The following is a 112,596-nucleotide window of genomic DNA, read 5'->3' as shown; positions in this document are numbered from 1 at the left end:
AGGGCAAGCTGTTGTTAACCAAAATGCTGGCGCCTCGCTCTCATTATATATTCACCATATAATGCTGCCCGTCCGTCTTTGAAATACAAGGAATAAAACTGAGCACAGATTGATATATTTTCATAACACGAGTTGAATGGAGGTAACGGTGAATGAACTCTGTTCAATCTGTGTTCACTGTTATTCCTTGTATTTCAAAGACGGGAGTTATTACATGGTGATATATAATAAGAACGAGGCGCCAACATTTTGAGGAACGACAATAGCTTGTTCTTTCCATGCAGTCAATCAGAAAAATGAATATGCAAATATTTCGTCACTTTTGTTCAGCCAATCAAGAAAAAGAATGTGAACGAAAGGAACGAAAACTCTGTCGTCGTTTTCGTTTTCGTTCAGCCAATCAGAACAAAGGATTGCATACGAAAAGAACGAACATTGCAGCGTCTAGCCAATTATAGGGCGTGTATCGTTCCTTTCGTTTCGTCCATGCAGTTAGCAAGTTCGCACTTGGACTGCAGCAATGTTGGCGCCAGGAAAAACCAGAAACACGTAGGTTGTAAGCAGAAAACGCCCATGAGAAGGACGAGTTACTGGGTCACTTGAATTTAGGCCACGTTAGGCGATATTCTTGATTACGTAATTAATTTTTGCTCAATACATATTCTACAAACGATCACTGTACATACCTCTCAGTTTTTTCCTCACGAATTTTAGTTAAAGGCGGAGTCTCCCTTTACGACGGCGTTCATTGTGTAAGTGGACACCAAACAGGCAACACGCTTGCACTTGCTCGAGAAAATGCCAGGTTTTAGTTTTTTTCCGGCTGCAAAAACGGAGACAAACTGCCAATCGGTCAGCGCGAAGCTGCGGCCGATCGAACTCTGTGGTTATATTTAAATTCTAACGCGACTGGAAGACAATTGTTTACGAAAATCGAGCGTTGGTGGTGGGGAATCAATGACCGTTGGCGATTTGAACCGACCGTCACTTAAACGCTTGTATAAACTATGTTTGCATGATTAGCAAAGGGTGCAAAAGGTTGAGATCAGTTTGTGCATAGACTCTCGAGAGTCTATGGTTTGTGTAATTAATGTTATCGAAATCAAACATCGTACCGGCCAAGTGTTTGACTCGGAAGTGGGTGTGGCTCGCCTTCTTTTTGCTCACTTGCATAATTAATGAGTTTAGAGAAAACGGATCTTCAATGAGTACGGCTGCTCACAATTTGATGAGATTTGGTACAAATGTTGATCACACCATGATATATCAGCAGTGAAAAGTATTAAGCGGTGAGGAGAAAGATAATTGCTAATTTGCATATTTAATGAACTTTCCTAATTAGGGATATAAGCCGGGATTTACTCGATCGAAATTGGCAAAACATGCCATGTACATTGATAATACCAGGCTAAAACAAATTGAAAGTCATTTCTCATTTTCCTGAAAACTAATTTATAATTTGAATATCTAATAAGCTTTCACAGATTGGCAAATATAGCTTGAAGGACTTGACCAACGACAATTACACTTGCTATATAAAGTGGTTATACAATGACAGCAGTCAAAGAAATTTAGTATTTTTATTTCAGCTAATTACATATCTGTATACTTAATGACCTTTAGAATTAATCTCTGGTGAATATTGTTCATTATATTGATCATAACTCTTTCAATGAAGTAGCAAACATGTGGCAAAAGTGTAAATTTACACACAGCTGTAATATATAATGAAACACGTGAGCATTTTCAGTTCATATCTGGTTCAAGGCGCGAACTACCTTCAGAAACGTCTTTGCTGTTTTCATCTTACAGAATGCGGTCGAATGTCATTGAGTTTGATTGAAATTGAGTTTAAAGGTTATTGATTTTTGATTTGTTATGAAGTAGTTATCAGATGGTATGAAATGACCAAAACAAATTGCTGTTTATTTTGCTCCCAATTACCCTTGTCACTGCAATGAAAACATATTAAAGCGACAGTTTCTGTAACTATTGATGTTATTTTCTTCCATAATCATACATGCTATGCCTGTATTGACATTCTCCTATTGCTTAGACGGTACTAATATGAACCCGTATTTTAACTAGTGAAAATACGAATTATATTTTCACTGTAACCGAACTACTTACAGCTACGCGTACGCGTGACCTTCGGTGGGATGTTCACATACATGTGAAACTGCTGAGTGAATAGACTTGTGACACTTCGAAACGTCATTGTGAATGTGATAACGGTCAAAATTGTGTTGTTTGCAGTCAGTTCATGGGCATTGCGCTTAGGTACAAGTACAGCTGTAGCAAAAACATACAAACGAACACATTGAAAATGTTTATTGTTTATCTTTTGCCGACCCGACACCTGTCATTGTGCACGGCCAGTCCCATACGGTGGTGTTTTCATATCGTCTACTCTGCGCTGCCGAAGATTACGATCTCGGGTTGACAGAACCGCGATATGAAAGTTTCTTATTGCAAGTTTAAGTATCTGAGTGGTGAATTACATCGTTTACAGCCATACATGAGCCACAAAAATCCAACCGCTCTGAAAATACTCGCGACAGACAAGGTGCATATATTATATTTCCGATTTGTACCTGTCAGTGAGATTCACAGGTCATGATAGTTGTCCGGTGGCACCGATGCGGGTTTCGGAGACAATGTAAGATACTATAGGGAAAGTAAAACTTTCGTTTAGGTTGTTGTGAATAGGCAAGCCAGTAACGAAAATATACGAGCAGACGATGAAAATACATTTGAAATGTTGTATTCGTACAGCAACATAATCTCGAACGAGTTACAACGCCACAGCTTACAGTGTACTCACTTCACGTTTTCCCTTATCGGCTCACAAATTCCTTTCTAAGACGGTAAATTCGGCATATTGGACGACTTAGGACATGTTTAATTCTTCGAGATAAACTGACTGGTACGGCTATTATATCCACTGTGCATTCATATATGTCGCAGAACTGCTTGCTTAATGCTCTCAGCTGCTCGATCGAGTTTGAAATCAAACGTTGGCGCGGTGCGAGTATTTTGACCCGATTTTGTTCGGCGCCATGATAACTTTCGCAAAGGGATGAGTGTATGCTTCAAAACACGAAAACACACTCATTTTACACACTCCAGGCTATTTTTTACATCCCTCGCCATTTCAAGCTAAAATAAATCTTCTTCAAAGTGTGAAAACCTGTATCGACATCTTAATATTTAAATTGTTCACTTTAAAAGTGTGCCATAAACCCTCCTTTGAAGTGGAATGGCCCAACAGCGGAATAATATCAAGAAGTGATACGGTTGTCATCACTCCTTAGCAACCAACTTTTTATCAGTACAGCGATGAACGAGCAAGGTCGATTTCAATTGATATCGTCGCTAATTTCGGAACGTCGGTAGGAAAACAGTCATAACCAAAGCATGCATGTATGATAAAGGGGTTATTACACGAAGTTTGGGCGATACCGCGTCGTATTCTCGTGATGTGTCCGCATCTTGACTCGTTGTTTCGCAACTCGTCAAAATACGGACACATCACTCGAATTCGACGCGGTATCGCCCAAACTTCGTGTAATAACCCCTAATCATTTTTGTTGTTGGTGCTTACTACAATCTCTTTTGTCTCTCCCTAAAGTATGTCGAGATATACAGATTTCAGCCTGCCAACATTAACTGTATTTGTGCACAGTGCATTGTTATTGCTAAAGGTGAAGTTTAGTCAGGACTGAATTTCAAGTGTAAACAGTAACAGCACATTATATACGATGATACACTGAGTTCATTAAACATGAAAACAATGACAAAAGTCATCAACAGTCACAGCTATTGTCCCTTCTGGCAGTGTTAATGAAATATGCAAATACTATTGTAAAGAATGACTTATAAAATGCTGATAATCATAAGCAGAGATAACCTGTTATTGCTTTTCATACAATAATTATATGTAAACAGATTCCATTGTTCATCATTATGGTAATTCATCTAACATTAAGAAAATATTGAAAATGCCAAAAAAGCCCGAAAGTGCTATTTAGTAGATTATTGTTGCGAGGTACATGTTGTTTTGAAGAATTACTTTTACTTATTCAAGTCCCACATGCTCACTGACACCTCCTACGGGTCTACAGCTACATGTATGTTACACACAAAAAGAATGACGCAGTGTATTTGCAATGTTTATCGTATTACTTAATATAAATGCTAAGCTCACAATTAATTGGATCGACATCATTAACGAATCGCATTTGAGTAATCAATTTCTCTTTGCGAAATCATATTAGTATGCCAATGATGGCTGTACCTCACTCCATGTTCTGTGAGATCTTGCACATGACATCCCGCATCGCCGCCTCACCAGGGTTGGCTGTGTCCCGTTAAGCGCACTTTTACATGTTTTCTTGGCGCGGTAGAATTTACTTGAGCCAGCAGGCCACTGCCGACGACACGATGGCAGCGTACACTCCGACTTCTCTTGCGGTCGTCATCATGGCAATAGTTGTCGTTCAAGTACGCGGTGAGTATGCATTTTGAAGTCAAGCATTTTTGGGGGACTAAAAACATGGAACTGGTCAGGGAACAAACGCTAACATACGGAACATTTTAGCAAATTTTTAAACCACAGCTTACCCCATTACAGACATTATCTTTAGTAAACTTTTGAATTCGCTACACGATCAAAATTAATCACATAGTTTGATAAAAAAATGTCAAGACAATTTTAAGCAAATAACACCAACTCGTGTATTTTGGGTTTCGCTCATTTGGTTTTTGCAGAGTCATCAAAGTCAAAATTCGACTATAAGAAAAGATAGTGTAGCACGCTACACCAACCAGTAAGTCAAGCAAATATATCATTAAAACATTATCTTGCATTATTTTTCTTTTTTAATCAAACGTTTAATTTAAATGACTTGGCTGAAACCTTATGAGCTAAACCCAAAATACATAAGGGGGTGTTAAATATTATTCACATTGTGCTTATTCGATGAACACATTCTGTCGCAGCCTGATTTCCGGGTAGCCCAACGCAGTACTGTATTCATTATGTTTATTTACTTACACCGGTCGTCATATCAGTTGGAATGTACACAGGGTGTAATATTAGAGTCAAATAACAATATCGAAAATATACAGTTACAGCAGAAACAGAAGTAGGAAAATAGTAATAGCGAAATTTCAGTCTTCATTTGTCTCCTTTTAGAATTCAAATACATCATATTTCATGTATGTCGTTCACATATAAACCTTATTTTTATGACTAAAAGTTAAAGGCACAAAATCGCTCAATTATTTCTTCAAACTGAACCATTTTCTTAATTTGAATATATACATGAATAGTAACAATATTTCCTCGTTGTGTTGCATCATGAAGTTTCCTTGATTGGCGTCATTTTAGGTGCATGAACGAAATAGTCCTGCGCACAGACTTCTGTTCCGCGGTGAAAAGATACACATGTCTATAATTTCTGTTTCGCAATGTAATTCATGAGAATAATTTAGGATGCTGCAATGAACGTTTTACACTTCGATGCTCAAAAGTAGTGAGTGGGAAAATCGCCGCACCATTTGGTGAAACTTATCGAATGGTCAAAGAGTAAACAGGTACTATACATACGTTTTATTGTATATCGTTTCGCGGCGAATCGAATGGTTAACTCCTTGATACTTCCTTCGGCAAAATGATAACTCTCAAATTCGCGACTTGCTTTCAGTCGTTCTAATCAGGACAATACAACAATAAAGCGACCTATTCAGATGTTGCCTTGCCCATTACAATGCGTACTCTAATTGTTGTACAATAAATGTATACATGCGGGCACACACGGCAGGGGCTGCGATGTGCACACAGTAAATGAAAGCCGATTAGTTAAGTACGCTACCTCAGAAAACCTATGCACGCACCATTGGCTGTAACGTTAGATATTTTTCTGTTTTTCAAAATACCCTGTCTTGTGACTCTCCCTCAATCATATCGGACTACCGTATAATATTCAACTATAGACAGTAAAATGGGGACTATACTGTCTATCGTTCAACTTACCAACACATCCTGTTCGAGTTGACAATTCTCAACCTTAGTCCACAGTTCATTTAATTTGTCAGCAATAACATCATCGCAAGCGATGTGTTTGTAAGGCCAAGAAAAGGCATCTTATTTAATAAACAACTAAAAAATAAAAAGATTGCGAACATTGTACAGTTTTTTCTATTCAATGTGATTGTCACACTATATAGATCAAATTTCATCGATAACTTTACCTTAGTATGTTATGGGTGGTTCTGCCCAATATTTCAAAAAAGAAACTACAGTTTGTAAAACCAAGCTCCATGCTCTATTAATTTTGAGTTCTGAAATTATAATCAGAAGCATTTAAACACGTTTCATTTAGCTTATGGTTGGTATGTATAGATATTGCTCTAATACATCGATAGAAATCGTAATGTACCTGGACTTGTATACCGTTCTGTTATTTACACACAAAACCAATGATAAGTCCGTCGTCTAATAATAATCAAGACCCTATTTCGGCGTTTGACGTCTTATATACTACAGATAATTTTGAGTGTATGATGGAAAATGCATATCCCCCTTCAACCAAAAAGCTACCTAAAAGAACACATCCTAAACAAACCTCTACAAAATAACCAAACAACGTGGATGCTAGCTCTATGTATTGCTGGAAACATTTGTATCTAACTCTCGGCAAGTCTAGTCTTTTAATTATGTTTCAATAATTAATGTGCAATTCGGTTTTAATATTTACCATCATAGCAACGACCACAAGCGTCAAGTAATAATCTGAATTACTGACCTCGATTATAACATGAGAGATCAAATTATTAAATTGCCGAAACAAATTAAAAATAATATTGTTCATTCATTGTTTACGCTGTTTAGGCATTTTCTATATTATGGTTCGCAGCTTGGCGGTAGATAATTACTTAGATTATCATGTAATTGTACAGTGGGTACAGTGTTCAGACTGTTGGATGACGAGATTTCACACGCAAAAATTAAGTTAGAATGCACTTCAAGGACAGAAATTTGGACTCAAAATTTGTACAATTATTATCTGGTCTACCACTTTTGGGAGCTCATTATGGAGCTCTTGGAGTGAGTAAAATTTTCACCGTCTTTTGAGGCAAATCAAAGCTTTAATTTTTTCCCCAAAAGAGTTAAAACAGCATTGGCGGCTACCTTGAATTTCCAATATCGGTAAGTGTAAGATGATTTGTTTCTCTTGCACCGAAATTTGCGCGGTAGGCCTAATCCCTAATTTTCATTCTAGCCCTCTAAGAGAATAGTATAAGGTTTCGTCTAGAGATGTTTGAGCAGAAGTTTAAGTCTTTCAATACACTGAATCTCCAATAAAACACATATCTCCAGTATGCAATTGTTGTTTTAATTATTTCTTTTTCCATTGATATATTCAGCGGTGAGTTACCGATATGAAGTCGGCACCGTACAAAGGAACTGGGCAGACGCTTCCACTGCCTGCCAGGCACAGGGTGGGATGTTGGCCAAGATCCTGAACAAAAACACACAGCACACGCTGGAATATCTTATCACAGCTGCCGGCCTATCGGGTACAAATCAATATGCACTCTTTAGTTAGAAGGCTTGCAACTTGAATTACATTTTCTGCCAAGAAGCCTGGCAAAATTTACCAGCAAGTGAGCACTGAACGGACTACCTCGCTGGTGTCATACAGTACTGATGGAATGTCCAGGAATATTTTACAATAAACAGTAACAAACGCCTCTTCTCTCAAACGGAGGATAATTCTTCGCTCTTGAATTTAATCGAGATGAATGCAAAAAAGACGCTGTACATGCTACCGGTCCATCTTTCTCTTTCAGAAAAGGAAGTTTGGTTTGGACTCGCTGACGAAGAAACCCAGTTTTATCCTGATAACTGCCCACAATCATCTTATACAAACTGGAACTCCGGAGAGCCGAACTCAGCCCGTGAGAGATGTGTGAGCATACGGCCTAAAAGGTATTCTTTTAGTTTTGTTGCGTACTCACAATATTCTGTTTGCATGTACATAAAAGCATGCGTGCGTGCAAATAATAGTGCAGTAGTGTCACAGACCCGCACTGTAGGGTATCTGATGTTGTTAACTACTGTAATACTATTTTTGTCGTTCCATGATACACTTTTAGAGCCTTATAACTTTGCCACATTCGACTTCAGTGTTATTTTTCGACTGTCTTTGAGCATAGCAGAAGTGTCACATAGAGATACCTGCAAAATCAAAAATAATAACAACCCCCACCCCCACCTTCCGGGGGACTGAGCCATATTCAACTCTGTTCATAAGTCATTAGCTGATGTTGAAATCGAGCAAACTGACGATACTATATTCATAACGGAATATCAAAAATACTGCATGTCATCAGACCCCATAGCCTCACATAAATCCCTCCATTCTGTCGAAATTTGACTCATGAAAAAATATTTCTATGCAACTTGGAACTCCGGAGATGAAGACTCTTAAAATTGGCTTCTTGGCTACTAGGGTATAACAAAGAATATGTTGATAGTTGTCATTAAATACAGCAAATCTCGTTCACGCAAGATTTAATTCTGTCGACTGAAATTTAGACAAGACAAATGTCTTTCATTACTGCAAACCTGCCAGGCCCTCTATCATGTGGTTTTCACAGTCTCAATCAGAACATCATGATATCAACGTAAAACGTTCACCAACATTCCCACATTCTTAAATTTCAATTTCGTCAAAAATTTCGGCCAAATAATGGAACTCTGACGACATTACGACTCAGCTCTATTGGACTTATTTACTAACTCGAGTTCACTTCATGGGGACATTTGGCCTGCGCTATAAATATGTTATGAACTCGATTACTCGATTCTAGTCACGATAAAACTGCGTGAATGTTGGTATCGTCTTCAATTCAGTCAGTCAGACAGGTCAAGTTAAATTAAAGGTCTGTGTTAGCGCCATATTGTCTCATCAGAAATTTTACTTATGGAAAACAAAAGTCTATCACACTTCAATAGTCCTCTTACAGACTATTAAAAAAGGCGATCCCAGGTATCGCCAAAAGGACCTTTAAATAATTATGGCATGTCTTCAACTCTTTCATTTATCTATTACACCTACCTTTGGTACACTCTTACATTGGGTCGGACATGAGTAAAGAAACAGACAATTTTATGACAAAACATTTGACCTTTCAATCATGCATTGTCTCCTACGACCGAATAACAATCGAAATGCATTTACTTCAGAAGAATTAGTTCACAAGTTTCACCTGAAATAGCATGTACTCGGCAAATATTTTGTAGAAGGTATTTTGTACGTTTAATTTCTCGATTTCTCTCTATCTTCTCGTTTTGGAAAAAATTGTAAATTAATTTTGCCGTCCTGGGTAAGCGTCGATTTAAAGTGCCACACGGGCTTTTTAAGACGCGAGCTTACTGTAATACGCAATCTTTTCTCCATTCAGTTACCGTTTCACCTGGAACGACAAGCCTTGCTCATATGAAATATATTACGTATGTCAGTATGACGACATACCGATCGGTAAGTTGTAAATCTACAATTTACAAACCCATTTGACATTGACCGAATGAAGGAGAAGAGGGGTAAATGAAAAGAATTTTAAGTCAGGGATTCTGTAAATTGCCACCTTGTATTCAATCCTATTCCGTGGCTAACACATGGACTCACTCTAAAAATAAATATCCTTGCCAGGGAAAGAGCCTGGCATGCACATTCTGCATAATATCGCGAGTTGGTGTCTGTGAGAGTGTGGTATGTTGAAATGGTGAAAAAGTTGATGCCTTTAGTTGAAGATCCTTATTCATTTACCGTGTGATCTAGAGGACGTTTGTGAACCGAAAAACAGGGGTAACAGGCGACTTATGCCCTTAAACCTCTTCAGCCGTTGGTGTGACTGAATCCATTGTCATCTTTGCGAGTTTTGACCTGTTTACGGGGAATTTAAGTCAACAGGTTAAGGAAAACGCAAGTTGTCCCTCTGAATGAGGCAAGGGCTGGTGACATTGTTCGCCATCGATCAAGATGTGGCGATATCTCCACGATATACGCATGTTAGATATCCTCATGTCACAGTGCAATAATGTTGTCATTTAAAAAAAAGGCAGTTGCTTTTCTGTAAATTTTGTATATATGTGCGGAGAGCTACCGAGAGTAACACTTTTGCAAAATGTTTGTTTCGATTATGGCATATCGCAGTCGTGCACGAACCTGTCGACCCTGCTTCAAAATGGATATGGGAGGGGGTAGGGGAGATGAATATGTTAAGTCTGATCCCGCAATGACAGTCATTCCATATTTGCAATGAAATCCTTGAAATATAATAATTTGTAACGATAAAAAGACAACTAATGCACGCGTTTACAGTGTTGATCTACGCTTCAGCATGGTTCACAATTGGACGAATTGTGTGAGACGAAATCGGCTCGAAAAGTGAAACTTTCTATTTTTGGCTAAGTACCCTTATAGGGGTGCCTCGAACCCAATAAGACAGTTAAGCTTAAACTTGTATAGGATCACTTCGCATTTCTTTGTATAGTAATCAACCCCAGGATACAAATTATCCCAAGATGGAGGTAGTAAAGGAGATTTGCGTGATTTTCAAACGTGATTTTGAAAATGTCGTCCATTTAGAACCATGGACAATATACTATTATTTAAAATCTTGTAAAGTACTGTAATTTTACAATAATGCTAATTTCTATTTTAAGTAATTGAAATTTTCAAATATCATTTCAATATTTCAATGTATCAATGTATGCGTGACAAGACAAAATGGTTGAAATGACAAGTGGACAGTAAATCTTGATATCTTCTTTTTTGCCGCTGTTGATTTTGGGCGTGGTCAAATGACTATTTTTCGCCAACAATTTCTTTGAAGTAACCGATCAAAATTTTTAGAAGAAGATTTGGAGTGCAACTGATAAAAACTAATATTGTGTAGTTTTGTGTTGCGAGTGCTTTTAAAAGCGCTACCAAAACGATCGGTAAAATTAATTGTCTTGAATTTTAACCAGCTGTCAAAATATATTATACCTCCAACCGTGTGACGGGTTGCAAAAAGATGTGTATGATCACAATGTCCAAATTTAGACATACAGCTCAGGTCAAATTACACATTGTATTTTGCAATGACATATTAATATATTATTTTGCGCGATTTCGGAAATTGCATATTAGGTTAATCTGATTTTGAGTTTGGAGAATTCAAAGTCACCAATGAAGCTTGTAAGTTGCTAAGTCCTTCAACAACATTATTATTATTGAAGTACAACCTTCAAACGATTTTAACTTACTCGCCCCGTATTAAAGGTTTCAAATTTTATTTTTGTAAGTGAAAAGAAGCCACACATAGGAACATTTTCTGCCCGAATGTTTAAAAAATTATATTTCGGCACTAAAATACTGCAATGAGGTTTTAAGGTAGAACGCGCCTCGGGGACAGATAGTCGGACTATCAAATTTCTACACTTCTTTTTTGATTTACCACTTGCAGGGGCTCATTTGAAAGCTTTGGGAGAAAGAAAAACTTTCACCGTCTTAGTTTTTCGAAAATCAAAAATTGAATTTTCCCACATAGAGTTAACACGGGGATGGGGGCCATATTGAATTTCAAATATCGCAAATGTTGGGTACTTTGTTTCGCTAGTTCCAAACTTGCCTGGTGACCCCCGAATTTTATTGTTGATTTGTTACGAGAATGGGTGAAAGTTTCATTCGGGAAAGTTTGAGCAAATGTTTAAGTATTCCACTTTCGAGGCGCATACGGAAAGAACATAAAGATGGGGTCCACGAGAGAATACGCCAAATTCCCCTTTATTTCAATTTCAATTTCTTCTCAATTTCCCACACCTTTCGCGAGTTTCCATTAATCATTGTTTCCTTTTCTTTTCCAATCCAGTTCCACGACGACCTGTTGTGTTGTGGCCTCTGAATAAGGAGTACAGCTTGATAGATGCTACTGATAACGGAAATGACGTCATGCATCGGGGTTCTGTCAGTGCAGCACAGGCAGATGCCGTGGAATCGTACTTTCTCCCTGGTCAATCTGATTCCTATCTCAAATTTCCCATCAACGATAAAAGTATACTGAGTTTCTCTGCGACGATTATGCTGGAGGTGTACCCAACATCCAGCAGTGGGTCAATTCTCGATGGCGGTAATAATCATGGCTGTAGCATCTTTCAGGAAAGTTCGAACACAGTTACCGCCAGTGTCGTCAGCTATTCGGGGACCAGATATTCCATGTCAATGACCTCAGTTTCCAGCAATGACTGGAATTCACTGGCAATATCCTATGATTACGACAGCGGCGAGCTCAAACTATGGCACGACGGCGGATTAGTCGACTGTCTCAACATTGGGCAGACCGAACTGAACACCACTGATGCACTGTACATAGGTTACAGTGCCACCGCTGGAGGTGCTGCTTTCCAGGGCTATGTGACATGTCTCCAGGTGTATGATCAGGCATTGTCGCAAAGTGAAATACAAAGAGCTCACAGCCGTTGTCCCGTGCCGTCAGGTAAGAATAGGATTCTAATAGTTAAATATAATTATGCTAAGTTTATTTTGAAAAATATAACGAGGATGAAGACATTCTGATGCTTAACTGAAATAAACTCTCACTCACGATACTTACTGAAAACGTGAGAAAAATCTCATGAAAACCTCAGAAGACTCAGGACCTATCCTGCAAATACTATACATTTTAGTGGAGACGGAAGAATCGAATGTATAAGTCGATCTCGGCGCAGAATGTCATCAGAATACTGTGGAAGGAACTTATCGTACTTAGGGACTGGAAACAAATTACAGGGGGGGCGGTGTATTTTTGGGGTGGGTCACCATTTTTCACGCAAGCATTTTTGAAGGGTCATAAAATTTTGTGCAAGCCTATGGGGGAGGGTCACCTTTTTATGCATCAAAGCTGAAATTGCATGTGCACCTATTAAAGAATATGGAATACTGAAAAAAGAAAAAATGCCTCCTGGCACTTTCATTTTCTGTCATTTCCATTTTCGGCGCGCCCTTCGGGCGCAAGTTTAAGGGTATAATAAACAATGCATTGATGATCCAAGCAGCCACATTGATTTAAGTTGTCATAATTTCTACTTATCCAACTCCTCTATTGTACATATAAACTGTCCCCTATAATGACGCATTCAATAACAATTTGGGAGATCACTTATATTATATCATTCTCCCATTGACAATACATTTGGTATAGGTCGGTGTCAAATGTTCATGAAGCTGTATGTACATTTTTCATTTTTTGAGGTCATTGACAGAATGCAAACTATTAAGAATAGTGCAAAATGTCATTAATAACAACTGGAAGCTTTAGGTCGAACAACTTTTAAATAACAATTTAGGATCAGATAACCTATGAGTTATTTTTAGTTTCCTCATAGCCTACAATGTATAGTGAATCAACATTCGATGAATTTCCAAAATCAAATTTCTTGCAAAACCATGGACTTGAAACCACTCTAGTCTAATCATGAACATCAATACTAATAATTAGGTGTACATAAATGCACAGATTTACCTAGTTTTGTATTGGAAAAAAAATATTCATAGTTTCATCATAGGCTGCCATGCATAGTGAATCGACATTTCAGTGAAATTCCAAAATCAAATTTCTTGCACAACCATTGACTTGAAACCACTCTAGTCTAATCATGAACATTAATACTAATAATTAGGTGTACATAAATGCACAGATTTACCTAGTTTTGTATTGGAAAAAAATATTCATAGTTTCATCATAGGCTGCCATGCATAGTGAATCGACATTTCAGTGAAATTCCAAAATCAAATTTCTTGCACAACCATTGACTTGAAACCACTCTAGTCTAATCATGAACATTAATACTAATAATTAGGTGTACATAAATGCACAGATTTACCTAGTTTTTATTGGAAAAAAAAATATTCATAGTTTCATCATAGGCTGCCATGCATAGTAAATCGACATTTCAGTGAAATTCCAAAATCAAATTTCTTGCACAACCATTGACTTGAAATCACTCTAGTCTAATCATGAACATTAATAATCGCAATCATACCAATCCATAATCCAATAACACTAGGTCAGAATTTGTAAGACAATAGTTGTAAACATAGACACAAAACAGCACAGAACAAACAGTAAATAGACGGTACAGAAACAAAGTCAAATTCATGAAAGAAAGATATATGGACCTCTGGCCAAAAGACCAAGAAGTGATGTCAGGTGTTTCGAAAACAGTAAGCGCATCCTGCCCCACATGTGGCACCCGCCAAATATCAATCTGTAAGTCAGATAGGTAGTGGTCACTAACTAAGGCCCCATGTCACCGATGCCATCAGTGATCATTTGTCGAAGAGAGATATTGTATTTATCTACCAGCTGGCGATACCTGCCAAAAAAGCGTTTGAATGTAGAGACAAGTCTTGCTCTGGTGTAACCTTGATTTAACAGTTTGTAAGAGAGATGGCCATGTCTCTCTACAAAATCACCATATGAACTGCATGCCCTTGCATATCGAATAAGCTGGGAAATGTATACCCCATAAGCAGGTGAGAGTGGAATATTACTGATTAGGTGTGGAAAATTGATTATACTAAAGTTAAAATCATCTCTCTTGTCATATAGCCTAGTAGAAAGGTGACCATTTGAGTCAAATTCAAGTAAAATGTCCAAATATGAAGCAGAAGAGGCCGTTTCTGTAGTGTCTTTAATCTCCAATTCTGGAGGATAAATCGTAGCGAGATATTTACTGAATTCAGAGTTATTCAATGAAATAACATCGTCTATATATCTAAATGTAAGGTTGAAAGTACGAGCTACAGAGACCTTTTTCTGCTTGATAAGGTTCTGGATAAATTGTGCCTCGTATGAGAACAGAAATAAGTCGGCAAGTAAGGGAGCACAGTTAGTGCCCATAGGAATTCATATACACTGTTGGAAAATGTGTCCTCCAAATTCAACAAATATGTTGTCAATGAGAAAATCAAGCATACTGATAATGTCTTTCTCGGTATAAAACACTTTAGCGTTAGTAATATTTTTAACAAAATATGTAGAATTATACCCGCTAATACCACATATTTGTAACGACGTGAACCGTTTTTATAGAAAAATGCTTGGTTGATGATGTTTTTCAAGCGTTCTTTCAATTTATCATGTGGTATTGTGGTATACAATGTGGAAAATTCGAAAGTTTTAATAGATGTTATTTTTGAAACAGATCTTGATTTCAAATTTTCCAAGAGTTCTTTCGAATTTTGTAATATCCACATTTGATTTATACCAATCCGAGAAAAGACAACATCATAGTATGCTTGAAGTCCCCATTTAACAGTACAAAGAACAGAAGTCAGTATCTTCGATAACTCTGTTGTTGAACATTTTGAAGATCCTGCGATAACCTAGCTTTGTAAGGTGTTTTGTGGAGCTTTGGTATCCAGTATATGCTAGGCAACATATTATGGTCATCCTTTGTTGTAATATTATAATTATCGATGAATGACTTAAGATTTGCCAAAATTTCAGATTTGTTGAACATTGATTGTCTGTAAGTGGAGTTGGTGGAGGTCTTAGTTACACCAAGTTCGTCTATAAGACATTCAAAATAATACTTCTTACAGACAAATACAATGTTATTGGCACCTAATAATTAGGTGTACATAAATGCTCAGATTTACCTAGTTTTGTATTGGAAAAAAAATATTCATAGTTTCATCATAGACTGCCATGCATAGTGAATCGACATTTCAGTGAAATTCCAAAATCAAATTTCTTGCTTTTAACCACTCTAGTCTAATCATGAACATTAATACTAATAATTAGGTGTACATAGATGCAAAGATTTACCTAGTTTTGTATTGGAAAAAATATTCATAGTTTCATCATAGGCTGCCATGCATAGTGAATCGACATTATCGATGAAATCTAAAAATTACATTTTTTGTACATGCATGCACTTTTTACCTGCCACTTCAAGCAAAGTACATTTACATGAATTATCACACACATATGTACAAGCTCTTTGAGCGGTGCTTAAATCGGGCTATCTCATATGGTCACATGACCACTTGCAACCAATCAGCTGTGTTCTCAGCATCACCACATGGCTTGCCGCCTTTTCATTCACTGTGTTTTGTCATAGCTGAGGCTGCGGGTGTTTTTTTTGCCGTTTTCCCATCGCCACAGATGGCCAGATTCAACGCGAACCTTTGAGCCACCTCCACATATCACAGTTGTGGCAAACATGGATAAGCCTGGCGATAACAACACGGCTACACCGCAAATTTTACCTGATAAGATGAGCGCTATTGAAGGGCTCACACCTAATATGGAAGTCCAACTCTGGGGCGAGAGGAGCAATACATTGTCCGTCCATGGCTTGAACGGGTTTGTCACCATGCCTGCTGTTAAAAGTATGAAATTGGAAGACTTGGTAAGCATGGGAATCGGTCCTTTAGGCCGGCCAATTTAGACTATTGGAAACTGCCTTAAGTGCGCTTGCACTCAAGTCTGCCCAAACTAATAACGTTACTGCCAAAAATGGCCCAAAGATGGCAGCCTCCACTACTGCAGATAACGCAATCTCACCGCAGGAGTCTGCTCATACAACTGGCACTACTGACGACCCAGGTCAGAAAGTTGGCAATTCTTTGGGTTCTGCTTCTACTGTATCTTGTGATAAAAAGGACGTGATGTCTCCCACAAGCTTTAACTTGGATTCTCTCTTGAAAGCTCTCTCACCGGATGATGTCAAGCCGTCAAGCAATGGTACGACCAGCAGTGACACAAGCGGCGGTTCAACACAATGTTCTACACCCAATCGCATGGATCTAGACCCCTTGATCTACCTCAAACCGAAGACAAAAGGTCAGAAATACTTAGACATAGTCGACTTCGTCCCTGGATCATTCACGACGAGAGTGGAGGAGCAAGTGCTGTCTGTCGGCGATCATGGCAGCAAACTTGTACTTGAGTCCGGCCCTGCTAAACCGAAAGTGAACTCCATCACACCACAGCAATGGACAGCTGCTAATGCCCGCATTCTATATGAACTTATTCTTACTCAGTCTTATAGTTTAAGTCAAATCAAGCAGTACCTTGCCTATACAGTCAAAGTTGCTCAAATGGCTGATCGATATGAATGGTCTTCTATTTTGGTGTATGACAGGGAATATCGTATGTTGCAGGCTGCGTATAATTTCCCATCGGGGACTGAGTCCCAGCATTTATCCACAGTGTATTTGAGAGAAAAAATCCATAAAATTGCTAATAAATGGGGCTCTAATACAAATACAAGTGGTAAGGGTAAACCAAAAGTGCCTGCACCAGTTGCCGAGAGTTCGGGGAGGCCAATATGCATAGGGTACAACAAGGGTAATTGTACATATGCACATAAGTGCACATATGCTCATGTATGTTTGCAATGCCGTAAGCCGCACCCAAAGCTATCTCATCTATCTGAGAAACCTGGTTCTCTGAATGAAACAAATGAGACAAAAAAGAACTAAGCCTAGTTTGCTGCCTGACCCGCCACTCTTCCACCACTCTTTAAATTATGCTGCATAGCTCTCTGAGATTTCGCCTACTGACCCTGACAGGGAATTTGTTCTTGATGGTATCAAGAATGGCTTTCATATAACTGATTGTGGTAGGGAGGTTGCCCATGTAGAGGTAGGGAACTATCGTTCCACCACTAACCATGTTAATAATAAAACAGTTGAGAAACAAATTTTGACTGAAATTCGTGAAGGACGCTATATTGTAACGGCTGATAAACCTCACATTATTAGTGCTTTAGGGGCGGTCCCAAAACCCAACTCTCCTGAGGTCCGTTTAATACATGATTGTAGTAGGCCACCTGGCTCAGCCGTTAATGATTTTGCTGAAGCCCCTTCTTTTACATACCAGACTCTGCAGGACGCCATCAAATTGATAAAACCTGGTTCCTTTATGGCTAAGGTTGACTTGCAGTCTGAGTATAGGTCAGTTCTCATCCACCCATCTAAATTCATGTTTACTGGTCTAAAATGGACCTTTAGCAATTCTAAGGAGCCAACATACATGTATGACACCAGGTTTTCTTTTGGAGCCAAAAGAGCGCCTATGATTTTTCACCGTATCACTCAAGCAGTTAGGCGGATGATTGCAAAGAAGGGCATCCGCAGTGTGGTTGTTTACTTAGATGACTTTTTAATTGTTGCAGATTCATATCAGGAGTGTCAGCAGGCTTTAAACATTCTTATAAACCTCCTACGCAAGCTTGGGTTTGCCATTGAATGGCAAAAAGTGGAGGGCCCAACTCAGCGTTTAGTCTTTCTTGGAGTATTAATTGACACCACTAATCTTACCCTGTCTCTGCCGCAAGCCAAATTGCATTAATTATTTCACCTGCTCTTGAAGTTTCAGCATAAGAAACGTGCTTCTCGCTGCCAATTGCAATCCCTAGCTGGGAAACTCAACTGGGCCTGCCAAGTTATTTACGGGGGTAGAACTTTCCTCCGGAGAATAATAGACAGTATTGGCAAGTTAAACAAGCCAACGCACAAGATTCTATTATCCAGTGAAGTTTTTGCTGATGTAAAGTGGTGAATTAAATTCCTTCCACTGTTTAATGGTACAGTGAAGTTTTTAGATTCTGTGCCTATCACTGATGTCCATGCTGATTCATCAAACAAAGCTTCTGGTGCCTTCTTTAATAATGACTGGTTCTATTTCCCTTGGTCAGAGTGGCCGGGGTGCTCAAATTTGCATATTAACCAAAAAGAAGCGATGGTCCTCATTTTAGCAGCTCACAGATGGGCCCCATACTGGGCCAATCATAAGGTTGTCCTTCACACAGATAATTTGACAGCAATGCATACAATTAATAGAGGCACATCAAAGAATCATGTCATGATTAGCGCACTGCGCTCACTGTTTTGGCTGTCTGCTATTTTCAATTTCTCAGTGCAAGCTGTCTACCTGCCAGGTAAATTGAACAATACCGCTGATGCCATTTCTAGGTTACACGAACCTGGCCAACTACTTCGCCTGCATTCCCTTCTTGACCCAGGAGGGCTTTACCATCCCATTTTTACGTACAACTGTTTGTCAGCTCATATGTCTAAATTTGCTTTGCTGACCCTTATTCCACAGATCCAGAGATAGAACAGTTGGAAACGCAGCTTGACTTGGAAGTTGCCAGGTACCGATCCAGTGCCTTTACAATGAATACGAAACGTACTTAGAGCACTCATTGGAAATCATATTTAGAGTTTTGTATTTTGATTGATTGTCCTCCTGTCCCAGCAAACTCTGTAATGGTGTGTAGATATGCGGCTTACCTTGCTCGCCGCCTTAAGTTTTCTGCTGTTAAACAGTATTTAAATATTGTTCGCATTCTGCATTTAGAGTATGGGTTTGCCAACCCTTTGCAAGACAATTGGGTTTTGACTCTGCTTTTAAAGGGTATTGCTAAAGTGAAAGGCACCGCAGTTTGCAGGAAGCTACCCATTACCCCAAGTTTGTTGCTTGCCGTTTACCATCAGTTAGATCTTGGCAATGCATGTGATGCAGTGTTTTGGGCAGCATGCTTGGTAGGTTTTTTTGGCCTCCTCAGGCGTTCAAATTTCTTAGCCCCTTCCTTGAAAGACTTTGATAGCAAAAAACATCTCACACGTGCAGCTTTTCAAGTCCACCATTTGGGATTGTCTGTTACCTTGCATTGGACAAAGACAATTCAGACACGTGACCATGTGTTGGTAATTCCCTTACCTACCATTCCCAAGCACCCCCTTTGCCCTGTTTCTGCTGTATTACGTGCATTTAGCCTTTCACCAAATGCTCCTAGTGATGGGCCTGCCTTTGTTTTGCCCACCGGTGAGGGCACATTTGGTCCCTTGTTACTGGCCAAGTTTAGTGCAAAACTTCGCCTGCACTTGCAAATTTCAGTGGTTTCACCCAAGCTTTTTTCTGCTCAGAGTCTACGTAGAGGGGGAGCTTCCTGGACTTTGCAGTGTGGTATTCCCAGTGATGTCATTAAAATCATGGGTGATTGGAAAAGTGATGCTTATTTACAGTACTTGACTTTGCCATTGACGTTCAAGGTTAACTCTGTACTTTTGTTTGCCAAATTTGTACCTACTGTTTAGACCTACTCTCCTACTGTTTGGAGTTTGGGGCAGTAGATTGTTAGTTTAGTAGTAGTAGTAGATTGTTAATAAAGCCTCCTTTGCACCAAACTTGGATATGTCTGTGACTGTGTGATTTAAGATTTGATATTTTTAAGACAAAGCGTTATATCGGCCGCATTCTGCCTTCCTTATGGGAGGGGACTTCAAAAGTATAGCAAGTCAGAAGGAGGTCTTGAACACATTGCAGGTTTGTTGGGGATATCAAGTAACAGGGGAGGGTCACTTATTTTCATGCACGGACAAGGAGGAGGGTCACTTATTTTTGTGCATGAACTTTTAAAGGGTCACCATTTTTGATGCAGCGGTGTTTAGAAAAACACCGGCCCACCCCCCCTGTAATTTATGTCCAGTCCCTTAGCTGACACAAATCATTATTTAATATTGATTTGGTTTGAATCTTCAGATATAGTTTTTGATAAAAATTCTGTAACCATTGGAACATCAAGAAAACCCAGAAACATAATGATTTTGACCAAGTTTCTACACTGATACATATCAATGAAGTCACAGTAAAAAAACCTGGCTTACATTTTTCATTCGAGTCCAAAGAGAGACTGGACTGGACTGTGGCATTGAGACGTAGTCATCCGGAGACATGTGTCCCGTCACGCCTCAGCACTTGTGTTGTAAGGTAGTATGCGCCTGGAATGTGAAAGACTGAAACTTTTGCTCAAACTTTTCTCAAGGAATCTTTCAACCATTCTCTTTCAAAATCAAGAATAAACATCGGGGGTCACCGTGCATGTTTTGGTACTAGAGAAACAAATTACTCCAAATTCACGGATATTTGAAATTCAAAATGGCCACCATCCCTGTATAACTCTATGGAGAAAAATAACATTTTCTATTCTTGAAAAACTAAGCCGGTCAAAATGTTTTTTACACCAAGGGCTTTTAAATAAGCCCCTACAAGCGGTAGATTAGAAAAGAATCGTAAAAGTTTGAGTCTGCAAACATGTAGCTGTCCCGGAGGCGCGTTCTACCTTAATACTTTATTAATTATTTCATTTCTCATATTTAAATCGCACTCTCTAATTCGTAATGTTTACTTCAGAACCAGTGGACCACTGGGATCTGAGTGGAAGCTGTAACTTCACAACGCCCTCCGATGAATGTGTACAGATTGACTCATGTACTGATGACAAGATTCTTGCTAACCTGAACGGCAATGATGGCATACTCTATTCAGCAGCCAGCCTAACAGATTCTCCCATCGCACCGTATCCCAGCTGCGCCATCAATCTTCAGAAAAGCTTCATCAACTTTGGCAACTATTCCGGCACCTGTGTGTCCGATATAGGACTCTGTCCCCTCGGGATAACCGTTTCAATGTGGATGCGAATAAGCATCATCGAAAGTGGCTGTAACGGGTATATTCTTTCATCTGGTGGGGATACTGACCAGACGCGCGGTGTGACAATCTGGTTAGGCCGCAACAGTAGCGGATCGTGTCAACTGTTCTTCGATGTACGCAATGGCGTCCAAAAATGGAGGGCAGGGGTAAACCTTCCGTATGATGATCACTGGTTCTTCAGTGTGTTCACCTTCAAAGAGGAAAATGGTGTTAAGATATACGCCAATGGTGACCACATTGCCCATGATACACTCAAGCAAATATCGATAGTTCATGGTGACAACAGTTCTCTTCTGGTTCTCGGAGCTAAGAATGACGATTTGGCGGATGACAAACACTACATTTCGGGTTCTTTTAGCGACCTCAAGATCTACTTTTCGGAGCTGAGTGCTGAGAGGGTTTCCTCGAAATACGCCGCGTATACAAATCGTAAGTAAAAAGGACAATTTTTGAGTCTACTCTATGCGTAGGCATAGAGTATAGCAGGTTTTAATTATAGCCTTTATGTGCCATTTTCTCTGAAATCTGTGCCATTTAAACAGTTTTCATTTGTGTAGACAGTAATAAATTTGAGCGAACAGAGACACCTTCCGCTATGGTCTGCCTGCGAGTTCACTGTTTTTTATTTTATTGAACACTGTATATCGCAAATCTGATTAAAATCAGATGTAGAGTATGGCGACGTCTTCTTATGCGTATGCGGTATTCTCTCGCTGTCGCCTCTCAGAATACCGTGTACGCATAAGAAGACGTCGCCGTACTCTACATCTGATTTTAATCAGATTGTGTATATCCCTCAACCAGGGTTCATGGCATCAAAAGTTTTAGGCTAGGACAAAATTTAGGCGTCATTTCGACTCTTTGTCTCCTTCAGTTTCGTGTAGCACGTCACTTGTTTTCATTGACGTAAACGATAGTATGGTCCGAAATCCCAATCCCTTTCGCTATGGAGAATGGGACTCTTTCCGGGCACTTCTATTTTATCCATTGTTGTAGGATTGTCCTTTGTAGACATATTTTTCCAATGAAGGCAAGACATGCCAGAAAACCAAAAAACATTCAGTAATAAACTTGACAAGGCTACTGGTTATTATATCCTAGATGCAATAATATAACAATAGAGAGCGCAGCGGAAGCAATCAAATCGCTTGCAAGTCAAGCACAACAGCTGTCCGTGGAATTTTCCATCCCTCCCAATACGTTTCTTGTATTTTTTGGGGTCAAGCTCTTTTTGAAACATTCTACTGCCATGCCATCTGAGTCACATGTTCACTTTGCATGTGGTCTAAATCTGCTGTAATTTTGATTTACTCTACAAATTCGCGTACATGGCTACTGGAATATTTTCTTCGATAGACAGATACAAGTTGTTCATAGGTTGATAAGAGAAGGATCTTACTGAATCTTGCTTAGTGACGGGTACGGTACGTGAAATGCACTCAACATATAATAATATTTTGACACACAGGCAGCTGTTCTCCTGGTTGGCGTTCCGATGGTGGCTCTTGTTACCACTTCAGCTCCGATTTGAAAACTTGGCAAGATGCAAAAGACGCCTGCCAGTTGATAGGAGGTTATCTAGTTACCATCGAAACTGTCAGTGAGCAAAACTTTCTGGAAGAACAGACGATGTTAAGGGCTGAATCATGTTTATCGCCCTCAAACTGTAATTCGTGGATAGGACTACAGGTAATCGATGTGACGTCTCGTTGAAATTTCTTAAAGTAGAATGTGCCTCGGGGACAGATATTCAGACTTTCAAACTTTTACAACTCTTTTCTGATCTACTACTTGTGGAGGTTCATTTTAAAGCTCTTGGTGTAAGAAAACTTGTCATCGTGACCGTCTTCAGAAATCGAAGATTTTGCTTTTTTCTCCCATAGAATTAACACAGGGATGGCGGACATTTTTAATTTCGGTAAATTTTGGGTAATTTGCTTCTCTTGTACCAAAAGTAACACTAACACGATTGGAACTAATTTGGGAAAATTGGATGAGAGAAATTATTAGGAAAATGTAACGAAATCAAAATTTTTACAGCTGAAATTTTACAAAATGATAGATTTGAAATATTGTTCCCATCGAACAAAACAACGAAAACACAAGGATTATTGCATACCCCTTTCATCGGATGCATTTTCATGAACAGAAGTTCATTTTTGTGTAAATGTACTAAAGAAATGAGACAAAATGCTTGAAATTTCTGTACTTGACGACTTTTGAGTCGGGGCACTTTTGAAATGCCCCTGACTTTTTCGTGAATTTAAGGCTTCATAAACATTAAATTGAGTCAGGGAACATTTTAAATGACCCTGACTGACTTAACTGTAAATCAATCGAAAAGCTTCATTTTGGTCGACGAAAAGTGACAAACTGAGATTATTAATAGTGTTTCAGTAATGAAGACACAACAGACAAACTCTCATATTTTCATTCAAATATGGATATTGTTTACAGATTTTGAACAATATTGCATAAGTTACTATCATGCACTGATTCTTACTCATAACATTTCAAAAGCATCGTAAATTTTGAATAGCATTTTAAAGATGGTAAGCAAATTTGGTGTAACATTAGACAAATTTTTAAAATTCTTTAGAAATTTTGCCAATCCAGTTATCCCAATTTAGTTCCAATCGTGTTCACTGTGACCCCGACTATTATTCTTAATTTTGAAAAAGAGAATGGTTGGAAGATTCCTTGAGGAAAGTCTGAGCAAAATTTGAGTCCTTCATTTTCGAGGCGAATACAATCTTAATTACATGTCGTAGAGATGGGCTTCCATACATAGACATTGTCAAGGTTATCAGTACTGGTTGTATCAGTATTTGTGGACTGTTAAACGCTTTGTGGATTTCATTGCCATCTTGTAGACTAATTCTTGGAACTAACGGACGTGTTACACTGCCGAAAGTTATGGTTTGCATATGGAAGATTCAAAATTACCTGTAGGATCTCTTAACCAAGTAAAAAACGTATAGCGAATATTCACCTTTTTAGGCTGCGTTCAAAATCATGGTGGGGGGGGGGGGCTGGAGGAATCGCGATTGAAATCTTATTTTTTTTCCAGACTCCCCTCAATACCCTCAAAAAAGGTCAAGTCCCCCCTAAATTACCACATAGCCGCATATTTATTAGGAATGCACGCTGAGTAAAAATAAACAATGCGTCGTTTTGCATAAAGATGTTCAACACTACCTCTTATCAGCAGGTTGTAGAGCCATATACCTAGGGCAAGTTCTTAAATTGATTCATTTTTAAATGCATCAGTGGACTTTTTGGATTTCTCAGTGTAAGCCGACTTGAGTTTATCCAACTCTGGCCAGGTCAATGGCAGCAGCTGAAAAGCACACAAAATGACAATCTTGTGAGAGTATGAAAATTGTGTATTCCTAGCTACGTTTAACCAAATTGTGAAAAAATGAGCACAGTGACCTGCCGAATTTTTTTTTGAAATGTTCAAGACATATTCAACTTAGATTCCACTTATAAATGTTTTACAAAATTGACAATACTGGAAGGTTAAAATATTCCATGAAATTGATGTTTCAATCTCAGAAATGTTGGGTGTAATAATGGCAAATTTGATGAAAAATAAATGATTCCATTAAGTCACACATTTTCCATTTAAATTAGAGTCTTTAAGTGTTATTGGTACAATGAGATGCGAAAATTTTATTGACTGCATGAACTTGAAATGAATGGTTTTATATATTGATTTTTCTGACTGACTTTTCTGACAATCATGGTGACCCCATCTTTTTTCTCTAATATTTGATTGTTCTCATATGCCAGAATTCAAAAATCCGTGGTAACTGTTAGTCCCCTAGTCTTCTATGTGTTGCTCTCTGGCTGGATCTTGTGTACATGTATGTTTCACTGTCCATTGAGTGTCCTATGACCGAAACTCTTCTTAAACTACATCAGAGTCTGAGCTACATGTATCACTGTCACTGCCAGTATGTAGTAGCAGGGCAGTAGTTGTATTAACTTTTTATTTTGACAATATGATCGTTCAGTTTATATAATTGCGTTCTTGTTCTACTGTTGAGCTGTCCAGTATTCAGCTTGCCAACACAGCCTACGTGTACCGTGCATTTGCATCATTCAATTATCACCAATGTTTAGACAAACGGGCTTTGTTGACAAACTGAATATTGTTTTTTTTCAGCAGGCTGTAGAGAGACACCAAGAAACTGTGTTTGATACACTGCATAGAAATATTGAAAATTATCAACAGTTGCAGCTCCATTACAAGGCCAACTTGTTTTACGAAAATTTAATGGCATTCATACATTTTAAGATTTTTTCAAGACTAAAGACATAAAATGTGACAAAACGGTTCTAGATTTTGTTTAATTGTTACTAACATTAGAACCATCGGACGACATTAAAATGTTGGGAGTCAAAATATTTTATAGGCAGAGCAAAACTTTCAAGTCCCCCCTCGACTACCCCCAAAATTTTTGAATCCCCCCTGAATTCCTCTAGCTCTCCCTCACCATTGTTTTTTAACGCGGCCTAAGGTCACATAATATTATCGTCTGCATATGAGTTCTACAGCTAATGAATAATGTACAATTATTTTGAAAAGACAAATGTGAGAATTTCAGATTTTAATGTACAACACCTTTCAACAATTGTTACAGTCCTCTCAGTCCGTGTTATAAGTTATTAGTAACACAGGCTTCATTTTTCACTCTGATGTTCATAGTCTGCAAACAGCGGACACCGATGGATAAGTGGAAACGAAGCGGAATACACGGAGTGGGCACAAGGACAACCTTTGATCCCGCCGGAGTGCGTCTCGATCTCAGCTGCCGATGGGAAATGGTACACCGAGAATTGTGAAATTCTCGCGAGGTACAGTTGCGAGATGAACGGTGAGGAAGTCGACGTTTTTAACGAGATAACCTACCATGTAAACTTGATACAAGCTGTCAAGTGAGCGTAATAAATGCTTCGAATTCATCATGGTGTCAGTATTTACCAAAACAGACAATAATATAAGATCGAAGATCGAACATAAGCTTAAGATGGCACAAAGAAATACGGAAAATAAACGGAGAAGGACAAAAGTCAGTTTAAGCTCTACTTTCCTTTGAGGCACTATTTAACGTTTTAGCCAATCAGCATAACATGATAACTTAAGTGATATTATTCCAGGTTTTCTTCCCACGCCAACGCCGGTTCCCACCGAATCTGTACTGGTCGACGTCGCTGAGGATTTAGCTGATTTTATACGATCTGTTAGCAACTCCACGGCAAACTCGTCCAATTCTGAGTTAATGGTAAGCTTCGCTAACCCAGTGCTCTAACCTAAGCTTTTGAAATTTTTACATAGTCATGTGACGTCAAAGCTCTCAGACTTGTAACTATTGAAAGTAAAAGAAGGTCTCATCATCCTGCTCATAGCAGGATGATGAGCCACCAAATGGCGCTGTGATGCTGAATTGTGCATTTGGCCGACAATAAAATGATTCCCAGTCTAGGCAAAAGTCACGCTTTTAGTGAATGTGAATACACGGAAAATTTACCCTCCCATTGAATTTTAATGTCAACTGCCCTCTAGTACCTATGGCTTGCCAGATCCCCTCTCCCCACAACAAGCTCCCCACTGCCTTCTCCCCACCACTGAAATTCTCCATTGCCAACGAGATGCCCAATAGGCAACCCAGATCAACACAAAACCATGCCAGCAGTTAGCAGTATACCTTGGAACATTGTTCCCCTCTAAGTTAGGCGCTTAATCTCGCCTCAAGTTCTCTTATCAACCACGACTTCCCCCTCCCTCTACGTATATTCCGGTACCCACTGTCAACAATTTTCTCCCAGCCACTGAAAATAATGAAATGTCTTCCCCGCACAGTTCGTCTTAGGGAGCCGTCATTATTTACGGGGTTGGAAGAATATGATGGGGTCACTCAAAATATTGAAAACTTCAAGGTTGCAGGGTTGCTCAAATGTGGAGAAAAAGAAGGAGGATGTTACTGAATTTTTCGTGCAAAATAAATTGAAACACCTCTCAAATTTCACAATTGCACTCACAGTTTCTCAATATTTTCGATGCGAGAGGGGGACACCCTCCTCTCGTGCTCTCCCCGTTGGGATGTTCTAACAGTTTTACAAGTAAAAAGGCAAATTGGAAACACCTCCCAGATTGCACCAGGCCGCACTATAGCACACATCAATTTCTCAAATTTTTCACAGGATCTCGGAAAAATTGAACTGTGTAAATTCATCCTATATTATCATCAAAACATATTTTAAATTTATTGACTTCAAGTCACGTCGATAACCATTTTGACAACTAACCATGCCGGATTCAGGCTTTTCATTAGAAACTAGCAGCTGAAGAAATGACACAAGAAGGTCACAGATTTTCCATTCCTGCATATTCTTTGGTCTTCAATCTCTGAAAAACTGAGAGCTGTTTGTCACAAAATGTATTGCCATCGTTTGATTGTTGAATATTGTGACTCAAACACTGATCATGCAAAAAAGTAATACAAGTATCAGTGTTCCATGTCATTTTCAAACAATTTTACCTAGTGTAAAATAATTTGAAACGGCTCTCTGATTGCACCATTACGCACATCAATATTTCAAATTTTCAATACGAGAAGGGGGACCCTCCTCTCGTGCTCTCCCTCGTGGGTTGTTCTAACAGTTTTACTTAGTTAAAAATTCCATGCAAGATATGGAAAGCCCCACTTATGCTTTCCCCCTCCACTTTACGCCCGGTCAGATATCCTAGTGAAAACCCTGTCATAAAAATTAAACAATATAATATGGTAGGATACTTGTTATAGGGTGAGCTTTTATATCTGTATTTTGTTGTCCCTTTGAATTTCATTTTGTTTGTTTCACTGTTTAACTGTCATGATGATAATCTAGCAGGGTACATCAGGGTTTGAAAGGTCACCTTACTATTGCTGTATCTTTGTAAATTTTACAAATACATGTATTGGTATTTAACTTTTCTCAGTGGGGGGGGGGCTCAGTCAAAAGATCTGAGTTAGAGAGGGGGCTACTCACATTCATTATGGTCGGAAGGGAGGTACTCGAAATTTGGGAGTTTCCGATGAAATGCCTCCGACCCCCAGGCCGTAAATAATGACAGCTCCCTTAGTAATGACTTTGTTCCATTTACAGTTGATAGACGTCGCCCAAGGCCTGCAAAACATCACAGGCAGACTTGCTAAGCTTGACCTGGTTGTCAATGAAACTATAGCGATGGTCGGAGGTGAGTTTCGACGTCATGCTCCAGTCTGTGACCAGAGATGATCTCATCAAGGAAATTGCGATCTTACATTTATCTTTTTGTTTTCACCGTGGGGTCCTAGTGATATTTGCAAGAAATGTAGAAGACAGTTACTGGCAGAGGTGCAGAGCGGAGATTGTACCTGAGAATTCATGCTTATACACGTAGCCCCCGGATGTAGTAAAAGTCACCAAGGTTCAGAACGATTGGATAAGTTCTTCGCCTCCTCTGGCGAGTTGAAAGACAACAGAAGAAGCGTAATAGTCTCATATTCAGTATAAGACTGTCAAAATTTAACAGCGATTTCCTGAAAACCTAATTTGAAGTTACCTTGGGAAACGACGAAATTTATCGTTGCAATGACCAGTACATACGAATCACTGTGCGTCACTTTTTTCAATTACATGGCATGCATGAGTTCTCTGCGTTGCATATCAACTATATGATGGACACAAATGTAGCAATCAAACACCAAAATCAATTCTTAAAAATGTGTAATTACAAGGCCGATACATTAAAGCGATTTGAAATGGCTGGTTAAAGAGTTAAATCTATATTATTCTATATTTTTCATTTCAGAAATTACGTTTTTCGTCGACCAGATCATGTCTGTGGTGCTACACTGCGCCGTGAAGAATGAATCGATGTTGCCGAACGTGACAGCCTCGTCTGTGGAAGAAGAGAGGCAAGTCACTAATACCCTACTTAGTACAATGGACACTTTATCAGGCATGATGTCCAATGCTCTGGAACCCGGGGACGAGGCTGTCATTCAACACTTACCAACTCTCTCGGTTTACTTTGAAGCCACGTCTGCTGACAATTTCGAAAAGACCTCAGCTGTATTCGAGAGATCATTTGGGGTCAAACTGCCGGCCATAACAGACTTACTGCCCGAACAAAATCTAAACCATTCGATTTTCCTCACGGTAGGTTAGATTAAATTATTACTAAACGTTTATCGTTGATTTTACTAAATAACTATTTTGCTGTTTGCATTGTTTAAACAAATTCTCAAACAAGATAATGTGACTCCGTATCTTCATCGAATGCATTGCAAAACTATCATTACCAATTCACCAACCATACCTTTGTTATGATAGCATGCAAGGCTTCTAACAATTTTGGGACTGTAAGTGGACAATAAGAGCCGCGTGCATGTCATACTTGATAAATCCATGAAATTTGACGCATTTGAATTTGCAAAATACGACCTACAGCACTAATTTGGATTAATTTATCCTTCACACTGACGACATGTAACACAAGTGAACCTTTATGAACTGAACAACAGTTGGATAACTTAAAATCGACGAGTGCTTTCCAGAGAGCACCGGACGACGATACACAGTGACTCTGCTCTGAAGCAAACGGATAATAAGTGATAACAGTCACGTGGGTCAAATTGGTCATGACAATCAAATTGTCTCAAATTGTTAATACACCATCTCAGTCAGAATCACAGTTAAAAAGCATTTTCTCTTGTTTCGGTAGTCCTTTCGCACAAAAGGAAACTTGTTTTCGTGGGGAGAAAATTCACACACGGTAGGTTCAGATATAATGACGCTTTACTTTGAAGATTCTGATGGCGATAAGATTGATGGTAAGTAAATCTTCACTGTCTTCAAAGAGTTTGCCGATGCACGTTTTTGCCCGACAGTAGGCCTAACACAAGAATCAGGATATCTGAGGGTATGTCCAAACGGAAATGTGGTCTGAGGGGTTGTAATTGTTTAAAAATTCAGGTCTGCCGCTTTTGCAATAATAGTGTATTCAGATGAGTTGAAAATGTGAAAAGGCGATAAATTTTGGTGAAACGTGTATGCAAATTGATGAACCTAACAGTTATGGAAACGTAGAGCTTTCTGATGATATGAACTCACTAACATTTTAAAGCTCGCGTCTTTTCAGGAGAATAGGCAATGTTTCTTTTTCGCGTTTTAGTGTAACCATACATGTAATTATGTACCTCAAACCCACCCGATAAGTCTAGGCTTGTGGATACGAATGGCGGGAATTTCGTTCACTTGGCATTAACAATGAAATATGCTGAAATGTGACTTTACAAAAGATCAGTTTTTCAAATTACATCTTGAAGATAGCTTTGAAATATCGTACCCGCATAATTCAACAATTAATTTGATATCACACCATGGATTACGAAGGGTACTCTAAATTAATAATCATGATAACTTTATTAAATTGATCTTATTGGACACTTTTATCTTTCAAGTGGATGGCATAACAACTTACATATGCCTTTCGCTGAATAACCCTCCCATCGAATTCTTTGATGAAGCGACGTTACTGCCGACAATCTATGAAGAAACGGGACAATCTAGATATTCCTGGAGTCTAGAGGTAATGACAAGAAAAAAGTTTCGAGATTTAATTCTACCTAAGTTATTTTCAATCTAATCATGATTGACGTTAAAATGATGAGGCTGAAAATAATTTGTCTATTTGTATTTCTTTAAAAGTGGACAGTCATCGTTTGCTGGTTTAAAAAAAGCACGGAGGTGGCCCCAGTGCCGTTGCTAATAATGAATATCTCCCACGTGTATTTTAAATGTTTAAAGCCCCAGTGGATGCTAACTTTTGATGATAATTTCATCATTTTTATTTTGAATATGAACCATAATTCCTTGTTCCGTTCTCGAAAGAATGTTTATATATACAGTATCAATGTTACTGAAGTTACAGAATCAAAAAAATAATGAAGAGAACGGTAACATTCCTTATATTATCGATCGTATGTCTTTTAAACAATAGTCACTAATCTATTTTTGAAATTAACACTGTTCGCTCTCATTCCCTAGGGTTTTGACACTTTTATGGCATTTCAAATGAAGGTCAACGTCAGCGATATCAGCTTAAATAACTCTGTTCGTGTCTACATGTCTTACAACAACACCCCTACTTGGAACAGCTTTGACTTCCACGCTAACATCACCGTAATGGAGGGAGTGTTTAACATTTTCATCCCGGACACCGAAGTCGAAGAAGCCGGAAAGTACATGTTTTCTCTTTTCCTCCCAACAGGTATAACCGTCTTTTCACACTCCCGTAAATAAAAATGTTTTTATCACCCATGGCAGGAGCGAAATGTTGTCGTATGAAGAGATATCATACACTGAAGTACGGGAGATAATTGAAACTTGAACACATTGTCCTGATTTGTAAATCTATGAATATTTCACAACGTGAATGGTAACAGCCTTAGAGTGTCAAACTGTACAGGAGTACATTATTGAACCTAGACTTAGGAGGGATCGTGAAACTTTTACATCAAACGGAATACAAAGAGGTCTACAGTTTTCAGGTTATGTTTAGCATTGATCAATGCGTAAATGTCTTCATTTTAATCCTTAAACAATGTCATGGTACTTAAGGATAAGGATAAGGATATTTTATTTCCCAATAGAACAGAAAAGAAAAATACAGACACATTAAGGATAAGTAAATTGGGTAGGGACTAGAAAATAGTATCATACTAATTGAGTCCAATCCCCTACCATTCACAATCGCTGAATCTATCATTTTGCCATAGGGCGTCATGTTGAATATTGTGACCTATCCTCGATATTTGAAATAAATTCTATGTCAATGTAAGTACATAAATTATAAAACTTTGTCGTAGAAAATATACATGAGAAAGAAGAAACCTGTCAGATAAACAAGAGATGACGTTTCAGGTCTCTTTTAACCTTTGACTTCGATCTCAAAGATCTTATACTTTCTGGGATTTGGTTCCAGAGTGTAACAACAGAGTATTTCATTGAACACTGTCCTATATTAGTGGTACATTTAGGGATGAGAAGATTTCCCTTGTCTTTTGACCAAGTAGGATACAGGTGTTGAATGCTTGAAAAGTAACAAGGAATTTCTGAAGGAAAATTTCCACTTATATTATCATAAACAAAAAGTACATTTGATAAGTAATGGCTTAAAAACATCAAGAATTTCCAACTCATGAAACAATGGTTGTGTGTGCTCAAATCTGTTGGAGTTTGTAAGAGTACGTACTATTCGTTTTTGTGTAAGATGTATAGGCTTAAGGTAAGTTGCGTAAGTATTCCCCCATACTTCTAACGTATAAGAGATATGTGGTAAAATGAAACAATTATAAAGTAGTAACAATATTGGTTTAGGGACAATGTGCTTAATTTTTTATAATATACCTGCCTTGGAACTTATTGTTTTGTTAACTTTATTTGTATGTTATTTCCAGGTAAGTTTATTATGTAGGTCAACCTCAATATATTGAGTGCTTTGAACTTCATAAATCTGTTCACCTTTAATACTTATTATGCCGTGGCATTGTACTAGTCGATTTTTACCCCGGAATATTACAAACTCAGTCTTTTTTGCATTATTGTTAGTTTGTTATTACTACACCAGTCAACTACATGCTGTAACTTTTCATTAACATACTGTAAATTTATGACTTCACTTGAGTCAAAAGAATGAAATAAACTAGTATCATCAGCAAATAGGTGACTATCAAAGAAATCTGCACACTTTGCCAGGTCATTGACATAAATGAGAAAAAGAGTGAGTCCCAGTACGGACTCATATGGGACTCCACAGGTAATTGGTAGTTCTTGGGACTGAACCCCATTAACACATACAAGTTGTTTCCTATCGGGAAGGTAGTATTTAAAGAGGTCAAAGGCCACCCCAAGTATTCCATATGCATAACATTTGTCGATTAAGATACTATGATTAACGGTATCAAAAGCTTTTTTCAAGTCTAAAAATATCCCAATAACTGTTCTTCCTCTGTCAATTTCATCACTTAACTTTTGAACCAAATCCACAATGGCAAGTTTTGTGCTAAATTTTTCTCTAAACCAATATTGATGGTGATACAACAAAGAAAATCTATTTAAGTAAGAGGAGATCTGCTTATTTATTATTTTCTCAAATACTTTGCTGAGCTGTGGTAATACAGAAATTGGGCGGATTCTGTATTGACGCTTTCATGTGTTTCTTTCTGTCAGTGGATATGTTTAATTTAACCATGTCAGTAACCCAACATGGATGCAGATACTGGGATGAAGACAACGAAATCTGGAAAAGAGACGGATGCATGGTAAGTCAATAATGTTGTTGCATCATCCTCTTTACGCTTAAATTAACCGTGTCGTGTTATGAATGATAACAAAACATTTGTCAGGGGAAGAGGCGTTGGTCACCACGGAATTGAAGGGGCTTCAACAACAAAGAAAGGACAGAAAGGAGGGCCCATGTGGCGTCAATGCTATTTTTCTGTTGGCATGTAAGTATTTGCTACATGTCCACTATCTTTCGTAAGATCTAACGCCCCCTTGTGCTCTTGTAGTTTTAGATGCATTTTCCTTTTGTTCTATGAATAACGGTTCAAGCTCTGTTAGTTAAAAGTTGCTATGGTATGTCTGCAACCGGATTAATATGAGTGTTAATGAGTTTCACTGGCTTGAGACGATGGCAGCATTCATTGAGGAAGCATACAGCGATGCACCGACGCAGATCACAGCAAGTGAAATCAGTGCATTACAACTCGAGGTTTGAGAATATGATAACACTGATGACAGTCGCTTCAATTTTCCTTTTCAGGTTTCTTCGGAGTCAAACACGGACACCACCTTGTGTTTGTGCAATCACTTGACGTCATTTGGAGCAGCTTTTTACGTTGTTCCACCCAATCCAATCGACTTTGACACTGTGTTTGATAAGTTTGCTCACCTGGACAGCAACCCTTCCGTATTTTCCACAGTCATCGTGATATTTGCATTGTATTTGCTGATCGTTATCTGGGCTAGTCGCAAAGATAGACGAGAAAAAGTTGTGGTGAGTCATACAATAGTTGTTAACACACGTTTTTGTGAATGTTGTTTTTAGCACGATTGTAACCAATTTGGGATAATTGGATGGTGCAGTACTGCCGATTTAATTTACAAATGTAATCTATTCTGCTTTTTTTTTTACATTGCACACTTGTTTTTATGAGTAATTTGTAATATTGCAACATCCACACTGTAAAGTTAAGTGTTCAAGGATAGAACACCAAATAAACGCCTTTTTGTAACACTTTTTCAACGCGTCCATACGTTCAGGAATTTAACACTACGTGTTCAACCAATGTTCAATTTTTGAACCAACGTGTGCAGATTTTGAACAGTCCGTGTTCATAAGACATTATATTGAACACCATAGTGTTCCATATCTGAACACACGTTGCACAGGAAATGTACTTGTTGAACACCTTTAATTTTGGGCGTTCAGGGGGTGTTCAAGCCTGGCAATAACATAACGGACCACTGATATTCAGTAAAATTATTTTATTCTAAAAATACACGAAAATTAGTTGAGTAAAATACAATCATTTAGTGTAAAATGGAAAAATAAACGTGGCCACTTTGTAAAGTTTGTCAGAGGAAAACACCAACGGTGTAAACACATTCCTATCAAAACATAAACAAAAGAAAATCTTTACAAACACAATAAACAATATATGAACAAAGTAATGACAAAACAGGTTGAACTTCAATATTGTGGATTACGTTATATGTTCATACTTGAAAAAACGTACAAAAATATCTGTTTTGAAAAAGCTCAAAATTTGGCTAACTTATTGTGTTGAAAACACGTATTCGTATGAAATGTTTACTCCGCTTTTGTAAGATAGTTTAAGACATTTCCTCTTGTATAGACAATTGCAAACTTGAAAAAAGGTTAGTCAAGGCTTCTCTGATGCACATGGTACATAGTTGTCTACACTAAAGTAAATACAACATGTCAAGTTGTCACAAAGTGTCACAGTAAGACACAACATGCAGAAAGTGGATAAAGGGGTCCTTGGAGGTGTGAAACCCATTTCCTTGTCCAACAAATATCTTTAATAAACCCTGAAATAAATCAGTGACATTTCAAAACTCTACTTGTCAGAAATTAAAAACACATTAACTAATTTTGACTTCACTTCATATCGTTTGTTCTGTATGTCAATAAGCATTTGCTGTTGAACCTGGAAATTCAGTCCTTACTAAAATTCACTTGTAAAAGGAAACTGCAGTCTAAAACCAATGGCAGCAAAACCTAAATGTTAGCCATTTCTACACCAATATAGCATTACAACAAGCGACTTAGACGTCGAAAGAGCTCGCAGTGTTATGTAAAGGATCTCTGACAGCTCACTTTGGGATGGCCTCACCAAATATCGGAAAATAGCTGCAAAAATACACAATTGAAAATTTCACCATAATTTGGACATATCAAATTGAGATCATCCAAAAAAAACATGTGTAGCAAATACCAAAGCTATCAGACGGGTAATTTTTAAGATACAAATTTTTTGACCGAAAATGGTAAAAATTGACCTCAAAATAAAAACTTGCAGATTTCATCATAACTCGAATATATCACATTCTGATAATTCCCTATGTCTTAAAAATGTCTGAAATGTCTTTTATGTCTCAAAAATGCAAATTTGCATATTTCTGCATCATTTGAACAATCTCAAAATGCTATCCGCAGAGACTTATGTCAAAAATATCAAAGCTGTTCATTAAGTAGTTTTGAAGAAGATTTTTAAAGATTTTTTTACCAAAAACGAAAAAAATTGCCATGAAAAATAAAAATTTGAATAATTCATCACAACTAGCACAAATTTTACGAAGGTCATTCTAGGGACATGTTTACCAAATATTGAAGACGTCGAACCACCAGTAAGAGAGAAGAAGATTTTGCCAAAAATAGCAAAATTTGCCTCAAAAATACAAAGTTGCGTATTTCACCATAACTTGAACATATATGATTAGGGTAATCTCTGGGAACGTGTACTCCAAATATTAAAGGAATCGTACTGGCCGTTTTGAAGAAAAAGCTTTGGATGTAAATATTTGAAGACGATGCCTCACATTCACCTATTAGATAAGCTATGCGTCGCTAAAAGCAAAGCTAAAAAAGTAACAAATCGAGAACAAAAAATCTACAATACAAAATAATCTAAGATTTGGTAGCAGGCTATGATCAACTAAATGTTACTGGAGCATAAGCCTTCAAAGACGTGACGTCTCCTTCATCAGATGCAAGGATGCAATGAAGAGCACAGGCTACCCCAGACAGAATAAATAAGTTTATTATTAAGTTTTTCTCACTGTTTTCTCTATCAGTTCCTCTCCTTTTCTTCATCACAGTCCCTCTATGGATATAGGGACTGTGTCTTCATGCTCTGAATGATCGGAGTAAATAAAATAAACGGTTATATAATCTAACCTAGCCTCTTAACCCTTTATTCATTTTACATACATTACAAGGACGTTTATCTCTCATATACACATCTTGTAATGAATTAGTCAACACGACTAATTATGCTAATCCGTGGACTTATCAGGGATTTTACGGGTTGGTCAACATCGAGAAAGATAGGAATGGTTACATTTACATCTCTATCTTTGCAATGTTGACCAACTCTTGATAAGTCCACGGATTAGCATAATTAGTTGTGTTGACTAATTACAAGATGTGTATATGAGAGATAAACGTCCTTGTAATGGGTGTAGAATGACTAAAGGGTTTATAAGAGGCTAGGTTAGATTATATAACCGTTTATTTTATTTACTCCGATCATTCAGAGCATGAAGACACAGTCCCTATATCCATGGAGACTGTGATGAAGAAAAGGAGAGGAACTGATAGAGAAAACAGTGAGAAAAACTTAATAATAAACTTATTCATTCTGTCTGGGTAGCCTGTGTGAAGAGTTGAAGCAGAAAGCGACAGAAAATTCAGAGTGAAAATTTCAGAAAATTCAGAAATTCAGAGTGTACATTTTTCACCTTGAATTTTCTGTCGCTTTCTGCTTTAATTCTCCATTCCACCAATGCGTCTGATAAGGGAGACTACACGTATTTGAAAGCTCATTCTCCAGTAACATTTAGATGATCATAGCGTTCTACCAAAGCTTAGATAAATTCAGAACAAAAAACAGAAACTTATCAAAATTAAGTTACTGACCCTCGGAAATTTAAATCTACATTAGAGATGAACTGAGGTTTTCAAGCTTGTTTCAAGACAGCTACTTGAAGACTCATCTTCTTCAATTTCTCTCCCATCAGTTTCTGTTATAACTCTTCGATTACCTGGTAAATCCGACTTTTCACATCCTGAAAATAATGCAACAATAGGTAATATGGCGACATGAGACTTTAAATGAAAGACAAGGTGGCCTTATTAGGTTAAGGAAAAGGGGTGACTTTGGTATACAGTGCCTCTTTTCGATACTGCTACAAAGGCTTCTTCTTGTCATCAGCTGATGAAAAGAAAAAGAAAGGCCAACTCTCATATGCTGAACAATATAGTGTACACTCTGCGATGTTTAACTAATGTTTTATATGCGATTGTGATTACTAAAAGACATGCGTTAACTGTGATTACGCAGCGGTGTGTGGCATATCGATCGCGCTCGGGTCAAGGGTCATCGCCACAGTTATGCGGTGATGACCCTTGACCCAAGTGCGATCGATACGCCATGGCCCAAAACACCGCTGCGTATTCACAGCTAGTGTATGGTATACCAGCCACTAAAAGAAAAAAGGTTTCTTCACGTATTTTAGCTATTCCAAAGTACCACACAAAAAATTTCAAAGGATATTAATACAGATGCTTCAAAATTCAACACCTTTTACTATTTTGGAGAGAAAACTTACCCTTTCTGGTCTTATTTCCGTACGAACACGACTTCAGCGTGCGTTTACAAGAAAAATGTCGCAACTTCCGTTTTGATGCATGACGGGATAAGAAGAGGCACCAAACGTGAACACCAAGTGTTAAGGAGTAGAACGCCTCTTGCACGCCGATGTTAAAATTAAAACTTTCATGGTGGTTATCTGATTTTCTTTTCCAAATTTCCAAATTTCAACCCGTAATAAACGTGTAAAATTATTTTGTATACTTTCTTTTTTAGTAAAAACATGCTTTCAGTGATTTTAGACCAAAGATATTTTTCACTTAGTGGGAAATTCGTTACATCAAAATCCGTGTACTTTTGCCTAACAGCGATGGAGTAGTAAATTTAATATAGCCATAGCAAAGTAAAAAACACTAAAGATTGTTAATTGTTTTACAGTATTGCAAAATTTCTGTAATGCTGAGTTTTTGAACACTTGAAGGAGATGGTTGTTAACACTACGTGTTCAGGTTTATAACATCGTTGTTAATAATATGAACACTAGTGTTAACAATATGAACACTAGCTGTTCAAATTTGAACACCGACATCTACATTTTGAACGCGTAAAGACGCGTCTGGCGTCCGCTATTTTTACAGTGCAGCTATTCGGCACCTAACACTTCATACCATTCGTCATACGATGGCGTCATACTTCTTGCTTGTCAAGATTAATGAATTAATTTTGTTTTTCTACATTCTTCACTTACGGTTTGCTCGACAGTGTATCGTAGCATGTTATTTTCGAGGTCTATCTATATAGCTTCCAGGGTTGAATTACAATAGGGATGCTGTTGTCGGTGTCGGTGTCATGACAATAGGACAGATGATTTCATGCTCAGTACAAAGCGGTATAGGTGTACAGTTGATCGCTTACTTCATTATATCGTACTTGACTTTGACACTTTACAAAACTGAGATAGCAAATTCCAATTATATTAGCATGATTACCGAAATAGCATAATACACAATTTGAAATGAAACACTGCGTCACAATATCGGATCAATAGATAGACTTTTATCTTTCTGCATGTACCTGTTACACATTTAAGCCCTTATTTGCCAGTGGCATTTCACCACATCCAAACCTGTTAACTTTTTTGCACCCAGTTTATTGTTTTACCATTACCAAGCAATGGTCCGAATGATAGATATGCGTACGAAGTCAGCATTATGACGGGGCGGGAAAGAGGGTCGGGAACGACGTCCAATGTGTACATAAAGTTGTACGGTACCGCCAGCAGAACCAGGGCAACTCGAATACACAGTACTTGTAGCGACTGTCAGGTAGGTGAAGAAGTTATATTTTACTGTAAACATTAATATACTTTGAATCCCAGGTCAGTGATGCAATCAAAACAAAAGGTATTTCAGTAAGTTATGAAAACATTTTAACTAAATCCAGTGTATATTTCTGTAGCTCTTGTGTGAAGCTATGTTAACACCGTGCAAAAGCATCCTGAAAATGTCGTTACCTTGCTGTAACCAAAGCTACGTAAGCTCGAGGTACAACTGGATATTTTGAAAGCAATAGTCTTGAATAAGTGGCAGCAATGCCACAGAAGTAAGACTTCACGACATAAAAGGTTGAACTTATCGCCATACCTTTCCTTATAGCTAGGTAGAACTATTCTAATAAATGTGAAAAATTACAACATTAAATTAATTAATGTGCATTTTTTCTCCGATTCTGATCTATCTCCATCAATTCACTGTAAGGGCGCTACAAGTTATGCAAAATGAAATTCTCTCCTCGAACCTCCTTGAAAGTTGATTGTGCCAATAACACAATGGTTAGGCTGTGATGAGTTTCCTTTTATTGCCCCAATACATTTCAGTTGTTTCAACGGGGAAGCAAGCACACGTTCTTACTCACTTCACTGTCGTTTCTTGGAGACATCAAGTACCTCCATGTGCGACACGACAACTCTGGACAAGGCAAAAACGCTTCCTGGTTTCTGTCGGAGATCATTATCAAGGACTTGAAGACGCAGAAAAGGTATGGATGAATTGCACAGGGGGAAAATGCAAGCATTGAGTATTATCCCAGTTTTTTCCTTTTTAACATTGTGTGTTATAATTGTCACGTAGCGTGGTTGTGATATAGTCTATTGTCGGGTACGTATACTCAGGGAACGTCAGGCAGTAGAGACGGCAACAGATAGACGAATATACTCTAAGTAGTAGCACTTTATTTAGCTGAGTAACATAAGTTACACGGTAAGGCTTCTATGACCTATACTAGTCGTCAGGGTCACGGTTGAACGTTGTCTCGGGGCGTCGTTGGTAATGTCCCCAAACACGGTCCATCCACGGAGGGACCGTGTCCCAAAGTTCTCCTAAAACGGTGTCTGGTGTTCTCCCCCTAACGGCATAGTTTATATTGAGTTTCAGAAACTGCAAAGTCATGGGTCTATAATTAACTAAAACAATCGGGTCTCAGGATCTGCAAAGTCAAATCGCTCTTGGTTAAGTACAATGTCAAACAGGGGTAAAGGTCGTCGAGCCATTGATAATGACTTCAGGAGTTGAAACAATAAAAGGTCACGAAAACGAACACGGGAGATAACATGCAGGGTTACTTTAGGTCGTTACAGTCAAATTCAAAGGTTAAATTCTAAGCATTTGTATGGCTACGTCACATAATGATAATATTATGCTTGTATCGAAGAATCAAAGACAAGAATTCACTATATTAATTATTGTTAGTAACAGTTTGTTTGATTTCGTGTCGTCGTCGTCGTATTTCCTACTTCAAGTACCATTTCTGGACTTCTTTTGTCAACGTTACTTTTCGGATGGCTGACTTCCAGTACAACCTTAAAACTATATATATAGACTTTTGCGACGGAGAACGAAACATTTTACAGAAAGTCAGAACGAGGCAAAAGGAAGTGACGTACATGATTAATTTTTCCTCCTCTATAGATACGATTTCCCGTGTTTCCGTTGGCTTTCAAGAGACCACGGTGACGGTAAAACTCAACGTGTGCTGACTCTATGGGATGGTCAGGGGCCAAAGCCAGGCGAGACCTTCATCAGGAAGGCCAAGGGCGACTTAACCGATGAACACCTATGGGTGTCAGTCATCGCAAAGCCTTATGGGACACATTTTACCCGAGTACAGCGTGTATCTTGTTGTCTGATGTTGTTACTGACATCGATGGTTGTAAGCTGTATTTGGTACAGGTCTGACTATGACGACACCAAAATAAAGACCATACGACTCGGTATAAACTCTCATCCAAAGTTATAGAATTTTAGGTGCTTTAAATCTTGCACCGGTTTTCATTTCATTGGTGCTAGCTTTACTCAAACAATGTTTACTTTGTCAGAATCTTTCCGCCACAAATTGGAAACAATGAATTCATGACTCGTAATGATGACAGGTTTCCAGCAATAATCTCGTGAATTTTCCGCCTTTGTAGAACCCCATTACATGTATATTCTTCAGAGGATGCATAGTTTAGATCTGTCTGACTTCCTTTCTGTCTGGCCATATATATATGTACACATATTCGCTCCATTTACTTCTAAATTCAGTAGTATCTGGATGTTTTCCCACAGGTCCATTAACTTTCACCTGGCATCAGATATTTGTCGGCATTATGAGTGGCTTACTCGTTGCACCTATCAGCTTCTTCGTTGTGGAACTTTTTAGAAGATCAATAAAGTGGCGGAATTCGGGTCGGAGAAGTAACGTCACTATGTGTCAGAAACTGCGACACCTTTTTAAGAAATCGCCCGATAAAGAACATCAAAGTTACCAAGACGAAGGCATCTACATCAGTTCAACCGTGTCGTCGGAGTACAGCGTGCTTGAAACTGCGACTGACAAGTATTACCGCTCGTCACAACGTGAGAGACACGTCATCGAAGTCGGCAGGGTTCGGGAAGACCGATTCGTAAATACAAAAGCGAAACGCCAAACCATGGTTGCCAAGGAGAAGAAGGAGAAAACGAGTGTGTACGACAAGGAATTGACCTTACCCTATCCTTTTATTTACGTTGCTTGGTTCCTCGTGTTTTCTGTGTCGATAGTGTCAGCGTTTTTCACCATCTTGTACAGTATACAATGGGGAAACGACAAGTCCATTGCATTCTTGAAGTCGCTGTCAGTGTCCTTGGTAGAGGATATACTAATTTTACAGCCGGTTAAGGTATTTACTTTTGTAGTTTCTCTTGATCTCAGCGCAATAGATGTAGTCCTATAGAGACAAACATATTATTGATAAAAGAAGTACGATTCTAAATCACAATATTTGTTACATAGTAATTGGTTTCATATTTGTGTAATTATTATAACTCTAATTGCAGATTTCGGCAAACGCTTACATATTCTGGTAAATCATTATTCCTTCCTTTAAAAAATATAATACAGGTGTCTAATAAGAAACTAAAACTAACGATTCACAGAATCATGTCGCTCTCTCCCCATCAGGTGCACTTAACTTCGGCTTATGATATTCCGACTTATCACCATAGAATTCAATGCAGTTAACGTTCATTCGTTCACAATATGTCAGAGGAATATAACTCAGTTGTGTTCTGAATTTGAATCTGAATCTGAATCTAATTATTTACTACTGTGCGTCTAAATCGAAAACTACTTTTGGCGCTTTCCCCCCAGGTTATTGGATTTGCAGTAATTTTAGTACTTGTCTCCTCGACAAGACGAAGAAAATCGAGAGACCGTGAAGAAATTGACGATATTAAAGCTATGCCGCCAGCTGGCGTGTACTCCAGCGACGACGAAACAACAAGAAATCTTGAAAACGATCGAGAAGAAATTGAGAAGACAGCAGTAATTGGAGGCCCTGTGAGAGAAATCGTTCTCTATTTTGTGTTTGTGTCCTGCCTGCTCATCATTGCCTACAATGACAGAGACATTAATTCTTATAACATGAGGACGTCTCTTGAAAACTTATATTTCAACAATGATATTTTCAAAAGGGTAAGTATTTGGCATTCGTATGATATTCTCTCAAAAAAGAAAGGTTTTTCAGTATTCTGTTTCTGTATATCAACTACCGTGTCTGACCCTAATTAGTTTGTCATGCTGAAATTTCGAGTATTATTTTTTGTCAACAGAGCTTGTATGTGTGTAGTGATCATTGTTTAATGTTTACAAATGAATTCTAGTCCGGACTTGAATACAATGATTTTCAACAATAACAATGTAGATTATACTCACATAGGTTTTGTTGATATGCTAAATACTTGGCATTAAATTACAGTTTAAGGATTCAATGCAGAAAGTGTAGGGAAACCACGAAACATAAGTCCTGAAAATATAGCCTAAAGATACAGATTATGAAGCTTTAAGAAAACGTTTCGATCGGCACTGATGAAAGAAAACTTCTTTTCATTTCAATCCATATTTATTAATGGGCTACGTCTCATTTTAATGGTTAAGATTACCAGAGGGACGACCGTATTTTGGGAATGGATTTTTGACATTCTCTTGCCATCAATATACCCTGCGTATCTCTACAACGGAATGCCGCTACCAAACGGGCTGTCTGCTCTAACGGCTGATTTGACTTCGTTTAGGGTTTCGCCACCTCGCCTTCTTCAGTACAGAGTGCGTCCGGGTACGTTTCATTATTTGTAAATTCTATAGTTGTTCGTTTCCCCCCGTTTTTTATAGACGCTAGTTTCATGTAACAATCCATCACAATGACAAGGCATGTATGTTTGTTAGTTTCATTGATGTGCTTCATTTATTTCATATTGTTTTTGTCAAAGTGTTATACCAATCGCACACTGTAAATCATAAATGCAATCCACAATCTTCAGGGACGTAATGATCTTCAATTCTATGAATTAAAACAAACTGTATCTAGGACGCTGACAACGTTCCGTCGATCGCGAGATGATGTACAGTGAAGTGATCCTTGTTCACCCCACTTGAATTTGTTAAATGTCATTTTATTGCCGGAGAAATCAGTGTAGAAACATGGTATTTTTAATTTTTTAATCGTCATTGAAGGCTAGTAATGTTCAAGTTATGGTCATTTTTCATCCGACAAAAGCTCATGTTCGTGTTACCCGTCCCCGTGACTCTGGAGGTCGCTTTCCACGAGTCCTAGCGTTTCCATCAGTTACATGTAACTCAGAGAGTTATCTTTTGGGGCAACTTTTGAACTCAACAATAGGTTCGGCGCTAGATAATCCGATGATTAGCATTATTATTTATCAAAACTACTATTCGAGAAACTCCAAGATGACGTACAGAGATCTGTATGCATTCTCACCGACAGATCTCTGCAAATCACCTCCCATTTTCAACGGCTCCGTGGCCTGTAACGTGGAATACTCAGAGAGCTCGGCTGATCGTGGGGTGTATGACGTTGGATGGCTGGGAGTCAATACAACTGAACAGGTTCCCGAGCTGTTGCCATGGACATATGCAGAAGATATCCCTTTAGTGCTAATGGGATACGATACGATATTTTCGCAGTATGGCGATGGCGGTTATACCGTACACCTGGGTAAGTGCGAAAATAAGATTAAATTCATAGTATCTATCCAGAAGTACCCGTATTTCTTCATAATGCAATCAAATCAATGGATTCGAAAGAAACAGATTCTTTTCTCAATCTTTACAGAAGGCTATAGATGACTGGTTTGTTATCTTCTAATGTTGACACGATAACTTTTCATAAATCGTGATGCTCGTTCACTCTTTTAGTTAAAATATAATCTCCAAATGAATCCTTTGGAATTGGTCAAGTTATTTCTTTTCAGTCAGTCAAGGTATGTACAAGATATATGTATTCTGTATACTGTATATATATCATGTATTCAAACTTCTTGATCGCCTACCTATGATGCTTGCAGTATTTTTTGCCCAGGCTTTGGATCGCTGACAATGTTTTAATTAAAAAGCGTTATTTATTGCTTTGTTTTAATGGTTGAAATATTAATGCTAAAAGTGAACCATTTCATTAAAGTCTAACTAAGAAAATTATGCTCGCTGAACCCTTGTAACTGGAAGGGCAATGCATGATAAACACCCGCATGTTCTATTATTCAGGATCAGCCAAAAAGCCTACTTCAAGAAATTTGCAACCAAATTTGTTTTGAGTGTTTTTAAAAGTAAATATAGAATGGTTTTGATAGGGAAGAGAAACGCATTTCGCAACTGTCCTCCCATCATGGTTTGAAAAGCTTCCCCTCTTACCCTCAATGTTGCCCTCTTCCGTTCCCGCTGTCAAAACTCCCAAGAGTTCCTCTTGCAACCACATGAACCTTTAAGTCCACTACAACGAAATTCCAATCGACCCTGGGAGCACCACATGATTTTGTCCATCCCACTTATTAAAGTGTTTAAAATAAAATTTCCCCGCCTCTGACTTTAAAGAAGTGCCCTCTTCCCCGCCCTCGGATAGAACAAAATAAATGCCCTCCTACAATCAAACCCATTGCGAATACAATACATTGATTTTCTATGACAGATGAAGCCTTCGGCGATGCTGTTATTGCTATACATTCTCTGTGGACGCACCTGTGGTTGGATAGGTCTACCAGGGCAGTCGTCATCGATTGGCTTGTTTACTGTGCCAACCTGAATCTCTATGGGTACGTACCGTGCTTTTCCTTCTGGTTCTTGTCGATCTTTCCCAGATAAGGTAGAATGCACCTCGGAGACAGTTCCTCAATTTCCGACATTCAGTGAACGTTTGCACACTTTTCTCAGTCTAATGCTTGCGTGTACTCATTTTGCACATATTGAGTCAGTGATGTTTTCACTTTAGTCTCTGTTTTGTTTCCATTTAAGTCGAAAATTGAATTTTCCCAGTGGAGAACTGAATAGCTCGCTAAATGTTTCAAAAGTATCAGGCGTTTGTGCAAGAAACGATTATTCTCTCAAATATAATTTTAAAAAATGCATACACATAGCAAACAGGAAAAGGTAGTATTTGGTCCAAAATTGTATGTTGCATATTGTGAATCTATTAAAAAGAGATTAAAAAAACCTGAAAAACATAGCCTTAAAGACAAGTGGGTGGAGGGACGGTGGACAAACTATTACACAAACTAAACACGAACCGCAGTGTTGGAACAGATACTGATCTGGTTTGTCTTTGAGGGGAAAAAAAGAGAGAATCAAATTGAAAAGTCAATCTTATTGATGGTGCAAGATAAGAGCTGATCTTATCTTTAAGAAAGACCACAATTATAGAATAAAAATAACGGAAACCACACAAAGTGCAAAACAATTTACTGCTGTTTGTACGTAGATTGTCTTTGATAAGTGATTTTTAAAGCTTCAATAAGAAATTTATGGTAACGACAACAAGTTTCGTTGGTTTTAGGATAGTTTTTATTTTTATTTTTCCATATTAATGATATAACTCGATGCCAATAGGAATAACAACGAATGTACCTCTGTCCAGTCAAATATAAAGCCAAGTTCCAATATTTAGTACAACCCAATCAACACACCGGGATTTTAGTTTGCAGAAGTTAAGGATCACTACTTTACGCCACAAACTGAAAAGAATATACAAGAAACTAATATTTTTTACACGTATGTCAGTAACTTTTCGCTATGAATGTCTTTCATTTTAGGCTTGTTGTGGTGCCTTTTGAATTTCCAACCACGGGTGGAATTTGGGTGAAGCCTAGGGTAGAAATATTTCGTTTTGATGATTATGTTGGAAGCTACTGGATATTCCTCGCCACTTTACAACTTGTTTTCCTCGGTTTCCTGGTCTATTATATTATTAAAAAGGTCAAGATGATTTATCGAGAAAGATTGAAACATTTCTCTTCGTTTTGGAACTGGATCGAGGTAAGTCGTCTATTCCCATTTTTGAGCCTCTAAATAGTTAAATTTTAAGTAACAACATTGTATAATTGTGTATATGTACATATGTATACATATGTCAAATTTCAATCCAACCCACCACCACAAATAATTTGATCCAACATGATACTTACATGTTAGCGCTTGATGCACATTTCAGACAATAAAATCTACCTATTTGACGACACACACATAGATAGATAGATAGATAGATAGATAGATAGATAGATAGATAGATAGATAGATAGATAGATAGATAGATAGATACCATACATACGTATAAAGAATATGCTAATATTTTTCATATATCTGTTTTTGCTTGTTCTATATCGCAGACGATCAAAATTTCCCTGTGCTTGTCTGGTGCTGGAATTTACACGTATCGATTTTTCAAGATGAGAAGTGTCAGTGACGAGGTGACCAAGTTAGGTATGAAATTCCGTGTCTTCCTGTGTGAAGTGGTTCCTGAGGTAAAAATGAAGAGTTGCAAATGTCGCCAGCTTTCACACTTAAATAGATTAGTTTGAGTAAATTGATTTATTGTTTATTGTTAAAACCAATCAATTGCTAAAACGTAAACATGGCGAACCAAAGGATAATTTACACACGATACGCGAAAAGGCGTTTGAGCATTTCTTGTACAGTGGGTACAAAGAGGGTAGGATACAATGCTTAGACACAATTTTACGAAAGTTATTGACTCGTGCAAATCTCTCTCTCTCTTCCCTCTCTCTCTCTCTCTCTCTCTCTCTCTCTCTCTCTCTCTCTGAGGTCTTTGACATATCATGGTCGATTATACATTGACAAAGCATCGAGTTACTCTAACGAAAGCAAGCGATGGAATCTTTGTATATATCAGAACAGGTATACATTATCGATGCTGATAAATCTGTTGTGAAACAAACGCGCTGTGTTTGTTTCAAAATGTGGCCAACAAAAGAATTTTTTTCAAATTTCGAGACCACCGAAAGACACAACTTAATGGTACGTCCCAACCATGCAAATGAGTGTGGAGCGTCCTAAGGATATGTTCTGTCTGTCTGTCTGTCTGTTTGTCTGAAGACTGATATTATTACAAGACTCGATGCTGTGCCTTTGAGTGCATGTAACCTACATTAGTTTGATATAGTTGGCTGTTGCATTTTCTATTGACTTTCAGGTTCTGTAAACATGGTCCAGTTATCTCATCTTCTTGACATCAACCAATCATATCGGAGGGTAGTCGGCTTAGCAGTATTCATAGCTATGATACAGTTCCTTGACTTGTTCAAATTCCATCACAGGATGTCCATGCTCACCGCCACCATTCTCCGCAGCGCTGCTAATCTCGTCCACTTTGCGATCTTCTTCGCCATTACCCTGTTTGCACACGCAGTTTTGATCTACGCTAGCATTGGTCTGACGTCACTTATCTGCTCCAACATTTTGGAACTCCTTTACAAATTACTGAAGCTGTGGCTCGATAACAAGAACTATGCGGATTTTGTGCTTACTGACCACCCGGTGCTGGGGGTGCTGTTCTTCTTCTCCTTCTTCATCAGCATGTACACTTTGGCCATCAACGTTTTCGTGTCTGTCATAATAACTTCATTCACTGAAGCAGAGGAAAGTATGCCCGAAAAGACGAGTGAATATGCCCTTTTACAGTTAACATGGTCTTATGTTAAACGTCTTTTAAGATTCGGTTCAGGTAAGTCAGGTTACCACGACAACAACCTTCATTAAGTGATGTCTTCACTGCAAGTTTGTTGCAAGTATGTATGTATGTATGTATGTATGTATGTATGTATGTATGTATGTATGTATGTATGTATGTATGTATGTATGTATGTATGTATGTATGTATGTATGTATGTATTCATTGATTTCTCATCAGGCTCATCATACTGTATAAGGGTAAACGATTCAGGATATTTGTGTAGTTATTTTGATATAACTCATGAATAACCCCTTTGGGCTTATCCAAAATCGATGTAGAGCAGACACGTACGTTATAATTTATGTTGTTTTGTAATGTCCATATGTACGAGTTATATTTTGAAATATTTCATGCCTTTTGAGAAATAATTTGATTTGTTGTTAACATAAAATAGTATTGTTTTGTGATGGTGTCTCAGTAATTCCTGTCACGATTGATTTGTTGCCGTCGCTATTCTGCTAGATCATTCCGTCATCTGATAAATGGTGTGTTGATGATTTGTCAATTTGCAGATACCGAAGACGTAGCCACCGACAGAAGAGGGAATGATCAAAACGTCGACAGTGACATGGTGTACTGTGATCATCTTGAAGATATTGATATTAAGTTAGATCGAATACTAGAATTGACCAAAAGTTTATAGATCTTAAGGAAATCAACGAATCCAAAATTTCCGCCGATGCCGCTCAACTTCAATGTTCATTATTGACCCTTATAAATGGCCGAATTATATATATATATATATTATATATATATATATATATATATATATATATATATATAAAACAGCCTAGAGTGCATATATATATATATATATATATATATATATATATATATATATATATATATATATATAAAACAGCCTACAGTGCACATTTTGTTGCTTACCTGTGCGCTTCAAATGTTGACTATGTTATTATTTTCAAGTCGATTTTTTAAATTGTTTTGCGGCTAAGCTGCTCTTTGCTTAGATATACGTTAAGGAATCTATATATATGTTAGCAAACATCCTACAAATGGAAATGAAAGCGATTTTCTAATGTAATAATTTATTAGACATTTTCGTTTCTGAGGATGTGATTAAAACATATGTACACGAACTTTGGTCACGTGTGTGAACAAGTTTGTGATCGATTTTAACTTGATTTAACTTGAACGCATTGTACGTTCATGAGTACTTTTTAACAGCATTTACAGTGTAACTGCTCCAGGAGTGGCTTTGCGTTGATGGTTTGTGTTGATGGTTTGTGTTGATGGTAATTATTAAAAATTGGCAACTGTATTCCAAACAATCTGACACGTACATTTTACGGTAGAATGCGTCTCGGGGACAGATACATGTATTCAAACTCTCAAACTTTTACAATTCTTTTCTGATCTACCATTTGAGGGTGTTCATTTTAAAGCCCTTAGTGTAAGAAAAAATTTCACTGTCCAAGTTTTCGAAATTTTATTTTTCTCTATAGAGTTAACACAGGGATGGCGGTCATTTTTTATTTCAAGTATCGGTATGAATCTTGGGTCAAATTTGCACGTTGACGCCCGATTTTTAGTGTTGATTTTGAAAGAGAGTAGTTGGAAGGTTCACTGAGGGAAAGTTTGAGCAAAAGTTTGTCTTTCACTTACGAGGCGCATACTATCCTAAGGTAGCGACTCACTTTCCTTTGCACTTTATTTTCGATGCATATTTTCACATAAAACATGAGGAAAGAGGTCACACACCCAACAATTTAATTACTCATGGAGCTTGCTTATTCTACTATTGGACGAGCTTGAGTGTTAAACCCATTTAAAGAACCGGTACCTGTAATATTGGTTATCTTTGAAGGCAAATTTGAAAATACATCATGTTTGTATAAAGTTTCGAGATTGCGTTCGATAATTAAACGCCATTACATTCCAAACGTAAGTTTTGCGGTTTCGAGATTGCGTTCGGTAATTAAACGCCATCCCAAACGTAATTTTCTTTCAACTTAATTTAACTTACATCAATAATAATGCACCTCTCCTGCCACTATGTCGATTGGTCGAATAGTGCTTGTTTTGGAACGCTGTAGTGGACAAGAATATGAAGCTATAGTCGTGGAAGAAAAGCATCGAAAGCGACAGTTCCTGGGGCTTTGAAGAATCTTTTGTATGTATAGTACAAGTTTTACTGACGGTTTGTAAATTCAGTCAAAACCAAAACTTATACATGACTATATAGCAAATACAAGACACTAAAACGACATATTCAAATTGCTTCAGCCAGCACTTTTTCTTTGCGGTGTTACAGACCAAAATCTTCCTTTGCCTTGAATATTAACTTGTAATCCCATGGTACGAATGAAGGTCATTGAACGTTAATATTTCCTTCATCTTGGGAAAAACTTCGTAGTCAGGGATATTGAGTGTGTTTGCGTCACTGATAATTAATTTCCGAGGTTACAAACAGTGAATTTGCATCATCGACACCTAATTTCCACTTCGAGACGCTGGGAAAAGTACACAAGGAAAGGTATAGACACCTAAGGTATACCAGTGACAATAGAGGCGTGTAACTTAAACGTTGATGACACGGCAAGATTTGCTGGTACTTGCACATACTGAATCCGCACAAGACAGGAAGTGTGTCGATAAAGTGTATGCAAATCTAATCTGCAGTAATTACTGATATACAAAGGAAAGCTAATGGGATGAACCGTGATAATTTTGCCCGCATAAGTGGAAGATGAAAGTAAACAGTGAAAATTACTAGCAATAAATACCGCCGATTCTCACTGTTATAATGCCAGGATTTAATTTAGTGCGTCGAACTGCGGTCTCTACATTTGTGGATGAACCGTAGTTGAACACGTCGTCATAACTAAAATTGGTGCAAAATTAATATCTCACACTCTCTATGTATTAGTATACTTAGACGAGATAAACCTAGTGCCCTCGTTCCGGTCTATTAGCGAACTTGCTAAATGCACGGACGAAACGAAACGAAAGAAACGATACACCCCTATGATTGGCTAGACGCAGCAATGTTCGTTCTTTTCGTATGCAATCCTTTGTTCTGATTGGCTGAACGAAAACGACGACAGAGTTTTCGTTCCTTTCGTTCACATTCTTTTTCTTGATTGGCTGAACGACGGTGACGAAAGATTTGCACATTCATTTTGCCTGCATGGAAGGGCGAGCTGTTGTTATGTAATGCCGCCCGTCCGTCTTTGAAATACAAGGAATAAAACTGAGCTCAGATTGAAATACTTTCATAACACGAGTTGAATGTAGGTCGCGGTGAATGAACTCTGTTCAATCTGTGTTCACTGTTATTCCTTGTATTTCAAAGACGGGAGTTATTACATGGTGAATATATAATGAGAGCGAGGCGCCAAAACTTTGAGGAACGACAATAGCTTGTTCTTTCCATTCAGTCAATCAGAAAAATGAATATGCAAATAAAATACACGTGAGCATTTTCAGTTCATATCTGGTTCAAGGCGCGAACAACCTTCAGAAACATCTTGGTGTATTCATCTTACAAAATACTGTCAAATGGCATTAAATTTGATTGGAATTGAGTCTAAAGGTTATTGATTTTTGATTTGTTATTAAGTTGTTATCAGATGGCATGAAATGACCAAAACAAATTACTGTTCATTTTGCTCCCAATTACCCTTGTCACTGCAATGAAAACATATTAAAGCGACAGTTTCTGTAACTATTGATGTTATTTTCTTCCATAATCATACATGCTATGCATGTATTGCCATCCTCCTATTGTTTAGACGGTACTAATATGAACCCGTATTTTAACTAGAGAAAATACGAGTTATATTTTCACTGTAACCGAACTACTTACAGCTACGCGTACGCGTTACCTTCAGTGGGATGTTCACATACATGTGAAACTGCTGAGCGAATAGACTTGTGACACTCCGAAACGTCATTGTGAATGTGATTACGGTCAAAATTTTGTTGTTTGCAGTCAGTTCCTGGGCATTGCGCTTACGTACAAGTACAGCTGTACCAAAAACATAAAAACGAACGCAAATGTCTATGTTTTGCCGACCCGACACCTGTCATCGTGCACGGCCAGTCCCATACGGTGGTGTTTTCATATCGTCTACTCTGGGATGCCGAAGATTACGATCTCGGGTTGACAGAACTGCGATATGAAAGTTTCCTGTTGACGAGTTTAAGTATCTGAGTGGTGAATTACATCGTTTACAGCCATAAATGAGCCACAGAAATCCAACCGCACTGAAAATACTCGCGACAGACAAGGTGCACATATTATATTTCCGATTTTACCTGTCAGTGAGATTCACAGGTCATGATAGTTGTCCGGTGGCACCGATGCGGGTTTCGGAGACAATGCAAGATCCTAGGGAAAGTAAAACTTTCGTTTAGGTTGTTGTGAAAGAAATTTAGTTCTATTTAGGCAAGCCAGTAACGAAAATATACGAGCAGACGATGAAAATACATTTGAAATGTTTTCTTCGTACAGCAACATAAACAGCTTACAGAGTACTCACTTCACGTTTTCCCTTATACGCTCGCAAGTCCCTTTCTAAGACGGTAAATTCGGCACATTTGACGACTGAGGACATATTTAATTCTTGGAGATAAACTGACTGGTACAGCTATTATATCCACTGAGCATTCATAGATGTCGCAGAACTGCTTGCTTTATGCTCTCAGCTGCTCGATCGAGTTTGAAATCGAACTTTGGCGCGGCGCGAGTATTTTGACCTGATTTTGACCGGCGCCATAACTTTCGCTAAATGATGAGTGTATGTTTTAAGACACGAAAACACACTCATTTTACACACTCCAGGCTATTTTTTACATCCCTCAACATTTCAAGCTAAAAGTAAATCTTCTTCAAAGTCTGAAAACCTGTGTCGACATTTTAATATTTAAATTGTTCACTTTAAAAGTGTTCAATAAACTATCAAATTGTAAAGAAATGTTCATGCTGTTCCGAATCAGGATTAAGGGGAACTTCAGACCACGGTACCATATCAAATTGTAAAAAGAAGTTCTTGGCTGTTCCGAATCAGGATTAAGGATTACTTCAGACCACAGTACGCGTTGATGGAGTAAATATATAGATCAGGCGACACAGGAATTAACGTTGCGCTCGAAACTTTATTTCCCCAGGTCAGCCTGATGGCTGCCTGGGGCAACTCTTAGCTCCGAGAGCCTGGAGATATGCTCACCCCAAGGCCCCCAAAGTCTGACTCTCAAATTTACAATACTTTGTCGACAAGAAAACTTGCCAACGGTAGTTTCACAATGATTAATACGCAGTATGCATGAGACATGTCACAACACCATTGTTTTAAATCCGAGCTGTGAAAATATGAAAAGCGATACTTAACAGCCACAGTTCTGATAAAAGTTCGACTACATTGTCTTTCTATTGTCCAACCTTGCGTGAGACATTCCATGCATAATCATAGGAATTCACGAGACACGCGGGTGCCTGTAATGGCGCTGTCATTGAATTTAAACAAGAGAGACTTGAAAATGTAATTTGCCGCCAATTTTGAAGAATTACACCTCCGGTAAATCGTGGGAATTCAAGCCCAAGTGGCGAAATGTTGAAATTTGGCGAATTACTAGAATGAAGATTTACAGTAACCGGTACAAATTATAGAAACATGACAAAACCCTCCTTTGAAGTGGAATGGCCCAACAGCGTAATACTATCAAGAGGTGATACGGTTTTCATCACTCCTTAGCAACCAACTTTTTATCAGTACAGCGATGAGCAAGCAAGGTCGATTTCAATTGATTTCGTCGCTAATTTCGAAACGTCCGCAGGAAAACAGTCATAACCACAGCATGCATGTATGATGTGTCCGCATTTGGCTCATTGCTTCGTAACTCGTCAAAATGCGGACACATCACTCAAATTCGATGCGGTATCGCCCAAACTTCGTGTAATAACCCCTAATTATTTTTGTTGTTAGTGCTCACTACAATCTCTTGTGTCTCTCCCTAAAGTATGTCGAGATATACAGGTTTCAGCCTGCCATCTTTAACTGTACGTGTGTACAGTGCATTGTTATTGCTACAGGTGAAGTTTAGTCAGGACTGAATTTCAAGTGTAAACAGTAACAGCACATTGACATTATTAAACATGACAGCAATGACAAAAGTCATCAACAGTCACAGCTATTGTCCCTTCTGGCAGTGTTAATGAAATATGCAAATACTATTGTAAAGAATGACCTATAAAATGCTCATAATCATAAGCAGAGATAACCTGTTATTGCTTTGCATACAATAATTATATGTAAACAGATTCCATTGTTCATCATTATGGTAATTCATCTAACATTAAGAAAATATTGAAAATGCCAAAAAAGCCCGAAAGTGCTATTTAGTAGATTATTGTTGCGAGGTCCATGTTGTTTTGAAGAATTACTTTTACTTATTCAAGTCCCACATGCTCACCGACACCTCCTACGGGTCTACAGCTACATGTATGTCACACACAAAAAGAATGACGCAGTGTATTTGCAATGTTTATCGTATTACTTAATATATGCTAAGCTCACAATTAATTGGATCGAAATCACTAACGAACCGCATTAGAGTAATTAATTTCTCCTTGCGAAATCATATTAGTGTGCCAATGATGGTGGTATGTCACTCCGTGTTTTGTGAGATTCTGCACATGACATTCCGCATCGCCTCCACACCAGGGTTTGCTGTGTCCTGTTAAGCGCACGTTTACATTTTTTCATGACGCGATAGAATTTACTTGAGCCAGCAGACCATTGCCGGCGACACGATGGCAATGTACACTCCTACTTATCTTACGATAGTCATCATGGCAATAGTTGTCGTTCAAGTACGCGGTGAGTATGCATTTTGAAATCAAGCATCTTTTGGGGACTAAAAACATGGAACTGGTCAGGGAACAAACGCTAACATACGGAACATTCTAGCACATTTTAAAACTACAGCTGACTCATTACAGACTCTATTTTTAGTAAACTCTTGAATTCGCTACACAGTCAAAAATCACCACATAGTTTGATAAAAAAAATGTCAAGAAAATGTTAAGCAAATAACTGCCACTCGTGTATTTTGGGTTTCGCTCATTAAGTTTTTGCTGAGTCATCACAGCCAAAATTCGAGAGAAGATATTGTAGTACGCTATACCCACCTGTAATTCAAGCAAATATACCATTAAAACATTATCTTACATTATTTTTCTATTTTAATTAAACTTTAATTTTAAATGGCTCGGCCAAACCTTATGAGCGAAACCCAAAGTACATAAGGGGGTGTTAAATATTCCTCACATTTTGGTCTTTATTCGCTGAATTTTGCCGCAGCCTGATTTCCGGGTCGCCTAACGCAGTACTGTATTCATTAGTTTGTTTACTTAAAACGGTCGTCATATCAGTTGGAATGTACACAGAATGTAATATTAGAGTCAAATAACAATATCAAAAATATACAGTTACAGCAGAAAACAGAAATAGGAAAATAGTAATAGCGAAATTTCAATCTTCATTTGTCTCCTATTAGAATTGAAATACATCATATTTCATGTATGTCGTTCACATATATAAACCTTATTTTTATGACTAAAAATTAAAGGCAGAAAACCGCTCAAGTGTTTCTTCAAATTGAACCATCTTCTTAATTTGAATATACAAATGAATAGTGACAATATTTCCTCGTTGTGTTGCATCATGGAGTTTTCATGATTGGCGTCATTTTAGGTGCATGAACGAAATAGTCCTGCGCATAGACTTATGTTCCATGGTGCAAAGATACACATGTCTATAACTTCTGTTTCGCAATGTAATTCATGTGAATGATTTAGGATGCTGAAATGAACGCTTTACACTTCGATGCTCAAAAGTAGTGAGTGAGAAAAGCGCCGCACCAAACTTATCGAATGGTCAAGGAGTAGACAGGTACTATACAGCAGTTTTATTGTATATCGTTTCGCGGCGAATTGAAAAGTTAACTCCTTGATACTTCCTTTGGCAAAATTATGACTCTCAAATTCGCGAGTTGCTTTCAGTCGTTCTAACCAGGACGATACAACAATAATGAACACCTATTGCATTGTCATAAGGGCTATAGCGCCCGTCTATTACCCCGAGGGGCTGTGTTACCAGAAACACATCGCTATACCCCTCGGCCTACGGCCTCGGGGAATAGCGATGTGTTTCTGGTAACACACGGCCACGAGGGGTAATAGACGAGCGCTATAGCCCGAATTAAGACCAGGCTATAGGTGTTTTATAACACACCACATGCTCATGTTGTATTGTTATATAGTTTTTAATGTGTTTTGATGTTTTGCACCGCAACAATCCATTGTGACAAGTTTACTGGGCGATGTACAGCGGTTTCAGTTATACGTGGTACCACTTTCTTTCAAAAAATATTCTAAGCATACCTGGCGACATCCTTAGTTGCACTTTAATCTTTTCCGTCAATGAGCTGTTCAGGTTCCTACGCTGTTGGAATGTTGGAAAATCTGTTTTAGAGAATGTGTCGTCACCTATCCCGGACGCACATCACGTTCTAGTCACCCGCCATTGTTGCAAAGCTGCAGACGACACTACGGTGACGTGACCGGGCACTTTTCCAAATTTGGTCCGAACTATTTCCCTAGGGAAATAGCTTTTCAAAAAAACTCTGTTACGTCACTTTTTTCGATCCGGTGGGGACTAGACGTATCTATTTTCTCGTCACGTGACGTATTCTGGCGAATCGCGACACGGAATGAGCACGTGGCGTGTTATAAAGCGACCTATTCAGATGTTGCATTGTCTATTACAATGCGTACTGTAATTGTTGTACAATTAATACATGCGGTCACCCATGGCAGGGGCAGCGATTTACACACAGTGAATGAAAAGCGATTAGTTTAGTACGCTATGTCAGAAAACCTATGAACGAACCATTGGCTGTAACGTTAGTATTTTTCTGTTTTTAAAAATACCCTGTCTTGTGACTCTCCCTCAATCATATCGGACTACCGTATAGTGTTCAATCATAGACAGTAAAATGGGGACTACTGTCTATCGTTCAACTTACCAACATACTCTGTGCGAGTTGGCAATTCTCAACCTTAGTCCACAGTTCAATTAATTTGTCAACAATAACATCATCGCAAGTGTTGTGTTTGTATGGCGAAGAAAATGCATCTTATTATACAACTAAAAAATAAAAAGATTGCAAGTATTGTACAGGATTTTTTTCCATTTAATGAGATTGTCACACTATATACTTCAAATTTCATCGATAACTTTACTTTAATATGTTATGGGTCGTTCTGCCCCATATTTCGAAAAATAAACTACAGTTTTTAAAACAAAGCTCCATGCTCTGATTAATTTTGAGTTCTGAAATTATAATCAGAAGCATAAACACTTTTCATTTAGGACAGTTTGGTTTGTATGTATATATTGCTCTAATACATCGATATAAATAATAATGTACCGGGACTTGTAAAATACCGTTCTGTTATTTACACACAAAATAAATCATAACTCCGTCGTCTAATAATAATCAAGACCCTCCTTCGGCGTTTAACGTCAAATATACCACAGATAATTTTCAATGTATGATGGAAAATGCATATCCCTCCAACCAAAAAGCTACCTAAAAGAACACATCCTAAAGAAACCCGTACAAACTAAACAAACAACGTGGATGCTAGCTCTTTGTATTGCTGGAAACATTTGTATCTAACTCTCGTCAAGTTTAGTCTTTTAATTATCTTTTAATAATTAATGTGTTATTTGGTTTTAATATTTAACATCATAGCAACGACCACAAGTGTCAAGTAAATCTGCATGACTGACCTCGATTATTACATGAGATGCTGCAATGAATGCTTTGCACTCACTTCGATGCTCAAAAGTAGTGAGTGAAAAAAGCGCTGCACCATTTGGTGAAACTTATCGAATGGTCAAGGAGTAGACATGTACTATACATCAGTTTTATTGTATATCGTTTCGCGGCGAATTGAAAAGTTTACTCCTTGATACATCCTTCGGCAAAATGATGACTCTAAAATTCGCGACTTGCTTTCAGTCGTTCTAACCAGGACGATATAACAATAAAGCGACCTATTCAGATGTTGCCTTGCCCATTACAATGCGTACTGCATTTGTTGTACAATAAATGTATACATGGGGGCTCACGGCAGGGGCCACGATGCGCACACAGTGAATGAAAACCGATTAGTTAAGTACGCTATGTCAGAAAACCTGTGCATGATCCATTGGCTGTAACGTAGATATTTTTCTGTTTTTAAAAATACCTTGTCTTGTTACTCTCCCTCAATCATATCGGACTACCGTATAGTGATCAACCATAGACAGTAAAATGGGGTCTACTGTCTATCGACGGTGCAACTTATCAACACACTCTCTGCGAGTTGACAATTCTCAACCTTAGTCCACAGTTCAGTTAATTTGTCAGCAATAACATCATCGCAGGCGTTGTGTCTGTAAGGCGAAGAAAATGCATCTTATTTAAAAAACAACTAAAAATACAAAGATTGCAAACATTCTTCATTTTTTTCCATTTAATGTGATTGTCAAACTAGATCAAGTTTCATCGATAACAATACTTTAATATGTTATGGGTCGTTCTGCCCAATATTTCGAAAAATAAACTACAGTTTTTAAAACCAAGCTCCATGCCCTGATTAATTTTGAGTTCTGAAATTATAATCAGAAGCATTTAAAACGTTTCATTTAGGCAGTATGGTTTGTATGTATAGATATTGCTCCAATACATCGATAGAAATCGTAATGTACCGGGACTTGTAGAATACCGTTATGTTATTTACACACAAAATAAATCATAACTCCGTCGTCTAATAATAATCAAGACCCTATTTCGGCGTTTAACGTCAAATATACCACAGATAATTTTGAGAGTATGATGAAAAACGCATATCCCCCCAACCAAAAAGCTACCTAAAACAACACATCCTAAACAAACCCCTACAAAATAACCAAACAACGTGGATGCTAGCTCATTGTATTGCTGGAAACATTTGTATCTAACTCTCGGCAAGGCAAGTTCAGTCTTTTAATTATGTTTTAATAATTAATGTGTAATTAAGTTTTAATATTCACCATCATAGCAACGACCACAAGCATCACGTTAATCTGAATGACTGACCTCGATTATAACATGATACATCAAAATATTAAATTGCCGAAACAAATTAAAAATCATATTGTTCATTCATTGTTTATGCTGTTTAGGCATTTTCTTTATTATGGTTCGCAGCTTGGCGGTAGATAGTTACTTAGATTATCATGTAATTGTACAGTGGGGGACAGAGTGTTGAGACTGTTGGATGACGATATTTTAAACGCAAAAATTAAGTTAGAATGCACTTCAAGGACAGAAATTTGGACTCAAAATTTGTACAATTATTATCTGGTCTGCCACTTTTGGGGGCTCAGTTTGAAGCCGTGGAGTGAGTAAAATTTTCACTGTTTTTTGACGCAAATCAACGCTTGAATTTTTCCCCAATAGAGTTAAAACAGCAATGCCGGCTACCTTGAATTTCCAATATCGGTAAGTGTAAGATGATTTGTTTCCCTTGCACCGAAATTTGCGCAGTAATCCCTGATTTGTATTCTAGTCCTCTAAGAGAATAGTAAAAGGTTTCGTTTAGAGATGTTTGAGCAGAAGTTTGTCTTTCAATACACTGAATCTCCAATAAAACACTTCTCTCCTGTATGCAAATTGTTGTTTTAATTATTTTTTTCTATTGATATATTCAGCGGTGAGTTACCGATATGAAGTCGGCACCGTACAAAGGAACTGGGCAGATGCTTCCTCTGACTGCCAGACGCAGGGTGGGATATTGGCCAAGATCCTGAACAAAAACACACAGGATACGTTGGAATATCTTATCACAGCTGCCGGCCTGTCGGGTACAAATCAATATGCACTTTTTAGCTAGAAGGCTTGCAATTTGAGTAACATTTTCTTCGAACAAGCCTGGCAAAATTTACCAGCAAGCGAGCACTGAAGAGATTACCTCGCTGGTGTCATACAGGAATGCCCAGGAATATTTTACAATAAAAAGCAAACGCATCTTCTCTCAAATGGAGGATAATTCTTCGCTCTTGAATTTAATCACGATGAATGTAAAAAAAAACACTCTGTACATGTTACCGGTCCATCTTTCTCTTTCAGACAATGCAGTTTGGTTTGGACTCGCTGACGAAGAAACCCAGTTTTATCCTGATAACTGCCCACAATCATCTTATACAAACTGGAACTCCAGAGAGCCGAACTCAGCCGATGAGAGATGTGTGCACTTATTGCCTAGAAGGTATTCTTTTAGTTTTGTTGCGTACTCACAATATTCTGTTTGCATATACATAAAAGCAAGCATGCTTGCAAGTAATAGTGCGGTAGTGTCACAGACCCGTACTGTAGGGTATATGATGTTGTTCGCTACTGTAACACTATTTTTTGTCGTTCCATGATACATTTTTATAACTTTATAACTTTGCCACATTCGACTTCAGTGTTATTTTTCGACTGTCTTTGAGCATAGCACAAGTGTCATATAGAGATACTTACAAAATCAAAAATAATAACAACCCCCATCCCCACCTTCCGGGGGACTGAGCCATATTCAACTCTGTTCATAAGTCATTAGCTTATGGTGAATCAAAGCAAACTGACGATACAATATTCATAACAAAATATCAAAAATACTGCATGTCATCAGATTCTATAGCCTCACACGAATCCTTCCATTCTGTCAAAATTTGACTCCTGAAAAAATATTTCCATGCAACTTGGAACTCAGGAGATGAAGACTCTTAACATTTGCTTCTTGGCTACTAGGGTATAACAAAGAATATGTTGATAGTTGTCATTAAATACAGCAAATTTCGTTCACGCAAGATTTAATTCCGTCGAATGAAATTTAGACAAGTTTTGCCTTCATGGAAATGTCTTTCATTACTGCAAACTTGCCAGGCCCTCTATCATGTGGTTTTCACAGTCTCAATCAGAACACCATCATATCAACGTAAAACGTTCACCAACATTCCCGCATTCTTAAATTTTAATTTCGTGAAAACTTTCGGCCAAATGATGGGACTCTGACGACATTACGACTCAGCTCTATTGAACTATTGAACTTATTTACTAACTCGAGTTCACTTCATGGGGACTTTTGGCCTGCGCTATGATTATGTTATGAACTCGATTACTCGATTCTAGGCACGATAAAACTGCATGAATGTTGCTATCGTCTCCAATTCAGTCAGTTAGGCAGGTCAAGTGAAATTAAAGGCCTGTGTTAGCGCCAGATTGTCTCATCAGAAAATTTACTTACTAGATTACAATTTCAATGGGAAACAAAAGGCTATCATACGTCAATAATCCTCTTACAGACTAGAAAAAGGCGATCCCAGGGATCGCCAAAAGGACCTTTAAATAATCATGGCATGTCTTCAACTCTTTCATTATCTATTACACCTACCCTGGGTACACTCTTACATTTGGCCGGACACGAGTAAAGAAACAGACAATTTTATGACAAAACATTTGACCTTCCAATCATGCATTGCCTCCTACGACCGAACAACAATCGAAATGCATTTACTTCAGAAGAATAGGTTCACAACTTTTGCTCTTCTCGTTTTGGAAAATTCGGTAAATTAATTTTGCCATACTGGGTAAGCGTCGATTTCAACTGCCACATTGGCTTTTTAAGATACGAGCTTACTGTAATACGCAATCTTTTCTCCATTTATAATTAGTAAAGGTTTCACCTGGAACGACCTTCCCTGCTCATATGAAATATATTACGTATGTCAGTATGACGACATACCGATTGGTAAGTTGTAAATTTTTATTAATCATTTATTCACATACAGTAGGCCACCGGCCTTGATGTACACGAAGATAAGCGAAAATTCTCTTGGAAAGGCAGCTCTGCCAGCTGTATAAGAAAATCTTGCAAATCAGCCATTGAATATTACATGACTATAAATTGAAAAATGTTTACATCACTGTGAAGATGCATTTAAACGTTTCTTCATTGCATAGAAAATGTATTTTGATAAATTTCGCAACAATGCAGCATTGTTAGATTGCAATAACATTACAAATTTTTCAAAGGAGTGAAATTGATAAATATTGCGTGGTAGGTATTTTTCTCTGAACTCTTTGTAAAAGGGACATACTAATCAAAAATGAAATTCATCCTCTACATTCTTTGCATCACCAAAGTTACAAATCCTCTTTGAACGTTCATTGTGTAAATACTTAGTGAGTGTGCTGAGATTCTAAAGCGACATAAGCAATCTCTGAATTTGTTATCTAGTGTTTCTAAATACTGTTCTCTACCAAAAGTACATTTGAATCTACAGTAAGTATCTAGTTTGCGAAATGTAGGAAGACCAGCTTGCCATTCTTGAATATAAATATCTTTACATCTTTGTTCAAATAAATTTATAAAGGTTTTGACACAGCCAACTCCCTGGTTCAACCAGGCTTCTCCCATTTCCATTGAAAAAAGTAATTATTTGATCTCCCTAGCCCAACAATTTTTATCTAATTCGGCTTGAGTGAATTGAAAATCGTAACAATGACGTGCAATCCGTTGGTGTGACATTGAAAGTAATCTGAACCGGTACTGAATTACTCTGGTCATTCTGATTGTACGAATGGAATAACGACCAAGTTCTCCTTTGACAGCTAGGGTAGGTGCATTATGGTAAAGATTTAAGATAAAACGGCATAATTTATTGTGTACAATGTCAATCTGTTCCCCTGAGTGTAGCACCAAAATTTCACTACCATACATCATCACTCGTAAAATTTTACTATCAAATATTTTGAAGGCTATCGTAATATCTATAGATTGAAATTTACAGAGAGACTTTTTGACAATGAAAAGAGCTTTGTTAGCCTGAGTTGCTAACTGCCTCTGTGTACGACTCCATAGACCTAAGCTGGAAAACAAAACACCAGGGTAACTATAAGCTGGTACAACTTCAACTTGTTGACCATCAATGAACCATTTTTCACAATTTTTTAGACGACATTTTTCCCTAAATACAATGGTCTTAGACTTATCTGTGTTAATTTTTAATTTCCATTTGTTTGCATAGCGAGACAAATTGTTTAGTAATCTCTGTAAACCAGTAGGAGAAGTGCTAAACAGTGTCAAATCATCGGCGAAAAGAAGGAAGAACAATTTCCCCAATGTACCCTAGTGTGATCATGATGAATAGCTTGGCCAATGTCGTTGATAAACAAAGTGAACAAGGGGGGGGGGGGGGCAAAATGATACCCTCTTGTACTCCCAGCTCACACCTAAAAAAACTCAGTGATACCGGCAGGAGAACGAATACATGCTGTTACATTACTATACATGGAACGTAGTACAGAAAATAATTTGCCTTTGAACCCAGCCTTATACAGTTTATAAAACAATAAACAATGATTTACGCTTTTAAAGGCTTTTTCACAATCGATGAAAGCACAATATAATCTGCCACTCAATGCTAGATATCTCTGGACAATTGTGTCAAGAATAAAGATATCATATACTGTTGAATATTTTTTACGAAAACCTGCTTGTTCTTCAGTAAGTGGAAAGTAGGTGTCAGACCAAGATAGTAATCTCTGATAAATGATGTCACTGAAAATTTTGTTGATTGTTGACATTCTTTTGATCCTTTCTTGTGTAAAGGTACAATAAATCCTTCAGCCCATTCTTTCGGAAAACAACCAGTATTAAGTATATTATTAAAAATAAGAACAATAGTACTCTTGAGTTGTCGTGGTAAATGAGTAATACCATCGATCCCTGGGGCTTTGTTTTGTTTTTAGTCTAGAAAGAGCACATTCCAGTTCTTCCAAGGTGATTTCAGCATCAAGTGAAGCTATATCAACATGAGTATCATCAACAGTATCCGTGAAGTTTAAATTCTGTAGAAAAGAACGTATATCTTAAAAAAAGTCCGTATCATCAGTGGAAGAGTGAACAATATTTTCTGAGAAAAGGTTTGAAAAATAGTTATAGCAATCTTTAACCTCAATACTCGAAGAAGGACCTGACTTACTTTGGTTGATAAGCTTCCAAAAATCCTTGGACTTTGGTTGTTTGCTAGGTAATTCAATTTTCATTTTCTCACTGTCATAAAAACACTTCTTCTTACTTTTCAAAATCAACTGGTATTCTTTCTTGAGATCGGTGTAAGTATTGAGGGAGTCTATGGACCAACTATTTCTAAAACGATTTAGAGCTCGACGAACTGTATTCTTCATAAGATGACAATGTTATCAAACCACCCAGTAAAATTACATCATCTTGTACAAGAGGTAGAAACATTTGAAACGTTAAATTTAATACACTCAACAGAAGACTGAATCGATTTTATTGACACATTAGCAGCTTTTGTTATCACTATTATCGAGGGCATCAAAAATATCTTTCAAGCAGTTTCCCCCCTTTCTACCCTCCCAGAAGGCATTAAACAAATCTTTATGCCTTTCATTCCACATATATTTACAATAGTATGTATTTTCATTGGCAATTTCACCGGAAGCTCTCCGAGTCTATGGAGATGTATACTTGAGATTGAAAATTATTGGTTGGTGGTCTGATTCAATTCTATCGGACACACAAAAGTAGGAAAACTTCTCAAAATTTACATACCTAGTGATGACATAATCAATTACACTCCCCCTTGCTCTTTTATACACGTAAAGTTGCCTTTGTTACAGTCATCAAATAATCTCCCGTTTGCAATTCTCATGTCCGTATGTTTACGAAATTCAAGCAATAAATAACCATGTGAATTAACAGTATGATCCATAGAAGTTCTATGGGGAATGTTTTCATCTGTTACATAGTTATCACTCACAGGAATAAATTTAGTGTCATCAGATTCAATATAATCAATACCACAAGCAGTTCTGGCGTTAAAGTCGCCACATACAATGGATTGAAAATCTGGAAATTTACCCGACATAATGACCAGTTCATTTTCAAGGTAGGTAAAATTATGATCGTCAGCATAATTGCTTGAACCACATAGAAAAAAGTAAACAATTGCAAAACCAATCTTGAGGTTATTCATATCCAATAATACCCAGACAATATCCTCGGTATTTTCACTCGCTAAAATTTTGACATTGTTGCAAAATTGTGAATGGTAGAAAATACTAATTCCCCCGGAAAATCTCCCAAGATGTTTTCTTTTGCTACGACTAACATGAGAGCTCTGATAGCCAAATAATGATAATCCAGGATCACTGGAAACCCATGTTTCAGTCAAAAAGATGAAATGAAATTTGTGTAAAAATTGTAAAAAATAATAATTGCTCAATTTATTTTTTAACCCATTTATGTTCCAAACTATGAATGATAAGTGATTGTCCAATACAGAAATTGTCTCTGGAATATTACTGTGCTGACCTTGCAGTGATACATTTTCGTTCGTACTATATGCCGTAACCGTGTCGACTTTGTTTCTTATGGATGAGTTAGATTCACGACCTTGGCCACATCCCTATCTATTCTGAAGTTGTTGCAACTGTGGGGGTGTCTTGGTAGAGTCCAACACGAACACGTCCCCATCAATGACTAGTTTATCATAGCGCAGAGATGCTCTCTTGTTGTCTTTTCTTGCGGTTTCAAGGAATGGTCCTAATTTCGTACGTTTCTCGCGAACAAGAGGGGGCAAATCTTCTGATAACCTGAATCCGCTGTCCCGAGACAGGTTCCTGCTCCCATGATACACCTTCTCTCTATCTTTGTATTTATTAAATTTGACGACGATGGGTTGCGGGTTGGTTCTCGCTTTACTCAGTCTATGAGCTCTTTCTATTTACATCGACTCACCTTCAATTTTCAGTTTCTGGGTGATAAAATCTCGAACCTTTGTCTCTGTATCGTCCCAGTAGTCCTTGGGCTGGAGGGGCCCACCGTGCACCCCCAATAAACCTACTACATGAGTATTTTTTTGTTCTTTGGGATCTGCTGAACTAGAAAAAAATGTTAACATTGAATATTTTGGAATGCACTACCTGTCTGCACTGGTTTTTGATTTGTATGTACCGCAAAAAATGGCGCAAAATGGGTAGGGGTAGGGGGTACTATATCCTCCTCTAAATTGAATAAACTAGCATGAAATAGCACAAACCTTATATTTTTATAAAGCTCAGATACTGCTCTTTCTGAGGAACACCAACTTTAGCAATATTAATTTGTGTACATAGAATAGGACGGCTTTAAAGTGAATTTTTTGGACAATTTTGAATTTTTTTACCCAGAATACCATGTAACAATTGTGATTTAAATTTTATTAAGCAAAATTTTCACAACTTTTTGTGTTTAAATTATTTACGTCGACATATTGAACAAGAAAAAAAGTGTTAACATCAGATATTTAACTATGCACTACTTCTCTAGAGTCAATTTTGAATTGCGTGTATCTGTATGGGGTGTGCAAAAGCTGGGGATAGGGGTACAACATTCTTTCCTTGATAAAGTAAACTGGCTTGAAATGCCATATATCTTATAGTTTTAGAAAGCTTAGATACTGGTCTTTCTAAAATGCATAAGGTTTTAGTAAAATATATGACGTCATAGAATTGGATAACTTTAAATCGATTTTTTTCTGGTAATTCAGCATTTTTAACCGGAAGATATTACGATAACTATTGCTTCCTCCCAATGAAGCAAATCAAACAGATTTATGGATGTTATTTACTAATTGCTATTTGCTGAAGAAGAAAATAGATGTCAAAATTGGGTATTTACAATGCATTATTGTCTCTACTCACTAAAATTGCAAGTTTTGATACATTGGTATATCATGAATGGGCATTTTATTGTTATGAATTGAACTAATGCAAAACCTTAAAAGGAAGACTTTAAAACGCACACATATAGTCATATTGCCATTTTCTCCTTAAAGTAAATAGATTGTTGATGACTGACTATTTTTATCATTTACTTTTTAAATATTTTTTTATAAAATGATTTTGATAAGACGTATTTGGAAAATTGTCTATGCCTCCTTGTCTTACTTATACAGTATGCATTACTAACAATCTATTAGGCCGTGGGCTAGAGGGCGCGTCTACGTGCACCCCCAACCGCACAGGATAACAAACCTGTATTTTTCAGAAGCCTTGGGATCCCTAGAATAAGAAATAAGATTTTAACAGACAAAATATACGGACTCAATAGCTGTTACGGTCATGTTTGGAAGGGTACAGCAAAATCACGATTTTGTGACCACATGGATTTTTGTCAAACTTATCTTCATGTACGTCATCTGCTGAGCTTACTGTTTAACATGACCTGGCTTATGGGGTATCATTAGAATGGTGATTTATTCTTCTTGAAAATGGTATATAGCAATATGCAATATCTTCTATAGGTTTCATGAAATAGGGCCATAATTTACCCCATACCCCAAAGTTTATGTCGGAAATTACTGTCAAAACTAATCTAAATTCTACCAATTATTTACCCAGACATAATACAAAGGGCAATGCTGTGTATTAACTTTGTGTTATTTGCTACAGGTACATGTTAGAAACCTAAAATAAACTTTTGATAGAAAAATATTGGGATCCTGTAGCTGTAACAGTCATATTTTGAAGGGTCCCGCAAGATCACAGTATTACTGAATCACATTCGTTTTTGTTAAACCTGTCTTCTTGTAAGTCTTCTGCTGAGCTTACATTGAACATAACGAGGCATATGCGGTATCATTTGAAAGTTATTTTACTTTTCTTTAAAATGATATATTGCAATATGCAATATCTTATATAGTTTTCATGAAATGAGACCAGTTTTGACAGTAATTTGCGACATAAACTTTAGGGTATGGGGTAAATTATGGCCCTATTTCATGAAAACTATAGAAGATATTGCATATTGCTATATACCATTTTCAAGAAGAATAAATCACCATTGTAATGATGCCCCATAAGCCAGGTCATGTTAAACAGTAAGCTCAGCAGATGACGTACATGAAGACAGGTTTGACAAAAATCCATGTGGTCACAAAATCGTGATTTTGCGGTACCCGTCAAAACATGACCGTAACAGCAATTGAGTCCGTATATTTTGTCTGTTAAAATCCTATTTCTTATTCTAGGGATCCCAAGGCTTCTGAACAATACAGGTTTGTTATCCTGTGCGGTAGCACTGCATAAAAACCCTATAATACTTACTGTATTAACATGGATTATTGCCTGTATTTTAGCTGAATAATGCATATACAGATGAATACAGTCAAGAATTCATTTTTTGTATTCAGCAAGCCTGTATTCATGTGGATTTGTGTGAATTCACGTGTATTATACTATAGTACAGGCAACTCATTAATGTGAATTTATCTGAATTATTGGGTTTGCATGCAGTGTAGGGGGGGTGCACGTAGACGCCCCCTCTAGCCCACGGCCCAATAGATTGTTAGTAATGCTTGCTGTATAAGTAAGATAAGGAGGCATAGACAATTTTCCAAATACGTCTTATCAAATACGGCTAGTTTTCAATCGGATTCGAACCCACAACATACGGCATCAGTCGCCTAACGGAGAGGCCACAGAGAGAACCGCTCGGCTAAATCTCCACAATCATTTCATAAAAAAATATTTAAAAAATAAATTATAAAAAATTGACAGTCATCAACAATCTATTTACGTTAAGGAGAAAATGGCAATATGACTATGTGTGTGCGTTTTAAAGTCTTTTTTTAAGGTTTTGCATTAGTTCATTGCATAACAATAAAATGCCCATTCACGATATACCAATGTAGCAAAACTTGCAATTTTAGTGAGTAGAGACAATAATGCATTGTAAATACCCAATTTTGACATCTATTTTCTTCTTCAGCACATTGCAATTAGTAAATAACATCCATAAATCTGTTTGATTCACTTCATTGGGAGGAAACAATAGTTATCGTATTTTCTTCCGGTTAAAAATGCTGAATTACCAGAAAAAATCGATTTAAAGTTATCCAATTCTATGACGTCATATATTTTTACTAAAACCTTATGCATTTTAGAAAGACCAGTATCTAAGCTTTGTGAAACTATAAGGTATATGGCATTTCAAGCCAGTTTACTTCATCAAGGAAAGAATGTTTTACCCCTACCCCCAGCTTTTGCACACCCCATACAGATACACGCAATTCAAAATTGACTCTAGAGAAGTAGTGTATAGTTAAATATCTGATGTTAACACTTTTTTTCTTGTTTAATATGTCGAAATAAATAATTTAAACACAAAAAGTTGTGAAAATTTTGCTTAATAAAAATTAAATCACAATTGTTACATGGTATTCTGGGTAAAAAATTTCAAAATTGTCCAGAAAATTCACTTTAAAGCCGTCCTATTCTATGTACACAAATTAATATTGCTAAAGTTGGTGTTCCTCAGAAAGAGCAGTATTTGAGCTTTCTAAAAATGTAAGGTTTGTGCTATTTCATGCTAGTTTACTCAATTTAGGGGAGGATATAGTACCCCCTACCCCTACCCATTTTGCGCCATTTTTTGCAGTACATACATATCAAAAACCAGTGCAGACAGGTAATGCATCCCAGAATATCCAATGTTAACATCTTTCTTCTAGTTCAGCAGATCCCAAAGAACAAAAAAATACCCATGTAGTAGGTTTATGGGGGGGGGGGGTGCACAGTGGGCCCGTCCAGCCCACGGACTACAGGTTTCGTTGTCAACTTGTTCAATCCCATGGATAATCAAATTGTTTCGCCGAAGCTGACCACTATTATAGTCCTGTCGTGATTCCATCCTTTCCATTTTGTTTCTCAGTTCTATGTTCTCAGCCTCTAACTCTGCGATACGTTTATTGGCTTTGCTTAGTTCCTTTTCTACGCCTCTGAGTCCTTCTTTCAACTCACTTGACCTCCTTTCTTCCTTTTCTTCTAATTCTGTGAATCTCTCATCAAGTGACTGGTGGAGTGACGAGATTTTGGCATTGATGAAAGTCTTCAGCTGATCCACAATGTTATCGCTGTCCGAGTCATGGCGTTGCGTGTGTGTTTGCGAAGTGTCGGACTCTGGACTAGCCGTAGCAAACTGTCCCTCGGTTAATCTACTTTGCCTCGTTCGAGTACTGCCAGATAGTCGCCTGTTTGTCCCTTTGGACCAGGGTTTGTCTCTATGTCCCCGCATGACAGAAGGCACAGAACCAAAGCTAGCCGTATAAAGGCGCTTACCGTCACTTTGTCCTTAATTCCAATATGGCGTCCACTGCACGTCTTCGCTTGCCTGGGTTGAAGGAAATTTCCAATTCTCTACCGCCATACCATCAATGTAACACCCATTTTATCCGCCACTGAACCCTTGAGTGGTCACAAGTACTATTTGACCGTCTTAAACTGGAAACTCTTGACAAAAGAGACTGAAAACTGGAGGTTTGTTGTAAATCTACAAACTCATTTGACATTGACCGAGTGAAGGAGGGGAGGGGTAAATGTAATGAATTTTAAGTCGGGGATTCTGTAAATCTCTACCTTGTATTCAATCCTATTCCGTGGCTAACACATTGACTTGCTCTTAAAATATATATCCTAGCCAGGGAAAGAGCCTTTGTACACATTTTGCATAATATCTCGAATTGGTGTCTGTGAGAGCGTGGTGTGTTGAATGGTGAAAAAGTTGATGCCTTTAGTTGAAGATTCATTTACTGTGTGATCTAGAGGACGTTTGTGAACTGAAAAACAGGGGTAACAGGCGACTTATGCCCATAAACCTATTCAGCCCTTGGTGTGCGTGAATCCACTGTCATCTTTGCGAGTTTGGACCTTTTTTATAGGGAATTTAGGTCAACAGGTTAAGGAAATAGCAAGTTGTCCCTCTGACTGAGGCAAGGGCTGGTGACATTGTTCGCCATCGATCAAGATGTGGCGATATCTCCACATATACGCATGTTAGATATCCTCAAGTCACAGTGCAATAATGTTGTCATTTAAAAAAAGGCAGTTGCTTTTCTGTAAATTTTGTATATATGTGCGGATAGCTACCGAGAGTAACACTTTTGCAAAATGTTTGTTTCGATTATGGCATATCGCAGTCGTGCATGAACCTGTCGACCCTGCTTCAAAATGGATATGGGAGGGGGTAGGGGAGATGAATATGTTAAGTCTGATCCCGCAATGACAGTCATTCCATATTTGCAATGAAATCCTTGATATATAATAATTTGAAACGATAAAAAGACAACTAATGCACGCGTTTAATGTGTTGATCTACGCTTCAGCATGGTACACAATTGGACGAATTGTTTGAGACGAAAAAGCGGCTCGAAAAGTGAAACCTTCTATTTTTGGCTAAGTACCCTTATAGGGGTGCCTCGAACCGAATAAGACAGTCCAGCTTAAACTTGTATAGGATCTATTCGCATGTCTTTGTAATTAAGCCCAGGATACAAATTACCCCAGGATGGAGCTAGTAAGGGGAATGGCGTGATTTTCAAACGTAATTCTGAAAATGTTGTCCACTTAGAACCATGGACAATATACTATTATTTAAAATCTTGTAAAGTACTGTATGCGGCCAGTATTTGAAAACTTCCACGAAGATATTGAAATCACATCGATAGCAAATTCAAATTTCACAATAACGCTAATTTCTATTTTAAAGTAATTGCAATTTTTCAAATATCATCTCAATATTTCAATGTATCAATGTATGCGTGATAAGACAAAATGGTTGAAATGACAAGTGGAAAGTAAATCTTGATATCTTCTTTTTTGCCGCTATTGATTTTGGGCGTGGTCCAATGACTGTTTTTCGCCGACAATTTCTGTGAAGTAACCGATTTAAAAAGCCAGATTTGGAGTGCAACTGATGGAAACTAATATTGTTTAGTTTGCTTCGCGAGTCTTTTCAAAGCGCTACCGAAACTATCGATAAAATTAATTGTTGAATTTTAACTTGCTATGAAAATATACAGTATACCTCCAACCGCGTGACGGGTTGCAAAAAGAAGTATGTGATCACAATGTCCAAATTGAGACAAGCATCTCAGATCTAATTACACATTGAATTTGGCAATGACATATCCATACATTATTTTGCGCGGTTTCGGAAATTGCATATTAGGTTAATCTAATTTTGAGTTTCGAGACTTCAGAGTCACCAATAAGGCTTGTAAGTTGCTAAGTCCTTCAACCACATGATTATTATGGAAGTACAGCCTTCAAACGAGTTTCTCCCACAAAACATGCTATATCTGTATATTATATATGTTTGATAATGTATTTAAATGTACTTTGCTTGAATTGGGAAGTAAAATGTGCATTCCTGTTGAAGAAATTGATTTCTGAATTTCATCTAACAGGGCTCGAAATTAACTTTTTTCCCTGGTAGTCCCATTAGGCTACCATTTTCTGAAGTTGGTAGCCCAGCTACAACGTCTGGTAGCCCATGCATGAATGAAGAGGGGTTTTTTGTAAAAGATATTTTTATTTATATGTAGACAATGAACGATTTATTTTACATGATTTTATCAAGTAAGTGAATTTTCTGCTCTAGATCAATACCTGCAGATCATAGCCTTAGGAGAAGGGTATAGCATGTGCAGTGGACTACGGTGACGCCTCAAAGTTTGACGACCTATTCACACACACGCAGAGCTTATATGCAAATTTTGATGTTCGCAATGACAACGACTTTTCACTCAGCATGTGTAAACATAACATGGCTAAAAATAGATTGGCTATGAATTTCAGGATGACAACTTGGTACAGTCATGTTCCTAATACTTTCGTGGCAATTTTGACTATATTTCCCCTCCATATCATGGGATGATCTCGAACACTTAGGAAAGCGAAATTTGTGGATGGCCCGACAACTTTTTCTTTGCAGAATGAATAATTTTGTGTTTAAATGTGATTGATAAATTGTGATTAAATAACTATGAAAACGAATTTTCATTGGCCATCATTTCCCGAGCCTGTTATCCAAGTACATCAGTTCAGATATAAATTATATTTTATAGAAAGTTTGTCGCGACAGAGTCGACATACCCTTTCTGTGTCCAGCTGAGTTGACTGTATGAGCGTCGGTCATCTCACAGCGATCAGCATCATGTCGCCCACTAAGTAATTTCATGTCCCAGGCTTTGGTAGTCCGTGTGGGCTACCATTTCATTCGTTTTGGTATCCCCAGGGAAAAGTTGGTATTCTGTGGACGCGGGACTACCGCTAATTTCGGGCCCTGTCTAAAATGTTGGTTCACTATCCATGGTGTCTATGATGAAACTATTAATAGTTTTTTCCAACATAAAAACAGGTAAATCTTTGCATTTGTGTACTCTTGATTATTCATGAGAGAAAATGCCGAGAGAGTTTGACCGGTTGACCTCGCTGTTAATTTTATGCAGGAAATTACAATAACAATGCTTGGTCGAATGACGCAGTGCCTTGAGAGTGGGATCACCAGTGGTATATGGGGAGGAGTACCTTCCCGATGGTGATAAGTGGTGCAGATTACCGTCGCCTAGGTGACTGGCGTATACGCGTGCCAAAAGATACCTATGGTTGATTTCCTGTTGACCAGTCGGATGGCAGAGTTGCAAATACCTGGACTGAGCCATTTGGTTTTTTGTGGGTGTCGGTGGTACTTTGACAATATAAGTAAAAATGCACATATATTGAGTTTATTGTCTTGTTTATGAGCGGCCAGTATTTCCAACAGCATAAATTATGTGCATTTGCCCTTGAAGGAATAAATAATTTTCGAATAAAACATCGCGAATGTAACTACATTCTTTAAGCTCGACGTACACTTAAGTGCCCCAAAGAACCATGAAATCGCCCGACTTTCGATTGAAGAGATGAGTTTTGCCAAACCGCGTATACAGAAAAAGTGGCAGATGACTTTATTTTTAGAATCATAGACAGTATAGCGAGATGTAAAAAATGTGAAACAGGCTCCCCACCTAACTATCCTAAATGTTTTTGTGTCGAGTTTGTGTTTGATTCGTTTCGAAAATGTGTTCCTACATTCTTATCCGATTGTTTGTGTTAATGAAATGTTTGTTTCGCTTTGGATATTTGTAGAGAAGTTTGGATTAGTGTGTACGGCACGGTCCCTCCACAAAAGGACTGTGTGTACGGTAATGTTTTGTTTGTGTGAAGAAAGCTTATGGCGAGACGCAGCCGGACCTATGTTGTTACAAAAGTTGATAGAGTCGCCCTTTGACGCTTGCGTTTCGAAACCCGAGTGTGGTTTCTCATCAGTCGCAGTGTAGATTCTTTCCTTAGTTTGTGTTTGTGAAAATTTATTTTAATGCATTTTAGTGGTCTTGCTTTCCGATTAGCGAGGCAAGTATATTAATTTTGGTCACGTTGTGAGTCCGTTTGGTGGTTCGGTTTGTTTGTTCTATATTTCTTTACTTCGGTAAATTTTGTTTTGACTGGTTTGTTTTTTAGATTTTTGCGGAGGTTTGTGAATTTTTAGGCAATAAGTACCACTGCGGGGTACGGATTTTATGTTTATTGGATCAAGATACTTACAAGTATCCTGGTTGATGTGCTTGTTCTCGTACATTTTAATTAATAGTTTATTTACTTTGTTTACTGTTTTTTCTGGCTTGTTGTGTATAATACTGAGTGTTACGTAATTGCCTTTCGCATTCGAGTACGTAATCGTTTGTGTTGACAATAACGAAAAACCGACCCTTGTCGAAGGGTTATTTTCCCAAAATTTGTCCAATGTTTGCAAGCTGGTTTATCGCGATTCTTTTGGCACGCGACATGTTTTGTTACCTTGTTTGAAAGGGTATCTCTAGAAGTGCGAGTTTAGCAGCTTCAGATAGCTTTCAAGTTTTTGTTTTTTTGTTGTTCGTGGAGTCCAATTTGAATCATGGTTTCAGTTTTGTTTTTTGTTGTTCGTGGAGTCCAATTTGACTTTTCTTTGAATTGGTGTTGTTGCGATTGTTTGTGTCTCACGATGTAGCGTAGTCACATTATACGACTTTATTTGTTGAAATCCTGAGGTGGTTTTATTCTGTTTGGTTTTGTTGGTGTCCGAATGAATTTTAAGGCTTTTGCCTAGTACTATTTTTCGGAGTTTCATAGTTTGAGCGATGATAGGTTGTTGTTGAATTTCATGTTGTGTCGGCTTTTCTTTGGAAATAGCTGATTTATTTCCACGGCCATGTTTTCTGTTACGTTACTGTGATTGTTTATTTTGTATTTAATGTTGTGTTTCAGTTGTTGTTATGTGTACGATTTTTGTTATATCTTTTAAGTGTTTGTGTGTTCTATGTCATCTTATCGTATTTTTTGGTAGTTCCCTTTTTGGAGTATTTGGTGGCCCTGAAAAGGGCCGCTTGGTATGGGTTTTTGTTAGCGCTTGGCGCGTTTGTTTTGGCGATAAGCCTAGCTTTTTATGCTTCTTTTCGCCGATTCGATGTGCTTGGTGAGTAGGTGTTTGCCGCCTTCTTGTCACTGTGTGTGCTTACATGGACAGTCTGCATAGCCCTTGAATGTGGTCTCGATTTTGATCAAACTTACAATTTAGGAGTATATATCAAAACTGATAAATGATTTATGTGATTACTGTAGCTATAGATAGGCTACATTCAGGACGGGCAGCGACGGGCAGTAATTAGTAGGCAAAACAGGTGGTTTTCACCGTGGGCAGAACTCGGTGCAATGATACTGAACATTAATAGTAAGCCTGTCACCTTGAAGGTAATGCTGTAGGTGAAACAAGGACACACGATGGTACAAACAACACCACAAGTGAAACGTACACACAGAAATACACGCGTTCCTACGTTGTGCCCACCCGGGCCACGCGATTAAAATATGACTGATACTGCTGGATAGTGTTAATTGGGTCGGTAAACAGTCAATTAATAGTTTAATTGACTACCTGGGTGATTGGCAGGTCGTGTCCAACGAAGCATATGCAAAGCAGGCCAAAAGACAAAAGCCCCAAAAGTTATTGACAGCTGGCCAGGGGTCACCATGAATACGTAATGAAGCTTCACTACGCAGAAACTGCGTAGTCAAGTCCTTCTTAACCGGTCAAACTCTCTCGGCATTTTCCGGCATGGATTTTAATGTTCTTGATTAGACTAGAGTGGTTACAAGTCTATGGTTGTGTAAGAAATTTGATTTATCAATTTCACCAAAATGTCAATTAACTATTCATAGGGATGTATGATGAAACTATGAATAATTTTTTTCTGCACAAAATTATATAACATTATTGTTCTTGATTAGACTAGAGTGGTTACAAGTCCAAGGTAGTGCAAGAAATTTGATTTTGCAATTTCACCGAAATGTCGATTCACTATGCATGGGGGTCTATGATGAAACTATGAATAATTTATTTTCAGTACAATATTAGATAAATTCATGCATTTATGTATGCTTGGTTATTTACATTATTGTTCTTTATTAGACTAGAGTGGTTAATAGTCCGTGGTTTTGCAATAAATTTGATTTTGGAATTTCACTGAAAATTTGATTTACTGTGCATGGTATAGTAGTCTATGAGAGAACTATGCACAATTTTTTTCAATATAAAAATTGACAATATCTACGCATTTATGTACATTTGATAATTGATATGCACTTTTCCACCTGTTGCATATGAAGATGGGGGTCCACGAGAAAATATGCCTAATTCCACTTTATTTCAATTTCGAGTCATTTCTCTACACCTTTTGCGAGTGAGTTTCAACTAAACATTGTTTCCTTAATCCAGTTCCACGACGACCTGTTGTGTTCTGGCCTCTGAATACGGAGTACAACTTAACAGATGCTTCTGGTAACGGAAATGACGTCATACTTCGCGGTTCTGTCACTGCAGCACAGGCAGACGCCATCGAATCGTACTTTCTCCCCGGTCAATCTGATTCCTTTCTCAAATTTCCCATCAACGATGAAAGTATACTGAGTTTCTCTGTGACGATTATGCTGGAGGTGTATGCAAAATCCAGCAGTGGTTCAATTCTCAATTATGGGAATAATCACGGCTGTAGCATCTTTCAGGAGAGTTCGAACACGGTTACCGCCAGTGTCGTCAGCTATTCGGGGATCAGATATTCCATGTCAATGACCTCGCTCACCAGCAATGACTGGAATTCACTGGCGATATCCTATGATTACGACAGTGGCGAGCTCAAACTATGGCACGACGGCGGATTGGTCGATTGTCTCAACATAGGGCAGACCGAATTGAACACTACTGATGCACTGTATATAAGTTACAATGCAAGCGCTGAGGGCGCTGCTTTCCAGGGCTATGTGACATGTCTCCAGGTGTACGATCAAGCTTTGTCACAAAGTGAAATGCAAAGAGTTCACAGCCGTTGTCCCGTGCCGTCAGGTAAGAATAGGATTCTCATATTTCAATATAATTATACTAAGTTTATTTTGAAAAATATAACGAGAATGCTTAACTGGAATAAACTCTCACTTACGATACTTACTGAAAACGTGAGAAAGAATCTCATGAAAACCTCAGAAGACTCAGGACCTATCCTGCAAATACAATACATTTTAGTGGAGACGGGATAATCGCATGAATAAGTCGATCTCAGCGAAGAACGTCATCAGAATACTCTGGAAGGAACGTATCGTATTCGAGTCCAAAGAGAGACTGGACTGCACTGTGTCATTGAGACGCAGTCACCCGGATGACATGTGTCCAGTCAAGTCTCAGCATATGTGTGATTTAAGGTAGTATGCGCCTGGAAAGTAAAAGACTGAAACTTTTTGCTCAAACTTTTCTCGAGGAATCTTTCAACCATTCTCTTTCAAAATCAAGAATAAACATCGGGGGTCACCGTGCATGTTTTGGTACTAGAGAAACATAAACTACTCAAAATTCACCGATATTTGAAATTCAAAATGGCCACCATCCCTGTGTAACTCTATGGAGAAAAATAAAATTTTCGATTCTTGAAAAACTAAGCCGGTCAAAATGTTTCTTACACCAAGGGCTTTAAAATGAGCCCCCTACAAGTGGTAGATCAGAAAAAAATCGTAAAAGTTTGTGAGTCTGCAAACATGTAGCTGTCCCCGAGGCGCGTTCTACTTTAATACTTTATTAATTACTTCATTTCTCATATTTTAATCGCACACTGTATTTCGTAATGCTTACTTCAGAACCAGTGGACCACTGGGATCTGAGTGGAAGCTGTGGCTTCACAACACCCTCCGATGAATGTGTACAGATTGACTCATGCACTGATGACAAGATTCTTTCTAACCTGAACGGCAATGATGGCGTACTCTATTCAGCAGCCAGCCTAACAGACTCCCCCATCGCACCGTATCCCAGCTGCGCCATCAATCTTCAGAAAAACTTCATCAACTTTGGCAACTATTCCGGCACCTGTGTGTCCGATATAGGACTCTGTCCCCTCGGGATAACCGTTTCAATGTGGATGCGAATAAGCGTCACCGAAAGTGACTGTAACGGGTATATTCTTTCGTCCGGTGGGGATACTGACCAGATGCGCGGTGTGACAATCTGGTTAGGCCGCAACAGTAGCGGATCGTGTCAACTGTTCTTCGATGTACGCAATGGCCTCAAAAAATGGAGGGCAGGGGTAAACCTTCCGTATGATGATCACTGGTTCTTCAGTGTGTTCACCTTTAAGGAGGAAAATGATGTTAAGATATACGCCAATGGTGACCAGATTGCTCATGATACACTGAAGCAAATATCGATAGTTCATGGTGACAGCAGTTCTCTTCTGGTTCTCGGAGCTAAGAATGACGATTTGGCGGATGACAAACACTACATCTCGGGTTCTTTTAGCGACCTCAAGATCTACTTTTCGGAGCTTAGTGCTGAGATGATTTCCTCGAAATACGCCGCGTATACAAATCGTAAGTAAAAGGGACAATTTTTAAGTCTACTCTATGAGTAGGCATAGAGTATAGCAGGTTTTAGTGACCTTTATGTGCCATTTTCTCTGAAATCTGTGCCATTTAAGCAGTTTTGCATGTATGTAGACAGTAATAAATTTGAGCTAAAGGAGACACCTTTTGCTATGGTTTGCCTGTGAGTTCACTGTTTTCTATTTTATTGAACACTGTATATCCCTAAACCAGGGTTCATGGCATCAACAGTTTCAGGCTAGGACAAAATTTTGGCGTCATTTCGACTCTTTGTCTTGTTCAGTTTCGTTTAGCACGTTACTTGTTTTCATTGACGTAAATGATAGTATAGTCCGAAATCCCAACCCTTTCACTATGGAGAATGGGACTCTTTCCGGGCACTTCTATTTTATCCATTGTTGTAGGATTGCCTTTTGTAGACATATTTTTCCAAAGAAGGCAAGACATGCCAGAAATCCAAACAAACATTCAGTAATAAGCTTGTCAAGGCAACTGGTTATTATATCCTAGATGCAATAATATAACAATAGAAAGCGCAGCGAAAACGATCGAACCGCTTGCAAGACAAGCACAACAGATAACGCGTATAAATAGGAGTGTTATATGCAATCTCTGTATATCAAAGTATTTAAAGAAAGTGCACTTCCGGTTGTAATCTTGTTCACTTATGGTCGTATACATGGGCACCGCCAATTTGACTAGTTTTTCATTACGTTTCGCAAATCTCCTTTGTGTACATATATCTTTTTCCAAAACTCTTATAGCAGCAAAAATCTGTTAGTCTAGATATGATTGCCATCTTGAAACACATCCCAGCTCACGCGTGAATCAACAAATCTCGAATTAAATATATGCGGAAGCAGAACAGAGATGGCGGCTAAAGAAACAAAATCCCCCTCTCAAGATTATTTGATCTCATCAGATGATGTCAGACTTATGTTCAAGTAATTCAGCCACTGAAACGTGTAAATCCCCTGAATCCCCGTTGTTTGGCGGTAGAAAACAACTTATTGTATCCGGTACCGGTGCAGACAACCCACGGTATCTTGGGAAAATGTCTCTAAACTCGCAATGCTGCTCTAATACGCTATATTTAAACACATGATTATCTTTTTCGTCAATATGATACGATGCGCTTGCTCTCGGGTTAACCCTTTCACCCAGTTCCCTCTCCAGAAGTCCGACTTTACCATAGAAAACAATGGGGTGGTTCAAACTACGGTGGTGAAAGGGTTATACCTGTTCATAGACCCTCGAGGGTCTATGACCTGTTATATCATTCGTTGCAAGACTTTAAATCTTTCCTGCACGCTATATACATTTTGTGTTATTTAATAGTAGTCATACTGTTATGAACTCTGTTTCTTTCTAACACCAGGTAACTATTTTGGTCCGAAACTTTGGCATGATGGAGCCAGATGTGGTATCTTATATCCGATGCCAAGTGGCAAACCTAGCATCTGCAATCCAGATGGCGACAACGGCCATTGTTGCTCATTCTATGATTGGTGCGGTGTGGGTGCCAGCTATTGCTCTTGTACCTCTTGCACAGATTACAGATCGCTGTTTGGTAAGTGAGTAAGTGAGACTGAACTTCACACACAAAAAAGAACCATGGGGAGTTTGTAGATGGTGGAATTGTCGTTGAATGAGTGGGAGGATGAACTTGAGTTTGAGTAGGTTAGTCAACGGCCATTGTTAATGATGGAATTGTTAATGACACTGTGACTTTGTTTTCGAGATAAATGATGATAAATAACAGTCAGTGAGGAATATATTATTCGATAGACAGATACAAGTTGTTCATACGTTGATTAGAGAAGGATCTTACTGAATCTTGCTTAGTTACGGTACGTGAAATGCACTCAACATATAATAATATTTTAACACACAGGCAGCTGTTCTCCTGGTTGGCGTTCCAATGGTGGCTCTTGTTACCACTTCAGCTCCCATTTGAAAACTTGGCAAGATGCAAAAGACGCCTGCCAGTTGATAGGAGGTTATCTAGTTACCATCGAAACTGTCAGTGAGCAAAACTTTCTTGAAGAACAGTCGATGTTAAGGGCTGAATCATGTTTATCGCCCTCAAACTGTAATTTGTGGATAGGACTACAGGTAATCGATGTGACGTCTCGTTGAAATTTCTTAAGGTAGAATGTGCCTCGGGGACAGATATTCAGACTTTCAAATTTTTGCAACTCTTTTCTGATCTACTACTTGTAGAGGTTCATTTTAAAGCTCTTGCTGTAAGAAAACTTGTCGCCGTGACCATCTTCAGAAATTGAAGATTTTACTTTTTTCTCCCATAGAATTAACACAGGGCTGGCCGCCATTTTTAATTTCGGTAAATCGTGGGTAATTTGTTTCTCTTGTACCAAAATAAACACGATGACCCCCGATTATTATTCTTTATTTTGAAAAAGAGAATGGTTGGAAGATTCCTGAGGAAAGTTTGAGCAAAATTTGAGTCTTTCATTTTCGAGGCGCATACTATCTTAATTACATTTCGTAGAGATGGGCTTCCATACATACACATTCTCAAGGTAATCAGTACTGGTTGTGTCTGAGTAATTGTGGAATGTTAAACGCTTTGTGGATTTCATTGCAATCTTGTAGACTAATTCTTGGAACTAACGAACGTGTTACACTGCCGAAAGTTATGGTTTGCATATGGAAGACTCACAATTATCTGTAGGATCTATTCACCATTAAAAAACTTACGGCGAATATTCACCTTTTTACCGATTAGGCTGTGTTAAAAAAATGGTGGGGGGGGAGGGTTGGCTCGAGGAATCGCGATTGAAATTTTCAAGTCCCCCTCAATACCCTCAAAATTCTCAAGTCCCCCCAATTACCATATAGCCGCATATTTATTACGAATGCACGCAGAGTAAAAATAAACATGTAATGTGTCGTTCTGCACGCAGATGTTCAACACTACCTCTTATCAGCAGTATGTAGAGCCATATACCCAGGCAAAGTTCTTAAATTGATTCATTTTTATATGCATCAGTGGACTTTTTAGATTTCTCAGTCTAGGCCGACTTTAGTTTATCAGGCTCTGGCCAGGTCAATGGCACCAGCTGAAAAGCACACAAAATGACAATTTTGTGAGAGTATGAAAATTGTACGTTTAACCAAATTGTGAAAAAATGAGCACGGTGACCTACCGAATTTTTTTTTTCAAACGTTCAAGACATATTCAACTTAGATTCCACTTATAAATGTTTTACAAAATTGACAATACTGGAAGGTTAGAATATTCCATAAAATTGATGTTTTAATCTCAGCAATGTTGGGTGTAATAATGGCAAATTTGATGAACAATAAATTATTCCATTTGGTCACATATTTTTCCATTTAAGTTAGAGTCTTTACTGTTCAAAGTTTTACTTTAGTGTTATTGGTACAATGAGATGCGAAAATTTCATTCACTGCATGAACTTGAAATGAATGGTTTTATATATTGATTTTAAGTGATTTTACAAAAACTGACTTTTCAACGTGCCTTTGTATAAGCTCATTTATGGTGACCCCATCTTTTTTCTCTAATATTTGATTGTTCTCATATGCCAGAATTCAAAAATCTATGGTAACTGTTAGTCCCCTAGTCTTCTATGTGTTGCTTTCTGGCTGGATCTTGTGTACATGTATGTTTCACTGTCCATTGAGTTTCCTATGACCGAAACTCTTCTTAAACTACATCAGAGTCAGATCTACGTGACTGTCACTGCCAGTTTGTAGTTGCAGGCCAGTAGTTGTATTAACTTTTTATTTTGACAATATGTTTGTTCAGTTTATACCCCTTTATCATTTTGAGCTGTCCAGTATTCAACTTGCCAACACAGCCTACGTGTACCGTGCATTTGCATCATACAATTATCACCAATATTTAGACAAACGGGCTTTGTTGACGAACTGAATATTGTGTTTTCCAGCATGCTGTAGAGAGACACCAAGAAACTGTGTTTGATACATTGCATTGAAATATTAAAAAAATTATCAACAGTTGCAGCTCCTGCCCCATTACAAGGCCAACTTGTTTTACGAAAATTTAATGACATTCATACATTTTTAGATTTTTTCAAGATTAAAGACATAAAATGTGACAAAACGGTTCTAGATTTTGTTTAATTATTACTAACATCAGGTCCCCCCTATAGGCAGAGCAAAACTTTCAAACCCCCCTCGACTACCCAAAAATTTTTCGAATCCCCCTGAATTTCTCTAGCTCTCCCTCACCATTTTTTGGAACCCGGCCTTAGGTCACATAATATTATCGTCTGCATAGGAGTTCTACAGCTAATGAATGATGTACAATTATTTTGACAAATGTCAGAATTTCAGAATTTAATGTATAACACTTTTCAACAACTGTTACAGTCCTCTCAGTCCGTGTTCTAAGTTACTAGTAACACAGTCTTTATTTTTCACTCTGATGTTCATAGTCTGCAAACAGCGGACACCGATGGATAAGTGGAAACGAAGCGGAATACACGGAGTGGGCACAAGGACAACCTTTGACCCCGCCGGAGTGCGTCTCAATCTCAGCTGCTGATGGGAAATGGTACACCGAGAATTGTGAAAATCTCGCGTGGTACAGTTGCGAGATGAACGGTGAGGAAGTCGACGTTTTTTTTACGAGATAACCTACCATGTAAACGTAATACAAGCTCTCAAGTAAGCGTAATGAATGCTTCGAATTCATCATGGTGTCGGTATTTACCAAGACAGACAATAATGTAAGATCGAAGATCGAACATAAGCTTAAGATGGCACAAAGAAATACGGATAACAAACGGAGAAAGACAAAAGTCAATTGAAACTCTACTTTCCTTTGAGGCACTATTTAATGTTTTAGCCAATCAGCATAACATGATAACTTAAGTGATATTATTCCAGATACTCTTCCCACGCCAAAGCCGGTTCCCACCAAATCTGTACTGGTCGACGTCGCTGAGGATTTAGCTGATTTTATACCATTTGTTAGCAGCTCCCCAGCACACTCGTCCAATTCTGAGATAATGGTAAGCTTCTCTAACGCAGTGCTCTAACCTGAGCTTTTGAAATTTTGAAGTGGTCATGTGACGTCAAAGCTCTCAGACTTGTAACTATTGAAAGTAAAAGAATGTCAGCTTTCAACACCTGTAGCAGGATGATGAGCCCACCAAATGGCGCTGTGATGCAGAATTGTGCATTTGGCTGACAATTAAATGATTCCTAGTCTAGGCAAAAGTGACGCTTTTAGGGAATGTGTCTCTACGATTGGTTTAAAGGTATTTTTAGACTTCAGCTTTAATTTTTATGATAACTTGTCTCGTCGTGCGATCGTGTTAAAAATATTTTCTTTGCGTATGTCTGCGCTGATAAAATACGTAGAAAAGCCGCCTCCAAGGATAATTTGTTGACATAAATCCCTCTTCAGGTGACGCAAATTGGTAAATTTCATCAATTTTACAAAATTATCACAAAACATGTTTTGAAGGCTGACATACCAATTTTACTTATTTTTGACCTTGACCTAAATTTGGAGGGACAAGTAGGTCTGTTCGTAACAGCCCTTCCACAGGCATACACGGAAAATGTGCCCTCCCACTGAATTTTAATGTCAGCTGCCCTCTAGTATTTATGGCTTGCCAGCTCCCATCTCTCCCCACAACAATTCAAGCTCCCCACTGCCCTCTCCCTGCTCTCCCAACCACTGAAATTCTCCATTGCCAACGAGATGCCCACTGGGCAACCCAGATCAACACAAAACCATGCCAGCAGTTAGCAGTATCTTGGAACATTGTCCCCCTCTATTTTAAGCGCTTGATCTCGCCTCAAGTTCTGTTATCAACCACGGCTTTCCCCTCCCTTTACGTATTTTCCGGTACCCTCTGTCAACAATTTTCTTCCAGCCCACTGAAAATAATGAAATTTCTTCCCCGCCCACAGTAAAGATCGAGTTTTTTACCGCCCGCCGATAAGTTTTGAAATTTGCCCGCTCGCTAAAAAAACTGCCAACGAACACCGTTTTGCACGAACAGCTTAGTTGGCCCTTTGAATTTCATTTTGTTGGTTTCACTGTTTTTAGCTGTCATGATGATAATCTAGCAGGGTACATCAGGGTTTGAAAGGTCTTTACTATTGCTGTATCTTTGTAAATTTTACAAATACATGTATTGGTATTTAACTTTTCTAAGTGGGGGGGGGGGTCAGTCAAAATCTCTGAGTTAGAATGGGGGTTACTCACATTCATTATGGTTGGAGGGAGGTACTCGAAATTTGGGAGTTTCCGATGAAATTCCTCCGACCCCCAGGCCGTAAATAATGACAGCTCCCTTAGTAATGACTTTGTTCCATTTACAGTTGATAGACGTCGCTAAAGGCCTGCAAAACATCACAGGCAGACTTGCTAAGCTTGATTTGAGTGTCAATGAAACTATAGCGATGGTCGGAGGTGAGTTTCGACGTCCTGCTCCAGTCTGTGACCAGAGATGATGTCATCAAGGAAATTGCGATCTTACATTTATCTTTTGTTTTCACCGTGGGGTCCCAGTGATATTTGCAAGAAATATAGAAGACAGTGCAGAGCGGAGACTGTACCTGAGAATTCATGCTTATACACGTAGCCCCCGGATGTAGCAAAAATCACCAAGGTTCAGAACGATTGGATAAGTTCTTCGCCGCCTCTGGCAAGTTGAAAGACAACAGAAGAAGCGTAATAGTCTCATATTCAGTATAAGACTGTCAAAATCTAACAGCGATTTCCTGAAACCTAATTTGAAGTTACTTTGGGAAACGACGAACTTTATCGTTGCATTGACCAGTACACACGGATCACTGTTCGACACTTTTTCAATTACATGGCATGCATGAGTTCAACTGTTTTGATAAAACTCTGCGTTGCATATCAACTACAGGATGGACAAAAATGTGGCAATCAACACCAAAAACAAATCTTAAACTATGTGTAATTACAAGGCCGATACATTAAAACGATTTGAAAAAGATAGAACTTCTTAGGTCACATCCAGAATGGCTGGTCCAAGAGTTAAATCTATATTTTTCTATATTTGTCATTTCAGAAATTACTGTTTTTGTCGACCAGATCATGTCTGTGGTGCTACACGACGCCGTGAAGAATGAATCGATGTTGCCGAACGTGACAGCCTCGTCTGTGGAAGAAAAGAGACAAGTCACTAATACCCTACTAAGTACAATGGACACTCTATCAGGCATGATGTCCGATGCTCTGGAACCCGGGGACGAGGCTGTCATTCAACACTTACCAACTCTCTCGGTTTACTTTGAAGCCACGTCTGCTGACAATTTCGAAAAGACGTCTGCTGCATTCGAGAGTTCATTCGGGGTCAAACTGCCGGCCATGACAGATTTACTGCCCGAACAAAATCTAAACGATTCGATTTTCCTCACTGTAGGTTGGATTAAATTATTACTAAACATTTGTCGTTGATTTTACAAAACAATTATTTTTGCTGTTTGCATTGTTTAAACAAATTCTCAAACAAGATAATGTGACTCCGTATCTTTATTGAATGCATTGCAAAACTATCATTACCAATTCACTCACCATACCTTTGGTATGATAGTACGCAAGGCTGGTAACAATTTTGGGACTGCATTATTCAAGCGGACAATAAGAGCCGCGTGCATGTCATACTTGATAAATTCATGAAATTTGACGCATTTGAATTTGCAAAATACGACCTAAAAGCACTAATTTGGATTAATTTATACCTTCACACTGACGACATGTAACACAACTGAACTTTATGAGCTTAACAACAGTTGTATAACTTAAAATCGACGGGTGCCTTCCACAGTGCGCCAGACGACAATACACAGGACTCTGCTCTGAAGCAAACGGATAATAAGTGATAACAATCACGTGGGTCCAATTGGTCATGACAATCAAATTGTCTCAAATTGTTATTACACCATATCAGTCAGATTCACAGTTAAAAGCATTTTCTCTTGTTTCGGTAGTCCTTTCGCACAAAAGGAAACTTGTTTACGTGGGGAGAAAATTCACACACGGTAGGCTCAGATATAATGACGCTTTACTTTGAAGATTCCGATGGCGATAAGATAGATGGTAAGTAAATCTTCACTGTCTTCAAAGAGTTTGCCGATACGCGTTTTTGCCCGACAGTTGGCCTAACACAAGGATCCAAACGGAAATGTGGTCTGAGGGGTTGTAATTGTTTAAAATTCATGTCTGTCGCTTTTGCAATAATAGTATATTCAGATGAGTTGAAAATGTAAAAAGGCAATAAATTTTGGTGAAACGTGTGTGCAAATTTATAAACCTAACAGTTATGGAAACGTAGAGCTTGCTGATGATATGAACTCACTAACATTTTAACGCTCGCGTCTTTTCAGGAGAATAGTCAATGTTTCTTTTTCGCGTTTTAGTGTAACCATACATGCACCTATGGATCAGACCCACCCGATAAGTCTAGGCTTGTGGATAAGAATGGCGGGAATTCCGTTCACTCGACATTAGCAGTGAAAAGTGCTGAAATGTGACTTCACAAAAGACCAGTGTTTCAAATTACATCTTGAAGATAGCTTTGAAAAATCGTACCCACATAGTTCAACAATGAATTTGATATAACACACCATGGATTACGAAGCTTACTCTAATTTAAATAATCATGATAACTTTATTAAATTGATCTTATTGGACACTCTTATTTGTTAAGTGGATGGCATAACAACTTACATAAGCCTTTCGCTGAACAACCCTCCCATCGAATTCTTGGATGAAGCGACGTTACTGCCGACAATATATGAAGACACGGGACAATCTAGATATTCCTGGAGTCTAGAGGTAATGACAAGAAAAAAGTTTCGAGATTTAATTCTACCTAAGTTATTTTCAATCTAATCATGATTGACGTTAAAATGATGAGGCTGAAAATAATTTGTCTATTTGTATTTCTTTAAAAGTGGACAGTCATCGTTTGCTGGTTTAAAACAAGCACGGAGGTTACCCCAGTGCAATTGCTAATAATGAAACTCTCTCATGTTTATTTTAAATGTTTAAAGCCCCAGTGATGCTAACTTTTGATGATAATTTCACCATTTTTATTTGAATGTGAACCATAATTCCGTGTTCCATTCTCCAAAGAATGTTGATATAGTACACAGAATCGATTTTACTGAAGTTACAGAATCAAAACTATAGTAAAGAGAATGGTAACATTCCTTATATTATCGATCGTATGTCTTTTAAACAATAGTCACTAATCCATTTTTCAAATTAACACTGTTCGCTCTCCTTCCCCAGGCTGTCGACACTTTCATGGCATTTCAAATGAAGCTCAACGTTAGCGATATCAGCTTAAATAACTCTGTTCGTGTCTACATGTCTTACAACAACACCCCTACTTGGAACAGCTTTGACTTCCACGCTAACATCACCGCAACGGAGGGAGTGTTAAACATTTTCATCCCGAACACCGAAGTCGAAGAAGCCGGAAATTACGTCTTTTCTCTTTTCCTCCCAACAGGTATAACCGTTTTTTCTCACTTCCGTAAATAAAAATGTTTTTATCACCCATGGCAGGAGCGAAATGTCGTAGGAAGAGATATCATACACTGAAGTATGCCCAACAACCGTCTTGCAAAACGTTTGTTTACAGGAACCTCTTCACCGTCCAACTCCTGCCACGGGAGATAATTGAAACTTGAACACATTGTCCTGATTTGCAAATCTATGAATATTTCACAACGTAAATGGTAACAGCCTTAGTGTGTCAAACTGTACAAGAGTATATTATTGAACCTAAACTTAAGGAGGGGTCGTGAAAATTTTACATCAAATGGAATCCAACTGTAAGAGAAAGAGGTCTACAGTTTTCAGGTTATGTTTACCACTGACCTATGCGTAAACGTCTTCATTTTAATTCTTAAACAATGTCATGGTACTTTGGCAAGATTCTGTATTGACGGTTTCATTTGTTTCTTTCTGTCAGTGAATATGTTCAATTTAACCATGTCAGTAACCCAACATGGATGCAGATACTGGGATGAAGACAACGAAATCTGGAAAAGAGACGGATGCATGGTAAGTCAATAATGTTGTTGCATCCTCTTCACGCTTAAATTAACCGTGTCATGTTTTTAATGATAAAAAAAACATTTGTCAGGGGAAGAGGCGTTGGTCACCACGGAATTGAAGGGGCTTCAACAACAAAGAAAGGACAGAAAGGAGGGCCCATGTGGCGTCAATATTATTTTTCTGTTGGCATGTAAGTAGTTGCTACATGTCCACGATCTTTCGTAACATCTAACGCCCTCTTGTGGTCTTGTTGTTTGAGATGTATTTTCCTTTTGTTCTATGAATGACGGCCCAAGCTCTGTTAGATAAAAGTTGCTATAGTATGTCTGTTACTGGACTTGTACATGAGTGTTAATGAGTTTCACTGGCTTGAGACGATGGCAGCATTCATTGAGGAAACATACAGCGATGTATCGACTCAATTCACAGCAAAGTGAAGTCAGTGAGGTTTTAGAATATGATAACACTGATGACAGTTGCTTCAATTTTCCTTTTTAGGTTTCTTCAGAGTCAAACACGAACACCACCGTGTGTTTGTGCAATCACTTGACGTCATTTGGAGCAGCTTTTTACGTTGTTCCACCCAATCCAATCGACTTTGATACTGTGTTAGATAAGTTCGCTCACCTGGACAGCAACCCTTCGGTGTTTTCCACGGTCATCGTGATATTTGCATTGTATTTGCTGATCGTTATCTGGGCTAGACGCAAAGACAGACGAGAAAAAGTTGTGGTGAGTCATACAACAATAGTTGTTAACACACGTTGTTGTGAATGTCATTTTTAACACGATTATATTTTGGGATAATTGGATGGTGAAGTAATGCCGATTTAATCTACAAATCTGCTTTTCTTTTTTCATTGCACACTTGTTTTTATGAGTAATTTGATAATTGCAACATTCAGCTATACGGCACCTAACACTTTTGAAAAATTTGAAAAATAGGAAAACCCAATTATCCCAAATAAGTTCCAATCGTGTTTTTTGTTGTTTGTTTTACTCTAAAAGACGTTTTAAAGACAAGTCTTGAAACTGCATACCATTCGTCTTACGATGGCGACATACTTCTGGCTTGTGAACATTTTTTGAACTTAATTTTGTTTTTCTGAATTTTTCACTTACGGTTTGCTCGACAGTGTATTATAGCATTTCATTTTCGAGGTTTATCTACATAGCTTCCAGAGTTGAATTACAATAGGAATGCTGTTGTCGTTGTCGGTGTCATGACAGTAAGACAGATGATTTCATGGTCAGTACAAAGCGGTCTATTGCTGTACGTTTGACCGCTTACTTCATTATATCGTACTTGACTTTGACACTTTACAAAACTGAGATAGCAAATTCCAATTATATTAGCATGATTACCGAAATGAGATTACACAATTTGAATTGAAACACTGCGTCATAATATCGGATCAATAGATAGAGTTTTATCTTTCTGCATGTACCTGTTACACATAGAGTTTTGTCTTTCTGCATTTACCTGTTACACATTTTAGCCCTTATTTGCCAGCGGTATTTCACCACATCCAAACCTGTTAACTTTTCTTGCACCCAGTTTAATGGTTTACCATTACCAAGCAATGGCCCGAATGATAGATATGCCTACGAAGTCAGCATTATGACGGGGCGGGAAAGAGGATCGGGAACGACGTCCGATGTGTACATAAAGTTGTACGGTACCGCCAGCAGAACCAGGGCAACTCGAATACACAGTACTTGTAGCGACTGTCAGGTAGGTGAAGGAGGCATATTTCACTTTAAACATTAATATACTTTCAAATTGAATCCCAGGTCAGTGATGCAATCAAAACAAAAAGCATTGCAGTAAGTTTCGAAAACATTTTAACTAAAGCCAGTGTATCTTTCTGTAGCTTACATTAAAACATTAAAATCAATTAATGTGCAGTTTTTCTCCGATTCTTATCCATCTCCATCAATTCACTGTAAGGGCGCTACAAGTTATGCAAAATGAAATTCTCTCCTCGAACCTCCTTGAAAGTTGATTGTGCCAATAACACAATGGTTAGGTTGTCATGGGTTTCCTCTTATTGCCCCAATACATTTCAGTTGTTTCAACGGGGAAGCATGCACACGTTCTTACTCACTTCACTGTCGTTTCTTGGAGACATCAAGTACCTCCATGTGCGACACGACAACTCCGGACAAGGCAAAAACGCTTCCTGGTTTCTGTCGGAGATCATTATCAAGGACTTGAAGACGCAGAAAAGGTATGGGTGAATCGCACTGGGGAAATGCAAACATTGAGTATTATCCCAGTTTTTCCTTTTAAACGTTGTGTGTTATAATGATAATATTATGATTGCATCGAAAAATCCAAGACAATAATTTTCTCACTATATTGATTATTGATAGTAACAGTTTGTTTGATTTCTTGACGTCGTCGTCGTATTTTTTAGTTCATGCACCATTTCCGGACTTCTTGTGTCAACGTTACTTTTCGGATAGCTGTCTTCCAGCACAACCTTAAAACTACATATATAGGCTTTTGCGACGGAGAACGAAACATTTTAACAGAAAGTTAGAACGAGGCAAAATGAAGTGACGTACATTATTAATTTTTCCTCCTCTATAGATACGATTTCCCGTGTTTCCGTTGGCTTTCAAGAGACCACGGTGACGGTAAAACTCAACGTGTGCTGACACCATGGGATGGCAAGGGGCCGAAGCCAGGCGAGACCTTGATCGGGAAGGCCAAGGGCGACTTGACCGATGAACACCTATGGGTGTCAGTCATCGCAAAGCCTTATGGGACACATTTTACCCGAGTACAGCGTGTATCTTGTTGTCTGATGTTGTTACTGACATCGATGGTTGTAAGCTGTATGTGGTACAGGTCTGACTATGACGACACCAAAATAAAAACCATACGACTCGGTATAAACTTTTTTCAAAAGTTATAGAATTTCGGGTGCTTTAAATCTAGCGCCGGTTTTCATTTCATTGGTGCTCGCTTTACTCAAACAATGTTAACTTTGTCAGAATCTTTCCGCCACAAATTGGAAACAATGAATTCATGACTCGTAATGATGGTAGGTTTACAGCAATAATCTCGTGAATTTTCCGCCTTTATAGAACTCCATTACACGTATATTCTTCAGAAGATCCATAGTGTAGATCTGTCCGAACGCCTTTCTGTCTGGCCATGTATATATGTACACATATTCGCTCCATTTACTTCTTAATTCAGTAATATCTGGATGTTTTCCCGCAGGTCCATTAACTTTCACCTGGCATCAGATATTTGTCGGCATTATGAGTGGCTTACTCGTTGCACCTATCAACTTCTTCGTTGTGGAACTTTTTAGAAGATCAACAAAGCGGCGGAATTCGGGTCGGAGAAGTAACGTAACTATGTGTCAGAAACTGCGGCACCTTTTTAAGAAATCGCCCGATAAAGAACATCAAAGTTACCAAGACGAAGGCATCTACATCAGTTCAACCGTGTCATCGGAGTACAGCGTGCTTGAAACTGCGACTGACAAGTATTACCGCTCCTCACAACGTGAGAGACACGTCATCGAAGTCGGCAGGGTTCGGGAAGACCGATTCGTGAATACACAAGCGAAATGCCAAACCATGGTTGCCAAGGAGAAGAAGGAGAAGACGCCGAGGAAAATGAGTGTGTTCGACAAGGAATTGACCTTACCCTATCCTTTCATTTACGTTGCTTGGTTCCTCGTGTTTTCTGTGTCGATAGTTTCAGCGTTCTTCACCATCTTGTACAGTATGCAATGGGGAAACGACAAGTCCATTGCATTCTTGAAGTCGCTTTCAGTGTCCTTGGTAGAAGATATACTAATTTTACAGCCGGTTAAGGTATTTACTTTTGTAGTTTCTCTTGATCTCAGCGCAATAGATGTAGTCCTATAGAGACAAACATATTATTAATAAAAGAAGTACGATTCTAAATCACAATATTCATTAAATAGTTGTTGGTTTCAAATTTATGTAATTATTATAACTCTAATCGCAGATTTCGGCAAACGCTTACATATTCTGATAAATCATGTTTCCTTCCTTAAAAAAATATAATACAGGTGTCTAATAAGAAACTAAAACTAACGATTCACAGAATCATGACGCTCTCTGCCCATCCAGTGCACTTAACTTCGGCTTATGATATTCCGACTTATCACCATAGAATTCAATGTAGTTAACGTTCATTCGTTCACAATATGTCAGAGGAATATGACACATTAGTGTTCTGAATTTGAATCTGAATCTGAATCTAAATAGTTACTACTGTGCGTCTCAATTGAAAACTACTTTTTGCGCTTTTCCCCCAGGTTATTGGATTTGCGGTAATTTTAGTACTTGTCTCCTCGATAAGAAGAAGAAACTTGAGAGACCTTGAAGAAATGGACGATGTAAAAGCTATGGCCCCGGCTGGCGTGTACTCCAGCGACGACGAAACAACAAGAAGTCTTGAAAACGATCGAGAAGAAATTGAGAAGACAGCAGTAATTGGAGGCGCTGTGAAAGAAATCGTTCTCTATTTTCTGTTTGTGTCCTGCCTGCTCATCATTGTCTACAATGACAGGGACATTAATTCTTACAACATGAGGACGTCCCTTGAAAACTTATATTTCAAAAATGATATTTTCAAAAGGGTAAGTGTTTGGCATTCTTATGATATTCTCCCTAAAAAGAAAGTTTTTCAGTATTCTGTTTCTTTATATCAACTACCGTGTCTGATCCTAATTAGTTTGTCATGCTGAAATTTTGAGTATTATTTTTTGTCAAAACAGCTTGTATGTGTGTAGTGATCATTGTTTAATGTTTACAAATGAATTCTAGTTCGGACTTGAATACAATTTTCAACAATAACAATGCAGATTATGCTCATGTAGGTTGTGTTCATATGCTAAATACTTGGCATTAAATTACAGTTTATGGATTCAATGCAGAAAGTGTAGGAAAACCACGAAACATAAGTCCTGAAAATATAGCCTAAAGAGACAGATTATGGAGCTTTAAGAAAACGTTTCGATCGGCACTGATGAAGGAAAACTTCTTTTCCTTAAAATCCATATTTATTAATGGGCTACTTCTCATTTTAATGGTTTAGATTACCAGAGGGACGACTATATTTTGGGAATGGATTTTTGACTTTCTTTTGCCATCAATATACCCTGCGCATCTCTACAACGGAATGCCACTACCAAACGAGCTGTCTGCTCTAACGGCTGACTTGACTTCGTTTAGGGTTTCGCCACCCCGCCTTCTTCAGTACAGAGTGCGTCCGGGTACGTTTCATTATTTGTAAATTCTATAGTTGTTCGTTTCCCCAAGTTTATTATAGACGCTAGTTTCATGTTACAATCCACCACAATGACAATGCATGTATGTTTGTTAGTTTCGTTGATCAGCCTCATTTATTTCACATTGTTTTTGTCACAGTATTAGACCAACCGCAGACTGTAAATCATAAATGCAATCCACAATGTAATCTTCAGGGGCGTAATGATCTTAAATACTATGAAATAAAACAAACTGTATCTAGGACGCTGACAACGTTCCTTCGATCGCGAGATGATGTACAGCAAAGTGATCCATGTTCATCCAACTTGAATTTGTTAAATGATATTTTATTGCCGGAGAAATCAGTGTAGAAACATGGTATTTTTAATGTTTTAATCGTCATTGAAGGCTAGTGATGTTCAAGTTCTGGTCATTTTTCATCCGACAAAAGCTCATGTTCGTGTTACCTGTCACCGTGACACTGGAGGTTGCTTTCCACAAGTCCTAGCATTTCCATCAGTTACAGGTAACTCAAAAAGTTATCTTTTGGGGCAACTTTTGAACTCAACAAAAGGTTCGGCGCTAGATAATCCGATGATTAGCTTTATCATTTATCAAAACTACTATTCGAGAAAACTCAATGATGACGTACAGAGATCTGCATGCATTGTCAACAACAGATCTCTGCAAATCACCTCCCATTTTCAACGGCTCCGTGGCCTGTAATGTGGAATACTCCGGGAGCTCGGCTGACCGTGGGGTATACGATGTTGGATGGTTGGCGGTCAATACAACTGAACAGATTTCTGAGCTGTCGCCATGGGCATATGCAGGTGATATTCCTTCAGTGCTAACGGGATACGATACGATATTTTCGCAGTATGGAGATGGCGGTTATACTGTACACCTGGGTAAGTGTAAACATAAGATTGAATTTATAGTATCTATCCAGAAGTACCCGTATTTCTTCATAATGCAATCAAATCAATGGATTCGAAAGAAACATATACTTTTCTCAATTTTTACAAAAGGCTATAGATGACTGGTTTGTTATCTTTTAATGTTGCCACGATACCTTTTCATAAATCGTGATGCTCGTTCACTCTTTTGATTTAAATATAATCTCCAAATGAATCCTTTGAAATTAGTCAAGTTATTTCTTTTCAGTCTGTCAAGGTATTTACAAGATATATGTATTCTGTATACTGTAGATATCATGTATTAAACTACTTGATCGCCTGCCTATGATGCTTGCAGACTATTTTGCTCAGGCTTTGGATCACAGACAATGTTTTAAAAAGCTTTATTTATTGTTTTTTTAATGGTTGAAATATTAATGCTAAAAGTGAACCATTTCATTAAAGTCTGAATAAGAAAATCATGCTCGCTGAACCCTTGCAACTGGCAGGGCAATACCTGATAAACAACCCTATGTTCAGTTATTCAGGATCAGCCAAAAAGACTACTTCAAGAAATTTGCAACCAAAGGTGTTTTCAGTGTTTTTAACAGTAAATATAGAATTTCATAGAATTTTTGACATAATTATTTTGATAGGGAAGAGAAACGCGTTTCGCAACTGTGCTCCCATCACGGTTTGAAAAGCTTCCCCTCTTACCCTCAATTTTGCCCTCTTCCGTTCGCGCTGTCAAAACTCCCAAGAGCTCCTCTTCCAACCACATGAACTCTTAAATGCTCTACAGCAAAATTCCTATCGAGCCTCAGAGCACCACATGATTTTGTCCATCCCACTTATTAAAGTGTTTAAAATAAAATTTTCCCGTCTCTGACTTTAAAGAAGTGCCCTCTTCCCCGCCCTCGGATAGAACAAAATTCCTACCATGAAACCCATGGCAAATACAATACATTGCTTTTCTATGACAGGTGAAGCCTTCGGCGATTCTGTTAGTGCTATACAATCTCTCTGGACGCACCTGTGGTTGGATAGGTCCACCAGGGCAATTGTCATCGATTGGCTTGTTTACTGTGCCAATCTGAATCTCTATGGGTACGTACCGTGCTTTTCCTTCTGGTTCTTGTCTATCTTTTCCAGATAAGGTAGACTACACCTCGGAGACAGTTCCTCAATTTCCGGCATTCAGTGAACGTGTGCACACTTTTCTAGTCTAATGCTTGCGTGTGTAGTGATGTCTTCACTTTAGCCTCTGGTTTGTTTCCACTTAAGTCGAAAATTTAATTTTCGCAGTGGAGAACTGAATAGTTTGCCAAATGTTTCAAAAGTATCAAGCATTTGTGCAAGAAACGATTATTCTTTCAAATATAATTTTAAAAAATGCATACGAATAGCAAACAGGAAATGGTAGTATTTGGTCCAACATTGTATGTTGCACATTGTGAATCTATTAAAAAGAGATTAAAAAAGCCCTGAAAAACATAACCTTTAAGACAAACTAATACACAAACTAAATATGAACCGAAGTGTAAAAAAATATGTTTATCTGGTTTGAATTTGAGGGGAAAAATAGGGAAAATCAAATTGAAAAATTAATCTTATTGATGGTGCAAGATAAGAGCTGATCTTATCTTTAAGAAAGACCACAATTATAGAATAAAAATAACGGAAACCACTCAATGTGCAAAACAATTTACTGCTGTTTGTAGATTGTCTTTGATAAGTGATTTGTAAAGCTCCAATAAGAAATTTATGGTAACGAAGAACAGGTTTCGTTAGTTTTAGGGTAGTTTTTATTTTTATTTTTGCATATTAATGATATAGCTCGATGCCAAGAGGAATAACACCAAATGTACCTTTGTCCATTCTCATATAAAGCCAAGTTTCACTCTTTTTACTATAACCCCATGAACACATCGGGATTTAATTTGCAGAAGTCAAGGATCATTGCTCTACGCCACAAACTGAAAAGAATATACAAGAAACTAATATTTTTCACACATCACAAAAGAACAACGATATGTCAGTAACTTTTCGCTATGAATGTCTTTTATTTTAGGCTTATTGTCGTGCCGTTCGAATTTCCAACCACGGGTGGAATTTGGGTGAAGCCTAGGGTAGAAATATTTCGTTTTGATGATTATGTTGGAAGCTACTGGATATTCCTCGCCACTTTACAACTTGTTTTCCTCGGTTTCCTGGTCTATTATATTATTAAAAAGGTCAAGATGATTTATCGAGAAAGATTGAAACATTTCTCTTCATTTTGGAACTGGATCGAGGTAAGTCTTCCATTCCCGTTTGAGCCTCTAAATAGATAAAGTAACAACATTGTACAATTGTGTATATGTACTATGTATACATATATCAAATTTCAATCAAACCCACCACCACAAATACTTTGACTCAACATGATACGTACATGTTAGCGCTTGATGCACATTTCAGACAATAAAATCTACCAATTTGACCAGACACACACACACACACACACACACAGATAGATAGATAGATAGATAGATAGATAGATAGATAGATAGCTACATACGTACATACATACACACACACACACACATACATACATACATACATACATACATACATACATACATACATACATACATACATACATACATACATACATACATACGTATAAAGAATATGCTAATATTTTTCATTTATCTGTTTTTGCTTGTTCTATATCGAAGACGATCAAAATTTCCCTGTGCTTGTCTGGTGTTGGAATTTACACGTATCGATTTTTCAAGATGAGAAGTGTCAGTGACGAGGTGACCAAGTTAGGTATGAAATTCCGTGTCTTCTTGTGTGAAGTGGTTCGTAAATGAGGTAAAAATGAAGTGTTGCAAATGTCGCCAGCTTCCACACTTATATAGATTATTTGAGTAAATTGATTTATTGTTTATTGTTAAAACCAATCAATCGCTAAAACGTAAACATGGCAAACCTAAGGATAATTTACACATGATACGCGAAAGAGGCGTTTGAGCATATCTTGTACAGTGAGGGATAAAGAGGGTAAGGTATAATGCTTAGACACAATTTTACGAAAGTTATTAACTCGTGCAAATCTCCCCCCCCCCTCTCTCTCTCTCTCTCTCTCTCTCTGAGGTCTTTGACATATCATGGTCGATTATACATTGACAAAGCATCGAGTTACTCTAACCTATGCAAGCGATGGAATCTTTGTATATATCAGAACAGGTATACATTGTCGATGCTGATAAATCTGTTATAAAACAAACGCGCTGTGTTTGTTTCAAAATGTGGCCAACAAAAGAATTTTTTTTTCAAATTTCGAGAACACCGAAAGAAACAATTTAATGGTACGTCCCAACCGTGCAAATGAGAGTGTAGAGCGTCCTGAGGATATGTTCTGTCTGTCTGTCTGTCTGTCTGTCTGAAGACTGATATTATTACAAGACTCGATGCTGTGCCTTTTAGTACATGTAACCTCCATTAGTTTGATACAGTTGGCTGTTGCATTTTCTATTGACTTTCAGGTTCTGTAAACATGGTCCAGTTATCTCACCTTCTTGACATCAACCAATCATATCGGAGGGTAGTCGGCTTAGCAGTATTCATAGCTATGATACAGTTCCTTGACTTGTTCAAATTCCATCACAGGATGTCCATGCTCACCGCCACCATTCTCCGCAGCGCTACTAATCTCGTCCACTTTGCGATCTTCTTCGCCATTACCCTGTTTGCACACGCAGCTTTGATCTACGCTAGCATTGGTCTGACGTCACTTATCTGCTCCGACATTTTGGAACTCCTTTACAAATTACTGACGCTGTGGCTCGATAACAAGAACTATGCGGATTTTGTGCTTACTGACCACCCGGTGCTTGGGGCGCTGTTCTTCTTCTCCTTCTTCATCAGCATGTACACTTTAGCCATCAATGTTTTCGTGTCTGTCATAATAACTTCATTCACTGAAGCAGAGGAAAGTATGCCCGAAAAGACGAGTGAATATGCCCTTTTACAGTTAACATGGTCTTATGTTAAACGTCTTTTAGGATTCGGTTCAGGTAAGTCAGGTTTTCACGACAACAACCTTCATTAAGTGATGTCTTCACTGCAAGTTTGTTGCAAGTATGTATGTATGTATGTATGTATGTATGTATGTATGTATGTATGTATGTATGTATTCGTCGATTTCTCATCAGGCTCATCATACTGTATCAGGGTACGTAATGTCCATATGTACGAGTTATATTTTTGAAATATTTCATGTCTTTGGAGAAATAATTTGATTTGTTGTTAACATGAAATAGTATTGTTTTGTGAAGGTGTCTCCGTAATTCCGGTCACGATTGATTTGTTGCCGTCGTTATTCTGCTAGATCATTCCGTCATCTGATAAACGGTATGTTGATGGTTTGTCAATTTGCAGATACCGAAGACGTAGCCACCGACAGAAGAGGGAAAGATCAAAACGTTGACAGTGACATGGTGTACTGTGATCATCTTGAAGATATTGATATTAAGTTAGATCGAATACTAGAATTGGCCAAAAGTTTATAGATCTTAAAGAAACCACCATATTATATATATATATATATATATATATATATATATATATATATATATATATATATATATATATGTATATAACAGCCTACAGTGCACATTTTGTTCTACCTGTGCGCTTCGAATGTTGACTATGTCATTATTTTCAAGTCGATGTTTTAAATTGTTTTGCGGCTAAGCTACACTTTGCTTAGATATATGTTAAGGAATCTATATATGTTAGCAAATATCCTACAAATGGAAATGAAAGCGATTTTCTAATGTAATAATTTATTATATATTTTCGTTTCTGAGGATGTGATTAAAACATATGTACACGAATTTGGTCACGTGTGTGAACAAGATTGTGATCGATTTTAACTTGATTTAACTTTAATGCATTGTACGTTCATGAGTACTTTTTAACATTGTACAGCATTTACAGCGTAACTGCTCCAGGAGTGGTTTTGCGTTTATGGTTTGTGTTGATGGTTTGTGTTGATGGTAATTACAAAAATTGGCAACTGTATTCCAAACAATCTGACAAGTACATTTTACGGTAGAATGCGTCTCGGGGACAGATACATGTATTCAGACTTTCAAACTTTTACAATTCTTTTCTGATCTACCATTTGTGGGTGTTCATTTTAAAGCCCTTATAGTGTCAGAAAAAATTCACTGTGCGAGTTTTCGAAATTTTATTTTTCTCTATAGAGTTAACACAGGGATGGCGGTCATTTTTTATTTCAAGTATCGGTATGAATCTTGGGTCAAATTTGCACGTTGACCCCCGATTTTTATTGTTGATTTGAAAGTGAGTAGTTGGAAGGTTCACCGAGGGAAAGTTTCAGCAAAAGTTTGTCTTTCACGGAGGGCGCTCTGTTCTGCAATCCACGGAAGCAGGTTTTCGAAACGCTCTAAAAACATCGTATTTTTCTTGCGAAATCAGTGGTGTTTTGCATCTAAGTTTCAGTCATCTGTTACTGAAACTGTTTGTGAGCAGTGTTCAGGTAACAAAGTGAACATTTTGTTCGTGTAAGAAGGATTTTTGTTAGTTTTGGTACCGAACAAGCCAGTATGGCCACGGCGAGTCAAGACAAAGCACTGTACGCACAGGTGGTTGCCAACAACCGGAATGCTACAGCCAGCCAAGATAGCGCTCAAGTTCTACCGCTCTTTCTCAAACAGTCAGACGTGGAACAAGGAGATAGCAGCCACTGGCTAAGAGGTGAGGAGGTTTTTATAAGCAATAGCATAAGTCGTTACAATCGATAGTCTTGAAGGATTACAACGAGTAAGGGGATTGTGGCGAATTTATCTAAGTGATGAAGCTGACAGAACAATTTTACTTCAGCACGGACTAGCATTACGGGGTAAGTCTGTTCCACTATGGGGACGAAACCCCTTTAGAAGAGAACTGCATGAAAACTGGCTCAGAGTAACCATAAAGGACTTTCCTCTATCGCTTGATGATAGTGCGATTATGACCACTCTTAACAACATGGGCCTGCAGCTAAAAACAGACATAACTCGTCTAAAGTGGAGGTTCGGAGGCAAGCTGACCAACATCTTCAATGGAGATCGGTCTGTGTATATTGAACAGCCGAAAGCACCGTTACCAGACTTCATTAAAATCGGAACATTTTCGGCTAAGATCATTTGCAAACAACCCATGGCAAATTTCCAACAACGCTGTGGTAAATGTCTTGAGGAAGGACATTCAAGTTCCGTTTGTGCAAAGCCGGTAAAGTGCAGGAAATGTTCAGGAGATGGACACATGGCAAGAGACTGTAAAACAACCAGAAAAGACACGGTCAACGATCCTCCATCAAAACAACGTGAAGTACCGATACAAAGAGAAAGTACTCCAAAGACTGCAACTGTCATTCAGAAGGGTAAAGCGACCACCACATCCGACGGAAAAGAACAAAGTTCTATTATAATTGCTTTTTTACGGGAAAGTAAAGGGAACCAGTCGAAAACAGCTGTAACGTCAGAGAGTCTACAAGATGATAAAAACGTGACAGATGTGGACGATGAAAATGTAACTGACGTTAGCGGTGACGATGAAAGATATAATGCGTCTCCAGAGGAGGTAATGGTCATTACCGTAAATATGAACCGAATCTCGACACACAGACAGAAACCGGCGGAACGCACAAGTCATGTCACGGTTTTTGTGGAGGGACCGTGGTCATGTACAGTGGCTGCGTGCACGATTTTGTGGAGGGACCGTGCTGCGTATCATACCATCGTCAAAGATTCGCATAATTCAACATTTATTCGACCAGTCTTCAAGGCGACAGCTAGCAGCTTATGCAGTGAACTGTGCGTGATGTAACAATGCAGTCGATCGTCGCTCAGACCTGCTTATCCATGTCATGGATAATGGTGTGCAGTTGCAGAAAAAACAGCCGGCTTTAGACTCAAGCACCTTACACAACATGTATTTTTGACCACAGTCGAATCGATACTTTAACCAGCGTGTATGTATGACCGACACACTTGTTCATCTCAGGAATTTGACCACTTCGGTTCACTGTTGCGGCCGGCCAGGAATGTATTGTAGTGGAGGTATCTCACTCACACACTCTTCCATGCCTTTATACAAAGGTATGTAAAGTTTGTAATCTTTATCCAAACACCCTTTTTATAGTTCCGTGGTTCAAATCAAACAAACATTGACCAGTAAAGCTCAATCTTCAAATAGCAAGGGAGGAGTCCTTGGGCGAGGGGGGGGGGTTGTTACTTTGAAATGTATTTTGCCAAGGGACACTGTAAATTTTAGGCATGTCCATTTGATCAACAGACATTCAACTGTAAACATTTCCATGTCCATTCCTTCAGCATCGCCCTCCAGGTCTTTTATACTCCATGGTGTAATTATACAGATATACATGGTATAATATTCCAAATTACCAAGGTACATTTTCTTTTAACATTGCACCTCTGTTTCTACAGTACGTGCATGTGCGTTCCTCAGGCCCACTTCCCCCAGTGCCAATATCTTGTATTTAAATAAATATATTAGGATTTCACTGAAATTTTTCAGCTCACAGAGTCAGAGTCATTCATTGTGGCACCAGAATTTTGCCAGCATTGAAGGTCGTCTAGCCTTGTGTTAGGGAAACCTATAAGTACATATAAGTTTACTAAGTTCAGTGGTTTTTCAGAGACGTGCACAAAAATTTGTATCTTTTAAACCTCAAATTTAATTAGGCCATGTTGATGCAAACTGTCAATGTAAAAGTAGTGTACAGTTTGCAATTTCCTGAGAAAACTGACGAGAACTTGGCCATTTAAACAAATCCAATCATTTGATAACTAACACTACTCTTACATGTTCCTACATACCACAAGTTTGTGAAACTAATTGCATTCTGGATAATTGCCTGTATTTTCACCAAAAGTACCACATTATCTTTCGCAATATACGAATTTTATATTTTGTTAATTCATTTAACACTAACAAAATAGCTTCCCATTAATTATATTGAAATGAATAGAGAGAAATGAATTAAATGTGAACTGACAAATATAAAGAGACTTAAATAGTACATGTACAGTTGTGTACCAATCAAACATACATTTGATGCTGAACACTTGAAATAAGTAGGTCTTTCATACTCTTGTATTTTAATTGCAAAGGTAATTCTGGAGTTTTAAATGAAAGAGTAAGTGAAAACTACACTGTACAGGTACATGTGACAGCCAGCTATAATACTGTACTGAAATGCCAGTGTAACTTGCTTTAAGACAAACAACTCATCACACCTTCACTAAACTGCTGAATCTACTTTCCCTTGGACCCCTCACCAAAAACAAAAAAATAGAAGCATAGTCACATAGGGGTCATGATATTCTTCTATGAAATGGTCGTGAATGTGAAGACAGCCAGAATTGAGCTGACAATGTTCTGGTGTAAAGTACTGAAAATGAGAGTAATTATACACATGGTACATAGTGAATTTAAATATTTTTGTTTTTTCTTTCAATTACATGTCAATACATATTTTGTATGCTACTTGGTTTGTATGGTTCAACTAATATGTGTGTTTTATTCTTTGATTGTAGATCATTGCCATGAGAAGGACACCAACAACACAATAGAGGCTGAAGAATTACACGGGCACATGAACAGTACTTCATTGTGTGTAGAGTTGATAGAGGAGATTGATGACGGAAACAAAACGGATGGGACCCAGAATACTTGCCAAGACTTCAAGACCATATTGAGGAGTAAGTAGTCAAACCTTGACTGAAAAGCTACATCATATGTCAAAGAAAATCAAGGGACCATACAGTTTAGGTAGATTCTACAAATACTCAAAAATGTTTGAAGCTTTCAACTTCATTGATTTAAGAACATTGTCACAGAGTTTTCCTTTTCGTTCCTCCAATTTGGTTTTAGAATGAATACATGTAGCGAACAAAATTCAAATTGACATCTTTTGATACATGTACAGTAAGATTGAAGTCATGGTCAAAGATACGAGAAATTCCCCAGACAAAATACTGGTTCAGTTGCTTTGAATATTGTAACAAGGCCTCTAAGGGGTGTCTTTAGCTCATACTTGTATACATGTAGTGAAATACATGTAGCTTTTTTATGTGATGTGTATTTTGCATCATTATAAAAGAATGCACATGTACCGTAGCAGTTATACAGGAATTTGTTTGGCAATATTAATTACGTACAGTTTCAGACTTCAATTCAGTCTAGTTTTTGTGGATTTTTAGCTTGTCAAGATCTGTTGTTACACATTTAGAAACTGATTTCATTCAAATGGCAGAGTACTAATGTGCAATATTTTGTTCACAATCTGATTAATTGCTGGTGGCTGAGATAGGACCCATACATGTACATGTACAACTCACATATATGATTGAATTATTTTTTATTTCAACTCTGTAAACCAAAATAAAAGATGAAATCATGTTTACTTTGATACATGTATGCTTACTGTCAAAAGGGAGCATTGATATACTTTTATAAAAAAATGAAATTTAAAATAGAAAAGGCCATTGCTTTGAATCTTCAACATTTTGCAAATGGGCCATGATAAACATGCAGAAATTATTCAATTCTGAAAATTGATATTACTTTAACTCTTTTCCTGCCAAGTCCATATTTCACCACCAGGTCAAGATGGTTAAAATTAATGAAACACAACATATTCCATATGGTGTATTTTAACATAATACTGTACATGTAAAGGCGGTTGAAGACATAAATTCTATAAACTTGATTTTTTTTTACCAACATACCATACCAAGTGTGTGAAAATACGTCATGTTTTGGCTCAATACCACTTTTTACTGACTTGGCTGATGGGGAAGTGATACTGTCTGGCAGGAAAAGGGTTAACTTAACACTTTTTTACATCAATCCTTAAGCAGCCACAATATTTCAACAGATCATTTGCTGTATTTGCTTCGTTAGATGGCTATTGTTTTTCTCAGGCTAGAACTGAAGGAGCCAAGTGTAGTTGGATGTTTTTAATTGTTGTAACATGGCAAGGATATTGTGACAGTAGATTGGAGACAATGTGTTCTCTCTTGTAGACAGCAATTTAAGTATTAAATGCTTGAAGAATAATTTAATCTAACACTTTCTCAATACAGTTAGGGGTCAAAAATAGCTATCTGTGCTGACCTTAATTCAACATTAGTAGTACTGAAGCAACAATTTGGACAACAATGCAACTCTAACAATCACATCCTTTTTCACCTCAGTGACTTCTTAGGTTTCAGTGGCAGCTACAAAGTCACATAAAATGTTTTAGCACACAACATGTATTTCCATACATGTACTGTAGGGACTAATAAACAAAATTGGAAATTAAATTGTTTATGGAGACTCCACACAGGGCACTCTGCAGTGCATTTAGTTGTCATTCACAACTGTACATTTTCCTCATCTTTTAAAACCCTTTGAAGTTTTTATCAGTTTAACAAGAGGGGTGTATGTGTTCAAAGACTTGTCCATCAAATTTCCTTCCAAAATTATTATAATTTTTTACAATCAACATCCATAAGTTACCGTAGTATTTTTTATTTAAGCGTGATGCTACATATACATGTATCTGTATGTAATGATTAAGCCCCTTCATATCAATCAACATGATTACATTTTATTCTGTATCAGATGCGTTTTTACATGATTAGGTTTTCATTTTTCTCTGACACTTCTGTGTAGGGCTATATAGGCTAGCTGCAAGGTCACTTGTAGTATGATGTAAAACTCTGTCTTTCAATTTTAAAATAGTATATGAAATTCGATGAAATTCGTTTCTTCGCTTCGATAAAGTGTGTATGTGCGATGTATGATAGTGAGCATGCGTGCGTAAGTGCTTCACAAACTCTACAACATGTTGAGCTGTCTCAGTCAGAAAAATGTAAAAACTTAGCCGGCTATTGAATCACTCTTTTTTGAGAGTGGAGATTTAGCCGAGTGGTTCTGTCTGTGGCCTCTCAGCTAGGCGACTGATGCCGTATGTTGTGGGTTCGAATCCGATTGAAAACTAGCCGTATAGTACATGTAGGTCTCCATTGCTACACTTTACTTTGTGGCCACCCAGTGTAAGGTTCATCATCATGTATCAGGACCATCAACTTACAATGATAATTCAAAGACACTAAAAATTTGCATTCATTTGCTAAGTACTATGTATATGGTATATCAACTGCTTTTTACCAGTCAATTACATTGCAGTAGCATGTATATACAATGTATTATCTGTTGAGAATTTGTTAAAAGCATTACTACTAGATATTGCTAAATTGTTGTAACGTTGCAAAAATAATGAATTGCTAATTGTAAGGTGGAAGGGTTGAACTTTAAACTCAAGGCTGCATTCACAAACACCTCTGGAGGTGAAGGGCAGGAGATTTCAGGGGAGACTTAAAAAAATTTAAAACATGCCAGGGGGATCATAAAAAAATTGACATTGCAAAGGGTGGGAGACTTGAAAATTTATTGAATATCAAATTCCTTTCAAAATACCTTCTGGCATTTCCAGCCATTTCCATTTGCGGCGTGACATAGTTATATGTACTTATGAGTGCATGAAATTTCATGTACTCATAAGCACATATACATTGTAGCTACAATCTTCTAATCAAGTATAATTATGTCAATTATTCAGGTCCATATATGCACCAATATTGCAGTTTTAAATTAGGAAAAAAATTATTCACAGTTTTGTCATAGACTCCAATGTATAGGGATCAACATTTCTTGTACACATGCACTTTTTGCCTGCCAATTCAAGCAAAGTACATTGAAATGAATTATCACACACATATAAATGTAAAGATATAGCTTGTTTTTATGGGAACAAATTGTAATAATTTGCCCAATAGCCTCGCATGCATTATGATTTGATATTTTCAGACAAAGCATTATATTGGCCACATTTTGCCTTCCTTTGGAAGTGACTAAAAATTATAGCAAGTCAGAAGGGAGGGGAGGGGCTTGAACACATTGTAATTTTAATTAAAAATTTGTTAGCGGGTATTTGAAAAAATCTTAGAACTCCTCCCTCCAGAGCTGTTTGTCAATGCAGCCTAATGGTTCAGTGTAGAAAAGCATTCAATCGGTAGTCTAGTGTTTACAGTAAGTATGGCAAATTATAACTGTAATTTTAAGATATATTTTGTTTGAATATATTTGTACCTGATGTAACACAAACATTGACTTTTCTTTCAAATCAGATGCTTTCTAAACATAATATAAAATGTATATGCGAATATTTTTTGTAATGTATATTACTACTATATGTACTCATGGAAATGTAAAATTCCTTATATATGTCAATAAATGGTTATGAATTGTAATTGAATGTAATTAATGCCTGTCACTTTCATTTTTTTCCACAAAGAATTTCACTATCACCTTTATCTTTGCACACGTTCTATATTTACACATGTTTTCCTCTAGTGATGGTGATTCAATTAAGGAAATGTCTAAACAGTCATAACTGAGTATGGCCATTGGCATTAGAACAGACCAGTTCACCATGTGAAGTATCGTCAACAATTGTTCAGATTTGGAACTGAGTAGAATAAGTAGTGTTTAATCAGATTAGTTGACTTTGAAGCATTGTCAACTATGGTCGAGATTTTGAACAGAGTATAATTGTTGCAATTTTTCGACAATGGTTGACAAACTGAATCACCTTACTCTGAAATTGAAATTTTTTAGCATATAAGGCAAGTATTGCTAATCACATATGTGTTTTGTGGACTTTTGCTTGGAAAAAATGAATTTCATGTGCAGTAATTTTTTGGGTCACATTTTTCATTAGAAAATGTTAAGGCCATATTTGTATCAAGGTGGACTCTCTTTTTTTTTCATAGGAAAAAAAGAAAAATGAAACCACATTAATTTGTAATAGGATTTTCAAGTACTTTTCTTTGAAAGTTTGAAAAGAAAAAAATTGATTCCATGATTTTTAAGAAAAAAACTCATTTCACCTCAACTTTTCGTAAAGTGGGAACTGTTTCGTCGATGAAAAATCAAAGTGATAGGAGAGCAAGAATGTCTTTTACCTTTATTTACACAAATAAAAATAGACTTCATTTATATTTCGTTTTACACTCATGGAATATCTCCTGGTACTGTTTTTTTCAAATTTAACATTATCCTGTGATTAAGCTTCAACAGTTCAGTGGAAATGCATTAAGTTGAACACTTGTGTCCCCAATTAGGATGAATTTTTTTTCGAAGCTCATCCTTTCATGAAACTTGATGGCTCTAGCTGTTTTAATCCTGGCGCTACCGGTTACATATCTGAGGTGCTTGAAATATCAAGTGAAGTATATATATATATATATATATATATATATATATATATATATATATATATATATATATATATATATATATATATATATATATATATATATATATATATATATATATATATAGATTCCGGTGCTAGTGCCAGTGGTGTGCATTTGGGACTGTGGTTGAGAGAAGGTGTTGCTTCGTAGCTCGCACATGTCGACAAGATGGTTGAACGTAGCCTAAGAAAATTTACACCCAGCAACCAAGTATGGTGTGCTAATGGGGCTTTGTAGCTCCAAATCTTTATGCATTGCAAGATGCATATGACGATGGAGAACTATCTGTCTTGTACACACGTTTGCGTAGCGTAACTTTGGTCTGGCATTTATCTTTAACATGCACGGAGAGACTAGCTACAGTGCTGTTTCTAAAGGGTTTACCTAGGTATATGGGTCGGACGGCAAAAAACCAGCCTAACTTCTGAGACACACTATCGCTTTGTCGATTTTTTTAATGAATAGAAGTGGTCTGTGGTAATTAATTATCTTGTTACGGTAGTTGACAGATAAATTCCTTGACAGACAGTGATGGAGAGTAATAAGTTGGACTGTCTTGGCATACCTTCTCTTGCACACGCTCGCTTTTTCCTGGTTACAGTGACGGTCGCTTATGGTGGATGATAGCTATTGTGGTTTGGTGAAGGCCCCGCCACCCAGAAAGTTTTGTTATGGGTTACACTTGGCCTTTTGCTTAACCACAGGTGACTGTCTTTCCGAACATCACCATCATGTATCCGAACCCCAAACACGCCTCGTTCGATATTATGGCGTTCATGCAATACAATGTTAATTCAAAGCAAAAATAAAAAATAAAAAACAAGCAAAAACAAAAAGCAGTCACTGATTGTGTTCTGTATTATTTCATTAAAGTACAGTTTTGAATACAGTGTTTGATTTAGGTCAAAACGGACTTTCCGTAAAAGTTGATTTTTTTATTAGTAGTAGCTTTTGGCAGTTTGACTGATTCGTCGTAGTACCTGTAATGACACTAACCGTGACAGGGGCTGCTATGCAGGCCTGTGCTGGGCTGAGCTATTTCCATGTTCTTACTATATTTATAAGACCCCAATTTCAGTATTTTATTTTTCAATGTGGTGATGTTGCCTTCTTTGAGCAAAAAACAATTGCATATCTTCCAGTTCACGACTGACAAAATCTGACATCGAATTGAGAGACTAGTATGCGCCAACCTAACGAATGCGTCCTACTTGTACCTGTGTCCTTGGTACTGTAGTGCAGTACGCTTGCGACATAGGAACTGAGCGACGACGAGATCAAGATGAAAGTTTGCCACATTGGCGACGTCGTTTTTTAAATGGTGTGATAACGTTAAATTCATTCGGTCAAGCTCTCTAGCCTACCTATGACCCGGACCAATTAGACCGATAACCGTGTAGGAAAACAGTGTTTTCAAAAGTAGATATCATTTTCCATGATCAGCCTTGCCACACTGGAGATGTTACTCGGTTGATCTTCGAGATGTTACTCGGTTGATCTTCGTCACTGTTCAGCAATGGTTGATTACCTATATAGACTCAAGGTACTATTCATGCTCGGATAGACACGTTGGGGAAAATTCGACAGTACTCGCGGTAGCTCATTTACGGTGTCGCTTGAAACTCGCCAGACACTGTTGGACAGTCAGCACCACGGTTCAAAAGAGGCCGCGCTGTGCGCCGCGTCGTCTATTTTGCTTCAGTCGATCTCTAACTTACACCTGTACCTTGGAAATGGTATTGTCGTCTTGTCATTGCTCAATTCTGGCAAGCTTTGAAAGTGCAAAGATTGCGGTGTTACATTGTTTAGTGTAGAAGGCACTGACTTTACGGAAAAAGAAACAAGGTGGGCATAAGCAACTTTAGTAAGGGACGTTCAATTTCAGGATATCAGATAGGCTATCTGGCCTGTTGACTAGATATCGGAAAAATAAAAGAGTACGCTAAAACTCCTTAGGTGACAGCACTTACTAGTACATGTACTTCATTTCAGGGTCGAAATAAGTAGCAGTCGACAAGATATCGATGTAAAGCAATTTCACACAAGCTAGTTGAAATCGTGCAGGTCACAAACATTAAACATCGCTAATGTAGGATCACCTCCGATCTTCCCACATTTTCCCAATTCATGACAAAATTGTAGATGTTCAAATGTATCACGAGTTGTTGCATCTGAGTGACCGGTAACGAAACAGGAGGGACTGGTTGGACGTTTATGAGGTACCAATGTGTATTACTCGACGAACAGATTTGTTGTTCATATAGAAACTGTGGCAGACTTTGCTCTCCCTGTCGTGTTCACAATGAGTTAATGAAATGTACTATAGAGCTGCATGGGGTATATATTTTTTACCTCTCCGTGGTTTTAAGTTGAAGTAGGGTACATTGAAATCTGAAAAAAATACATCGAAGACTTTTGAACTTTCTCGTCGGAACAGACGTCAAATAGGTAATAATGAGAAACTGGGCGTAATAATAGCTCGACAAACTCACATATCATTCATACTGAAAAGTGTACCCTTTCTGCCTTATTTAGATGACCTTGAGACGCAAATTTGACCAATTACTTTGCGAACGGATAAAACTCACCCCCGAAACGCCTTTGTTTTCGCAGCCACAAAACGAAGTGCGTTTGACAATACACAAAGAAAATTTCTTTGTCTATTCCTATGGTAAGTGGAGAATTAGTACTGATTGAGGTAGTTCAGTTGTATGGATATTATGTAAACAGAAACCCTCGCAATTCAAAGTTATTTTCAAGAAGAGCTTTTAGAGGTGTGATAAACTTAGATAAACCTTGTGTGAACTTCGAAAGGCAAATAAAAGTTTACTGACTGGGTTTCGAAGTACAAGCCCACCTGCAACTTTTACTTGCTGATAACTATCTACAGCGCTCAACTATCAATTTGAGATATGGGTAGAACTCAACTCTGAAGTACAGAGATTGACTTGAAAGGTGTTGTTTGGGGCGTGGCGGAGACACTTTAAATGGAATACTAAAGACAGTATTAGCTGTCAGTCATACT

General features: G+C 37.9%; 2 protein-coding genes across 3 annotated transcripts; both read left to right on the top strand.

Moving 5' to 3' along the window:
- Positions 1-3,966: 3,966 nt before the first annotated feature.
- On the top strand, positions 3,967-49,777 carry LOC139120318 (polycystin-1-like protein 2). Its single transcript, XM_070684647.1, has 28 exons — positions 3,967-4,510; positions 7,432-7,584; positions 7,858-7,996; positions 9,475-9,551; positions 11,929-12,552; positions 21,268-21,996; positions 23,036-23,256; positions 26,282-26,450; positions 26,734-26,858; positions 28,723-28,813; positions 29,411-29,760; positions 30,326-30,434; positions 31,065-31,192; positions 31,651-31,873; positions 33,835-33,926; positions 34,430-34,663; positions 39,653-39,829; positions 40,381-40,541; positions 41,471-41,772; positions 42,110-42,702; positions 43,173-43,496; positions 43,959-44,136; positions 44,806-45,036; positions 46,003-46,126; positions 47,120-47,342; positions 47,693-47,786; positions 48,517-49,047; positions 49,569-49,777. The coding sequence occupies exons 1-28, from the start codon at positions 4,387-4,389 to the stop codon at positions 49,697-49,699; spliced, it is 6,657 nt and encodes a 2,218-aa protein (XP_070540748.1). The 5' UTR covers positions 3,967-4,386; the 3' UTR covers positions 49,700-49,777.
- Positions 49,778-55,439: 5,662 nt separating this feature from the next.
- LOC139120316 (polycystin-1-like protein 2) lies at positions 55,440-108,557 on the top strand. Of its 2 annotated transcripts, none has more exons than XM_070684645.1 (30): positions 55,440-55,898; positions 60,825-60,977; positions 61,243-61,381; positions 62,834-62,905; positions 77,798-78,421; positions 79,204-79,932; positions 81,323-81,514; positions 81,839-82,059; positions 84,393-84,561; positions 84,847-84,971; positions 86,296-86,386; positions 87,015-87,364; positions 87,937-88,045; positions 88,656-88,783; positions 89,243-89,465; positions 89,931-90,022; positions 90,515-90,748; positions 91,575-91,751; positions 92,087-92,247; positions 92,613-92,914; positions 93,252-93,856; positions 94,327-94,650; positions 95,109-95,286; positions 95,962-96,192; positions 97,164-97,287; positions 98,252-98,474; positions 98,901-98,994; positions 99,714-100,244; positions 100,609-103,337; positions 104,799-108,557. In XM_070684645.1, the coding sequence occupies exons 3-29, from the start codon at positions 61,246-61,248 to the stop codon at positions 100,737-100,739; spliced, it is 6,576 nt and encodes a 2,191-aa protein (XP_070540746.1). In that variant the 5' UTR covers positions 55,440-55,898; positions 60,825-60,977; positions 61,243-61,245; the 3' UTR covers positions 100,740-103,337; positions 104,799-108,557. The 2 variants fall into 2 exon arrangements, with proteins under 2 accessions (XP_070540746.1, XP_070540745.1); XM_070684644.1 differs by having other exon boundaries at positions 62,829-62,905.
- The last annotated feature ends 4,039 nt before the right edge of the window (positions 108,558-112,596 follow it).

The sequence above is a fragment of the Ptychodera flava genome, chromosome 20, assembly GCF_041260155.1.
Source record: "Ptychodera flava strain L36383 chromosome 20, AS_Pfla_20210202, whole genome shotgun sequence".
NCBI classification, from domain to species: Eukaryota; Metazoa; Hemichordata; class Enteropneusta; family Ptychoderidae; genus Ptychodera; species Ptychodera flava.
The sequence above is the reverse complement of the archived record's forward strand: the minus strand, read 5'-3'. Positions and strand labels throughout refer to the sequence as shown.

What these genes read in the sequence shown, in the direction of transcription:
- LOC139120318 (XM_070684647.1), top strand. Translation starts at nt 4,387, where the DNA reads ATGTTTTCTTGGCGCGGTAGAATTTACTTGAGCCAGCAGGCCACTGCC. An exon ending in CACAGCTGCCGGCCTATCGG is followed by an intron (nt 7,585 to 7,857) that starts GTACAAATCAAT and finishes TTTCTCTTTCAG; the next exon opens with AAAAGGAAGTTTGGTTTGGA. An exon ending in CGTCCAATTCTGAGTTAATG is followed by an intron (nt 26,859 to 28,722) that starts GTAAGCTTCGCT and finishes TTCCATTTACAG; the next exon opens with TTGATAGACGTCGCCCAAGG.
- LOC139120316 (XM_070684644.1), top strand. Translation starts at nt 55,832, where the DNA reads ATGGCAATGTACACTCCTACTTATCTTACGATAGTCATCATGGCAATA. An exon ending in CACAGCTGCCGGCCTGTCGG is followed by an intron (nt 60,978 to 61,242) that starts GTACAAATCAAT and finishes TTTCTCTTTCAG; the next exon opens with ACAATGCAGTTTGGTTTGGA. An exon ending in GTACTTGTAGCGACTGTCAG is followed by an intron (nt 91,752 to 92,086) that starts GTAGGTGAAGGA and finishes AATACATTTCAG; the next exon opens with TTGTTTCAACGGGGAAGCAT.